This window comes from Mobula hypostoma, chromosome 2, assembly GCF_963921235.1.
Source record: "Mobula hypostoma chromosome 2, sMobHyp1.1, whole genome shotgun sequence".
Taxonomy (NCBI): Eukaryota; Metazoa; Chordata; class Chondrichthyes; order Myliobatiformes; family Myliobatidae; genus Mobula; species Mobula hypostoma.
The window spans coordinates 244,482,330-244,626,508 of record NC_086098.1 but is presented as its reverse complement, the minus strand read 5'-3'; the positions used below and the strand labels follow the sequence as shown (position 1 = coordinate 244,626,508).

Below are 144,179 nucleotides of genomic sequence, written 5' to 3'. Positions count from 1 at the left end.
AATTTTATATACCTCTATCAAATCTCCCCTCATTCTTCTACGCTCCAGGGAATAAAGTCCTGACCTATTCAACCTTTCTCTGTAACTCAGTTTCTCAAGCCCCGGCAACATCCTTGTAAACCTTCTCTGCACTCTTTCAACCTTATTAATATCCTTCCTGTAATTAGGTGACCAAAACTGCACACAATACTCCAAATCTGGCCTCACCAATGTCTTATACAACCTCACCATAACATTCCAACTCCTATACTCAATACTTTGATTTATAAAGGCCAATGTACCAAAAGCTCTCTTTATGACCTTATCTACCTCTGATACCACTTTTAGGGAATTTTGTATCTGTATTCCCGGATCCCTCTGTTCTACTGCACTCCTCAGTGCCTTACCATTTACCTTGTATGTTCTACCTTGGTTTGTCCTTCCAAAATGCAATACCTCACACTTGTCTGTATTAAACTCCATTTGGAAAGAGACACTAGCGGGAAGGACAGCAGAGCAGCAATGGTTGGAGTTTCTGCGAAAAATGAGGGAAGTGCAAGACAGATATATTCCAAATAAGAAGAAATTTTCGAATGGAGGAAGGACACTACCGTGACTGACAAGTGAAGTCAGAGCTAAAGTAAAAGCAAAAAAGAGGACATGCCAAAGCTAGTGGGGAAATAGAGGATTGGGAAGCTTTTAAATATTTGCAGAAGGAAACTAAGAAGGTCATTAGGAAGGAAAAGATGAATTATGAAAGGAAGCTGGCGACTAATATCAAAGGAGGTACTAAAGGGTTTTTTAAGTATATAAAGGGTAAAAGATTTGAGGGTAGATACAAGACTGAGGTGTATGGGGTGTCAGGGAGGGGTAGCACCTCTGGTGGGGGAACATGTCGCGTCCTTTTCAAGGCGGTTAGTCCACCTTTGGTCCCCACCTGGCACTCAGCTCTCACCTGTGGCTCCCCGTAGCTGTTTGCATGCGACAGCGGCCACACCCCGGGCAACGGCTTCAACAAGCCGGCTAAACCAGGTGAGGGTAGCCGACGGGTCTCAAACCCTCGGTGAGATAGAGAGTTGTCTATCCCAGCATGTGAAGACAGACTCCGGCGGATTGAGCGGACAAGACCAATGGAAGGTCCAACGGTCATGAAGTGGTCTCTGCAAGCGTCGTAGAACGTGTAGAGCAGGACAAGACACAGAAGACGTCCTGGTCATCCACTGCGCCTAGTCCCATCTCCAGCCGTCTAGACTCTGTCTTGCCACTGGATCCAGATGGGAATTGGGAAGAGAGAGTGAGGCTGACGCTGCGCAACTCTCCCTCACTTAAATCCAAATCACGCGCTAGTCTCAGCACCATCATATTGGTGTTGAGGTCCTCATCGATGTGGACACTGCATGAACACATAGATATAGGACTAATAGAAAATGATGCTGGAGATATCGTAATGAGAGATGCAGAGATGGCAGAGGAACTGAATGTATATTTTGCATCAGTCTTCACAGTGGAAGACATCTGCAGTGTACCGGACATCAAGAATGTCAGAACAGTGAAGTATGTACAGTGAAAATTATGACTGAGAAGGTGCTCAGGAAGCTTAATGGTCTGAGGGTGAATAAATCTGCTGGACCTGATGGAATGCATCAGGGTTCTGAAGGATGTAGCTGGAGAGATTGCAGAGGCATTAACTATGATCTTTCAAGAATTGATAGATTCTGGCATTGTACTGGATGACTGGAAAATTGCAAATGTTGCTCTGCTATTTAAGAAGGGTGGGAGGCAGCAGAAAGGAAACTATAGACCTGTTAGCCTGAAATCAGTGGTTGGGAAGTTGTTGGAATCGATTGTTAGGCGTGAGATGGAGGCACATGACAAGATAGGCCAAAGCCGACATGGTTTCCTGAAAAGAAAATCCTGCCTGACTAACCTACTGCAATTTTCTGAGGAAATTACAAGCAGGGTAGACAAAGGAGATGTAGTAGATGTGGTGTACTTGGATTTTCAGAAGGCCTTTGACAAAGTGCTACACATAAGAGCCCATGGAATTACAGGGGAGTTACTAGCATGGGTGGAGCATTGGCTGATCAGCAGGAAGTAGAGAGTGGGAATAAAGGGACCCTATTCTGGCTGGCTGTCAGTTACCAGTGGAGTTCCACAGGAGTCGGTGTTGGGACCGCTGCCTTTATGATTTGGACGATGGGATTAATGGATTTGTGGCTAAATTTGCCGATGATTCAAAGATAGGTGGAGGAGCGGGTAGTGTTGAGGAAACAGAGAGTTTAGGGGAATGGGCAGAGAAGTGGCAAATGAAATACAATGTTGGAAAGGGTATGGTCATGCACTTTGGTGGAAGAAATAAATGGGCAGACTATTATTTAGGTGGGGAGAGAATTCAAAATGCAGAGATGCAAAGAGACTTGGGAGTCCTTGTGCAGGATACCCTAAAGGTTAACCTCCAGGTTGTGTCATTGGTGAAGAAGGTGAATGCAATGTTGGCATTCATTTCTAGAGGTATAGAATATAAGAGCAGGGATGTGATGTTGAGACTCTATAAGGCACTCATGAGACCACACTTGGAATATTGCGCAAACACGAGGAATTCTGCAGATGCTGGAAATTCAAGCAACACACTTGAAGTATTGTAAGCTTGGAGTATTGTGTGCAGTTTTGGGCTTCTTATTTTAGAAAGGATATACTGACATTGGAGAGGGTTCAGAAAAGATTCACGAGAATGATTCTAGGAATGAAAGGGTTACTGTATGAGGAATGTCTGGCAGCTCTTGGGCTGTATTCCCTGGTGTTCAGGAGAATGAGGGGGGATCTCATAGAAGCATTCCAAACGTTAAAATGCCTGAACAGATTAGATATGGTGGTTATTTTCCAAGGTAGGGGATCTAGGCAAGAGGGCATGACTTCAGGATTGAAGGGCATCCTTTTAGAACTGAGATGCAGAGAAATGACTTTAGTCAGAGGGTGGTAAATCTGTGTAATTTGTTGCCATAAGCGGCTGTGCTGGCCAAGTCATTGGGTGCATTTAAGGCAGAGATAGATAGGTTCTTGATTAGCCCGGGCATCAAAGGGTATGGGGAGAAGGCAGGGGAGTGGGGATGACTGGAAGAATTGGATCAGTCCATGATTGAATGGCGGAGCAGACTCAATGGGCCGAATGGCCTACTTCTGCTCCTATATTTTATGGTCTTGTGGTCTTATAAAAATACACTTCACACTGATGTAATGTGTGGTTACCTGTGTTACTGTCAGCTTGAACCAGTCTGGCCATTCTCCTCTGACCTCTTTCCTTGACAAGGCATTTTCACCCATGGAACTGCCACTCACTGGGTGTTAGTCCTGACGAAGGGTCTCGGCCTGAAACGTCGACTGCACCTCTTCCTACAGATGCTGCCTGGCCTGCTGCGTTCACCAGCAACTTTGATGTGTGTTACTCACTGGGTGTTGTTTGTTTTTTTGCACATTCTCAGCAAATTCTAGAGACTGCTGTGCATGACAATACCAGTAGATCAGCAGTTTCAAACCATCCCACCTGTCATCAACAATCATTCCACAGTCCAAGTCACTTAGATCACATTTCTTCCCCATGCTGATGTTTGGTCTGAGCAACAACTGAACCTCTTGACCATGTCTGCATGCTTCACCGCAGAGAGTTGCCTCCACATGATTGGCTGATATGATATCTATATACTACTAAAACTCTCATGCTCTGTCTGTCTGTTTGTGACCTCCAGTTAGTGCAAACAGTGCATTACAGTGGCATTTTTTTGGCTCAATTGAATTAAAATGTGCTAATTTACAGAATACAGGCAAAGTTCAGGGTTATATATTCGTATAAAATTGCTCATTCCCCAAAAATCAACAGGCTGGCTTTCACCCGAGACCCGATTGGCCATCATGGAAATCGGGACGCGACAGCCCGATGCGTGCGCACGGCCAGCCTCAGCAGTGACACCTACTGGAGCAAAAGGGCAAGGCAGCTCTATTTTGAGGGGTCTCATTCTGCTAATCACCATCAGCATGTGCAGGATTAGGATAGATCTAACTGCCACCCATCAACAAGAGATAATTAAATCTTATTGTAATGATGTACTCCGAGACACCCATAAAACCCTTTGCTGCAGTCAAAGGACAGCGGTGACTATATCACATCCATTTAGGAGAACACCAACCACATCATCAAGAATAATCAGCATCCTTTGGTGTTAGTGCATCGTATCTTCTACCCAGCAGTAGGATAAAAAAAATGGTCAGCCTAATTATGCTGCTTGGAAAGGGACGGGGGACATTATGGTCAAGAGATGACACCAAACGTCATCGGGAAGTGGCAAGAAGAGGGAGAGAACAAGAATCGGATGAAGCCAGGGCTGCATGACTCCAGGATCAAAGAGTCAGGACAAAAAAGGATGAGAGAAGAAGAGACAGAGGAGGTGAGGCATGCACGTCTCCAGGATCAGAGACAAAGAATAAACAGCAGAAGAAATGAAGAGACGGGGGATGAAAGGGCTGCATGTCTCCAGAATGACAACGAGAGGCACGAGGGTAGCAGATAAACCCATGATGGACTGGGTTGTATCCACTACCTTTTGTTGGTTTTTCCATTCAAGGGCTTCGGTGATTCCATACCAGGAATGATGCCATCAAAAGTGTCCTACATTAAATGAAGAGCAGCTATATTTGCTTTGATACGCGTCATTCTTCTTTAATAAACTGAGGTTTTCTACTTCAGTTTCCAAAGCAAAGTGATACCAATAGCATTCAGGAAAAGTTAATGTTCATTCTGGCCACATCAGACTGCACTACTCTTCTCTCAAAGGGTGCCCCAACGGGACACCCCGTTGCTTAGTTTGCAATAATAAGTAAGTATGGTGCAACTGTAACGAAACCCAATTTCCCTCGGGATCAACAAAGTATGACTATGTATGCAGGTGTACCTAATACAGGGGTCACTGAGTATACATGCAGAAAGATGCAGGAAATAGGCCAGTAACATCATGAAGGATCCCACCCACCCTGCTCATGGACTGTCTGTCCCACTCCCATCGGGGACGAGGCTACGAAACATCCACACCGGGATCACTAGACTCAAGAACAATGACATCCCTCATGCTGATCAACAACTCCACCTCTTAGTCCACCCCACCACCACGACATCCACATCAGCCCCTCAGCACCCTTCACCCCGCCATGCACTGCCACTTTACACTTAAACCCCACACCTCTTACCTACACTGACACGCAGTCACTAAAACACTGTGCTTCCATTTGCCCTGCGGCTACCTAGAAGAGTTCGTCTTGACAAGAGTCACTTTGTCACTTTATCATTTTACTGTACGTTCAGATACTCCTGCACTCAGCAACACTTTATACTCACGACCGTGTGGCTAAGCACAGCCCCAGTGCCGTGTTTAAATTTGCTGAATCAGCAAATCTGATGATGAATCAGCATATCGGAGGGAGACTGAAAACCTGGCTGACTGGCGCCACAGCAACAACCTCTCACTCAACGTCAGCAAGGCCGAGGAGCTGATGATTAATTTCAGGAGGAGGAATCCGAATGTCCACGAGCCAGTCTTCATCGGAAGATCAGAGGCGGAGAGGAACAGCAACTTCAAATTCCTCAGTGTTGTCATTTAGGAGGACCTAGTAGATGCAATTACAAAGAAAGTGTGACAACGCTTCTACTTCCTTAGGAGTTTGCGAAGATTGGGCATGACATCTAAAACTTTGGCAAACTTCTATAGATGTGTGGTGGAGAGTATGTTGATTGCGTCACAGCCTGGTATGGAATCACCGAAGCCCTTGAATGGAAAAACCAACAAAAGGTAGTGGATACAACCCAGTCCATCATGGGCAAAGCCCTCTCACCACTGAGCACACCTACATGGAGCACTGTGACGAGAAAGCAGCATCCATCATCAGGAACCCCCCAACCCCCTGACCATGCAGGTGCCATCAGGAAGGCGGTACAGGAGCCTCAGGGCCCACACCACCAAGTTCAGGAACAGTTATTTATTAATATTATTAAAAACGTGGAACAGTACAGAAACAGGCCATTCAGGCCACAACGTTGTGCTGAACCAGCTAAAGAGTAAATCAAAAACATCCAAACACGAATCCCTCCTACCGACACAGTGTCCATATCCCTCCTCCTTCCTCACATCCACGTGCCTATCCAAACATCTCTTACAGGTTTTTAATGTATTTGCCTCTACCACCATACCAGGCAGTGCATTGCAGGCACCCACCACTCTGAGTAAAAGACTTACCCCTCACATCCCCTTTGAACCTACCCCTCCCACCTTCAATGCATGCCCTCTGGTATTAGACATTTCTACTCTGAGAAACAGATACTCTCTGTCCACTCTATCTGTGCCTCTCATAATCTTATAAACCTCTATCACATCTCTTCTCAGTCTCTGCCGCTCCAAAGAAAACAACCATGATAGCACATACCCTGTAAAACGGGCAGCATCCCAATAAACCTCTTCTGCACGCTCTCCAAAACTTCAGCATCCTTCCCATAGTCGGGTGACCAGAACTGCACTCCAGATGTGGCCTAAGCAGAGCTTTATAAAGTTGCAACATAACCTCTTGACCTTTGAGCTCAATCCCTTGACTAATGAAAGCAAGCATTCCATAAGCCTCCTTAAACACCCTATTGACCTGTGTATCCACTTTCAAGGAGTTATGAACTTGGATCGCAAGATCTCTCTGCTCAGCAACACTGTTCAGGACCTTGCCCTTAACTGCATGCTGTCTCCTTGTATTTGCCCTAATGAGGTGCAGCACCTCACATTTATCTGGGTTAAACTCTATCTGCCATTTCTCAGCCCATATCTGCAACTGATTGATATCATGCTGTATCCTTTGCCAATCTCCTACACTATCCACAACTCCACTAATCATGGAATCATCCATAAATTTACTAACCCACCCATCTACATTTTTATCCAGGTCGCTTACATACATCACAAACAGCAGAGGTCCCAGCACAGATCCCTGTGGAGCACCGCTAATTACAGACCTCCAGCTTCAATAAATCCCTTCAACTGCTGTCGTCTGTCGTCTAAGTGTAAGCCAGTTCTGAATCCAAACAGCCAATTTGCTGCAGATTCCTTGCATCTTAATCTTCAGGATTAACCTCCCATGAGGGACTTTGTCAAATGTTTTACTAAAAGCCATGTCGAAAACATTCACTGCTCTACTCTCATCCACGTCTCCGGTCACCTTGTCAAAAAAACTCAATAAAGTTGGTAAGGCACAACCTGCCATGCACAAAGCCATGGGTTTTCAAATGCTTGTGTATCACATCCCTAAGAATTTTCTCCAGCGATATCTCTACAACTTATGTGAGACTCACCAGTCTATAGTTCCCAGGATTTTCCCTTGTTCCCTTCTGAAACGGAGGTACAACATTAGCCGCTTGCCAGCCCTCCAGGATTTTGCCTGTGGTTACAGAGGACATGAAGATATTGGTGAAGGACCAAGCAATCTTGTCTCTTGCCTCCCTCAATAATCTGGGGTAAATCCCATCAGGCCCTGGGGACTTACCCACCTTAACACTCATTAGGAGGCCCAGCACTTCCTCCTCCTTGACTTCTAAACATCCTAATGTATTCATACACTCAGCATCTATCTCCTGGTCCTCCACATCCTTTTCCTTGGGAAATACTGAAGCAAAGTACTCATTAAGTACGTCACTCACTTTCTCCGCATCCAAGCATATGTTCCCCCCCTTTATTCTTGAGTGGTCCCGCCCTCTTACTCTTGATGTATGTATGGAATGCCTTGGGATTCACCTTAATCCTACCTGCCAAGAACTTTTCATGGCCCTTCCTGGCCTTCATAGTTCCCTTCTTTAGTTCTCTTCTGGCTTCTTTATAATCCTCATGTGCTTCATTTGATTTGAACTTCTGAAGCTTGACATACTTTTCTGTTTTCTTCTTGACTAAATTCATCACCTCTCTGGACATTCAATGTTCTCATATCTTTCCATCCTGTCCTTCATTCTAACAGGAACACACCTTTCCTGTACTCTGTGCAATTGATCTTCAAACACCCTCCACATGTCTGATGTGGACTTGCCATTTAAAAAGGTGTTCCCAATTAGCGCTTCTGAGGTCCTGCCTAATGACCTGATAATTTGCCCTACTCCAAGTTAAAACTCTCCCTTAAGGCCTTATCTATAGCTATTCTGAAAGTTAAAGAGCTGTGATCTCTGTTCCCTAACTGTTCACCCAGTTAAAGGTCAGTCACCTGGCCAAGCTCATTACCCAACACCAGGGCCAGTACAGCCCCTCCTCTCATTGAAAAGTCCACATTTTGATTTAAGAAATCTTCCTGGATGCATTTAACAAATTCTGCCCCATCTAAACCCCTTACACTAAGAAAGTCCCAAGTTGAAATTCCCCATGACATAAACTCTATTATTTTTTCATATTCCCGTAATCTGATTACATATCTGTTCCTCAATGTCCTGGTGGCTATTATTGGGTCTGCAGTCCAATCCCACCAGTGTGATTGCACTCTTCCTATTCCTGAGTTCCACCCAAATGGACTTGGTGTCTGACTCCCCCGAGTGTCGCTGTCATATTGTCCCTGATTAGCAGTGCGACTCCCTCCCCTCTTCTACCTTTTTCTCCATCTTTTCTAAATCTTCAAACACATGGTACATTAAACTCTCATTCTGGTCTCTCTCTCAACCAAGTTTCAATAATGGCCACAACATCATAGTTCCACATACTGATCCATGCTCTAAGTTCATCACCCTTACCCATAATACTCCCAGCATTAAAATGCACATTTCCAACCCATCATACCTGTTATTTCAATTTGGCCTTTCAATACTTTTTCTGTCATCAACCTTCTGCTCCAGTCCTTCCCTTACTCCAGTTCCCAACCCCTTGCAAAACTAGTTTAAACTCTCCAGAGTAGCATCAGCAAACTTCGCAGCCAGGGTATCGCGGGTATCGGTTCCCCTCCAGTTCAGGTGCAGCCTGCCCCTCTTGTACAGGTCACCCCTTCCCCAGAAAAAGTTCCAGTGATCCAGGAGCTTGAAACCCTGTCCCCTGCGCCCCCTCCTCAGCCACTCATTCATCTGCGTTATCACCCCCTTCCTACCCGCACTGGCCTGTGGCACAGGGGTAATCAGGAGATCTTTCTCTTCAGCCCCTTTTCTAACTCTATATACTCACTGTGTAGGACCTCTCCCCCTGTTCTGCCCATGGCATTGGTGTCAATATACACCACAACCTCTGGCTGTTCCCCCTCCCCTTCGAGAATATCCTGCAGCCACTCCGATACATCATGGACCCTGGCACCCGGGAGGCAACCCACCGGGGAGGGTTTTATTTAGCATTTCACAGGTTTCTGTATTTTGCACACCCTTTGTCTGTCCGTCCTGTTAGCTGCAGTCTTTCATTGATTCCATTGTGGTTCGTGGATTTACACAAGAAAACAAATCTCGGGGTTGTAGATGGTGACGTATACGTACTTTGTTAATAAATTTGCTTTATGTACATTCAGCCACTCCATGTAAGCTAATGTATATTTGGTCACACTCAACAGTTATAAAATTATATTTTATAGGATTGCTTTTATATTTATTTTGAATGTTTGTTTTTTTTATTGTGTTATTTATGCTTATTGTGCTTTGTTATGCTGCATCGGATCCAAAGTATCAATAATTACACTGGTGTATTGGAGAGTGACCGATTGACTGACTGGAAACACGCGGAAATCTGCAGATGCTGGAAATTCAAGCAACACACGCAAAATGCTGGTGAACACAGCAGGCCAGGCAGCATCTCTAGGAAGAGGTACAGTCGACCTTTCGGGCCGAGACCCTTCATCAGCACAACGATTCCTGCGTTCACCAGCATTTTTTGCGTGTGCTGCTTGAAATTCCGGCATCTGCCGATTTCCTCCTGTTTGCGTTTCCAGCCCCATTTGCCCGCTATCGGCCCACGTCCCTCTAAGCTCGCCTATCCATGTACGTACTTATTTAAAAACCTCTTTGCTGTTCTGACAGCTCATTCCACAAACCCACCACCCTTTCTGTGAAAATATTTCCCCTCTCCTGTGTAACTGTACAAAGTCGCTGTTTATTCAGGGTGACGGTCACTGCAGCTGTACAGAATCATTGTTTACTCAGGCTGAGAGTCATTGTGTAACTGTACAGAGTTACTGTTCAAGGTGTGACATTACCTGTTAATACAGGGGGTTTAGCTCCCTCTCGTGGCATCCCAAGTTACAGCTCACACTATCCGGACTATTCCTCTTCTCACCCTGTCTCTTGCAAAAATGCCACCTCCTTCTCGTCATTCCTCCGTCTCCGCCGCATCTGCTCTCAGGATGAGGCTTTTCATTCCAGGACGAGGGAAATTTCCTCCTTTTTTAAAGAAAGGGGCTTCCCTTCCTCCGCCATCAACTCTGCTCTCAAACGCATCTCTCCTATTCACGCACATCTGCTCTCACTCCATCCTCCCGCCACCCCACTAGGAATAGGGTTCCCCTTGTCCTCACCTACCACCCCACCAGCCTCCGGGTCCAACATATTATTCTCCGTAACTTCCGCCACCTCCAACGGGATCCCACCACTAAGCACATCTTTCCCTCCCCCCTCTCTCTGCTTTCCGCAGGGATCGCTCCCTACGCGACTCCCTTGTCCATTCGTCCCCCCCCCCCACCATCCCTCCCCACTGATCTCCCTCCTGGCACTTATCCTTGTAAGCAGAACAAGTGCTACACATGCCCTTACACTTCCTCCCTTACCACAATTCAGGGCCCCAGACAGTCCTTCCAGGTGAGGCGACACTTCACCTGTGAGTCGGCTGGTGTGATATACTGCGTCCGGTGCTCCCGATGTGGCCTTCTATATATTGGCGAGACCCGACCCAGGCTGGGAGATCGTTTTGCTGAACACCTACGCTCTGTCCGCCAGAGAAAGCAGGATCTCCCAGTGGCCACACATTTTAATTCCACATCACATTCCCATTCTGATATGTCTATCCACGGCCTCCTCTACTGTAAAGATGAAGCCACACTCAGGTTGGAGGAACAACACCTTATATTCCGTCTGGGTAGCCTCCAACCTGATGGCATGAACATTGACTTCTCTAACTTCCGCTAAGGTCCCACCTCCCCCTCGTACCCCATCCGTTATTTATTTATATACACACATTCTTTCTCTCTCTCTCCTTTTTCTCCCTCTGTCCCTCTGACTATATCCCTTGCCCATCCTCTGGGTTTCCCCCCCTCCCCCTTTTCCTTCTCCCTGAGCCTCCTGTCCCATGATCCTCTCATATCCCTTTTCCCAATCACCTGTCCAGCTCTTGGCTCCATCCCTCCCCCTCCTGTCTTCTCCTATCGTTTTGGATCTCCCCCTCCCCATCCCACTTTCAAATCTCTTACTAGCTCTTCCTTCAGTTAGTCCTGACGAAGGGTCTCAGCCTAAAACGTCGACTGTACCTCTTCCTAGAGATGCTGCCTGGCCTGCTGCGTTCACCAGCAACTTTGATGTGTGTTGCTTGAAATTCCAGCATCTGCAGAATTCCTCGTGTTTACGTCATTTGAACCCGAGTTTGATGAAGACGACTTGAGGACTTGGGGCGGCGGGGGGGGGGGGGGGAGGGGCGGTGGTGGTTAGTGTTAGAAGAATCTTGGACAGAGCATGATCAACAAAAATAGAATAACTATATTTCCTTGCACTGACTAATAATAGAGGAACCGATCATCAATGAGGAACCGATTGCACAGGCGCTAATCGTCCGAACGGGAACGTGATTAACGGATTGTTTGGTACTCCGAGCAACGAGGAACTGATTGTATGGGCGCTAATGCTGTGGAAATTGCGGAAGCAGCGTCTGGAGACCGGCTGACCTCGTGTGATTAGATTTAATTGCGTTGGAGGAGATAGGATGGAGTGGACGAGTGACCGAGCTCCTGCTCCCAATCCATCCTTTCATCTGCCGGTAGAGATCGATACGATGAGAGGCGACTGGGTTCTGTGTGCATGCGTCGGCACAGGAGGTTCCCAAACCGGCTCTTTCGTTGGATAAGATCCCAGCTGGTGTGCGATCTGATGCGGATCCCACACTGCAACATTCCCAGAAAATCTCAGGGTTCACGGAGAAAAGATACCGGGACACCCGCTCGATATTTTCATTATGGAAAGTGACTTTTGTTGGCATTGAAATTCAGGCTGAGGTTCAGCGCCGGATCGAACTCACACAGAGAGACGTGTAAAGCAGAATGCCAAGCAAAAGGATGCTGAAATTAGCTAATCTTTCCTGCCCCCGCTCCTCTTAAATCACACCCTTCCTACAGCGTGACGATGACAACCCAGACAGTTCTCCAAGTGTAGTCTGACCAACTGTAGTGTCCTGGTTCAGAACAGGCTTTATGATGTGACCGTTGGGTATTTTATTTTCTGCAGCTTCTGGGTAAAACCCAGTCTGTTCTGTTAAGCAGCACACATAAAAGTTGCTGGTGAACGAGGCAGGCCAGGCAGCATCTCTAGGAAGAGGTACAGTCGACGTTTCGGGCCGAGACCCTTCGTCAGGACTGTTCTGTTAATTAACTATAATTCACAATCCACTATAATGATTTCTGCCAAGATAAGGAGTCGTCTGCCCAGCCTAGGAATGTTGTGCCAGCCAAACACGAGGAAATCTGCAGATGCTGGAATTTCAAGCAACACACATAAACAAAAAATGCTGGTGAAGGCAGCAGGCCAGGCAGCATCTATAGGAAGAGGCGCAGTCGACGTTTCAGGCCGAGACCCTTCGTCAGGACTAACTGAAGGAAGTTAGTTAGTCCTTCAGTTAGTCCTGACGAAGGGTCTCGGCCTGAAACGTCGACTGCACCTCTTCCTATAGATGCTGCTTGGCCTGCTGCGTTCACCAGCAACTTTGATGTATGTTGCTTGAATTTCCAGCATCTGCAGAATTCCTGTTGTTTACTCTTCCTATAGATGCTGCCTGGCCTGCTGTGTCCACCAGCATTTTGCGTGTGTTGCTTGTGTCAGCCAACCGGGTTTGTCCTTGCGACATTTTGTCCAGTGGGGATGCCGTGGAACATTCCAGGGAGCTTGGCATCAGATTTCCCGGAGAGAGCGGGTTGGTTTGGGGGGTCTTTGTTGGCAGGGTTGCACGAAGACAGAAAGGAGGAGAAGAGAGCGTGGGAAGACGCTTGTGGAACCCCGCCCGAAGGAGAGACGCCTTCGAAAGGAGGGCTTTGTGCAGATGAATGGGTCCAGGGAGGAAGTGTCCATACTCCCGAGTTCGCCACTTCGTGACGGTCTTCGGGGTGAATCCGAACCGTGACTGGTATCTTTCAAGCAGAACGCTGGTTCAGCGCCGTGAGTATTTACAGCGAATCACCCGACTACCCAGAAATAAGCTCCAACGTTATGTGCACATTAGAATCGGGGTTAACCGTAATGGGCCCTCTTCTGTTAACTTTTTGTTAAAGTTGAAATATCTGTAAATAAACTTCCACTTTAAGCTTCTGCCTTGCGGTTCTGCTATTTCCGGGCGAACGATAACTTTTGGATGGGTCTGTTTTTAAACGGCGTTCCCTCGCCGGAACAGTCCGACTCTCTTGTTTGGTCCAACCCGAACCACACCGACCCTACCCGTTGCTTATTGAACGCGGCCGTCTCTCACCATCACCCAAGCAATGTCCAGCCACGTGGCTGCTAGCCAGCCTGGTTTGTGTCGAGCCACGGACCGTGAGAGGGTTACACAATGTTCTACCCAGTCCCGGGAGTAAAGGTCCCCGAAATAATCCGTCCTACGTCCCTACTCCTCTGAAACGACGTGTGAGTGCCTCGCACGGCCACAGTGGCGGGTTCGATGCTGATCTGGGGTGGTGTGTCTGAGTCTTCTTCCCGCCCTCTGCACAACCCGAAACTGTCCTCGCTTTCCCCGAGTTCACGGACCCTCCCTCATTCGCTCTCCACAGATGCTACCCGACATCCTCAGGTCTTTAGAAACATAGAAAATAGGTGCAGGAGTAGGCCATTCGGCCCTTCGAGCCTGCACCGCCATTCAGTATGATCATGGCTGATCATCCAACTCAGAACCCTGTACCTGCCTTCTCTCCATACCCCCTGATCCCTTTAGCCACAAGGGCCATATCTAACTCCCTCTTAAATATAGCTAATGAACCGGCCTCAACTGTTTCCTGTGGCAGAGAATTCCACAGATTCACCACTCTCTGTGTGAAGAAGTTTTTCCTAATCTCGGTCCTAAAAGGCTTCCCCTTTATCCTCAAACTGTGACCCCTCGTTATGGACTTCCCCAACATCGGGAACAATCTTCCTGCATCTAGCCTGTCCAATCACTTTAGAATTTTATATGATTCAATAAGATCCCCCCTCAATCTTCTAAATTCCAACGAGTATAAGCCTAGTCGATCCAGTCTTTCTTCATATGAAAGTCCTGCCATCCCAGGAATCAATCTGGTGAACCTTCTTTGTACCCCCTCTAACAGTAACCTAACAGCACCCCCAGTATTTTGGAGGTGGGAGGAAGTGATAGCAACTTGTAGAAAGCAATATGGTCACTTGGAGAACATGCTGATCCCCTTCCCCCCTCCCCACACACACATTGGGATGGATCACTCTCACACACGAAGATCTCTCTCTCTCTCTCTCTCTCTCTCTCACACACACACACACATACACACACACAAACACACACAGGGATAATTTTTTAAAGAGTTTTTTTTGTCAGTTATAATGTGGGTTGTATTTTCTCAGTGTCACCTCGTGGGTGTGCAGTGTTCATTGGATTGCTTACCTTTACGTCTGACTCTTTGTCTTTGGGCTACTTTTGTTTTTTTTTACTTTGCTTTAGACCATAAGATAAGACATAGGAGCAGAATTAGACCATTCAGCCCATCGAGTCTGCTCTGCCATATCATCATGGCTGATCTTGGATCCCACTCAACCCCAAACACCTTCCTTCTCACCATATCCTTTGATGCCCTGACCGATCAGGAAACTACCAACTTCCGCCTTAAATATTCACACAGACTTGCCTCCACTGCAATCTGTGGCAGAGCATTCCACAGATCCAATGTTCTCTGGCTAAAAAGTTCCTTCTTCCCTCTGTTCAGTTCTGGATACAACTGCTATGGGAAACATCCTCTCCACATCCACCCTATCTAGTCCTTTCAACATTTGGTAGGTTTCTATGAGATTCCCCAACATTCTCCTAAATGTCTGTGAGTATAGGCCCAAAGCTGGCAAAAGTCCTTCATATGTTAACCTATTAATTCCAGGAATCATTCTTGTGAACCTCCTCTGGATTCACCCCAATGACAACACATCCTTTCTGAGATATGGGGCCCAAAACTGTTGACAATACTCCAAGTGCGGCCTGTTCATGTCTTATAAAGGCTCAACATGATCTCCTTGCTTTTTTATGCGATTCCCCTCAAAATAAATGCCAAATTGCATATGCCTCCTTACCACAGACTCAACCTGTAAATTAACCTTCTGGGAGTCTTGCACGAGGATTCCTAAGTCCCTCTGCAACTCTGATGTTTGAACCTTCTCCCCATTTAAATAGTAGTCTGCAGTTTTTTGCCTTCTACCAAAATGCATTACCATAAATTTCCCAGCACTGTATTCCATCTGCCACCTTTTTTGCCCATTTTTCCAATTTGTCTAAGTCCTGCTGCTATCGCATTCTTTCCTCAGCACTACCTACCCTCCACCGATCTTCATATCATATGCAAACTTTGCAACAAAACCATCAATTCCATTATCCAAATCATTGACAAACAATGTGAAAAGTAACAGTCCCAATACTGATCCCTGAGGAACACCACTAGTCTCTGGCAGCAAGCAGAAGAGGCCCCTTCTATTCCCACTCACTGCCTCCTGCCTGTCAGCCAGTTCTCTACCCATGCCAGTATCTTTCCTGTAAAGGGGTAAAACTTCATCTCGTAGAGCAGCCTCATGTGTGCACCCTATCAAACGTCTTCTGAAAGTCCAGGTAAATGCCTTTGTCCACCCTGCTGGTTACTTTACAGAAGCCATGCTGACTTTGACGTATTTTATCATTAGTCTTCAAGTACCCCAAAGCCTCATCCTTAATAACAGACTCCAACATTTTCCCAAAACTGAGGTTAGGCCAACTGGCCTATAATCTCCTTTCTTTTGCCATCCTCACTTCTTAAAGAGTGGTGTGACATTTGCAATCTTGCAGCCTTCCGGGACCATGCCAGAGTCAAGAGATTCTTGAAAGATCATGACCAATGCATCCATTATCTCTCCAGCAACCTCTCTCAGGACTCTGGGATGTAGTCCACCTGGTCCAGGTGACTTATCCACCTTAAGACCTTTGAGTTTACTTTGCACTTTTCCACTGTAATAGCAATGGCACTCACTCCTGCTCCCTGACACCCCTGGACCTCTGGCACACTGCTAGTGTCTTCCACAGTGAAGACTGATGCAAAGTACCCATTAAGTTCATCTGCCATTTCTTTGTCCCCCATTACTACCTCACCAGCATCATTTTCCAGTGGTCCATTATCAACTCTCACCTCTCTTTTATTGTTTATATAACTGAAAAAAAAACTTCTGCTATCCTGCTTTATATTATTGGCTAGTTTGCCCTCATTTTTCATCTTTTCCCTTCTTATAGATTTTTTAGATGCTTTTTGTTGGATTTTAAAAGCTCCCCAATCATATAAATTCCCACTCACTTTTGCTACCTTATATGCTGTATCCTAGGCTTTTATGCAGGCTTCCATTGTCAGCCACAGTTGTCTACCCCTGCTACTTCAGCACTTATTCTACTGTGGGAAATATCTATTTGGTACCTTGTGAACTATTCCCAGAAACTGCAGTCATTGCTGCTCACCCATCATCCCCGCCAGAATCTTCCTCCAATCCACCTGGACAAGCTCCTCTCCCATGCTTCTGTAACTTCCTTTATTCCATTGTGATACAGAGACAAGTGAGTTATGTTTCTCCCTCTCAAACTGCAGTATGAATTCAATCATATCATGATCACTGCCTCCTATGGGGTTCCTTTACATTAAGCTCCCTGATAAACATAGAAACATAGAAAACCTACAGCACAATACAGGATCTTCTACCCACAAAGCTATGCCGAACATGTCCTTACCTTTGAAATTACCTAGTGTTACCCATAGCCTCTATTTTTCTGAGCTCCATGTATCCAGGAGTCTCTTAAAAGACCCTATCATATCCACCTCCACCACCACCGCCAGCAGCCCATTCCACACATTCACCACTCTCTGCATAAAAAAAACTTACCTAATTCCAAGCACCTTAAAGCTGTGCCCTCTTGTGCTAGCCATTTCAGCCCTGAGAAAAAGCCTCTGATTATCCACATGATCAATGCCTCTCATCATCTTATACACCTCTATCAGGTCACCTCTCATCTTCTGTCACTCCAAGGAAAAAAGGTCGAGTTCACTCAACCTATTCTCATGAGACATGCTCCCCAATCCCGGTAACATTCTTGTAAATCTCCTCTGCAGCCTTTCTATGGTTTCCACATCCTTCCTGTAGTGAAGCAACCAGAACTGAGCACAATACTCCAGGTGGGATCTGACTAGGGTTCTATATAGCTGCAACATTACCTCTCGGCTTTTAAACTCAATCCCATGATTGATTAAGGACAATGCACCGTATGCCTTCTTAACCACAGAGTCAACCTGCGCAGCTGCTTTGAGTGTCCTATGGACTAAGACCCCAAGATCCCTCTGATCCTCCACACTGCCAAGAGTCTTACCATTAATACTATATTCTGCCATCATATTTGACCTACCAAAATGAACCACCTCACACTTATCTGGGTTGAACTCCATCTGCCACTTCTCAGCCTAGTTTTGCATCCTATCAATGTCCCACTGTAACCTCTGACAGCCCTCCACACTATCCACAACACTCCCAGCCTTTATGTCATCAGCAAATTTACTAACCCATCCATCCACTTCCTCATCCAGGTCATTTATAAAAATCACGAAGAGTAGGGGTCCCAGAACAGATCCCTGAGGCACATCACTGGTGACTGAACTCCATGCAGAATATGACCCGTCTACAACCACTCTTTGCCTTCTGTGGGCAAGCCAGTTCTGGATCCACAAAGCAATGTCCCTTTGGATCCCATGCCACCTTACTTTCTCAATAAGCTTTGCATGGGGTACCTTATCAAATGCCTTGCTGAAATCCATATACACTACATCTACTGCTCTACCTTCATCAATGTGTTTAGTCACACCCTCAAAAAAATTCATTCAGTCTAGTAAGGCACAACCTGCCTTTGACAAAGCCATACTGACTATTCCTAATCATATTCTGCTTCTCCAAATGTTCATAAATCCTGCCTCTCAGGAACTTCTCCATCAGCTTACCAACCACTGAGGTAAGACTCACTGGTCTATAATTTCCTGGGCTATCTCTACTCCTTTCTTGAATAATGGAACAACATCCACAACCCTCTAATCCACCAGAGCTTCTCCCATCCCCATTGATGATGCAAAGATCATCGCCAGAGGCTCAGCAATCTCCTTCCTCACCTCCCACAGTAGCCTGAGGTACATCTCATCCGGTCCCGGTGACTTATCCAACTTGATGCTTTCCAAAAGCTCCAGCAGATCCTCTTTCTTAATATCTACATGCTCAAGCTTTTCAGTCTGCTGTAAGTCACCCCTACAATTGCCAAGATCCTTTTCCGTAGTGAATGCTGAAGCAAAGTACTCATTAAGTTCCTCCTGCAGTTCCATACACACTTTTCCACTGTCACACTTGATTGGTCCTATTCTCTCACGTCTTATCCTCTTGCTCCTCACATCCTTGTAGAATGCCTTGGGGTTTTCCTTAATCCTGTCTGCCAAGGCCTTCTCATGGCCCCTTCTGGCTCTCCTAATTTCACTCTTAACCTCCCTCCTGCTAGCCTTATAATCTTCTAGATCTCTATCATTACCTAGTTTTTTGAACCTTTTGTAAGCTCTTCCTTTCTTCTTCACTAGATTTACAACAGCCTTTGTTCACCACAGTTCATGTATCCTACCATCCTTTCACTGTCTCACTGGAACGTACCTGTGCAGAACTCCATGCAAATGTATCCTGAACATTTGCCACATTTCCTCCGTACATTTCCCTGAGAACACATTTTCCCAATGTATGCTTCCAAATTCCTCCCTGATAGCCTCATATTTCCCCTTACTCCAATTAAATGTTTTCCTAACTTGTCTGTTCCCATCCCGCTCCAATGCTACAGTAAAGGAGATAGAATTGTGATCCAAAAATCTGAATCCCTGCCAATCCCTCAGCCACGCGTTTATCCTCCACCTCACTATATTCCAAAACTCACTGTCGGGTGGCACAAGCAGTAATCCCAAGATTACTCCCTTTGAGGTCCTGCTTCTCAACTTCCTTCCGAACTCCCTGTAGTCTGTTTTCAGAACTCCCTCCCTTTTCCTGCCTATGTCGTTGGTACCAATTTGTACCACGATCTCTGGCTGTTCTCCTTCCCACTTCAGGATATCGTGGACGCGATCAGAAACGTCCCGGACCCTGGCGCCCGGGAAGCAAACTACCATCCGTGTTTCTTTTCTGCGTCCACAGAATCGCCTGTCTGACCCCCTAACTATAGAGTCCCCTATCACTGCTGCCGTCCTCTTCCGCAGGGGTGAGGCCAGGTCTCCTGGTGTGTGTCTGCGGCAGCCTTGAACCGACCGGGAGACCTGAGGCCGTACGTATCGGTGGCAGTTTACTGGGGCAAGGAAACCGTGCAGTGACGATTATCGCCAGTGGATACCGGTGCGATGCCACCATTATTCCGGGGGAGGCAGGGAACATCGAGGGCCAGCAAGTAATGGTAAAGGGCCTGGGTAGTGCGATCACTCCTGCTCGGGACACCACGGTTCAGCCTTCTATCGACAATGATCCCCGTTTTCAGTAACTGCTTTGGCGACCCCCTCTCCGGAGTGTATCCTGGGGATGAATGTGTTAACTGGGCGAGCGTTACGTACCAGCAGGGGTCACTTTACCTTTGGGGTTTGAAAAGCTGCAATTATTGTCGGCGAGGCCAGGTGCCTGTTACAACACCCCCCCTCCCCGTGAGAGTGAACGGTTGTCTGCACGGGCCTTCTCCAATGAGACCGGGAGAAGTGTAGCCGAGGCCTGTGCCCATCGCACTGACTGTGGGTGTGTCGGTGTTTTGACGGGTGGGGCCACCCATTGCCCCTGCACCCCAATGCCACGAGCGATTTCAGTAAAATTGCCTTGGCCGCACAAGGAGAGCAACCACCTGCGACCGTAATAATGAAGGGAAAGGGCCCTCCATCGGTAATAGCTCGTGTACTCGTTACGCCAGAGCAGGTCCCCCTGCTCCAGTCAATGGTACCCACTGAGTATGCGGAGGGAAAGCGTACCCCCTGGGTTTCTGGAATGCCCGGCGACCCGAGGGCCTCGCGGCCAGATCCCACACCCCGGAGAGGGTGCTGTTATCTGCCGTATGTAGTACCCCACTTGCGGCACCTGAAGGGCCGGAGGGAGCATCCCCACCTGACCCGAGCTGGAAGAGCCATCACCGAGACCGAAATGTTTTGGGTGATAGCCCTCCCCGCCTATGGAGTGGCGACACAGAGTTGATCAACATTGCCTCGGCCGCAGAACCTGTCGCCCTCGCTGAGATCTCGGCAGAATTAGTAGCAGTCCGGACAGTAGCCTTGCAGAGCCGGATGGCCTGACCGGGAAAGGGGGGACATGTGCATGAATTGGCCGGGAGTGTTGTTTCTAGATTCCCGACAGCTCGGATGATATCACGAACCTGGCTAGCCACATTCAAAGAGAGTGGAAACGATTCACAGGGTCGGGGAACAGCTTCATGATTATTGCCCCCTGGGGGGTGGTGGCCCTTTGTGGTTCCACTATGATGCATTGGAGTCTGACAATAGGGGTGATAAAGTGGCTTTCAAATTGCTTCGCTGTAAGCGTGTGCTGACAGTAAACTACGGGGTTCCCCTGATGTAATGTATAATATGGGAATGCGCGGGGACGTGCCCCTGGCCGAGGGGTGGAACGTAGTACGAATCCTAAAATGTCGGTCAGAGAGCGCAGGGAACAATTGCTGGGATCAGGTGTGCGGGGAAGGGTGACCTGGGTGCCCGGTGACCATGGATTGGACCCTGGGATTCCTACTGATGCCACACCCGCTACACCACACTCAGCTCCCGACAGACACAAGGCCCAGGACCCTGATGATCCGGATCCTGTGGCCCCTCAGGGACCCCTGATCCCACGCCAGTCCCCTCAGGCCTCAGAGAACGATGACATAGCACGGCGTCCGACGGGCGGAATGGCCTGATTAAGTGCGGCTGGTGCAGAGAGTCAACACAGGAAATGTCGGAAACGATCAGCGTCCGCCGGAAGGTCCGCCATAGCCTCGGGTCTAAAATACTTCCCGCCAAACGGTCTTTATGCTACGACACTGTCTCCACCGACGCTGCTCGACCTGCCGAGTTTTATGTCTAATTTCAGCATCCTTTTGCTTGGCATTCTGCTTTACACGTCTCTCTGTGTGAGTTCGATCCGGCGCTGAACCTCAGCCTGAATTTCAATGCCACCAAAAGTCACTTTCCGTAATGAAAATATCGAGCGGGTGTCCCGGTATCTTTTCTCCGTGAACCCTGAGATTTTCTGGGAATGTTGCAGTGTGGGATCCGCATCAGATCGCACACCAGCTGGGATCTTATCCAACGAAAGAGCCGGTTTGGGAACCTCCTGTGCCGACGCATGCACACAGAACCCAGTCGCCTCTCATCCTATCGATCTCTACCGGCAGATGAAAGGATGGATTGGGAGCAGGAGCTCGGCCACTCGTCCACTCCATCCTAACTCAGCACTGGGTCGAATAGTCAGCACTTTGCGAGCCTCAGTAACGTGAGAGACAGGGCCGCTGCTGCTAACAGGAAGGTGGTGCAGGAGCCTTGGCCCTCACACCTCCAGTTTCAGAAACAATTACTCTACAGCCGAAGTTCTCTGTAAGTGTGCGCGAAGGAATGTAAACTGCGCACAAAATGTTGTCTCCCTCTACCTCGTTGGTATGCGATGGGGGAGTTAGTACCGATCAAGCACGAAGTAAGGTGAAGACCTCGAAGCTAGTTACCGACTTTAGTTCGTGAATTCACGGGGATCCGTAACACTCACAACACACTGGAGGAACTCAGCAGGTCGGGCAGCATCCGTGGAAACGATCAGTCAACGTTTCGGGCCGGAACGCTTCGTCAGGACTGTAGAGGGAAGGGGCAGAGGCCCTATAAAGAAGGTGGGGGGAGGGTGGGAAGGAGAAGGCTGGTAGGTATCAGGTGAAAAACCAGTAAGAGGGAAGACAAAGGGGTGAGGGAGGGGAAGCGGGGAGGGGATAGGCAGGAAAGGTGAAGGAGGAATAGGGGAAAACACAATGGGTAGTAGAAGGAGGCGGAACCATGAGGGAGGTGGGTGGGAAAGGTCAAGGGCTGGAGAAGAATGAACATGATAGGAGGGGGGAGTGGACAATAGGAGAAAGGGAAGGGGAGGGGACATAGCTGCAAGCAACAGGCAGGTGAGAAGAAGTGAAAGGTCAGAGTGGGGAACGGAAGAGATGTGTGTGTGGGTGAGGGGGAATTTTGTTCACCGGTAGGAGAAATCGATATTCATACCACCAGGTTGGAGGGTACTCAGGCGGAATATAAGGTGTTGCTCCTACACCCTGAGGGTGGCCTCATCTTTACACAACAGGCCATGGATCGACATGTCGAAACGGGAATGGGAATTAAAATGTTTGGCCTCCGGAAAGTCCCACTTATGGAGGATGGTGCAAAAGTGCTCGACGAAGCCGTTACCCCATAATTCCCGTAATTCTGCTGTGACAGGCAGCCAGGATAAATTCCACTTAGAAACAATAGTCACTTCGGTCACCTCGCCAACTGTGATCGGCCGAGGCGATTGACGACCCTGACACACGCCACCAGGAGGCAGCACCGAGCCCCAGTTGGCTGCCGTCGCTCCGGCGCAAGGGAGCCCCAACCTGGCGATACAGCTCCACCTGGTGGAGGTGTCCGGGTTACACCCGCTGAGAAGTTCCCGTGTTGCGGGGAAGTCCGCGAACACGAGGGACAGAGAGTGCCGTGTAGCCAAGACATAACCTTCGTTCATGCAACCGCGGACTCCGGTGTCTGCAATTTGCAACATTCTTCCGCAGCTTCGGCACCCGGAGATTTTCGGGCCTGCGTGGAGTAAAGTGAGACTTTGGGTCAACTGTACATTAAAGAAGATCAGCATATTTATTAGATGCTTGAAACACAGTGAACTGTGCTGTTGAGACAAATCAAGTCAGCGAAGATTGTGCTGGTGTCTACATGCTTCTGGCGCCAACATAGTATGACCAAAACTTACTAATCCTAACCCATATATTTATGGAATGTGGGAGTAAACCGCAGCACCCGGAGGAAATCCAAGCGATCACGGGCCCTTCAAACTAATTACAGAGCGGGAATTGAGCCGCGATCTTACAGCTGCCGCCCTAGAAAGAGTTGCGTAAACAGCTACGCGACCGTGCCGCCCCGTCTCGTTCCAGTTACCTCCATCTCACCAAACCCCCACCCCGCATACCACCCCTCTCTGGTTTGTAATTATCTTCACACTAGCGGCACACGAGGGCGAGGGCAGACAGGATGGTGTGGGAATGAGGAGGGAAATTAAAATTAACCCCGGGAGTGTGTGATGGGACAGTGTAGAGGAAGCTTCACCCTGTGTTGACCCCGGGAGTGTGTGATGGGACAATGTAGAGGGAGCTTCACTCTGTGTCTGACCCCGGGAGTGTGTGATGGGACAGTGTAGAGGGAGCTTCACTCTGTGTCTGACCCCGGGAGTGTGTGATGGGACGGTGTAGAGGGAGCTTCACTCTGTGTCTGACCCCGGGAGTGTGTGATGGGACGGTGTGGAGGGAGCTTCACTCTGTGTCTGACCCCGGGAGTGTGTGATGGGACGGTGTGGAGGGAGCTTCACTCTGTGTCTGATCCCAGGAGTCTGTGATAGGTCAATGCAGACGAGGGAGCTCCACTTTCTGCTTGAATGTGCGATGGGACGGTAGAGAAAACTTCTGTGTCACGGGTAACTCCTGAACATGGGACAAAGATGGAAATGCACCAGGTTAACCTCGAAGAGCCCACTTCTGAAATCCGCCACTCACTCCCCCTTTCCCCACACACTCCGGGGGTCAGACACCCCGTATGTTTCGGCAGACTCCTGCTCTGCCCTGCTCCTAGCACCAACCAGACTGACGGTGTGAATGTCCTGTCGGGAGGCAGCCGCTTATCCGAGACAGGTATCAGCTCTCACTTCCAGGCGGCAGGAAACTCCACTGGCGGCTACCGGCGCCTCACTCGGGGAGGGGCAGCACCCGCGAACCCTGTAACAGGAGACAGCGCGTCGACAGGGGCGGAAAACGCAGGGACGGGGCGGTAGAGTCAGCGAGCCCCTCCCCGCTATCGAGGGCATCTGCACCCGGCGGCGCCTCAAGAAGGCGGCATCCATCCTAAGAACCCTCACCACCCAAGACGCTTCATTACTACCGGCAGCGAGAAGCCCGGAGACCCAAACTCAACGATTCAGGAACCGTTCATTCCCTCCGCCATCACGGTCTCTGAACCCGTGAACAGCGTGTCGTCCGTTTATCTTTGTAATTGATTGTAGCTTTAATCTCTTTGCACCGTACAGCCGCCGGAAAACAACATTTTTAGGTCAGAGAACTCAGCGTTAATAAACCTGATTCCGATCCCATTCAGGTGTCGCATCCCCGTTGCTTCTGTCCCGCCCTTCTCGAAGCCCCGGACCGCTCACTAAATTCAGCGAGACAGACAGAATCGGGGCACGGCGGCGTGAACACAGCGTGTACATCCGCACTGTGGGCTCTGAACCAGGGAACACCGGCGCCATGCGGGACGGATGCGTGGAAGAAACACGATTTCGCGCAGAGGGTGTGTGAATGCCGGCAATTCTCGTCACGGAGGACGCGCGGGACACCAAATGCTCCTTCTCTCAGGTTGTGAGTCCAACGAACACCCTGCCACCACCGGATCTCGTCACTGGCGCTGCCAGCTGCTTACCCGTGCTGTACAGTACAGTACATGCATTTCACAATTATATTTTATTAAGTTGCTTCTGGTCATATTTCGTTCCACGTGCTGTGTGTGATGCGTATATTGTGGGTGCGCACCGTGGTCGGGAGGAACGCTGTTGTTCGGTTGTGTAAATGTAGAGTCAGATGACAATAAACGTGAACTATGGGGAACATGCCTTCTTGTCAGTACCATCAGCAGCCGCGGACTCAACAATTCAGTCATCAGATTTTCTGATCGGTCCCTGAATACTGCCTTTGCTTTGGCACTATTTATTTCTTTTGTAGTTTAGAGCAATTGTATCTCCTTGCACGGAACTGCTCCTGCAAAACAACAAATTTCACGTTATCTAAGACAGCGGTAACACATCCGATTGCGAGCCGGCTGAGTAAACCAGTTCATCCCGGTAAATCAGTTCGGTATCCCATCTGGAATGCCACTGACACTGGCGTTCAGCAGACTCTGGCAACTGCACAATGTTGGATTGAGGTCCCGACTGTTGTTTTCATTGCGGGGTTTCCCCTCGTCGTTTTAGCTTCGCTTACACTCGCTTGTATGTTGGTTCAATCGTTTGTCTGTCTGTACACTTGATGCAGATGACGGCGGTACCCTGGGCGGCATAACCACCCTGCTCTTAAATTCAGTCCGTCTAGCAATAAAGGCCTTCTTGGTAACTTGTTGCGCCTGCAAACCACCTTTCAGCGATTCATGCACAAACACTCCCACACCATCTGCATAACGCAAGCTGAAATCTTTCACCATTTAAATAATAACCAAAGCTTTTATTTTTCCTTTCAGAATGCATGACCTCGCACATTGCAGTCAGTCTGCCAGATCCTTGCCCACTCACCTATATCTCTCCGCATCTCTTACACAATTTGCTTTTCCACTCTATTCAGTGTCATACAAGAGGTGGAAATGTAAGATGCAGCAACACAAAGTCGTGCTCTCAGCAAACGGGAAAAGGGCAGACAACAAGTCTAATTACAGGGGGAATTTTAACACCTAATTGTGCATTACCTGCCCTGTTCCAACCTCTGGTGCTCTTGTCCCAGGAGTGTGTGATGGGAGAGTGTATGACTCTCTGTGTCTATACCCTGGGGGTGTGTGATGGAAAGGGTATGAATCTGTGCGTCTATACCCTAGTGCCCCTACCCTGGGGGTGTGTGATGGGACAGTGTATGACTGTCTGTGTCTATACCCTGGGAGTGTGTGATGGGAGAGTGCAGGGGATTCTGTACAGTGGAATTAATTGGAAAGTCTCTATGTACAGACAGACACCAGATTCAGTGCTTTCAGGAGAGTACAGGTCTGACGTCCAGCATGTGGAGATCAAGGTGACTTGGGCAATACAACAAATACCAACATAATTTAAACAATTCTTGTGAAAGTTTTAATGCAAATTTGTTACATTCTCTTTCACCTTCAACACCAAAATCAAACAGTAGAAATCTTTTTATTCTCTGTGACTACAATCTCAATATATAAATAAATTCTAAATAAAAATTACAATTTATTTCTTTGCAAAGTGAGAAGGAAACTGCTCCTTTAAAGAATAGACCTCTGAAATCCAGAATCTCGACAGTGCTGTGGAAGGGGCTAGGCACGTGCGCTCCTCTACCCCTCATTTCACATAGAGGAGGGGGACACATTGATCGATTACGTACACTGACGGTAAATTTCGCTTGCTATCTCCTCGGGTGTATGAGATGCACCCCGCAGGGCGCGGTGGGTCTCTCCTATCCCAGTCCCTGCTTGCAGAATGCCACACCTATTCTCCCCCAGGGTTTTTAGAGGTGTGGGGGCCAGTGGTAACAGCCCCCACCTTAGACAGGACGGGAGACGAGCAGTCACGCAATGAAAGGGGGTGGGTGAGGGTGCCGATTGCCGGGAAATTCTTGGTCCTGGCCCCACGTCCCTGAAAAGCAAGCAGGTCACGAGTGGTACGCCCTCTGATTGTGGGGGGCGAGGGCATTGGTCCCGAGCAGCCATTCCAGTTGCCAGTGGTTGGGGCAGCAGTGGTTTGTGGGGGGGGGGGGTAGTGGGTTTAATGTTGAAAGAACAGTGCAGAAGAATGGCAGGCGGGGACACGTCCGGGGTCTACTTTCCAATGTCACCAGGAATCCACAGCTTCCCTGCAAACTGCCGGGTAGGATGTGGACCCCGCTGTCTCACAGAAATCAGAAACTCTACCCTCCCTCGCGCCCCTTTTAAAGTCTCAGGAGACTGTGTTTTGTGCAAATTTCAACTCTTCCATAAGTAACTGACACCCCCCCCGCCCCCCCCAAACAAGGCTCTCTTACCCTACCTCCTGGCCACACGGGCTCTGTCTACCCCCTGTACACCAGACTCTCTAATCACGGGAGGCATTGGGAGATCAGAGTGAGAGGGAATAGTGCAGATCCCAGTGACCCAGATCATCACCTCTGACCCCCCACCCCCCAACCTCCTCAGCCACTAGGCCTGGGAATTTCACATCCAGAAACCAGCCAGAATGCCCCTGAACAATTGGGGCTTTGCAAGTTCAAGATGATTCACAAAAATTTATAAAAAATAAAAGGTCCATTTCCGCCACCCTCCGCTCCCATCAGGGCCGACTGTGAGGCCCAGTAGCTGGTGTGTGCTGTCTAACCATGTGTTTTCGCCAAGGTCAGATCCAGCCCAACGCTGTGGGTAAGGATTCGGTTAACAGTGGTGTCCGGGGCCTGGGGGAGGAGGGGGGTGGGTATACAGGTGTTTCTTTGTAGGGAGGAGGACACAGAGCTCAGGAACTGCCCCCACATCGCAGCTTGGTGTCCCATCCCTCGGCCCCTGACTGAACGGATGCTGTGGGGTGCTGCAGGGCCACACGCTAGCGAACAAGCGATTTGCTGGAGGGACTCAGCAGGTCGAGCAGCATCCGCGGGGGAGGCAGGAGAACTGTCGGAAACTTCCTGCCTTAGAGAAATCAGCCTGAGTGACTCGAGTGTCTGGCCAATCACTGTTACCCCTCGTGCCTTCAGACTTGACTAGACGCACCAGGAGAGAGGGAGGGAGGAAAATGCTGTACCTTCAGCTCCTGGCCACTCTCCAAATCTATCTGCCTCACTCCCCGGAAAACCACACTCCTCAAGAGGCTGGAAACGCCCAAGCCCCCGAAACAGGGATTTGGGAAGGGACAGGAGTGGGGTCCTGGGGAAGACCCAACTTAAGGGGAAGGGACAGGGGGTGTGGGGAATATAAAGCAGGCCAGGGTAGTGCGAGCTGAGTGCCCTCACTGGGTATCTTTCCAAAAGCACCTCCCTCCGGGATGCAGTTGAAAAATGGGAATGATCTTCAAGTGTAAAAGTTGCCACATCTGTTCCCTTGAGGTGATCGTGGGTGAATGAGGGGAAGCTAACTCTGCCCTTGAAATAGGCAACATCGAAAAGCTGGTGGGTGCTCCCCCCACCCCACTTCTCCCTGCCAGCCTGGAGGGAAGATGGAACGGCCCGGTGCTCGAGGGAACCCACCCAGTGTTTTCGGGATCGGAGCGAGGAAGCAGATCAAAATTTGGGATGGTTTTGGGTTGCTCGTCTGTTAGAATATACCAAGGGTAAGCACCAGCCTGCCCTCCCCATCCTTCAGGGCCACGGCCGATTCAACCCGCTCACCCACCTCACCGTCCGCTCCATTACAATCTACGGACTTGGCTGGTTAGTTGGCTAGCCATGGGAAGAGATATCAACTCAAATGGATTTTTTAGGGGGATGGACGAGGGGAAATCTTGGTGGGTCAATCCCTAATTCCTCATGTTCCTTCACCCCAGGGCCTTCGCTCCAGTAACCCTGGGGAACAGGGGCCACAGCCCTCTGCCCCCTGAGATTATGTCACAGTCAATGGCATCACTCCTCAGCCCACAAACACCTCACTCCTGCCAGGTGCCCTCCCACCCACCCTCTTTCCGAGACCGGTCCAGTGGAACTCCCGTGAGAGCGTGGAGGGAGGTGGGTGGGGGAAGAGGAATGAAGGTGTTACTTATCCAGGCCGTTCTGCTTGGATTTGATGAAGGCCATCCCATGAGTCCGGAAGTGGGTCTTTAGCAGCGGCTCACTGTCGAACAGCTTTCCGCACACATCGCAGATGACCCTGCCCTCCAGGTGCAGGCTGTCGGACTCTCCCGCCTGCACACCACTCTTGGGCCCCTCGGACTCCTTTAGCCCGTGCACGATGAAGAGGTGGCGGGTGAGTGAAGGGTGGGCGGCAAAGCAAAGGCCGCACTGACGGCACTGGTGAGAGGAGGCAGCAGTCCGGTGCTGGGGGATGTGCTGGTGGAAGTCGGAGAAACTGCCGGTGGTGTAGCCACACTTCATGCAGCGGTACGGCGAGCTCCCATTCACCTTCCGGCTCTTGGCGCCCTCCGAGGCGCAGTGCTCCAGACCGTCCCGCGAGGCAGCTCGCTTCCGGATGGTGGTCTGTGGTGGGGCAAGACACACGGGCAGAGTCAGCTCGATGCACAGACATCCGTGTGCGTCTATACAGACAGAGCTACATAGAGACAGATACAGACAGTGGGCCAGGCAACACCCAGTGAGTGGGATCTCACACACACACACACACACGAGTGCGGCAAAGATAAAGACGCGCATGCATACGTCAAGTTGGAAAGACTCCCAAGCAGAGAGAGCCAGATGCAGACAGGCAGACACAGACACACCTCTGCCACACAGGCTCAAAGACAGCTTCCACTCTGCTGTTGTAAGACTACCGAATGGTCCTTTGTCCGATAACGTGAATTCTTGACCTCACCATCTACCTCGTTATGATCTTGCACCTTACTGTTTACTGCAATGCACTTTCTCTGTTGCTGTTGTAATTTATTCTGCAGCCTGTGAGTGTTATACTTTGCACTACCTCGATGGTGGAGTAGACTCAAATGTCCTAAAGCTGCTCCCATCCCTTAAGCGCTAAAGCACTTCAAAGGCATAGATAGAGTGGACATGGAGGAGATCTTTCCTGTGGTGGGGCAAGTCTAGGACCAGAGGGTCACTCTGCTGCTTTAGAACAGAGATGAGGAGGGATTTCTTTAGGCGAAGCATGGTGAATCTGCAGAATTCATTCCCACAGACAACTGTGGAGGCTAAGTTATTGGATATGTTTAAAACAGAGGATCACAGGTTCTCGATCAGTAAGGGTGTTAAAGGCTACAGGGGGAAGGCAGGAGAATGGGGTTGAGAGATGTAATAAATCAGTTATAATCTAATGATGTCGGCGCGTGGCCAAGTGGTTAAGGCATCGGGCTAGTGATCTGAAGGTCGCTAGTTTGAGCCTCAGCTGAGGCAGTGTGTTGTGTCCTTGAGCAAGGCACTTAATCACACATTGCTCTGTGACGACACCGGTGCCAAGTTGCATCTTCCCTAGTGCCCTTCCCTTGGACAACATCGGTGTCGTGGAGAGGGGAGACTTGCAGCATGGGCAACTGCTGGACTCCCATACAACCTTGCCCAGGTCTGCACCCTGGAAACCTTCCAAGGCGCAAATCCATGGTCTCATGAGACTAACGAAGGCCTATTTTCTATTTAAAAATCTAATGATGAAGCAAACTCGAAGGGCTGAATGGCCTATTGAGAGAGGTATTTAGGACTGTAACTGGGGTGTAGGTAGACGGCACTAGGCAGAAGACTAGATCAAGACAGACTAGATGGGCCAAAGGGCTTGCTTTCTGTGCGGTACAGTTCCTTAAGATTATCACAGTTAGGGGAGGTAGTGGGGATAAGCTCCCACTACTTATTAAAGGCTCCCAATGGCATGCATCTGAAATAGTCTCTGACCCTCATGTTCAGCCACTTAGCCCGGCAGAACCGTTTTCACTGACAGAAGGGGCAAAGGCAGGTTTCTGGTGCCTTAAAACCAATCACTTCGGACAGATGGGGCTCGTCAGCTGTGTTGGCAACTCATCTAGAAGGGAAATTTTGATCTCAAACCTACACTGCCTTGTGGCTATACCCACTCACGGGGAAAACTTTGGGGATAAACCCCAGGGAAATATCCAGAATTGGAGTCCCTCACGCTGACTGGGAACTCCTGCGACTCCATGTTGTGCATTCAGAGATGCTCTTCTGCACACCACTGTTGTAATGCATGGATATTTGAGTTACTGTTGCCTTCCTATCAGCTTGAATCTGTCTGGCCATTCTCCTCTGATATCTCTTAATAACAAGGCATCTTCACCCACAAAACTGATGCTCACTGTATGTTTTTTTTTGTTTCTCACACCATCCTCTGTAAACTCTAGAGACTGTTGTGAATGAAAATCCCATGAGTTCAGCAGTTTCAGAGATACTCAAACCACCCTGTCTGGCACCAACAATCATTTCCTGGTCAAAGTCACTTACACCACATTTCTTCCCCATTCTGATGTTTAGTCTGAACAATAACTGAACCTCTTAACCATGTCTGCATGCTTTTATGCATTGTGTTGCTGCCACATGATTGGCTGATTAGATATTTATATTAATGAGCAGGTGTACAGCTGTACCTAATAAAGTGACCACCATATGCATGTAACAGCATAGGGAGTTGAAAAACTTCTCACAAATGGGTGGTACAGTGGCTCAGCAGGGTAAACTGCAGCCTTGAGCCACCAGGAACCCAGGGTCAGAGCCCTAGTTTCTGGTACTATAGGTGGACATGCTCTCTGTTTCCCCCAAGTGCTTTGGTTTTCATAGAGCATGGGAGCAGGACGTTTGGGCCTTCTGGTCCATGTCAACCAAGGTGCTCCATCCAGGTTAGTCCCATTTGACCCCACACTCTCTGAACTCTAGGGCGTCTCAGTAAGCACGACGATATTACAGTTCAGGTGTCAGAGTTCAATCCCAGTGTCCTCTCCGTACATCCTCCCTGTGGAATGTGTGGGTTTTCTCCCGTCTCTCCCCACAGTCCAAAGACGTACCGGAGTACTGGGTAGGTTATCTGGCCATTGTAAATTGTCCCATCATTAGGTCAGGGTCAATTGGGTTGTCCAGGTTTGCTGGGTGGTGCCGGAAGGAACCCATTCTGCACTGTTTCCCTAAATAAATAAAACCTTTCCCATCTGCGTGGCTGTCCAAAGGGTGTTACTGTACCTGCCCTCAACCACTTCCTCTGCCAGCTGATTCCACACAGGCATTAGACTTTCCTCTTAAATCTTTACTCTCTTACCTGAAACCTAAGCCCTCCAGTTCTTGCTACGTCAACTGGGTGCATTCATAATCAAGTCATGATTATGCCCCTCGTTATTTTATACACCTCTACAAATTCACCTCTTAAGTCTTCTACACTTCAAGAAATAAAGTTCTATTCCGCCTATACACTCCTAATATCTCAGTCCCTCCAGACCCAAGACTTTGCATAAGACTATAAGACACAGTAGCAGAATTAGGCCATTCGGTCCATCGAGTCTTCTCTGCCATTCCATCCCCCTCAACCTGATTCTCCTGCCTTCTCCCTGTAACCCTTCACACCATTACCCATCAAAAACCCATCAACCTCCGCTTTAAATAAACCCAGTCTTGGCCTCCACACCCGCCTGTGGCAATGAAATCCACAGATTCACCATCCTATGGCTAAAGATACCCCTCTTCATCTCTGTTCTAAATAGACATCCCTCTATTCTGAGGCTGTGCCCTCTGGTCCCAGATTCGCCCACTATAGAAAGCACCCTCTCTACATCCAGTCTATCTAGGCCTTTCAATACAGTGGATTCCGGTTAATTGGGACACATCGGGACCAGTATGTTTTCTATTAAGCAGCAATTTATTGAAGTTTCATGGAAGTAGTTAAAAATATATAAAAAAAGACAAACTACCGTTTAACTAAGTAATAAATTATGTATTTAAATGAAGCAAGGAACAAATTAGAACACTATCAAAACTACAGTACTATAAAACTGTATTAGTTGGTAATGGTTATTGACGGAGGAATTCATTGAGTATGAGCTGCTGTGTTCTTTTGATTGACTATAAATGAACAAAATCAGCGCATACAGTACAGATAATGGACTGTCTACATTGCCTTTCTGCTTGAAGTGATGTAATCCAATAATAAATTGCCTAGCATTCTGTGTAGTCACTAGCTCAGGGTCTGTTCTGTCCTTATCACTTTCCTCGTCTTTGTATTCCCCGCCCTGGTGTTGCGATAAAATGTTTTCAGTGATTGCATCCTCCAAATCTTCATTTTCATTGTAACATTCAAGATGATTGTCAATATCTTCAAATTCTTTGTAGTTCCTAACTTGGCATCTCCAAGCCTGACTGTTTGAAACCTCAGTGAGGAAAACCATTCTGTATTGTCTTGCTGCTTGTTTCTTGCCAACCATCAGTGACAAACTCTACTGTCTGTGAAAGATTAACCCTTCCACTCACTTCCTTGGCTGTCGAAGATGCAAGTAGATTTTCTTCAATTGCTTGGAGAAGGTGGTTCACCAACTTTCTGCGATACAACTTTAATTTTTTTTTTATTATTCCCATTTCTATTGTACCAAGGATGTTGGACAGCACTGTCTGTCAAAAATCACAGCGGGATGCCTCTCAAACATTCTACATTCGGATGTGCTGCACAATTGTCAAGAATTTTGATTGATGTGGACACGTGGCCAAGTGGTTAAGGTGTTCATCTAGTGATCTGAAGGTCGCTAGTTCGAGCTTCAGCTGTGGCGGCGTGTTTGTGTCCTTGAGCAAGGCACTTAACCACACATTGCTCTAGTGTCTGTGCGACGAGTGACGTCCCACACGGACTTCCAATCTGCACCTCGTAAGGCATGAAAATGCCTGACGCAGGCCTCTCATGGTCTGAGTTGACGTTCCCTCCCTTGCTTGATTTCCACTGTAGCTCCATATCTCAACTCATCAGCCATTTCCTAAAAATTTCAGATGTCATCCATGCATTCTTACCAGCACAGCAAACTATCCAAACTCAGCCACTTAGAGCAGTGAGGTTTAACGCACTTCCCAGTAACAGTTGCTGACATATCTGCACAACACAGCACAGTTACATGATCCATTGTTTTCTTCGAACCTGAGAGTGTTGCGTGTTTGGAGCAAAGGGAGTGTTCCTTGCTGTCCCTCGCATAACGTTCATTTGTCTTGCTGTTTATCTTGCTGATGTATCAAGCGTGCAGTTGAGGATTTCACCGCTCCAGTTGTCACTGCCAGCGGACGATGAGTGGTGCTAGGTGGATGGCTTTCAATTTGGTCTAGTAGGATAATTTTTTTCAGCTAGTGTCAAATCTTCTCGTGGCATCTTGGCAAGGGTCTCAAAATTTTTTTAAAAGTCAAAATAAAAAAGCAAAATGATCACAAATCACTGCTTTTTGAGTCGGTGTTTGTCTGCATGCATGGATAACATACCACAAGCACATGTAACTGATGCAAATGTTTGCTCTAAGCACGGTGTAGTGTCCAACAGTCACACGAGTGCGTGCGACTGACCGTGTCCTGTTCCAATTAAGCAACATAGTGTCCCAAATAAACAAAAAGAATCCTGGCTATTTTCTCAATTTGTTTTTGTTCTTTAAGAGTTGTCCCAATTAACTGGTGGCCCAATTAACCAGAAACCACTGAATTCAAAGGTTTGAAATCCCTTCCTCATTCTTCTAAACTCTGGTGAGTACAGGCCTCCTCATACTTTAACACTTTCATTCCTGGAATCATTCTCGTGAACGTCCACTGGACCCTCTCCAATGCTAGTACATCTTTTCTTAACAAGGACCCAGAACTGGTCATAATACTCCGCGCAGTCTGACCAATGCTTTGTAAAGCCTCAGTATTACATCCTTGCTCTTTTATTTGAGTCCTCTTGAAATCAATGCTAACATTGTACTTGCCTACCTTACCATCAACTCAACCTGCATGTTAACCTTTAGGGAATCCTGCCTAAGGAATCTCAGGACCCTTTGTACCTCTGATTTAAAAAAAAATTTTCTCCCCCTGTAGAAAATAGTCTTCATCTTTATTCCTTCTACCAAAGTGGATGGCCATACAATTCCTTACACTATATTCCATCTGCCACTTCTTTGCCCATTCTCCCAATCTGTGCTTCTGCAGGTTCCCTGCTTCCTCAACGCTACCTGCCCTTCAACCTATATTCGCATTGCCTGCAAACCTGGCCACAAAGCCATCAAATCTGCCATCCAAATCACTGACATAACGTGAAAAGCAGTCCCAACACTGACCCCTGTGGAATACCACTAGTCACTGGCAGCCAACCAGAAAAAGTCTGATTTACTCCCACTCTTTGCCTCCTGTCAGTCAGCCAATCCAGCAAGTTTGATGTGTGTTGCTTGAATTTCCAGCATCTGCAGAATTCCTGTTGTTTGCGTTTTTAAATTCACTACTGTGAAGCCTCTTCCGGTGATGCCTACACCGAAGAAGTTTAGATCCTCTCTTCGACGGGAGTTCAGTGAAACCATCTCTCACAGCTCCCCATCTGTAATTTCTTTGGCTCTTCAACTTTTCGACCACACTTTGACTCAGACTCGCTATCACAGCCATATATCCTTTCTTGGAACGTGCCTCTGTCGCCAACTTACACCAGTTAGCTTTAGGATTCGTTTCCGAGCCAGCTCTTGGCTCCATCCCTCCCCCTCCTGTCTTCTCCTATCATTTTGGATCTCCCCCTCCAACTTTCAAATCTCTTACTCACTCTTCCTTCAGTTAGTCCTGACGAAGGGTCTCGGCCTGAAACGTCGACTGTACTTCTTCCTAGAGATGCTGCCTGGCCTGCTGTGTTCACCAGCAACTTTGATGTGTGTTGCCTCTATCCATACTAATATCTTTCCTGTAATACCATGGGCCTGCATGTTAAGCAGCCTCATTGCGGCACCTTATCAAAGGCCCTCTGCAAATACAAGTAAACAACATCTACTGACTCTCCTTTGTCTACCCTGTCTGTTCCAACCCTCAAAGTATTTCAAAAGATTTGTCAGGCAAGACTTCCCTTTAAGGAAACCATACTGAATTTGGCTTATTTTATCATGTGCTACCAAGAACCCCTGAACCACATCATTAACAATCAACTCCAGCATCTTTCCAACCACTGAGGCCAGGCTAACTGGCCTATAACTTCCTTTCTTCTGCCTCCTTCCCTTCTTAAAGAGTGGAGTGACATTTTCCAGTCCTCTGGAACCATTCCAGAAACTAGACATTTTAGAGAGATCATTACTAATGCCTCCACAATCTCTTCAGCAACCCTGGAATGTAGTTCATCTGGTCCAGGTGACTTAATTACCTTCAGACCTTTCAGCTTCCCAAGCACCTTCTTAGTACAAGACCATAAGATATATGAGCAGAGTTAGGCCATTTGGTCCATCTAGTCTGCTCCACCATTTCGTCATGGCTGATCCAATTTTCCTCTCAGCCCCATCCCCTGCCTTTTCCTTGTACCCTCTTCATGCCCTGACCAATCAAGAATCTATCAACCTCTGTCTTAAATATATATAAAGACTTGGGCTGCACAGCTGCCCGTGGCAAAGAATTCCAGACTCACCACTCCCTGGCTAATATCTACTACACTTACTTCTGGTTCCTCAAGGTTGTCATAGCCGGGGGGGGGGGGGCGGGTTTGGAAATGGGGACAAGCTTCCACTACCCTATTAAATGATCCAATGGCGTGGGCCTCTAATAGCCTCTGACGGTTAACCAAGTCCAGCTCCTGGCCTTCACATGTGGTTTAGCTACTAAGCCCAGCGGAAACTTTTCTACTGACAGGACAAGGGGCAAAGGTGGGCTACTGGTGCATTAAAACCAGTCGCTTTGGGCAGATGGGGCTCGTCAGCCACGGTTGACAGCTCATCTAGGAGAAGGAAAACTCCTCTTGAACCTCAACTGCCTTGCGGCTATACCCACTCATGGGGAAGGCTTTGGGAGTAAATCCAGAACTGGCAGTAAGACATCGAGCTTATTGCTGACTGGTAACTCCTGCAATGTTGCCGGTGCCAAACGGTACCTATCTTTGGTGCTCCTTCCAGTTCATCAGATGCATGGAGAAGGACAGCTCGCTACATGGGCAACAGCTTGTACTGCCCAGGGCTCCATATCTAGACAGCTAGGACACAACATCCATTGCTGACCCTGACCGACAGAGGCCTCAACGCTCACTTCTGCCCCATGATACTCTCGAATATCTGGCACGCTGTTAGTACCTTCCACAGTAAACGGATGCAAAACATTTATTAAGTTTGTCCACCATTTCTTAGTCCTCCATTACTACCTCTGCAGTGTCATTTTTCCAGCTGTCTAATGTCCACTCTCGCCTCTCTTTTACTCTTTCCATATCTGAAAAAATCTTTGGTATCCTTTTTTGATATTATTCACAAGCTTACCTCCATATTTCATTTTTTTATCTCCTTATGGCTTTTGTCTGTTATCTTCTCTTGGTTTTTATCCGAATCTTCTAATTCCCCACTAATTTTGCTATATTACATCTACTCTCTTTTATGCAATTTTTGACTTCCCTTGTCAGCTACGGTGGTGTCATCCCCCCTTTGGAATACTGCATCTTTGGTATGTATCTATCCTGTGCCTTGTCTTGCCCCCAGAAACTTCCGCCATCATCCCTTCCAATCAACTTCGACCAACTCCTCTCTCATGCCTCTGCCATTCCCTTTATTTGACCGGAATACATCTCACTTTTTCTTCTCTCTCTCAAACTGCAGGGTGAATTCTATCATATTATGATCACTGTCTACTAAGGGTTCCTTTACCTTAAGCTCCCTAATCAGATCTGGTTCATTACACAACACCCAATCTGGAACTGTGTTTTCCCTAGTGGGATTAACCATAAACTGCTCTAAAAAGCCATCTCATAGGCATTTTACAAATCCCCTCTTTTGGGATCCAGCATCAACCTGATTTTCCACAATCTACCTGTATGTTGAAACCTCCCACAACTATGGTAGCATTGACCTTTTTACAAGCCTTTTCTATCTCTTGTTATAATTTGTAGCCCACATCCTGGTTACTGTTCGAAGACCTATATATAACTCTCATCACAGTCTTTTTACCCTTGCAGTTTCTTAACTGCACCCACAAAGATTCTGTATCTTCCGATCCTATGTCAGCTCTTTCGAAGGATTTGATTTCATTTTTTACCAGTAGAGTCCCCTATTGCCTGTCCTTTCGATACGATGTGTATCCTTGGATGTTAAGGTCCAAACTATGACCTACTTCCAGCCACGACTCAGTGATGCCCACAACATCAATCTCTAGATGTGCTACTAGATTATCTACCTTATTTAATACACAGCATGCACTCAAATTTAACACTTTCAGTCCTGTATTCATCAGCCTTTTCGATCCCCTCCCCGTTACGCTTCAACTCATTCCACTGATTGCAATTTTGCCCTATCATCTGCCTGTCCTTCCACACAGTCTCACTACACACTGCATCTAGTTCTATATCAAATGCCCCATCTTCAGTCCTATCACTCCAGTTCCCATCCTCTGCCAAATTAGTTTAAACCCCCTCCCCCCAACAGTTTTGGCAAACCTGTCTGCAAGGATAATGGTCCTCCACAAGTTCAGGTGTAACCTGCCCCTTTTGTACAAGTCATACCTTCCCCAGAAGAGATCCCAATGATCCAGAAATCTGAACCCCTGGCCCCCGCACCAGCTCCTCAGCCACGCATTCATCTGCCAAATCATCCTATCCTTAGCCTCACTGGCGCATGGCACAGGCAGCAATCCAGAGATTATTACCCTGGGGGTCCTGCTTTTCAGTGTTACCCAAATCCCTATATGTTCTCTTCTGGACCTCCCCGTCTTTCCTACCCATGCTGTTGGTACCAATTGCACTAAGACTTCTGGCTGCTCACCTTCCCCCCTTTATCCCTGAACCTGGCACCTGGGAGGCAACATACCATCCAGGTATCTCCCTCACGAGCACAGAAATCTCCTGTCTGCTCCTCTGACCATGGAATCCCCATCACTACTGCATCCATCTCCCCCACTTCCCTTCTGAGCCACAGCACCACTGTGGCTCTGCATTCCAAAGACATGCAGGTTGTTGGGTTAACTGACCACAGTAAATTTTTCCTCTGGCTGCGTCCAACAGAGTCCAAACGAGCCCGACTAAGTGACTGAGAATTGAAATCTGGGAGGGGTTGCTGAGAACGTGCAAAGAACAAAATGGGAAGAGAGCAAGATTAGTTTTAATAGATAGCTGGTACAGATTGTGGGCCAAGTGACCTGTTTCTCTTCTGTATGACTCTAACCAAATACATCTTTCAATTAAACGGAGTTTTCTCTCATAACTCAAATACCTGAAATTACCCTGAAAGGTTAATAACTGAAGTAAGTTACCCCTATACTGTGGCAGTGTCTGAGTTCTACCTGTAATGCAAATTAAACAGGGCCATTACTTCATCTTCTAACATTGTAGTTCTGCTGTGTGCACTTGTCTCGGCTGATCTTACCTTAATGCTGACTCTCTCGAAGAGGTTCTCCTGGTCCTGGATGTGGTCGGCCAAGTTAATGCCATGGATGACTTGCAGGTGCTTCTCTAATGTCAGACGGCTGCTGAAAGTCCGCTTGCCCTTGATGCAGTGTCTGAAACGGGAGGCTGCACGTCACTACTGAGTCGTACCTGATCGCACGCTTCTAACAGGGTGTTTAAACTCGGGGTGTGATAGCAGCTCACGTGAGGTGACTGTGTGCACCACTTACGAGGTGGCACAGTAGTGTAACGCTATTGCAGCACCAGCAACGTGAGTTAAATTCCTATTGCGGTCTGTGAAGAATTTGTACGTTCTCCCCGTGACTTTCCTCCGGGTGTTCTGCTTTCCTCCCTCTCTCCAAAGACATACGGGGTAGCAGGTTAATTGCTCATAAGAACCTTCAAAGAGTGCAGACAGGCGATCTTAGAGGTATACAAGATTATGAGAGGTGTAGGTAGAGTGAAATGGTTCGTGCTGGCAGTGTAGTGGTTAACACAAAATAATCTGCAGATGCTGTGATCAAAGCAACACTTTCAGTACGCTGGATGAACTCAGCAGGTCAGGCAGCATCAGTTAGAAACGATGAGTCAATGTTTTGGGCCAGAACCCTTTGTTAGGACTGAAGAATGAAAGATAGGGAAGGATTTGAAGAATGCTTGTAGCTTCAGTTGAAAGACCAGTAATTTGAAAGACAAAGGGGTGGGGGAGAGGAAGCATTGAGGTCATAGCCCTGAAAACAATGGGTGGTAGAAGGAGGCGGAACCATGAGGGAGCTGGGGGAGGGGGTAAAGTGAAATAGGGATAGGGGAAGGGAGGGGGAGGGAATTACCGGAAGTTGGAGAATTCTATGTTCACACCAAGGGGCTGGAAACTACCTAGACGGTATATGAGGTGTTGCTCCTCCAACCTGAGTTTAGCCTCATCATGGCAGTAGAGGAGGCCATGTATGGACATATCTGAATGGGAATGGGAAGCAGAGTTGAAGTGGGTGGCTACCCGGAGATCTGGTTTCTACACTCAGACTTGGAACATGAGGTCCAGGGTACGTCACTGGCCGGCTCCTTGCGAGCTTTCCATCTGTGCTGGGTTGAACGTTGTGCTACCCTTGTAAAACAGACAAACGGTAAAGCAGCAGCCAGGTTGCACCCGTGCGCCAAACAACATGCAGGGAGGAACTAAGGGTGAATGCTTGCCCCTCAGGTTGGGTGAGACTAGAACCAGAGGTCATAGGCTTAGGGTGAAAGGTGAATATTTAAGGAGGAGCTGCTTCGCTTAGAGTGGTGCGAGTGTGGAACGAGCTGTCAGCAGAAGTGGTAGCAGCAGGTTCAATTGTAACATTTAAGAGAAGTTTGTAGGTACATGGATGAGAGAGGGATGGAGGGCCATGGTCTAGGTGCAAGAAGGTGGGACTAGGCAGAAGATGAGGTAATTTGGCGACGTGGGCTTGTTTGGCCAGAAGGGCCTGTTACACTGTTGTATCGCTAAATAAATAAACAGAGGGAATTCTTTGTAAACATTTAAAGAGTCTTCAAAACACAAGGTATTTTAGGAGCAAAGGAGAGTGCTGAGGAAGGAGTTGCTGCTGATATGGAGGAGGAAGTGACCGTGGTATTTGGAAATGGTTAAAATAGACAGGCAGGAGGTCACAACTGTGTACAGGAATAGGCCCTTTGGCCCACAATGGCTAAACATAAGGTTAAATTAAAATAAATGTCTTTGTCTGCACATGATCTATATTCCTCCATATTCATTTCATGTGTCTATCTAAAGAGCTTCTAAACTGCTGTATTGTATCTGCTTCCACCTGCATCCCTGGCAGCCCATTTCACGCACCCACCATTCTGTGTAAGAAAACATTTACCCCCAGATCTCTCTCACACTTTCCCCTTTTCACCCTGAAGGCATGAACTGCAGAATTTGACATTTTTACAGGCAGGAAAGAGACTTTCTGTGCCCTGCATACTTTTATATTCCTCAGGGCTCCTCTCAGCCTCTCCCGAGGAAACAACCCAAGTCAAAACTACCCAAACTGTCAAACCAAACAGAAATTGGGTGAGAAGTTTGTGGAAATCTGTGCTTAATTCTGGCCTTACTGTCATTTGCCGCTCCAGCTCTCCATTCTACTGGTCTGCCTGTAGCCTCCTCCACAGCCACCGAGAGGCTCCCCTGGCAGCTCACTTGCTCATTCCACATGTCCACAACATTAAAAAGTTGACCCTCAGGTCCCTTTTAAATCTTTCCCCACCTACCTTAAACCTGGTCCACTAGCTTTTGATTCCCTTTCCCTGGCATACATTCACGCAAATTTGGAAGGAGAGGCTTCATAATGGAAAGACTGCAACCTCTCCATTATGAAGCTTCTCCTTCCAAATTTGCGAGAATGCTAGTTGTAGGCTAATGGTGTGTCCCTTTCCGTCCCTCTCCCCACCCCTCCCTTCCATCTTCACCCCACCCCTCCTGCCGCCATTCCGACTCTCCCCCAGTCTCTCTTCCCCCTACTCCGTCTCTCCCCGCCACTTTCCCCTCTCCCTCGTCTCTCTCACCTTCCCAATTCATTCACTCCACGCCTCCCTCTCATCCTCCTGCCCTTTCATCTCACTCCCCACCCCTGCCTACCCTCCCACCTCCCTCTCCCGCTCTCTACCCCACCCCACCTGCCCTTCCGTCTCTCTCCCCTAGCCCTCCTTTCAGTCCCTCAAACTCCGCCTTTCCATCTCTCCCCCACCCCTTCCTCCCCTCTCGCTCATCTTTCCCGCTTCTCTCCCTCACCCCTCCTGCCATTCCAACTCTCCCCTCAAGTCTCTCTTCCCCACTTTCCATCTCTCTCTCTCCCCTCCCTTCTGTCTTTCTCTCTCCTCCCTTCCATCTCTATCTCTCTCTCCACCCCACCCTTCCATCTCTCTCCCCTCTATATTGTCCAGTGGACAATGGCTGCGTTTCCCTGGTAAGCTGTCACCAGTCCCGCCTCGAGTCTCTGGGGGAAGAGGTTTTCTGGCCGGTAGTAGGCTCAGTTACCTGCAGTTGTAAACACGTTTGATCCCCTCGTGGTTCACTCGGACGTGCCTTCGCAAACTGGGCGCCGAACAGAATGACCGTTCGCAGAGACGGCATGGGAACTTCTTCATCGCCTGTTGACGACATCCAGCATGAGACGTGGCGGAGGAAAAGAAATTCGCCACTGATTCACAAAGCTCCATTTATACTGCACCCCCTTCCATTTTGGCATCTGAAACCTCCTTTTTACAAAGCATCACCGAATACTTTTGGCAGGGGAATATCTCACTGCATTTCATTTCATGCGCCCTTACATGGAACAGCTCACCCTGAACACATCATATTGATCAATCCCAAAGGCCAGTGGCTATCGTTCATTAGGAGTTTGAGGAGATTTGGTATGTCACCAAAGGCTCCGGCAAATTTCAACAGATTTACGCAGAGAGCATGCTCAGATTGCATTATCGCCTGGTATGGAGGCTCCAATTTACAGGACTGAGCAAAGTTGCTGAGCGTTGTAGACTCATCATTGGGCACTCGTCTCCCCACCACTAACGACAGAAAGGCAGCCTTCTCATTACTGCTGTCTGACAGCAGGTACAGCAGCCTGAAGATGCACAGCGTCTGAAGAACAGCTTCTTTCCTCCCATCCCTGTTATCAGATTTCTGAATGGTTCACGACCCTGTGAATACTATCTCACCATTTTGCAGTACTCATTATATTTCTTAAAGAGTTGCTATTTTTCTCGTAGTTTAACTTTTTCTATGCTGCTCATATTTTTATATGATCACCTCCGTGTGTACTTGTTCAGTAATTGGAGTGTTGCTGATTCTGTATTTTTCTAGAAGCTTCCAAGATTTTCTACATCAGGTGTCACACCTCTCGAATCTGACTATTCCATAGGCCGCATGTTATCACTGGAATGTGCCTCATCTTTCTGCTGAGCTAGTTTTTTTTAGGACCACAATTTCTTTGTCTTTTCTTTGTTCTCCTCCTTTGCTTTTTCTCCCTCTTTACAGTGACAGTGAGTTGGTTACTGCTAAAAATACCAAGACTTCTGGCTCCCCTCCCCCTTGAGAATGCTGTTGACCTGATCTGAGACGTCCCTAAACCAGGCACCATACCATCCAGGTGTCTCTTTAACGCCCACAGAAACTTGTGTCTGCTCCTCTAACAATGGAACTCCCCATCACTACTGCAGTTCTCTTCTCCCCTCTTCCCTTCTGGGCCACCGCACCAGATTCAATGCCAGAGATCCAGTCGCTGTGGCTCTCCCCTGGTAGGTGACCCCCTCAACAGTATCCAAAGAGGTATACTTATCACGGAGCGGAACGGCCACAGAGGTACTCTGCACTGGCTGTCCACTTCCTTTCCCTCTCCTGACAGTCACCCAAGTACTTGTTTCCTGCAACTCCTATCTATCACCTTCTCATTTTCCTGTATGAGCCGAAGGTCACCGGGACAGCGCTCCAGTTCCTTAACGTGTTCCCTGAAGAGCTGCAGCTCAGTGCACCTGGTTATCTGGGAGACTGGCAATCTTCTGGAATTTCCACATTTCAAACAAAGATCACAACACAGCCCCTGGAGCCAATCTCACTGCACTAACTATGAACTAACAGACAAAGAACGAAGAAGAAACTAACCAGAAATGTACCTCATTTGAGTTTGTTGAGCCCAAGCCCCTACTGTAACACTGGTTCATTCACACAATGGCCTCTCCTCATTTTTAATCGCCCTTGCTAATGAATTGTGATTCGATTAGGCTGCTAGAAAAAGCTGAAAGACCACAAATAAGGAGGGAGGAGAAGATGGCGGCGCGATACAGCTCGCAGCAGCCACTCTGGTGATGATGTCTGTCATTTGTCAAGTAGGATGCCGTGCACAATCTTGATTTGATGGAGATGGACGTGACAGCACGCAGGAACATCTGGTGAAACTTCTGAAATGCCTGCTTCGCTGCTGCTGTTACTGTGTGGTCCAGAATCTCTGGGGAAGGCCCCAAGTCCTCAGCTTTGCTTGTTGCTCGGCGGCCGGGGCGGGGTCGAAGAGCTCGGCAGAGGATGGTGCTCGGAGAGGCTGCGTCGGAGGGGCTGGTCGGAGGCTCGAAGTTTTCGGACAGACTCAGAGTCTGCTGCGGTCGGGTGCTTCCAATGGTGCTACATTGGCAAGTTGGCGGCGCTTGGAGGTTCATGGTGGGGAGAGTTCCTCCTTCTGCCGCCTGCGTGAGATGATGGGGCTACCGGGACTTTGAGACTTTTTTTTAAACCGTGCCCTGCTCTTTATCAAATTATGGTATTGCTTTGCACTATTGTAACTATATGTTATAATTATGTGGTTTTGTCAGTTTTAGTCTTGGTTTGTCCTGTGTTTTCTTGTGATATCATTCTGGAGGAACGCCGTATCATTTTTAAATGCATGCATTTCTAAATGACAATAAACGAGGACTGAATGTCCCCATAATCTAATCTAATATTCCTTTTTAAGTCTCTTGGCGCAACCTGTGTGTCCCAATTGACCAGAATCCACAGTGCTGGGAACAAGAGCTGTAAGGAAGCCTTGAAAGTGAGTCTGCAGGTCGTAGAATCAGTTCGGAGTTGTGGTGATTGAAGTTATCCACCGCTGGCTCAGGACCCTGATGGTTGTAGGGTAATAACTGTTCCCAAACCTGGTGGACCTAAGGCTTTTGCAACTATGCTGTCTTTGCCCTGGGAGTAGATGATAGGATAATGTAGAGGGAGGCTTACTCTGTACTTTCTCTGACCTGGGACAGTGCAGAGGGAGCTACAGCACAGTACAGGCACTTTGGCTTACAATGTTGTGCTGATCTTTGTATCTACTCCAAGGTCATTCCAACCTTTCCCTCCCACAGAGCCCTCTATTTTCTTTTCATCCCTTTTCTCCTCAACTAATCGGTGCTGTGCCTGCCCTGGGAGGGCTTGGTGAGAGCTCAAAGCACGCGGGTCGCTTGTCAGCCCAGGTCCGCGGATGCTCCTGCCCTCGGTCACTCACTTTACCATGATCCTTCTTCATGTGGGTCACGTACTCCTCGCGCTCTGGGAACCACATCTGGCACTGGCTGCACGTCCAGCCGGCGTTCTTCAGCTTCAGCCTCATCTCCTTCCGCCGCTGTAAGCTCAGCACGTCCTTGGGGCTGGAGGACGACTCGTCGGTTAACGAGTCCACCGAGTCTGGGCTTGACTTTGGCGCTGGTTTGACGGGCGTGGCCGGCTGGCTCTGCACGGGCTCCTCGCTCTTCAGGCTGGAGTGGGTGCTCTGGAGGGGAAGAAAGCCACATTCACAGGTTGCACTAGACAAACAGAGCTACCGCCTGGCCACCCCCCTACCTCCACCACCCACCCCGGCTCACCTTAACGTGCTCCATCATTGTCCGTTTCTGGGCATAAAGCACCGGGCACTGCGGGCATTTAAAGACAGCGACGCGCTGCTTCGTCAGATGCTGGTCAAAATGGGCGCTCAACAACGGCTGGTGGGTGAAGACGGTGTCACACATGGCACACTTGTGAATCACCCTGTGGGGGGGGGGAAAGAGGGTGGGAGAAGAGAGGGAGAAGACTTACTTGAGTCATAGAGCACAGAAACAGACTCTTCAGCCCATCTAGTGTATGCTGAACTGTTATTCTGCTTCCCCCCCCGCCCCATACACCTGCACCCAGACCACAGCCCTCTGTACACCTCCCATCCATGTACTTATCCAAAGTTTTCCTAAATGTTGCAATCAAATCTAATCTACATCCACCACATCTGCTGGCAGCTTGTTCCACTCTCACCATCCTCTGAGTGACCTTTGCTTTCGTTCCTTTCCACGCCTTGTGGAGCACTGGGCGGCAACCTTTGCCGTTTCTTTGTCTGTTTTTTTTTTATGAAGCCGAGTTGCCAACTTGACACTCAACCCAGCACAGATGGAAAACGTGCAAGAAGCTGGCCAGATCCGACCCCGGGGCTGCTCACCTCAAAGTCTAGTGTGGATGTCTCTACACCACCAGCTGGCTATGACCCTATCTATACCCCTCATTTTTGTATACTCCCATAAGATCTCCCACACACCAGGGAGTAAAGTCCTAACCGATTCAACCTTTCCCTATAACCCAGATCTTTGTTCCGGCAACATCCTTGCAAGTTTTCTCTGAACTCTTTCAAACAGCTACCCTGTAGGTATGTGATGAGAACTGCACACAGTTACTTCAGAGCAACTCTAAGGCAACCCGCATGTAACATGGCACGGGATGGCCCACATCTTGTTGCCTGAACAAATGCCACTCCCTTTGCTTCTGAATGAGATAAAATCAAAATACAGAACAGTGCAGCCCAATGGTGAAGACAGATGAAACTGATCCCTTCGGTCTGCACGTGATCCACATCTCTCCATATTCATGCATCTGTCCAACAGCTTCCTAAACACCACTTTTATATCTGTTCCCACCACTACCTTGGACTTGGACAATGTCTCCCATCCACTACATAATGTACTGGGTGGGCACAGGAGTACATTCGGCCAGAGACTCATTCCACTGAGATGCAACACAGAGCGTCATAGGAAGTCATTCCTGCCTGTGGCCATCAAACTTTACAACTCCTCCCTTGGAGGGTCAGACACCCTGAGGCAATAGGCTGGTCCTGGACTTATTTCCTGGCACAATTTACATATTACTATTTAACTATTTATGGTTTTATTACTATTTAATTATTTATGGTGCAACTGTAACGAAAACCAATTTCCCCCGGGATCAATAAAGTATGACTACGACTATGACTATGACCACCTCTGGCAGCCCGCTCCAAGCACCCACCATCCTTGTAAAAAAAAAATCTTCAGCCCTCCACTCACACCCCACATCTTCCACTCCCACAGCGTTAGGATGGTTATTTGAGGCTTCAGCGAGGAGAGGCTTGTGTGAGAGAAGGTGGAAAAAGTTGTAGGTAGATTCCCTCCCACCCCCAAGTTTATTCGTTGTTTCCCTTCTTTATATTTGCACAGTTAGAACAGCAGAGATGACAGGCAGGATAGTTGAATGCTCCTCTTGAGGGATGTGGGAAGGCAGGGAGACATCCAGTGTCCTTGATGACCACAGTTGCAAAAAGTGCATCCAGCTGCAGCTTCTAACACTCTGTTGTAAGGAGTTGGAGTTGGAGCTGGAACTGGAAGGATGCTTGATCATTCAGGATGCTGAGGGAGTGATAACTAGGACGTATAGAGAGGCAGTTACACCCAAGGTGCAGGACACAAGAAACTGGATGACAGTCAGGAAGGGGAAGGGGTTAACCACCCGTGGCCATCCCCCTCAACACCAGGTATACACTTTGGATACATTGGAGGCTTTTACAAGAAGTCTGGATAAGGACATAGACGTAAGGAAGATGGAGGGATATGGACATGGTGTAGGTAGGAGAGATTAGTGTTTGGGTGGCTTTGATTTGTTTTTTAGTTGGTTCTGCACAGCACTGTGGGCCGAATGTCCTGTTCCTGTGCTGTCCTCTTCTGGGTCCCATGTTCTGGGGTGACCTAGCAGAGGAAAGAGTCACAGCGGTCAAGTCTCAGCCACTGAGTCTGACTCTGAAGGGAAGGGGAGACAAGAAGTGACCTGTGGTGATAGGGTATTCGCTAGTTAGGGGAACAGAAAGGAGGGTGTGTGGATGGGAATGAGATTCCCGGATGCTATGTTGCCTCCCAGGTGCCAGGGTCTAGGACATCTTGGATCGAGTCCCCGGCATTCTTAAGTGAAAGGGTGAGCAGCCAGAGTTCATGATCCAATGACATAGGTAGGAAGAGTGATGAGGTTCTGTGAAGTGAGTTTAGGGAGTTAGTGCTAAGCTAAAGGTCAGAACCTCCAGGGTTGCGATCTCAGAATTGCTATCCGTGCCACGTACTAGTGAGGCCAGAAATAGGAAGATCATACAGTTTTACACGTGGCTAAGGAGTTGGTGTAGGAGGAGGGAGGTGTCAGATTTTTGGATCAATGGACTCTCTTCCGGGGAAGGCGAGACCTGTACAGAACAGACAGTTTGTATCTTAACTGGAGGGACACTAATATCCTAGCAGGAAGGTTTGCTGGTGCTGCACGGGGGGTTTAAACCAGAATTGCAGGGGGATGGGAACAAGAGTGCCAGAACAGATAGTGGAGAAAGATATTAAGATCTCAGACAAGGTCAGGAATTAAAACATTGAGCAGGGTGTGACTAATGCTCTGAGTTATTGGATGCAATAAGTATTGTATGAAAGGCAGGTGAGCTCAGGGCATGGATCAACACATGGAATTATGATATTGTAGCCATTAGTGAGACTTGGTTACAGGATGAACAAGACTGGGAGCTCAATATTCCGGGGTTCTGTTGTTTTACATGTGACAAGAGCGGCAGGGATTAAAGGGGGAAGGGTGGCATTACTAGTCAGTGAAAATGTCATGGCAGTGCTCAGTCAGGACAGACGGGAGAGCTCACCTAGTGAGGCTTTATGGTGGATTTGAGGAATAAAAAAAAAGGTATGACCACATTAAAGGGGCTATACCGTGACAAAATTGGCAAACTGTTGGCTAATCAACTGAAGTCTAATTATGTTAAATCTCAAATTAATCAGATTTATAACCAAAATGACCGACTGATACTTGATCATGCGGGGATTAATCAAACCTTCTGTGATTTTTATTCTTCCTTATATCAATCAGAGTCTCCTCGAGATTCTAAAGATATGAATGATTTTTTAGATAACCTAGACTCCCCTGAGATTTCATAGGATATGTCTTCTATGTTAGATACTCCCATTACCACGGATGAGATTAAGAATGTTATTTTCTCTATGAATTTGGGGAAAGCTCCTGGCCCTGATGGGTTTACCGTACAATTTTATAAATGTTTCGCACCTTCATTAATCCCTTGGTTCTGTAGGGCTTTTGCGGCTTCATTAAAACTTGGTAAACTTCCCGAATCTTTCAATAGAGCGTCAATCTCTCTAATATTAAAGAAGGATAAAGATCCTGCTCAATGTGCATCTTATAGACCAATATCTTTATTGAATGTTGATTCTAAAATTTTTTCTAAGTTATTAACAAATAGATTAGAAAAAGTACTTCCTTTTATTATTTCGGAAGACCAAACGGGTTTTATTAAAGGTCGTTACTCTTTTTATAATATTCACACACTGTTAAATATTGTTTATACTCCCTCACAAAATGTTCCTGAGTGTGTTATCTCTTTAGATGCTGAGAAAGCTTTTGATAGAGTAGAATGGCCTTATTTATTTAAGGTGTTTGAAATGTTTAATTTTAGCTCGAAATTTATATCCTGGATTAAACTGTTATATCATTCTCCTGTGGCCTCGGTCCGTACTAACTCTCTAAACTCACCTTTTTCCCCTCTTTTTCGAGGTACTCGACAAGGTTGTCCTCTTAGTCCTTTATTATTTGATATTGCATTAGAACCTCTTGCAATTGCCATTCGAGAATCTCCAAATATTACTGGGATAACTCGGGGCTTAAAGTCCCATAAAATATCACTCTATGCTGATGACTTACTTTTATATATTTCTAATCCCCAAAAATCCATCCCTGCTGTTTTAGAGTTATTAGCACAATTTCGTCTTTTTTCAGGTTATAAATTAAATCTTAGTAAGAGTGAACTTTTCCCGATTAATAAACAACTTCCCTTATATCATAACTTTCCATTTAAATTGATTAATAATTATTTTTCATATCTTGGGATTAAAATTACTTGTAAATACAAAGATTTATTTAAGATTAACTTTTTACCCTTAATTGACCATATTATTCAACTTTCATCTAAATGGTTTCCTTTATATTTAACTTTGATTGGTCGTATTAATGCAGTTAAGATTTTTTTTTGCCAAAATTTTTATATATATTTCAGGCATTACCAATTTTTGTTCCAAAATCTTTTTTTGATAAAGTTGACTCCAAAATTTCTTCATTTATTTGGCAAAATAAAAACCCGAGACTGGGTAAAATACATTTACAGAAAGCTAAGAGAGATGGAGGTTTAGCATTACCTAACTTTAGATTTTATTATTGGGCAATTAATACTCGACATATGAAATTTTGGTTACTTGACCAGGATATACTATCCATTCCTAAATGGGTAGCATTGGAATTACAATCTGTTCAGGGTTATACACTTGGCTCTATTTTTGGTTCCTCTCTTCCTTTTGATTTGAAACGCCTTAAACAGGTATCTAACCCGATAGTTAAATATACCTTACGTATTCGGTTTCAATTCAGAAAATTTTTTGATCTTAACCAATTTGGGCTAGCGATTCCTATTTTAGGTAACATTTTTTCCTCCCTCTTTTACGGATCGTGCTTTTCAAATTTGGAAGACTAAGGGTATTTCACGGTTTTTGGATTTATTTTTAGATGGTTCCCTTATGTCTTTTGAACAATTATCTAATAAATATAATTTATCAAGAATACATTTTTTTAGATATCTACAAGTTAGAAATTTCCTAAGTACTATACTTTCTTCCTTTCCAATGCTTCCTCCTACATATATTTTAGATACTATAATTAACCTTAATCCATGTCAGAAAGGTGCATCGGCTATGATTTATAATATTATTATGAAACTTAGGAAAGCTCCATTTGATAAGATTAGGGTAGATTGGGAACAGGAATTGGGGTTTATCATTTCCGTGGATGACTGGGGGCAGATTTTACAATTAGTCAATACTTCCTCTATCTGTGCTAAACATTCCCTAATTCAATTTAAAGTTGTTCATAGAGCACATATGTCCAAAGATAAATTAGCTCGCTTTTATTCTCACATTAATCCTTTTTGTGATAGATGTCCGGGGCAGATAGCCTCTTTAACTCATATGTTTTGGTCTTGTCCTACTCTGGAAACTTTTTGGAGAGACATTTTTAATATTATCTCCAAGGTATTGAATATAGATATCTCTCCTCACCCTATTACTGTTATCTTTGGACTACCTAAAACTTCCAGTAATCTTTCTCCTTCAGCCCGTAGAATGATTGAATTTCTTACTTTAATGGCGAAAAGATGTATCTTACAACATTGGAAAGAGCTTAATGCTCCAACTACCTTTTTTTGGTTTTCTCAGATGATATTATGCTTGAATTTGGAGAAAATTAGAAGCAATCTTTAGGATTCCTCATTTAAATTTGAACAGACCTGGAGATCTTTTATTCAATATTTTCATTTAATGTAATATATACCCTTCTTGTTTTTTTACTGTTTTTAATGGAGGTCGGGATTGAGGACGTGATTTTAAGTTTTTTAACTCTGTTTGGTTTCAAGTTAGCCCATTGCTTTGCTTTGCTTTTAGTTAGTTGCACGGTGGGTTTTTTTTTGGGTTTTTTTTTCCTTTTCTCTATTGATATATATATAAAAATTAGTATACTATTATGTTACCTTGGTACGTTATGTTTAAATTACATTGTTTGTATCATTTTTTTTGTATTAATATCTCCTGTAATTTTATTATATTCTAACAGTGTATTAGCGCCTATATGGCTTACCTTTTTGTATACTTATTTAATAAAAAGATTTAAAAAGAAAAAGAAAGGGGCTATACCTCGGACCACCTAACAGTCTGCAGGGTTTGGAGAAGCACATTTGTAGAGACTGCAGACTGTTGGAAGAAACACAAGTTTGTATAGTAGGCGATTTTAACTTTCCACATACTAAATGGGACTCCCATACTGTAAAAGGACTACATGGGATAGTTTATCAAATGTACTCATGAAAGTTTCCTTAATCAGTGCAAACAAGTCCCAACTAGACAGAGTGATTTGCTATTGGGGAATGAGTCTGGGCAGGTGACAAAAGTTTGTGCAGGGGAACACTTTGCACCCAGTGACTGCAATGCCATTAGTTTCAAAGTAAGTATGGAAATGGATAGGTCTGGTTCACGGGTGAGATTTTAAATCGGAGACAGGCCAATGTTGATGGTATCAGAAAAGATCTGGTAAGTGTGGAATAGAACAGGCTATTTTCTGGCAAAGGTGTTCTTGGTAAGTTGGGGGGGCGGCTTCAAAAATGAAATTTTGATAATGCAGAGTTTGTATGTGCCCATCAGAATAAAAGGTAGAGATAACAGGGTTAGGAAATCTTGGATTTCAAGATATCGAGGCCCTGGTAAAGAACTAAAAAGGTGCATATCAGGTATAGGCAGGTAGGAACAAATAAGATACTTGAGTAGTATAAGAAATGCAAGAGAACACTTAAGAAAGAAATCAGCAAGGCTAAAAGCAAGCATGATGTTGCCCTCACAGACAATGTGAAGGAGAATCCTATGGGCTTCTACAGCTATGTTAAAAGCAAAAGGATAGCAAGGGACAAAACTGGTCCTCTGGAAGTTCAGAGTGGTAATCCATGTGTGGAGCCAAAAAGAGATGGGGAGATTTTAAATGGATTTTTTGCAGCTGGATTTACTCATGTGACAGACAGAGTCAATAGATGTGGGGCGAAGCAGCAGCAAGATTATGAACCCTGTACAGATGATAGAGGAGGACGTGTTTGCAGTCTCGAGGCACATTAGGGTGGATACATCCTCACGGCCTGATAAGGTATTCCCTCGGACTCCGTGAGAAGTGTGCAGAAATTGCCAGGGCCCTAGCAGAGATACTTAAATCATCCTTAGCGACAGGTGAGGTACCGGATGACTGGAGGATAGCTAATGTTGTTCCACTGTTTAAGAAAGGCTAATAAAAATAAACCAGGAAATTATAGGCCGGCGAGCCTGACATCAGTAGTGGTAAAGTTGAAATGTACTCTAAAGGACTGATATACAAGTATTGTACCGTGAAACAACATTACAACAAGAGACATCTTGGGCATCAAAGTATGCAGTGAAAACATCAATAATTTCAAATATGCAGATGACACTGTGTTAATTGCAAGTACGGAGGAAGAACTACAAAACTTAATTGATATAATTGTTGAAGAAAGTGCAAAAATGGGTCTATCTATCAATTGCAAAAAGACAGAATGTATGGTGATATCCAAAAAGAAGAATCCTATCTGCAGGCTGAGAATAAATGGGGAAGACATAAAACAAGTACAGAACTTTTGCTACTTAGGAAGCTGGGTGACATCAGACGGCAGGTGCGACTTGGACATCAAAAGAAGAATAGGGATGGCAAAGGACACCTTTACGAGAATGAAGAGTATACTGACCAGTACTAAACTAGGCACGACAACCCGCCTCAGAGTACTGAAATGTTACATTTATCCAGTTATGTTATATGGCTCAGAATGTCGGACAATATCTCGTAACATGAGGAAACGAATTGTAGCAGCAGAGATGTGGTTTTTGAGGAGGATACAAAGAATATCATGGACGAAATCAATATCTAATGAGGATGTCATGAATAGAGCAAACACAAAATGAGAAATAATGTATGAGATCATGAAAATGCAACGTAACTTCATTGGACATGTGATTAGGAACCATGAGTTAGAATGCACAGTAATTATGGGAAAGATTGAAGGGAAGAAAGCAAGAGGAAGACAAAAACAAATGATGATGGGGACAGCAGCCAGAGAACTGGAACTGAATACCAATGAATTGATCCACTTGATCCGAAACAGGAGTGTGTGGGCCATGGCAGTCGAAGCTCAAACTGGGCACGGCACCTGATGATGATGATGATGACAATGATATAAGTATTTGGATACACAGGGAACACAAAATGCAGGGGGAACTCAGCAGGCCAGGCAGCATCCACAGAAAAGAGTGTAGCTAATGTTTCAGGCCGAGACCTTTCATCACAAAGAAGCACGCTGGCCTTCATAAATCAAATTATTGAGTTCAGGAGATGAGGTGTTGTGTTGAAATTGTATAAGATGTTGGTGAGGCCTAACTCAGGGTATTGTGTGCAGTTTTGGCCACCTATGTACAGGAAAGATGTAAATAAGACTGAAAGGGTACAAAGAAAATTTATAAAGATGTTGCCAGGACCGGAGGACCTGAATTATATGGAAAGATTAAATAGGTTAGGACTTTATCCCTTGGAATGTAGACGATTGAGAGGAGATTTGATAGAGATATACAAAATATGAAGGGTATAGATGGGGCAAATGCAAGCAGGCCTTTTCAACTGAGGTTGGGTGGGACTACAACTAGAGGTCATGGGTTAAGAGTGAAAGGTTAAAAATTTAAAGAGAACATGCAAGGACACTTCTTCACTCAGAGGGTCGTGAGAGTGTGGAACGAGCTGCCGCCAGAGCAAGTAGTGCATGTGAACTTAATTTCAACATTTAAGATAAGTTTGGATTAGAGAAGAGTTACAGGAGACGGAAGACACACACAACACACACACACACACACACACACACACACACACACACACAATGCTTTAGGAAAAGCTTCTTCCCCTCTGCCATCAGATGGGGTACCACAGTAGTGTAGCAGTTAATGCAACACTACCACAGCTTAGGGCATCAGAGATCAATTCCTCTGTATGGAGTCTCTTGTGAAATGTGTGGGGTTTCCCCAGGTGCTCCAATTTCCTCCCGCAGACCAAAGATGTACTGGGTAGGGTTGGCCATTGTAAATTGTCCTGTGATTAGGTTAGGGTTAAATTAAGTTCTTAGGGTTTCTGGGGCTGCTCAGCTTGAAGGGCAGGAAGGGCCAACTCCATGCTGTATCTCCAAATTAAATTGTAAAATAAATTTGAATATACTATTAACTCAAACACTACCTTTTACAGTATTTTGCATGATTTATGTTCTACGCCTTGTACTGCACTGCTGCAACAAAATAAATTTCATGTCGGATAGGACAGTGATAATAAACCCAATTCTGGTCAGTCACAGCCTTTACCCTGGTGTAGGGTGGTCAAAAACCAGAGGGCATAAAGTGAAGGCTTGAAAGGATCTCATGGGGCAACGTTTTCAACACAGAGGCACTGCATTTTAAGGAATCAGCTGCCAGAGGAAGCGGTAGAAACTGATGCAATTTGCGACATTTATAAATACATTTGAACAAAGACTTGAGGATCTACTTCAACTCAAAAGGAGTGAGAACTCTCACATGGAGTGAGCAAGATGAATAGCAGAGCTACATTTCAAAGGAGCCTGGATTATGAAAGAGGTAGATGGATAAGGTAATGAGGTGAGACGATGGAAACGATTCTCGCTGCGCAGATAGCCTATTTCTGTCCTCATGCTCCCATATCTCTCCCCTCTCCTCCTCGTAGGAAGGAGGTAGAGAGCTTAAGAACACGGTGTAACGATTACAAACTTGCCTTCAGTGTCAAATCAAAAGAATTGATTATTGACTTCAGGAAGAGGGCATGGTGTACATGCTTCTGTCTACATCAAGGGCATTGAGAGCTTCAAGTTCCTAGGTGTGAACATCACCAATAGCCCTTTTCTGGTCCAGCCATGGAGACAGTAAGACGAGCAAACTTGCCAACACCTTTTTGTCAGAAGGCTAAAGAAATTCGGCATGTCCCTGTCCACCCTTACCAACTTTTATTGAGGCATCATAGAAAGTATGGATGAATTACTGCCTGGTACGGCAACTGCTCTATACGTGACCGAAAGAAACTGCAGAGTTGTGTACACACCTCAGCTCATCATGGAAACCAGACCCCCCTCCATGGACTCTATCTACCTTCTCACTGCCGCAGATATTCTCTCCTCTCCCAACGGACAGAAGGTACAAAAGCCTAAAGACACATACTACCAAGCTCAAGGACAACTTCCTCGTTGTTATGAGACTATTAAGCCGATTCCTTGCATGATAAGACCTCACAATCTGCCTTGTGCTGCCCTTGCACCTCATTTTCTGCCTGCACTGCATGTGTTCCGTAACACTTCATTCTGCATTGTTACTGCTTTTCCCCTTCTTGTTACCTTAATGTATTAATGTGATGGGGTGTATGGGATGTCCAGGGAGAGGTAGCACCTCTGACAAAGGGGTTTGTCGTGTCCAATGTGGGGCAGCGCACACACCTCTGGTCCCCACCGGACACTCAGCTCTCACCTGTGGCTCCAAGTAACTGTTTGCATGTGACAGCAGTCACACCCCAGTATACCTCTTTGACAGGTGCGTTAAACCAGGTGAGGGTAGCTGCCGGGCCTTATACCCCAGTGTTAAAGTTAAAGTCTCTCCCGAGCCTTTGTGGCCCATCAGGCCGGAGCTTACGCCAGTTTCTGTGGCGTGAAGCGACTGAGAGTACGAGACTCCACCCCCCCCCCGGATAGGACGCCAGTCTATTGCGAGGTTAACCCCCAGCATTTGCCGGTACCCATTTTCATCTGGGTGGACTGGAGCAGTGTGTGGTTAAGTGCCTTGCTCAAAGACACAACACGCTGCCTTGGCCGAGACTCGAACCCACGACCTTCATATCGTGAGCCCAACGCCCTAACCAGTTGGCCACGTGTCACACTATACCCCAGTGAGATAGAGTCATTTTGCCCTAGCCTGCAAAGTTAGCTCCAGCGGACAGGGCAGAGGAGATCCAGTGGTCAGGAAGGTGGCTGTGCAATGCTCCGTGGAGAGCGAAGGGCATGACATCAGGTCATCCACTGCAACCAAGGAAGACCTCAGTTGTGACATCCACTTGTAGCACCGGAAACGGACTTTCAAGGTCAAGCGAGCAGAACTGCTCCACTGCGACGGCTTTTCCACTTTAAAAACTATAGATGAAAGTCCTTCACTTGCCTAAAAACATGCATCACCAGGCTGCAGGACAGCTTCTATATTATAACAGTATTAAAAGGACTTGATCTCACAATCTAACCTTTTTATGACCTTGCACCTTTTTGTCTACCTGAACTGCATTCTCTGTAGCTGTTGGAAATTATTCTGCACTGTTATTGTTTCACCTTGTACTACCTCAATGCACTATGTAATGATTTGATCTGTATGAACAGAAAGAGCATTAGATCATGAGCTTCTCTTGCATTAAACCATGAACGTTAGATAATGCTGTACCAATATTAGATTATTGAGTTTAGAAGAATGAGGGGAGACCTCATAGAAACATTATGAATGTTAAAAGGCATGGACAGAGTGGATGTGGCAAAGTTGTTTCCCGTGATGGGGGAGTCTAGTACGAGAGGGCATGACTTCAGGATTGAAGGGCGCCCATTCAGAACAGAAATGCGAAGAAATTTTTTTAGTCAGAGGGTGGTGAATCTATGGAATTTGTTGCCACGAGCAGCAGTGGAGGCCAAGTCATTGGGTGTATTTAAGGCAGAGATTGATAGGTATCTGAGTAGCCAGGGCATCAAAGGTTATGGTGAGAAGGCGGGGCAGTGGGACTAAATGGGAGAATGGATCGGCTCATGATAAAATGGCAAAGCAGACTCGATGGGCTGAATGGCCGACTTCTGCTCCTTTGTCTTGTCTTGTGGATGGCCTGGATAATACAAATACCTAAAATACCTATATCAGCACAAGACAAGCTTTTCACTGTAGCGCACGATACATGGCCATAATGAACCAATTGCAATACCTGAGGCGTACCACAACCTGAGCTGTGTGCTCCCATCCAGTGTGAGAGTGTATGTGCCCCCCTCACTGACTTGGGCAGTGGTCATACACGTCACCCTCCATAACCAGGCATGGAATCAAATTTATAATCAAGGTACGTACTGTATACATCACTATTACTACTCCGAGATTCATTTTCTTGTGGGCATTCACAGTAGGACAAAGAAATACAACAGTCAATGAGAAACTACACACAAAGACTGACAAGCAACAAGTGAGCAAAAGACGAACTGCAAATACAATAATAATAAATAAATAAGCTCATAAATAATACTGAGAACATGAGCTGTAGAGTCCTTGAGCCTGTAGTTTGTGGAATCGGTTCAGTGTTGGGGTGAGTGAAGTTATCCACACCGGTTCAGGAGCCTGATGGTTGAAGGGTAGTAACTGTTGCTGAACCTGGTGGTGTGGGACCCATGGCTCTCGTACGTTCTTCTCAATGGCAATAGTGAGGAACAGAGCATAGCTGGATGGTGGGGGTTGTCGATGGTGGATGCTGCTTTCTTGTAGATGAGCTCAGTGATGGGGAGGGCTTTTCCTGTGATGGATTCAGGGATGAGGAAGGGGACACGTGGGGTGCACAGCTAAACAAGCTGGAAGGGACAATGGGAGTTTGGCCCTTGAGTCACAATGACACTGGCTGCTGGTGCCGAGTTGCCACCCTAAGCCCAGGCATTCGCACAGAACCCCCGCCCCTGTTATTACTTACTTGGCCTGCTGACTGACGACACCCGGGTGCTGGGTGTAGATGTGCGAGTGGGCACTCGGCGCAGATTTGAAAGCCATCGGGCATATCGGGCACTTGTGGAAAGCCTCGCAATGCACGTCTTGGATGTGGGACTTGATCGTGTTGATTCCTCCGTACACCACTCCACACTGGGGGCACCTTTATGGGGGGGGGGAGAATAAAAGGGGGAGAAAAAACGACTGTATTTTAACTCACTTCAGGCTGTTACTGAACACACAGCAGTACAGGACAGTACGCTCCCTTGGCCCACGATGTTGTGCCAATCCATACAAGTCTACTCCACATCAATCTAACCCTTCCCTCCTACACAGCCCATAACCCTCCTGTTCTCTTTCATCCACGTGCCTATCTACGAGTCTCTCCGATGTCCCTAATGTACAGTAATTTTCTCTACCACCACCCTGGGCAGAGTGTTCTATGCACTTACCACTCTCCACGCTGCTTCAGGCACCTGATAATTGAAGGGTAATAACTATTGCTCAAGCGGGTGGTGTGGGACCAAAGGCTTCGGTACCTCCTGCCCAACGGCAGCGCTGAGAAGTGAGCATGGCCTGGATGGTGGGGGTGATAAAACAGGGCTCCAAACATACGGCTCAGCCTCTGGGTGTGATATCACCACAGGAATGCTAGCACTACCGGTGCTGTAACACATGACGCAGGGCAGATTTTCCTTGAAGTGCACGGCAAGCTCCCACAATGAGGGATGAAATAACCTTCTGGTGAATTTAGTTGCAGACAGGACACCCCAGTCCGAAACCAGAACAGTGTACACGCTAGAATTGCAAGATAAATGTGAAAATAAAAGTGGGGGGATACTGCATTGTAACGGGTTAAACTCTGTGCTTGTCAAGTGTCTTCACCACTGTGGCCCTGGGTGTACATGAACTAGCTGAAGCAGCTTTGATTATGGGGAAAATATTACGGCAACCTTGGCATACCGAGAACGTGTAAGTCACTTGAAAACTGGCGGGACTCTTGAAGTGCAGTAACACACGACGATTGGTTCAGTGGTTTGAGCTGATACTAGTGTATTGGTGCCACGGATCGAGTGGGAGGTGTGATGTAGTGACAGGGGCCCATACACACCTAGATATGTGTTTTCATGCTTGCTATTCTGTCTTAATAAGAAAGTTTTGTAACCTTTGGGTATAACCTAACGGAGATGAGGAACGAGACCCTGGGAAGGACGCAGGCACCTACTTGTATCCGACCTTGCGGGTGAAATGGAAGCAGACTTCCTTCACGTGAGCTTGAATGTGCGCTGGCCGGCAGACCCCGCCACACTCCGGGCAGATGTACGGTGACTTGTTCTTGTGGAGCCGGTAATGAGCTAAGTAGCTGCACTTGCTGGGGAGTAACATCTGGCAGAGCTGACACACCTGGACAGGGAAGGAAGGGAATGTGGTATTAACTGTCACACTGTGCAGACCAATCACCACCCCACCAGAGGGCAAAACCTCTCTGCAGGCACCAGATAGGATGCAGCACCTTGACATGTTACAGGTGAACCGAATGCGAAGCTGAATTATTGTGGGGGATACAATGCCTTCTGCGGACAGGGGTATCATAGATCATTACAGCACATAAATAGGTCTTTCGGCTCATTTAGTCTGTGCTGATCTGTTGTTCTGCCTAGTCCCATTGACCTGCACATAACTGTGAGGAGACGGAGCAAATGCAGAGATATATCTGTAACCCTGAAGTCTTTATGAATTTATAATTTATTCTAAAATGTAATGTGAGATCCCAGAGTGCTTCACTGGTTTGGATGGAGGATTTACATGAAGTCTTTCTGTGTTTTATGGCAGGGAGTGTACTTATGACAAGGACTATTTTCACAACAGAGAAAACCAGGACACAGCTGTCATGGGGGAAGAAGCCGCAAAAGATAAGTGGACTGATTAAAGAAACCGACGCTACATGCAGATGAAAGAGGAATGTCATTAAGTTGATGAAGTACTCAACTTTGTAAATATAATAAAATGGTCTGTTTTGAGATGTAAGATTGGAGCTATTTTTCCTTGCAAGTAATAAATGCACTAATCTGATCCACTCTAAATTTATTGTAGTTTGTTACTGTATATTAGAAGACCCAGCCGAATGGTAGACGATAGAGGAGGCATCGCGTCGCCGAACGACATCACGAAAGGCACCACGGTCTGCGCCAAGACAGCAGGTGCGGGCAACACCGGAAGAGCATGGAAACAGGTCCTTCGGCCTGAATGGCCTCTGCCAACCGCGTGGTCCACCGAACTAGCCCCATTAGCCCACACTTGGTCCGCAGCACCCTCGATCTCTTCTATCCTCGCACTAATCCAGATGGTGTTTAAATGTTGCTAATGTGGCCACCTCAACTATTATTTCTGGCAGCTCATTCCAAATATGCACCACTCCTCACGTGAAGAATCTGCTCTTGATATCCATTTTAAATCTTTCACCTCTGAACTTAAACCAATGCCTTCTTATTTTAAAACAGTCCCGCTCTGAGAAAAAGACTATTTCCACCCTGTCTGAGCCCCTCACGTTCTTACAGACCTCCATCTGGTTACCCCTCAATCTCCTAGATTCTAGAGAATAACGCCCGAGTCTAAGCAACCTCTCTCTCTGTAACTTGATGACTGTGGCTCCACACCACAGGTCCAGGCAACACCCTGGAAAATCTTTCCAGCACTTGGATGACCAAGGCATTGGAAGCCTAGGGGCCAGAGCTGAGAGAAGAAGAGATTAGGGTAGATAGGTCCTTGGTGATTAACAGAGACATGGTGAGCCAAGGGGATTTTTTCCGTGCTTTATTGTCTCTACACATGGGCATGGAGGAGAGGAGGGGGAGTGTTGCAGTTAGGGAAGGAAGAGGATAAAGAGGGTGGGGCGGCACTGTAGCGTAACGGTTGGTGTAATGCCATTCCAGCGCCAGCTACTTATGTTCAATTCTCGCTGCTGCCCGTGAGGCGTTTGTATGCTCGCCCCGCGGCCGCGTGGGTTTCCTTGCACATCTCAAAGGCATACGGGTTAGTAGGTCAATTGATCACATGGGTATAATTGGGTGGCACGGGCTTAGAGGGACAGAAGGTCCTGCTACCATTTTGTGTCTCTAAATAAAAATACAATAAATAAATATAAGCCAGTGCAACATACATCTGCTGGAGGAACTCAGTGGGTCGAGTAGCATCTATAACGGGTACAACACGTCTCGACAAAATGTTGCATCAGGGCGATATCCCCCACCCGCCCCAGAAATAATGCTCGACCTGCAGAGATCTTCCAGAGGCCAACTGTGGTTGTCTTTTGTGCCCCCAACCACCCACACCCACCCTCATCCGCACCCCCCCCACCAAACGCCCACCACCACTTCTGAGTTACCTGCGCAGCCGAACTGGGGGTCTCCAGCTGGAAGTGGGCAGCCAGACCCACCCGGTCGGGGAAAAGCTGGCCGCACTCGCTGCAGGAGGAGGTGTCACAGTCCACGAGGGCCGGGTCAGGGATGGGGGGCACCACTGGCAAGGCTTGCTCGGCCCCGGCGCCCCTGCTGCCGGCACCGGTGGCCGGTTGGGAGGAGATGGCTGCCGCGTGGGTGGGGGAGGTCGGGTCAGGCTGCCCCACCAACTGGTCCAGGGCGATGGGTTTCATCACCAGATTGGAGCACTGCATGACCAGCCCCCGGTCCTTGTGCTCGCGGGCATGCAGCAGTAAGCTGCAACGGTTGTAGAAGACAATGCGGCGGGCGCAGTGATTGCAGGTGACATCGATGCGCAGGCTGCGGCGCCCGTAGTGCCGGGCCAGGCTCTTCTCCAGGGCAAAGGCATCGCCGCACTCCAGGCACCGGTAGCCACTTGGCGGCAGGGCCAGGCAGCTGTCGGCCGGCGGGCTCAGGTCAGGCTTGTAAGTGGGCAGTGGGTTCTTCCCGTTGAGGAGACGGTGGAAAGCCTCTACTAGAGGGGTCTGGCTGCGGACGGCCGAGCCATTAGCGCCTGGCCCTGCTTTGCACAGTTGGGGAGTGGTGCTGGTGAGGTAGCTAGATCCCAGGGCCAGGGGTTTGGAGGGTGTCCCAGCGGCCACCACTGGCGCCGGGAGGGACTGGGGCACCAGGTTGAGGCTGGCTAGGTGGACGCTCTTGGAGACGGCCTTGGCCGCCCCCTTAGATGGGAGCTGGGTGGCCCTCTGGGCAATGCTGGCTGCCATCAGCATGGCAGAGCTGGCGTCCTGGAAGGTGGAAGTGGGCAGGACGGGACCTTCTGCCAGGGCAGCTCTGCTGAGGGCCTCTGTCCCTTCATGTTGGGAGGGAAGGGGGGTTTCCTCCTCCTCGACTGGGGGCCGTCTAACCTGGCCCCCCTCCTCCTCCTCCTCATCTGCCTCCTCCTCCTCCGCTTCCTCATCTCCGCACTCCCCGCTGGAGCGCAGCTCACCGTCGGACGAGACCCTGGTCACCGTCCGGGTGATCCCCCCTGTGGAAGTCTTGATGGTCTTGATCCGCACCTTCAGTGGGCGGGACGTCCCGGTGGAAGGTGACCCTTCGCTTAAGCCACTGTGTGGGCTCTCGGGCTCCTCCTTGATGGGCCGGCATGGGATGGGAGGTGAAGGGGACTTGGGATCTCCCAGATCCATAGCTGTCTCCTCTGGGGATCTAGGGGAGGTACCCCCCATGGTGGCCGGCCACGGCAGCTCAGGGGAGACAGGGGCAGGAGGGGAGGGAGGGTCATTTCTCGCCTCCCTGGGATCTTCTGATGGGCTGCCTTCCGGCTCACTGCCGACCTCTGACTCCATGTCCGACGGCTTCTCCTCCTCCTCTTCCTCCGATGATCCTTCCTGCCTCTGTTTCTTGACACCTGCTCCAAACTCCCGGGGGTATCCCGGAGCCAGGTCCTTAGCCACCTCCTCGTCGGGATTTGCGGTCTCGGGGTCCGGAGCTACAGGGAAGAGGGTTGAGCACGGAGAGAAGCGCAGGTCCCTCTCTTCGTCTGAATGTTCCTCGGTCTTCACGGCAGCCGGACTCAGTACGGGAGGTCCTTCGGCTTCCTCCTCCCTGTGGGCTACCCCAACTCGCCCTGGCCTGCCTACCCAGCTGTCACAGTCAGAGGCTGGTGACGGCAGCTTTGGCGAGCTGGGAACCGAGGCCAACTCAAAGCCATTGTGCATGGGAGCGGCATCAAAGTGGCAGGCGGCTTCGCTGCCGGTGGGAACGGGAAGGGGAACAGCGTCGCACGGCTTCGGGCTGAGGCTATTCTTGACAATCACGCTGACTGCTGGCTCCTCCGGTGGGGCTGCTGTGGGTTCAATGGGTGGAGCCTTACCGGCAGCCACCGGTGCCTGCTTCACTGGGACATCCTCCTGGCCCGAATCCATGGTGTCCTTTGGATCCAGGTCAGGGATGTCAAAGGCTGCCAACAGGTCATCAAAGTCAGGCGTTGTCATGTCGCCCATCGTAGGAAGTCTAGTTAAACCTGGGAGAGAAGGAGAGAAGGAAGATTAAAAGAGGAAGAGGTCGAAGCATACACTCAGGTACTTCCTGTGTCTAAAAAATGTCTGTTCTCCTCTGATTTTTCTCATTAACAAGACATTTTTACCTACAGAACTGCGGCTCAGTGGATGATTCTTGTTTCTCATATCATTCTCTGAAAATTCTAGAGACTACCGTGCATGATAATCTCAGGAGATCAGCAGTTTGTGAGATACGCAAAGCACCCCATCTGGCACCAACAATCATTTCATGGTCAATATCACTTAGATCACATTTCTTCCCCATTCTGATGTTTGGTCTGAACAAAAACTGAACCTCTTGACCATGTCTGCATGCTTTTATGCATTGAGTTGTTGCCACATGATTGGGTAATTAGATATTTGTATTAATGAGGTGTACCTAATAAAGTGGTCACTGAGTATACAGTGAGGTACATTGTTTGCACCAATGACCAGCACAGTGCAAGAATGTGTTGGGGGCAGACCACAAATGTTGCCACGCTTCCAGTAACATAACACGCCCACAACTTATCCCTAACCCCCACACCTTTGGGATGTGGGAGGAAACTGGAGCACCCTGGAGGAGGTCACAGGGAAAATGTACAAACTCCTTACAGACAGTGGTGGGAATTGAACCCAGGAAACTGGTCCTGCAACAGTGCTACGCTATGGAACGAATTAACCTGCCCACCTTGGATCCAACATGCCTTAACCTTCCAGACTGTGCCAACTACAGAAGTTACAGAGCTGGGAAGGGTTTGAATGAAAAATACCTCAGTCATTCCAATTTTAGCCAATTGTTTGTGTTTGCTAACACAGCAAGATCCAACAACTAGTTAACATCCAGAACACTGGCTTTGTGACAAAGATTGAGAGGCAAGTCTTAATCCAGGATGGCAGGGGGAGTGGGGAGTCTGCAAAACAGTTCTGAGGAGATAGTTACCTCACCCTGAAGCAGCCGGCCTTCACTCAGAAGGTGGTGCTTCTGACACTCCATTCAGCAGTCAAGTGGAAATTCAACCTAGGGTTTTGTGCCTAAACCTCTGGATTAGGAGATGAAGCCCAAGTGTTTGTTGAAACATTGATGGCAGGATGTGACAATGTCCCAGTCCTTTCAGTATGTTCATACAAGTCTAGTTAAATTATTACTGTGTGTTGCTCTGCATTTCTAGCATCTGCAGAATCTCTTGTATCTCTCATATTACTGTTATATGAACACCAAATGAATATCGTTTTCTCAAACTTCCAGTAATTTCTTCCACACTCCCCTTCTGGTTCCCCTCTCATCTCTTCTCTTCTCATCTGCCTATCATTTCCCCCTGGTGCCCCTCCTCCTTTCCTTTCTTCCATGGTCTACTCTCCTCACCTATCAGATTTCTCCTCCTTTCGCTAATTACCTCTTCCACCTATCGCTTCCCAGCTATTCACTTTACCCCAACTCCCCACCCAACCTCCTGGTCTCACCCATCACCTTCCAGCTTGTACTCCTCTTCCTCAGCCACCTTCTTATTCTGGCTTCTGCCCCCTTCCTTTCTAGTCCTGATGAAGGATCTTGGCCTGAAACATTAACTGTTTATTCTGCTCCATAGATACTGTCTGACCTTCTGAGTTTGTCCAATATTTTGTAGTTATCTTACATGCCTAATAACAGCGATGACCAAACGTATTGATCAGTTTCCATCCCACATCACTGCCTTCCCGTTGGCAGAGACAAATTTATTCCAATCTTCTCTGCTTGGCCATGACAGGTTCATAATACGAAACCAATGTGGTCCAAGTTACTGCTGTTTGTTTTTCTACGGAGGAGGGGGTCGGGGATTGTTTTTGCTCTCTTTCTGATGGGAGGGAATGGGGGATTCTGGGGTCTTCTTTTATTTCTTTTACTTTTTCATGTGTATTTCATAGCTACTTGGAGAAGACAAATATCAGAGTTGCAATGTACGTGCATATTTTAACAATAAAATTAACCTTGAAGTTATGCAGATCTAAATGACAGACTGCATCAGCAGGCAGGTTAAACACAGTGATGTTAAGTTTTCACACCATCTATGTCTTAATTTAAAAACACACTTACTAAGGAACCAGCTGTTTGTCTGTTCTCCCCAGCTTTTAGGTTTAGTCAACTGACAATCAAACGCAAGCCAGGAGTTTGGCTTATGTCCAATAAATCAAAAATTCCCCTATTAATTAATGTGGCTCAGAACACTTCTAACTCCCAACTCTGTTCTGTATCTTCAAGGAGCAAGATCACCCATTTTACCTTCTAGCCACCCAGAGTGTACCATAGATTTCATATAGACGTATAGGCATACCTGCTTCTCTATCATAAACACTCCTCGAGCAAGCACATAACACCTTGAGCACTGGAATAGGCCTTTTATTCACATTGTCTGTGCTAAGCTGTATTAACATATAGTTTTAAAAAAATTCTATTGCATTCCCTCTCTCCTGCAAATCCCTGTAAGAAAGTGAATCTCAAGGTCGTAATCTATGTTTGTCATAGTAAACTGCCCTGTGAATAGGCAACGGTGAAATAGGTGGGTTGCTGCATAGTGCGGCTTGCTGGGCAGGAAAGGCTTGTTTCGTGCTGTATATCTAAACAAATAATAAATTTGAACCACAATACCAAGTTAAATTAATCCCACCTGCCTGCTTGTGATCCACATCCCTTCATTCCCCATGTATTTGCTAAGTGCCTGTTAAATATCACTATTCCATCTGCTTCCACCACCCTCCCTGGTAGTGCACCCACTATTCTATGTTTCAAAAAAATGCCCTGTACTTACATCTCCTGTAAACTTACCCCCTTTCATCTTAAAGCCACACCATCCCATATTAGGCATTCCTGCTCTGGGCCACAGACTGATTAATGCTGCACCCTCTCCAAAGCTTCATATCTATACAAATTGTGTTTGCAACCACTTGGCTTGTAGCCTACCACGCCTTGACAAATCAAATGCTCATAAGGAAATTGTCACAAAAAACTGTGGGTCAATTGTTTAAGAAAAATAACAAGATGGCTTGAGTCGCAGAAATAGATTGAGGTGCTTTTATTTACCTCAAAACAAGAAAAACACTGGGGAAAAAATACAGTAATTATATAACCACCCTCAGACTAAACACAAAGGAAAAAAAAACCCAAAGCCTTGGTAACCTGAGGCTTATAACTGCTAAGCCCCTTCCCCTAGACCAACCAAAAGGTAATGAACTCAATTATCCAATTAATGATGGTATCCTCCACCATCAGCACCCCTGTGCAGGCTGCTGCTGCCTCTACATGAGACAGCTCCATGCAGCAGCTCTGGTTCAGACCCGGTCACTATTAGTGCTGGGGATGAGCATTTTACCGAGTGTGCCATGTGCCGTCCGTAATCAGTGACAGGGCTTTGTCACATTAATACAGAGCATTAAATATTTATTTTTATTTAGTGATACTGTACAGATGGAACAGGCCCTTCCGGACCAACAACCAAACAACCCAACTACTTTAACCCTACCCTAATCATAGGACAATTTACAATGACCAATTAACCCACTAACCACATGCACATGGGGAGAATGTGAAACTTTCGTACAAAGGATGCCGGAAAGAAACTCCAACACCTTGAGTTGTATTAACGCCGTGTTGACTCCCAGTTTTTTTTTGTAAGAACCTGCTCTGCATAGATTGGGAGTTGTAATTCTCGTTATTAGCAGTGACCACTCAGAATTATTATTTTTTTTAAAAACTGCAGGTGCTTCAAAATAACTCCAGAAAAACTCAGGTGGTCAGGCAGCATCTATTGGAAGAGGCACACAGATAATGTTTTAGGACCAGGGGCCTTTGCTAAAACTGGAAAAACATTTCATTGGGGTTTGGGTTGTTGAAGGGTGCTAGGTAAATTAAAGAAAACTATCTTAGAATAACTTTTAAAAGCTGTGGAAACATACCCTCTCACTCCTTCAGGGTAACCAGAGAGAAACAAGTTTAATAAATGGAATCTATTTTTTTTATTTCACTTGGAGCCCTTCCAGCTCAATGCGCCCATGCTGCCAACTTACACCTGTGTGACTGGCTACCCTGCATGTCTTTGGGATGTGGGAGGAACCAGTGCACGCAGAGGAAAACCAAGCGGTCACAAGGAGAATGTATGTATTCACAGCAGCTGAATGGAAACCGGGTTGCGGTACTGTAAAAACCATACATTGTGCTGCCCCCTAATGGTTGGATTTATATTATATTTAGCTAGCCCAAGTCCATTGGATCCCCTGCCAAGAAGAATTCCTAAAAATATCACAAGTTAGGACTGATTAGTAGCTCCTACTGACAATTGCCATGAACCAGCCAATCTTAATAGAATAGAATTGAAATATAAAACTATCAGAAATGCCAGAATTGGCCACAGCGACAATCCAAGCCAGTGGGGGCAGGGGAGAGATCAGAATTTGGAGACTGTTGAGAGAAAAATGTAGGAGCCACATGGTATCAGTGGGAAGGCCAGTACTGAATACTCACCATCTGGAATGCCACCCTACTGAACCACTCCAGCTTTTAAAGTGAAAGTACTCCACTAAGGCTCCTTAAGGTTGCCACACCTGGGTGAGGGCAGGGAAGGGGTAGAGGAAGGTGATAGTGGGGATAAGCTCCCACTACCTATTAAATGTTCCCAATTTCATGCATCTCAAATTGCCTCTGACAACCAAGTCCAGCTCCGGCCTTCATGTTGTGACCCAGTTACTAAGCCTGGCAGAACCATTTCTATTGACAGGAGACGGGGTAAAACCAGTGGTACTGGTGTCTTAAAATCAGTCAATCTGAGCAGAAGGGCTCGTCAGCCGTGGTTGGCAGCTCACCTAGAAGGAAATCTCTGATCTCAAACCGCACTGCCTTGCACCTACACCCACTCATGGGGAGGCTTTGGGAGTAAATCTTGAGCCAGCGTCCTTTAGGCAGTCCTACATTGAGGTCAATGATGACTGGCACTCCTGTAACACCAAACTGTATCAGTCACTGCTGTTCCTTAGGATTCATCAGCTGCATCGAGCATGGGAAACAGCTTGCTCTCCCTATCATACTGCCTTGCATACAGAGCTAGGATGCAACATCTATGGTCAACTCCAACCAATGGAGGGCCTCCCCAAGTGTGCACAATGAGGTACAGGATTTAGACACAGGCATAAAGGAAATAAAGGGAAGCTGTCAATTTAACACTTCACCATGGCGAGTCCCAAGCCCAGATCCAAAAGGAGGAGATCTGGGCATGGGCTAGTAGCCTCATCCTATAAAAACCTAGAGCTACAGAAATGCCAAAAGACCTCATCCCTGGAAGAAGAAGGATCTTCACCTAGATGGAAACAACAGGAATTCTGCAGATGCTGGAAATTCAAGCAACACACATAAAAGTTGCTGGTGAACGCAGCAGGCCAGGCAGCATCTCTAGGAAGAGGTGCAGTCGACGTTTCAGGCCGAGACCCTTCGTCAGGACTAACTGAAGGAAGAGTGAGTAAGGGATTTGAAAGTTGGAGGGGGAGGGGGAGATCCAAAATGATAGGAGAAGACAGGAGGGGGAGGGATGGAGCCAAGAGCTGGACAGGTGATAGGCAAAAGGGATACGAGAGGATCATGGGACAGGAAGTCTGGGAAGAAAGACAAGGGGGGCGGGGGACCCAGAGGATGGGCAAGGGGTATATTCGGAGGGACAGAGGGAGAAAAAGGAGAGTGAGAGAAAGAATGTGTGTATAAAAATAAGTAACAGATGGAGTACGAGGGGGAGGTGGGGCATTAGCGGAAGTTAGAAAAGTCGATGTTCATGCCATCAGGTTGGAGGCTACCCAGGCAGAATACAAGGTGTTGTTCCTCCAACCTGAGTGTGGCTTCATCTTTACAGTAGAGGAGGCCGTGGATAGACATGTCAGAATGGGAATGGGATGTGGAATTAAAATGTGTGGCCACTGGGAGATCCTGCTTTCTCTGGCGGACAGAGCGTAGATGTTCAGCAAAGCAGTCTCCCAGTCTGCGTCGGGTCTCGCCAATATATAAAAGGCCACATCGGGAGCACCGGACGCAGTAAATCACCCCAGCCCAGTCCCCCATTTCACGTACATCTGCTCTCACTCCATCCTCCCGCCACCCCACTAGGAATAGGGTTCCCCTGGTCCTCACCTACCACCCCACCAGCCTCCGGGTCCAACATATTATTCTCCGTAACTTCCGCCACCTCCAACGGGATCCCACCACTAAGCACATCTTTCCCTCCCCCCCTCTCTCTGCATTCCGCAGGGATCGCTCCTTACGCAACTCCCTTGTCCATTCGTTCCCCCCCCATCCCTCCCCACCGATCTCCCTCCTGGCACTTATCCGTGTAAGCGGAACAAGTGCTACACATGCCCTTACACTTCCTCCCTTACCACCATTCAGGGCCCCAGACAATCCTTCCAGGTGAGGCAACACTTCACCTGTGAGTCAGCTGGGGTGATATACTGCGTCCGGTGCTCCCGATGTGGCCTTTTATATATTGGCGAGACCCGACGCAGACTGGGAGACCACTTTGCTGAACATCTACGCTCTGTCCGCCAGAGAAAGCAGGGTCTCCCAGTGGCCACACATTTTAATTCCACATCCCATTCCCAATCTGACATGCCTATCCACGGCCTCCTCTACTGTAAAGATGAAGCCACACTCAGGTTGGAGGAACAACACCTTATATTCCATCTGGGTAGCCTTCAACCTGATGGCATGAACATCGACTTCTCTAACTTCCGCTAATGCCCCACCTCCCCCTCGTACCCCATCTGTTACTTATTTTTATACACACATTCTTTCTCTCACTCTTTTTCTCCCTCTGTCCCTCTGAATATACCCCTTGCCCATCCTCTGGGTCACCCCCCCCCGTCTTTCTTCCCGGACCTCCTGTCCCATGATCCTCTCGTATCCCTTTTGCCTATCACCTGTCCAGCTCTTGGCTCCATCCCTCCCCCTCCTGTCTTCTCCTATCATTTTGGATCTCCCCCTCCCCCTCCAACTTTCAAATCCCTTACTCACTCTTCCTTCAGTTAGTCCTGACGAAGGGTCTCGGCCTGAAACGTCGACTGTACCTCTTCCTAGAGATGCTGCCTGGCCTGCTGCGTTCACCAGCAACTTTTATGTGTGTTGCTTCACCTAGATGGGCTACACCTGGGAACAACTTGAAAGACTGGTGCAGGACAGAGGACTCTGGTGAGCTGCTGTCTGTGGTCTAAGCCGCAGTAGGGGCGATGGGCTTAATTAACTAACAATTTAAAGTGAGGCATTTAGTCTTTCAAGCCATGCTTGTTCTTTCCTGATTCTGGATACCCTAGAATATCTTACATTCTGCAGCCAACGTCACTTAAAGAGATACAGCCCAGTAAGAGGCCCTTCTGGCCCAAACAGCCTGGACCATACAATTACATCCATGTAACTAATTAACCTACCAACCTGTACACCTTTGTAATGTGGGAGGAAACCCACACGGTCACAGAGAGAACGTACAAACTCCTTACTGACAACTGCGGAACTGAAACCAGAACCCTGCACTGTAATGGCGTTACGCTAGCCACTATGCTACCATCACCTGGACAGATATTCAGGCTGAGGAGAACTAGGAAGCGCTATTGGATAGAATACCACACATTGGATATTTCTACACTGGGTACCTACGACAGGATGTTCTCAAGGATTCTCAGCGATAATGACTGGCTCCCAGTAAAGCATAATTTCGCCTCCACTGAGGTAACGACAAGTCAGATTGAATTCTAGGGTCACTGTTGAAACACCCAAGTCTTGAAAGTGATTTGCTTGAATGATAAGTGTGAGAGAGAAATGGAGAATCTTTGCTTAAAGATTTCCACTATCCTGAGTAAAAATTCTCATCAAACAAGCAACCACATCAATGAAAAGGGGGAATGGAAAATCAAAGGTCCAGAGGAGATTGGTTTCTTGAAAATACTGTTAAACTGACAAATTCCCTGAGGGTCAAGCACCCAGTGGTTCAGTAGTAGTAGTCATTGTGCAATCACTCGAGTCGAGCATGATATTCTCCTGAGGGATTGTCTATTGGTGGGTCTTCAGGTGACTGTAGAGACTGACCAGGGATCCACATATCATGGTGCAGTGTGGACACGAGTAAGCAGTGGATGTGGTTAGTGGTTGGGACCTTTGCTTGTTTAGTCTCTCCTTTCAGAGCTGCTCCACACAGCACTGAAAGGCCCTTCAGCCCAAGTACTCCTGACTATCAAAAACACTAATCTCAAAGAACACAAATTAGTTAAACATTACTCTTCTGATGTCGTGAGCTGGATGCAGCTTTGCAGCAATCCAATAACTGCTCAGTCTTACACCAGGCGTGATTGACATGACAGAAAAGCCAAAGACCTGCTGTCTGCGAAACAGAGTCCACTGGCAGGTGGAGGCCGACGATGGCCTATCCTGGCATTAGAGAACTGTGTAGACGGGTGAGTGGGTGGGAGGAAGGAATAGCTGCTGCTGCCTTTGCTCTGCCAAGCACGATGGGTACGTTACGTTGGTGTTGGAATGTGTGGCCACACTTGCAGACTGCCCCCAGCACAACCTCGAGCAAGTGGTTGTAAATTTCACTTTCTATTATGCTATACACTTGATAAAAATAAAACTGAATCCAAATCTGAAATCTATTATGGAAGAACTTTTGGAATTTCCCCCCCCCCCCCAAGTTCCCGATGGAGGACTCACGTCACACCTCGAGTGTGTGGGGCTTCCTGCTCCTGACAGCTTTAGAAAGGGAGCATTGCAAAGAGCAGGGAGCAGAATGCATTTAGTCAAGCAATATTAAAAAAAATACAGGCCTACTCCCACAGACTGTACTCTTTATTATCTCCATCTTTAAGCTTTGTCGGAGGGGATACCTTCACATGCCAATGTCACACACTTCACACCAAACTTGTATACAGCTATGTGGGAATTTTCACTCCCCACGCTCCCAGGTTTTATTGTGAATACATGAGCTGTGACATCATTTGTTCCTAGGAGCCTCGAGGCTCTCTCTGTTTCACACACACACATTCTCCCTCTCTGACCCTCACTGGGAGATGGATCTCTCCCTCCCCCATACACACACACAGTGACCCTCTGACACATACACCACCCCTCCCACTTTCTCAGAATCACAGGCACAAAATTTAATACAGCAGGAACAGGACTGACAGCAGACGGAAGGCGAGGCAACTCTAATCTGAGGGAACTGACTGTAGCTATTAAAAGTACATACACAAAAGGAATAATAAAAAAGGCAGGATATGAAGGGCCCCTTTGACCTTTCAATTACGTCTCGTCAGAGTCTACATTTATCACATCTACATTGAAACATACAGTGAGATGCATCATTTTCATTAACAACCAAAAGAATGACCACCTCTGACCCGAGGAGTGGGTTCCTCCACACACCACCAATCCCAGCCTCCAGGAGCCTGCCTCTTCCCACCTTGGACTTGACACCGACAATCACAGCGTATAGAACAGGAGCAGAATTAGCCATTCGCCCTACTGGGTGCGCTATGATCGTGGTTGATTCATTTTTCCCTAACCCTAAACCTAACCCCCTCTTTAGCAATCAAGAACCGACCAATCTCTGCCCTAAGTACTCTATTCCCCAGACTGCAGAAGAATAAGGGGGGATTTGATTGAGGTATACTAAATTATGAGGGGGATAGAGGCGAATGTATACATACTTCTTTTAATCCAGGTTGGGAAAGACTAGAACTAGAGGTCATTGGTTAGGGGTGAAAGGTGAAACATTTACCAGGAACCTGAGGGAGAAATTTCTTCACTCAGAGGGTGGTGAGAGTGTGGAATGAGCTGCCAGTGGAGGTGGTGGATGTAGGTTCAGTTGTAACATTTAAGGTAAGTTTAAATAGGTACATGAATGAGAGATATGGAGAGCTATGGTCAGGATGTAGGTAGATGGGCCCAGACTGGCACAGATTAGATGGGCCAAAAGGCCTGCTTCTGCATTGTAGTACTCTATGACAACACATTCTAGAATCAACATAGCATGCCTACCATATTCAGCAGAACAAGCAACAAGAACAGGCCATAGTAGTTTCCTTTGAAAACACAGAATAAAGGTGTCTCTGGGTTATGCACACCTGCTTATAAATCAGCCTTAGTTGCATCACTGGTACGAAGGGGCTACTGCACAGGATCAGAAATAGCTGCTAAAAGTTGCAAACTCAGCCGCCCCATCATGGGCACCAGCCTCCCCAGCATCCAATACACCTTCAAAAGGCAACAGCCATCACTAAAGAGCCTTGTCACCCAGGACATGCTCTCTTCTCATTGCTGCTATCAAGAAGGTGGTACAAGAGCCTGAAGACACACTCTCAATGTCAACTTTTCCTTCCATGTTAATGTTTCCATCCAGGGGGTCAGTGTGGACATGGTGGAGGATTACAAATACCTAAGGATACGAATTGACAATAAACTGGACTGATCAAAGAACACTGAGGCTGTCTACAAGAAGGGTCAGAGCCATCTCTATTTCCTGAGGAGACTGAGATACTTTGACATCTGCCGGACGATGCTGAGGATGTTCTACGAGTCTGTGGTAGCCAGTGCCATCATGTTTGCTGTTGTGTGCTGGGGCAGCAGGCTGAGGGTAGCAGACACCAACAGAATCAACAAACTCATTCGTAAGGCCAGTGATGTTGTGGGGATGGAATTGAACTCTCTGACGGTGGTGTCTGAAAAGAGGATGCTGTCCAAGTTGCATGCCATCTTGGACAATGTCTCCCATCCACTACATAATGTACTGGGTGGGCACAGGAGTACATTCAGCCGGAGACTCATTCCACCGAGATGCAGCACTGAGCGTCATAGGAAGTCATTCCTGCCTGTGGCCATCAAACTTTACAACTCCTCCCTTGGACGGTCAGACACCCTGAGCCAATAGGCTGGTCCTGGACTTATTTCCTGGCATAATTTACATACTACTATTTAACTATTTATGGTTTTATTACTATTTAATTATTTATGGTGCAACTGTAACGAAAACCAATTTCCCCCGGGATCAATAAAGTATGACTATGACTATAACTTCATCCCCTCTGCCATCAGATTTCCAAATGGACAATGAATCCATGTACACTACCTCATTTGTTTTTTTGCACTACTTATCTAATTTAAAATTTTATATATATTTACTTCTTGTAATTTGTTTTGTTTATTATGTATTGTAATGTACTGCTGCAGCAAAACAACAAGTTTCACGACATACCTTAGTGATATTAAACCTGGTTCTGATACAAAAGAGCTTCCATAACATTATTAAATTCAGAAGTCCAATACACACACTCATGTTCATAGCTACGAATGGTCCAACTAGCTTCCTCTTCATCTCCACCATTAGTAATTGTCCTTACCAATACAATGTACTTTAAATGCCATTTAATGTATTACAACACTATGGAGTGAGGCCAGCAAATCAAGTGATTTTCATTACATTGCTGACTTCAGGACAAGATTGACAAGGACATCTGTACAAATGGTGCCAGTTTGTTATCCAGGGACAGCCTGTGGTCAGGACCAAGACTGTTGGCATTAATACTGGCATCCATGCAGGCGTAAGGATCAGAATTCTGAGCAACACACACAAAATGCTGGGGGAATTCAGCAGGTCAGGCAGCATCTACGGAAAAGAGTACAGTCGACGTTTCAGGTCGAGACCCTTCATCAGGACCAGAGTCAAAAAAGATGAGCAGTCAGAGCCTGGAGGTGGGAGGAGGGGAGGGTGAAACACAAGGTGATAGGTGAGACCAGAATGAAGGAAAGAGCTGGGAAGCTGATTGGTGAAAGGGATATGGGGCTGGAGAAGGGGAAAATCAAATAGGAGTGGACAGAAGGCCATGAAAGGAAGAAAAAGGGTGAGGAGCACTGGAGGGAGGCGATGGGCAGGCAAGGAGATAAGGTGAGAAGGGGAAAAAGGGGATGGGGAATAACTCCTCTTTTTTCTTCAATCCATGGCCTTTTGTCTTCTCCTGATTCCCCCTTCTCTAGCCCTGTGTCTCTTTCACCAATCAACTTCCAACTTCCCAGCTCTTTATTTCACCCCCCCCAGTTTCACTTTATCACCTTACGTTTCTTCTTCCCCTCCCCCCACCTTCTACTCTGACTCGTCATCTTTTTTCCCTCCTGTCCTGCTAGATGCTGCCTGGCCTGCTGAGTTCCTTCAGCATTTTGTGTGTGTTGCTCGGATTTCCAGCTTCTGCAGATTTTCTCTTGTTTGCGATAGGATCACAATTCTGATCACTTTTTAATTACTTAAAGAAGTGGTCACATGTGGATGTAAACAGGGACCCCAGAACTGAACCCGCCAGTTGAAGAGAGGACAACAGCCCAGGACAAAATCATCTTAGCGAGAATATTTGAAGAAGCAGGTCGGCTGGGAAAGGAGATGATTATATATGCACATACTCAAACTCCTTTACGAGCCATCTAAAAACACTCAAAGCAATTTAGCTACTGCCAGAATGCTGTCAAAATTATGTGTTGTACAACTTGTGCCAGACAACAGCTGGGTGATTTTTACTGCAACACATTGCACGTGATCACCAAGTCCTGTTTACATTTGACCAGTACTATTCCTTGATGTGCCCCCAATTGCAGGAAGAGTACTGCCTAGACTTGAGAAACATTAATGCAGGTTGGCCTTAGTTTAAGCTGTGCTCTATGAACTTTACGGGTGTCGCACACCAGGTAATATCAGACCCAAACCAGAGACCGATTATCATCTTTATTTGTCACATGTACATTGCAACATCATGAAATGTGTTGTTTGTGTCAATGACCACAGTCTGAAGATGTGCTGAGGGCAACCTGCAAGATAATTTATTTGGTGAGACCACACCTAGAGTATTGTGTGCAGTTTTGATCCCCTAATCTGAGGAAAGACATTCTTGCCATAGAGAAGGTTCACCAGATTGATTCCTGGGATGGCAAGGCTTTCATATGATGAAAGACTGGATCGACTAGGCTTATACTCTCTGGAATTTAGAAGATTGAGGGGGGATCTGATTGAAACGTATAAAATTCTAAAGGGATTGGACAGGCTAGGTGAAGGAAGATTGTTCCCAGTGTTGGGGAAGTCCAGAACGAGGGGTCACAGTTTGAGGATAAAGGGGAAGCCTTTTAGGACTGAGATGAGGAAAAACTTCTTCACACAGAGAGTGGTGAATCTGTGGAATTCTCTGCCACAGGAAACAGTTGAGGCCAGTTCATTGGCTATATTTAAGAGGGAGTTAGATATGGCCCTTGTGGCTAAAGGGATCAGGGGGTATGGAGAGAAGGCAGGTACAGGGTTCTGAGTTGGATGATCAGCCATGATCGTACTGAATGGCGGTGCAGGCTCGAAGGGCCGAATGGCCTACTCCTGCACCTATTTTCTATGTTTTAACCAATTTCCCCCGGGATCAATAAAGTATGACTATGTTTTCTATGTTTCTATGTCCAGATGTCTTAGTTTCTCTCACTCTCAGCCGGTTTCCTTGCATTACCCTTCACAGCCATAGATCAGAAGACTAGCTTTATTTGTCACATGTACATTGAAACATATGTGAAATGCGTCAAAGACCTACATACCGAGGATGTGCTGAGAGCAGCCCACAGGCATCACTGTCATGTCTTTGGAGTGTGGAAGGAAACTGGAGCACCCAGAGGAAACCCACGGTCATGGGAAGAACATACAAACTTTACAGACAGCTTTGGGAACTGAACGCTGATTTTGCAACTGTAAATCGCTATGCTAACCGCTACGCTACTGTGCGGCCACAACATGCCAGCATTTTAACATGACAGAAGGAGAAGTGACTTGTTCTCTCCTATCAGTCACATTCACTTCACCCTGCACCCTTACCCATCCATCCATGTCTCTAACCATCCATCCAATGTGCAGGGCCATTGTACGAAGGAATAACAGGAGATGAGATTGTTTTGCATCTTTGTACCTAGCTCTGGCCCTTAACCCTTGAACCTAGGGGGTAGCTGATGGGAAGGTGGGGGGGGGTGGAGAATAAATCAGTTTGGATAGGATTAGTGTGAATATGGCTGTTGGATGATTGTGGCAGGCTTTGGGCTAAAAGGTCTGTTAATATGTTGTAACTCACTCAATTTACAGGACAAAACAAGATCTACGTTAGCAATTATGCTCCTTGCAAGATATGCCTAAATCTAAAGGCCTATACTCTCGACCAGTTACTCAGCAACATGGCATGACTCGTATTGCATCAGAGCTCAATATATCTGTGGCTACCTCGACACTGAAAACACAGCTGCTTCTGCCATTGTATAAAACAACTGTGATGTTTATTTCCACGAGCTCCTTCGACAACTAACTAGCACACACATTGTACAAAGCAGCAATGGGAAAGCGTTTGAAGAAATAAGAGGGCCGGTGGTTGAGAGTTACATTTCCACGCCCCCTGCCTTCTGAAGCAGTTCACAAGCCCTGAAATAAGTACAAATTTCAAAATAAATTTATTATCAAAGAACACAAAGGTCAGAAGGCTTTTACTTTTGTATTTACATTTGATTTGCACAGTTTGTCATCTTGCACATTGGTTGTTTGCCCACCTGAGTGCAGGTTTTCACTGATTCTATTGCATTTCTTTGCATCTACTGTGAATGTCCACAAGAAAGTGAATCCCAGGGTAGTATACGGTGGCATGCATGTCCTTCAATAATAAATTTATTTTGAACATGTATGTTAGCATTTACTACCTTGTCCTGCACATTTACTGGGGGGGGGGGGGGGGGAGAGAGAGGAAATACAATAGAATTTACAAAAAAAGTACTGACTAACAATGTGCAAAAGAAGACGAACTGCAAATAAAAAAGTACTGAAACACTAGTTGTAAGGAACCCTTGAAAGTGAGCCTGCAGGTTGTGGAATCAGTTCAGAGTTGTGGTGAGAGAAGTCATCCTCACTGGTTCAGGATAATAACTGTTCCTGAACTTGGTGGCGTGGGACCCAAGGCTTTTGAACCTCCTGCCTGATGGTAGCAATGAGAAGACAGCATGGCCTGGATGGGGGGTGGGGGGGGGGGTGATTATGCTGCTTTCTTGTGGCAGCATTCCATGTAAATATAGCCAGTGGTGGGACGGGTTTTGCCTATGATGGACTGAATTGTATCCACCACTTTCTAAAGCTTTTCTGTTACATAGAACATAGAATAGTACAGCACAGTACAGGCCCTTCGGCCCACAATGTTGTGCCAACCCTCAAACCCTGCCTCCCATATAAGCCCCCACCTTAAATTCCTCCATATACCTGTCTAATAGTCTTTTAAACTTCACTAGTGTATCTGCCTCCACCACTGACTCAGGCAGTGCATTCCATGCACCAACCACTCTGAGTAAAAAACCTTCCTCTAATATCCCCCTTGAACTTCCCACCCCTTACCTTAAAGCCATGTCCTCTTGTATTGAGCAGTGGTGCACTGGGGAAGAGGTGCTGGCTATCCACTCTATCTATTCCTCTTATTATCTTGTACACCTCTATCATGTCTCCTCCCATCCTCCTTCTCTCCAAAGAGTAAAGCCCTAGCTCCCTTAATCTCTGATCATAATGCATACTTTCTAAACCAGGCAGCATCCTGGTAAATCTCCTCTGTACCCTTTCCAATGCTTCCACATCCTTCCTATAGTGAGGTGACCAGAACTGGACACAGTACTCCAAGTGTGGCCTAACCAGAGTTTTATAGAGCTGCATCATTACATCGCGACTCTTAAACTCTTAACCCTAGACTTATGAAAGCTAACACCCCATAAGCTTTCTTAACTACCCTATCCACCTGTGAGGCAACTTTCAGGGATCTGTGGACATGTACCCCGAGATCCCTCTGCTCCTCCACACTACCAAGTATCCTGCCATTTACTTTGTACTCTGCCTTGGAGTTCTCGCGCAGTGGTGTTTCCACAGCAGGCCATGAGGCAACCAGTTAGGATATTCTCCCATGTGCACTTATAGAACTCGGTCGAAGCTTTTGGTGACACATCGAATCTACGCAGCTTGCTGTGAGTATGTTACTTCTTTCTGCTTGGAGATTAAAAGGCAGCATGGTTACATCTAATAGCCAGTGGACCAGAAACAGTCACCAGCACCTAAGTGTCATCACAAAAAAGGCACGACAACTCCTCTACTTTCTTACACGTTTGCAGAGATTCAGCATGTCACCAAAGTTACTGACAAGCTTCTATAGATGCACGGCGGAGTGTCCTGACTGACTACATCACAGCCTGGTATAGAAAAACCAATGGGAAACACTACAGAGTGGGGGATACAGGCCAGTCCATCACAGTTAAAGCCTTCCCAGCTTTGAGTTTATTATGTGGAGCGCTGCACAAGAAAGCAACGTACATCAAGGACCCCCACCATCCAGGCTATGTACTCTTCTCGTTGCTACCATCAGTAGGAGGTACAAGAGCCTTAGACCCCACACCACCAAGTTCAGGAACAGTTATTACCCTACAAACATCAGGCTCTTCAACTGGCATGGATAACTTCACTCACTACTACTCTGAAATGATTTTTACAACCTATAGATTCACTTTCAAGGACTCCTTATAATTCATATGCTCATTATTATGTTTTGTACAATTTGTCTTCTTTTGCACATTGGTTGCTTATCAATCCTTGTTTTTTTTCCTAGATTATATTGTATACTGTATTATACAATTATACTGTAAATGCCTGTAAGAGAATAAATCTCAGGGTAGTATGTGGTATCATATACATACTTTGAGAATAAATTTACTTTGAACTTTAAAACAGGGTGCACACTTCCACAGCTCAGTCAATACACAGGATCCCCCTCCAAACTATCCCTGCATTAATGCTGCCCACTTTATCTGGGCTGCGACCAGATGATAGCTTCCCCAGCAAGTACTTGGATCTGCCCGGAACAGCAGATGCTCATGGAAGCCGGGAAAGAAATGACCTCTGCATTTCTCAGCTTCATGCAGCTTCAAGCTTGGTTGATGCTGGTTGGAGGTCAAGTCAAGAGTGAACATGGATAATGGAACACAAGATACTAGCATCAGATCCTCCCTCTCCCCACCCAACCAACTCCTCCCTATCTGTAGCTCCCATTGTACCTTCTGCTGTATCAGAAGGTCCCAAAGGATTCACAGTCAATAAGTAGCTCCAAAAGGAGGTTGCCATTGCCACTTTCTAAACGCAGCAGGCATACTGGACACAGCCAATTCTCATGGACAACATGGCAATGATTCACAGATTGTTTTGTTCGTTGCAATGCAAACATTGGCCCGAACAGCGGAGTCAAATGCCCCACCTCTCATCAATATTATACCCTTTGCAGAGTGTCACAAAAAGCAGACAGACTAGTTTATTATCTCGTCACAGGAGAGACAGCTTAGATTTGTGTGCTCGTTTCTGAAGTGCCCCACTGAGCTGTGGTGGACACTGCACATGGTCACTGACGTGTTTGAACCCCGCTGCTCTGGATTTCCCTTGAGAACTGTACACAGAGCTGACAAGTTAATGGGTCTGGAGCCCTGAATTGTTGGAGCTGCCTTTGCACAAGGCATTAAACCAACCTCTGCCTGTCCCCTCGGGTGCTGCAAGGGATGCTACAGCAAAATTACAAAAGGGCGGCAAAATGCAGCCCTACAGTTCACTTTCAGGCGCTTCCAGTGTATAAACCTGGCCTGCATTTAGTCTGAATATTACAGCACAAAAACAGGGTCTTTGGCCCACTGAGATCATGCCACCTGGTCTTCTGCCTAGTTCCATCTGCTCTTGGAGCATATGTTGAAATGCTCCTGGAGCATATCCTGGACTGTCATATGTTGAAAGATTGGAGCGACTGGGCTTGTATACACTGGAATTTAGAAGGATGAGAGGGGATCTGATTGAAACATATAAGATTATTAAGGGATTGGACACTTTGGAGGCAGGAACCATGTTCCCGCTGATGGATGAGTCCAGAACCAAAGGCCACAATTTAAGAATAAGGGGTAGGCCATTTAGAACGGAGTTGAGGAAAATCTTTTTCACCCAGAGAGTGGTGGATGTATGGAATGCTCTGCCCCAGAAGGCAGTGGAGGCCAAGCCTCTGGATGTTTTGAGAAAGAGATGGATAGAGCTCTTAAAGATAGCGGAATCAAAGGTTGTGGGGATAAGGCAGGAACGGGGTACTGATTGTGGATGATCAGCCATGATCACAGTGAATAGCGATGTGGGTTTGAGGGGCCGAATGGCCAACTCCTGCACCTATTGTCAAATCTCTACTTACCTCTCATTTATACACAATTTAAACTTCTCCTAACTATTAATGTAGCGGTGAGCATAAAACTTTAAACTTCACATCACCTACAATCGTGATTCAATTCCCACCGCCATCTCTATGAAGTTTGCACGTTCTCCCTGATTTCCTCCCATATTCCAAAGACATTCAGTTAGGGTTAGAGAGTTGTCGGCCTTCTATATTGACACCAGGAGTGTGGGCACAATTGCAGGCTGCCCAGCACAGTCCTTGCTGATTTAATTTGACACAAATGATGCATTGCACTGTATGTTTCAACGTACATGTGACAAATAAAGGTAGTATTCATCTTTACTTGAACTCGCATTTACCACTTCCACAAGCAGCTTGCCCCACACTCTGAGTGAAAGTAGTTCTCCCTCAGGTTCCTCTTAAATTCAGGTTTGAATTCAAGTTTAATTGTCATTCAACCACACATGGAATAGTAAAGGCATCTGTTAGTCTTGCGAGACCATGGATCTGCGCCTGGAAAGTCTTCACTCTCCTGGGCAAGGTTGTATGGAAGACCAGCAGTTGCCCATGCTGCAAGTCTCCCCTCTCCATGACACCGATGTTATCCAAGGGAAGGGCATTAGGACCCATACAGCTTGGCACCAGTGTCGTCGCAGAGCAATGTGTGATTCTCAAGGACACAACACGTTCCCTCGGCTGGGACTCGAACTCACGACCTTCAGGTCGCTAGTCCAATGCCTTAACCACTTGGCCACGTGCCCACACAACACATGAATACAGGTCAACAAAACAGCGTTACTCCAGGGCCAAGTGCAAAACACAGTACAGTGACACACAGCACAAGGCACATGAAGCACATGCAAGATATCAGTAAAATACAGTCACACAAAAAAAATAGTCCAAGTCCCCAGGTGCATGAATGTTGCAACAGTCTGCAATCGACCATAATACAGCTGGGCTTCTGCTGAGGATACACTGGGGGACGGGGGCAGCACCTACTCTAGCTTGGATGCCATGCCACTCCACCCCTAGTGGAGGTGCACTGACTCTGATACCTCACTCCTGAGCGGCTGTAAAACAAGGGACACCGCAGCTAGAGGTGTACTCCTTGCTATGACCCAGGCCACACAGCTTCCCCGCCGTCCACCAAAAAGTCAGTGAATTGGACTCGCAGCATTCCACATTATCAATGTCCAACAGAGTCCTGCGATCACAAGAAAGGTGACCGAGACAGTGAATTACTGTTAGACTGCTCACCTCCCCGGTGCAGCAGCACGATCCACACCAAATCCAGCTCCTGCATTTACTCTGCCAATAAGCAACTCGCTGATGGGGTAGACATGCAGTAATTTAAGTTCTTAAAGCCCAGTAGGGTCTTGTGATTGTAAAGAATGCTCTTAAAAAGGACAATATCACCTTTGGTTGACACTGCCGAAACAGCTGCATCACCATCATCTTACCAAAAGTCTATATTTCACCTTTCACCCTAAACCTACAACTTCCAGTTCCAGTCTCACCAAACTTGAGGGGAAAACGCCTTTAAGTATTCACCTCTCTCTACCCCTCATAATTTTGTATACCTCTACAGGGTCTCCCCTCATTCTGCCGTGCACCAGGGAATAAACAGCTAAACTCTTCAACCTTTTCCTATAACTCAGGTCCTCAAGTACTGGCAAAATCCCTGTAAGTGTTCTCTGTACTCTTTCAACCCGATTGATAGCTTTCCTGTAGTAACACAACCAGAAAAGCACACAATACTCCAAATCAATAAAAATGGATGCGAGTGTGAACTTCTTCACTCAGAGAGTGGTGAGAGTGTAGAACAAGTTGCCAGTGGAAGTGGTGGATTGCAACATTTAAGAGAAATTTGGATAGGTAAATGGATGGGAGGGGTGTGCAGGGCTACGGTCCAGGTTGTAGGTCGATGGGTCTAGGCAGAATATTAGTTTGGCACTGACTACATAGGTCAAAGGGCCCATTTCTGTGCAGTAGTACTCTATGACTCTCCAGAGGAGCTGAAAATTTAGGTTTTTAGGACTGGTAATACACAGTCCTATACACAACACACTGAAGTAAAATACACAAAACTCAATACGATACACCTCTTTCACAGTTCACAATGAATGTACTGGGTTTAGCACTGAAAAACACAATTAGTTTTTGACACATAGTTAGCGGCCAGCATCTTAGACATTAATATTCAAATTCTGGCATCCAGTGTAGCTAATGAAACATTTAAACAGATAGACGTGTAACCTGGGAACGCTGCATTAAGCAGGGTCTTGGCAGGATTACAGAAGTTTACAGATAAGGGGGGAAAGAGTTACATTTCTCACATGTTTATCACCAGCTTCTCAAGGTCCAATTAATGCTGGCCTTCTCACTGATTTTAAACATGTGGGAAGACAGCATATGCCTTGTACATACACCGAACGACTCTGCAGTGAGTCAGACCCGAATCTGCCAGGGAGCACAGATACAAGGGAAATATTAGCACAAGAGATTCTGTGGATGCTACAAATCTTGAGCAACACACAGACAAAATGCTGGAGGAACTCAGCAGGTTAGGCAGCAAATATGGAAAGGAATGAACAGCCGGCATTTTGGGCCAGACTCTTCAACGGGATTAGAAAAGAAGGGGACAGAAGCCATAATAATGTGGTGTGGGGGTGAAATGGAGTACAAGCTGGCAGGTGATAGGCGAGACTAGGTGAGGGGGAAAGGTCCCTTTTTCCATTCCCCATTCTGGTTACCCTTTCACTCCTTCTCTTCTCCTCACCGTCACCTCCCTCCTTTGCTTTTTTTTAAAAAACAAGGTCCACTGTGCTCTCCTATCAGATTCCTCCTTCCTCAGCCCTTCACCACATCCACCTATCACCTCTCAGCTTCTGGCTTCATTCCCCTCCCACACCCACCTACCTTCCTCCTCACCTCTCACCTGCCAGCTTGAACTCCTCTCCCCTCCCTCACCCTCTTACTGTGGCTCCTGCCCTCTTCCTTTCTAGTCCCGACGAAGGGTCTCAGCCCAAAACGTTGACTGTTTATTCCCCTCCAGCAAAACATGAGGTTTTTGGGGCAGCCAGAAGAGCAGACACCGAACAAGCAGCACTTTCCCTACTATACCCAAGCTTCCTCTTTCAGGATTAAATGGCTGCTATAGTGTCTGTGTCAGACTAGGAATTTAGACCACAAGACATAGGCGCAGTATTAGGCCATCTGGCCCATCAAAGCTGCTCCACCATTCAATCATGGCTGATCCTTTTTTTCTCTCTCCTCCTCAACCCCAGTTCCCGGCCTTCTCCCTGTAACCTTTGATGCCATGTCCAATCAAGAACCTATCAATCTCTGCCTTAAACACACCCAACAACCTGGCCTCCACAGCTGCCTGTGGCAACAAATTCCACAAATTCACCACCCTTTGGCTAGAGAAATTTCTCCGCATCTCTGTTTTGAAAGGGTGCCCCTCTATCCTGAGGCTGTGCCCTCTTGTCCTAGACTCTTCCACCATGGGAAACATCCTTTCCACATCTACTGTCCAGGCCTTTCAACATTCGAAAGGTTTCAATGAGATCCCCCCTCATCCTTCCGAATTCCAGCGAGTACAGACCCAGAGCCATCAAATGTTCCTCATATGATAACACTTTGATTCCTGGAATTATCCTTGTGAACCTCCTCTGGGCCCTCTCCAATGCTAGCAGATCTTTTCTAAGATGAGGGGCCCAAAACTGTTCACAAACCTCAAGGTGAGGCCTCACCAATGCATTATAAAGCCTCAGCATCACATCTTTGCTCTTGTAATCTAGACCTCTTGAAATGAATGCCAACATGGCATTTGCCTTCGTCACCACCAACTCCACCTGCAAGTTAACCTTTAGTGTGTTCTGCACAAGGACTCCCAAGTACCTTTGCATCTCAGATTTTTGGATTTTCTCCCCATTTAGGAAATAGTCCTCACATTTACTTCTACCACCAAAGTGCATGACCATGCATTTTTCAACATTATATTTCATTTGCCACTTTTCTGCCCATTTTCCTAATCTGTCTAAGTCCTTCCATTTCCTCAACACTACCTGACCCTCCACCAGTCTGCAAACTTGGCAACAAAGTCGTCTATTCTATCACCCAAATCATTTATATACAGCATAAAAAGAACTGATCACAACACTAACCCCTGCGGAACACCATCAGTAACTGGCAGCCAACCAGAATAGGATCCGTTTATTCCCACTTGCTGCCTCCTACCAAACAACCAATGCTCTAACTTTCTTATCAGTAAGCAGCCTCATGCACGGCACCTTATCAAAGGCCTTCTGAAATTCCAAATATACAACATCCACTGCATCCCCTTTATCTATCCTACTTGTAATCTCCTCAAAGAATTCCAATAGGTTCGTCAGGCAGGAGTTTCCCTGATGGAAACCATGCTGACTTTATTCTATCTTGTTGTATGTCACCAAGTACTCCATCACCTCATCCTTAACAGTTGACTCTAACATTTTCCTGCCCACTGAGGTCAGGCTAACTGGTTTATAAGTTTCTTTGCTGCCTCCCTCCTTTCTTAAAGAGTGGAGTGACATTTGCAACTTTCCACTCCTCTGGTACCATGCCAGAGTCCAATGATTTTTGAAAGATCATTTCTAATGCCACCACCATCTCTACCACTACCTCTTTCAGAACCCTACGGTGCACTTCATCTGGTCCAGGTGACTTGTGTACCTTTAGGTCTTTCAGCTTTTTGAGCACCTTCTCTCTTGTAACAGTAACTGCACCCACTTCTCTTCCTTCACACACTACAACATCAGGCACACTGCTAGTGTCTTCCAGTGAAGACTGATGCAAAATACTCATGTAGTTCATTAGCCATCTCCTTGTCCCCCATCATTATTTTTCCTGCCTCATTTTCTAGTGGTCCTACCTCCATCTCACTTCTCTTTTACCTTTAACATACTTGCAAAAACTTTTACTATCCACTTTGATACTATTTGCTAGCTTACTTTCATATTTAATCTTTTCCCTTCTGATTTTTTTCCGTTGGTCTCTGTAGGTTTTTAAAAATTTCCCAATCCTCTATCTTTCCACTAATTTTTACTTTGTTGTATGCCTTTTCTTTTGCTTTTACAATAGCTTTGACTTCCCTTGTCAGCCATGGTTGTACTATTTCACCATTTGAATATTTCTTCATTTTTGGAGTACACATGCCCTGCACCTTCCTCATTTTTCCCAGAAACACACGCCATTGCTGCTCTGCTGACATCCCTGCCAGCAGCTCCTTCCAATTTACTTTGGTCAACTCATCTTTTATACCACTGTAATTTCCCTTACTCCACTGAAATACTGCTACATCAGACTTAAATTTCTCCCTATAAAATTTCAAGTTGAACTTAACTTAACATGGCTCTCTAACCATACCACATGTCAGATTAAACCAAGGTAACAGGAATCATAGAACATGTGCCTCTTTCCATCCTGCCTTTGGATTATTCAACTAGCAACTTCTCATAAACATATCAGTACTGACCTCAAGTTCTCCCTGTGACCGTGCGGGTTTCCTCCAGGCACTCCAGTTTCCTCCCACATTCCAAAGATGTATGGGCTAGGGCTGGTGAGTTGTGGGTGAGCACGCTAGGTCGACGCCGGAAGCTTGGCAACACTTGCAGGCTGCCCTCAGCACATCATTGACAGTGTTGGGTATTGATGCAAAATGATGCATTTTACTGTATGTTTCGATGTATGTGTTGACAGATAAAGCTAATCTTTAAATCTAATCTTCTCCCTCAGTCAACATCACAAATAGGACAAAGAGCAGGTCATTAGGCACACTCAAGCCTCCTCTGCCAATTAGAATGACCATGACTGATTAATGCTGGCCTCAACTTCACCTTTATGCCATTTCTCCATTTCCCTCCAAACCACAATCCATCAAATATTCATCCACCACTTTAAATGCTTCTAATGCAGCTTCCACCAACCCCCAGGGTAAGAATTCCAGAGATTCATCACCCTATATAATCTGCTGCTTGTTGCTATCTGCAATATGAACATCTTGTTAAATGCATTATAAACATAACTATACTCACGGCTCATTCATCCCAACTTTCACTGGGTCCCAATCAACATTTCTTTGTGAAATCTTCAAAATTGTTTTTTCTTTAGAAAAAGAACTTTCATACACTCCTAGCTCAGACATGCACAAAATACAGTGAGCACTTATTATAGAATTTAAAAACAGACAGCATGTTGCCTCAGCCATGGTCTTAATAGCACCTGTGAGCTTCAGGGATAAAGATTAACTTCACTTATCAGGACATTTGTGTCAACAACCAACCATCTGAAGATGTACTGAGTTACATTCTTACATTCTTCCAAGGCCAACAAAACATACTCACAACTCACTAACCCAAATGTCTTTACTTGTCACATGTACATTGAAACATACAGTGAAATGTATTTCTTGCGTTAATGACCAACACGGCTATGTTCATGCCCGGGTGTCCTTTGAGAGGGAGCATGCAATTGCTATGGGTACAGTGGGGGATTTTGGGAACAGTAGACCCCCCCCCCCCGGGAATTGAGTATTTTATAAATGATAGTAACCATATTTTAATTTGCAATCATTAACAGATTTGTACACCTAACCTTTGTACGTATTTTATACTTGAATGAAGTTTTTGTATATTTGTAAAAATAGTGGCCACTGTCAAAGGAAGTGGTGGGGCAGTGTGCACGCTTTAGCACGCTTTCGGCACCAACACAACTTACTAACTCTAACCAGCACACCTTTGGAATATGGTGGGAAACCAGAAAACCCAGAGGAAGCCCACATGGTCAGAGAGAACGTACAAACTCCTTACAGACAGTGGCAGAATTTGAACCTCGATCACTAATCGCTGGCACTGTAAAGTGTTCCGCTAACCGTGCCGCCCTGGGTAAAGCAAGACATGCCGTACACAATCGGATCAAAGGTACCTGAAGAAAAACTGCAGGCGCAGGATGGTGCAGGAAACAGGGGACGAGCAAGGCGACTTCAGGTCCATAGGTGACACATCTCCCAATTCTGTTACGGCCGCACCTGGAACGCAATGGGGAATCGTCAGTGAAATTAAACCGAAATGCAAGCTACCTGTCACCATTGTCTGGCCACCAGTCTCCTCCCTGATGAGCACAAACCATTCTGTGTCAACTGTGCAATTCTATAGTGATCTGCAAACCCCAGGGTGCTTCACACCCAGTGAGCCACTTCTGGGAGTGTCATCACCACGAACAAGGGGACAACTTTAGTAAGCAGTAACAAGATGGTTCAGAAAGATACCATCTTTATTTTTAGGGACACAGCATGGTAACAGGCCCTTGTGGACCAATGAGCACATTGGTGCCCAATGTGACCAATTAACCAACTAACCTGTACAACTTCGCAATGTGATTGGAAACCAGAGCATTTGGAGGAAACCCACACGGTCATAGAGAGAACATACAAACTCCTTACAGACAGAGGCAGTAACTAAACCCAATTTGCTATGCTGTAAGAGCGCGACATGATCTTATCCATATGAACAGTATGCAAGACAATCTTTCCACTATACCTCAGTACATCTGACAATAATAAACCGATACCAAAAGAATAGCTTTGTCACAGGCACATAAACACAGGCGCTATGCGTGACCAACAGTCCAGGGTTTTGCTGGGGGCAGCCTGCAAGTGTTGCCACACTTCCGGCACCAACATAGCAACTTCTAACTCTACTCCGTATGTCTTTGGAACGTGGGAGGAAACTGGAGCATCTGCAGGAAACACGTGCAGTCTTGGGAAGAAGGTACAAAGTTACAGACAGCAGCAACCCAGGTCGCTGGCACTGTGACAGCATAATATTAACTGCAATGCTACACAGCCGCCCCACTCAACAGCAGCCACATTTTCCTATGATGAGGCCATTCAGCCCATCATGTCAATCCCAGTTCTCAGAAGCTCCCCCCCACTCAACATTCCCTGTAACCTGCTGTGTAAATTATCTCCAGTGTAGACAAGTGGCCCATGAGCAGTCCCTTCATTTGCTACTCATCTACACTGGAGGTAATTTACAGCAGTCAATCAGCCCACCAGCTGGTTATTCTTTAGGATGCGGGGGCGGGGGGGACTCACGCAGTCATGGTGAGAGCTTGCACACTCCACACAGGAAGCACCCGAGATCACAGATGGAAGTGGGGGTACAGTTGCTACACTCTACCTGCAGTGCCGGTGGCACCAACGTAATTCTGAACTGAGGGCAAACACAGAGAGGGCACTCCGTGACTTTGTACAGAGGCAACACGCGTGAACTCCACTCCCACAACTTGCCCTGCAGCTTGGGGGGAAAGAAAGTGCCCTCAAGACGCCAAGACTCTGTTCTAAGTTCAAGTGATCGCATGATACAACTTCACACTCAAACAGGAGCAGTGCAATGATAGCAGTTCCCCGGTTCTATTGCACCTCTCCTGCGTCTTACTTCATCAACAGATCTTCCTGTGGGCAACTGACATCTACATATCTCTGTCACAACACTTTAAGGCACATCTGAAGGAGGGTCTTCTTATCAGTCACTCCCCACACAGACGAGCTACTCAGTATCTCACAGACACAAGAGATTCTGCAGACGCTTGGGATCTTGAACACCACACACAAAGTGCTGGAGGAACCCAGCAGGCCAGGCAGTTTCTACTGAGGGGAAGAAACCGCAACACGAACACGTAGCAGTGCCAGCAATCAGAGTTTAACTCCTGCCGCTGCCTGTACAGAGATTGTATGTTCTCCCCATAACTACATGGGTTTTAATGTCATTTCCAGTGCTCAAGGGTAAAGGAGAACAAAATAATTGTTATTCCAGACCCGATGCAGCAAACAAAAAGAAAAATCACAAGATAATTAACACAATAGTAATAAAAAAATAATAAATATAACTACTTAAGATAACATATATATACACTGATTGTTATGTCCATTCTATTCTCTGCTTTCCTTCCACATTCCAAAGACGTACGTGTCAGGGTTAGTAAGTTGCGGGCTGCTCCCCCCCAACACATATTTGGAGCGTGCTGGTTATTGGCACAAACAATGCAGTTCACTGTATTTTTTGATGTATATATTACAGTCTAATCTCACTTTATCAGTAGATGTTACGGGCCGAGACCCTGATGAAGGCTGATGTAGAGTCGCAGCCTGAAACAACTGGTTATTCCCCTCCATAGATGCTGTCTGACCTGCTGAGTTTCTCCAGCATTTTGTGTGTGTTGGTCGGTATCTCACCATTCGGCACAGTGTGAAATGAAGTGAGTCACACTAGCACTTCAGGTAGGAATATGGTTTACAGATCACCCTGTGGCTCATAGATGGGATTGTTGTATCAAAAGAGGAATAAAATTTGCAAAAAGATAACAGGATATTTTGTCAGCACTCATGTTCAAAATGGCCTCCCTCCCAAAAGCACTCCTTTATTTTTCCCCTTCACTGAGTTTCTGTTTATTCACTTTAAACTTTAAACTCCTCAGTGTTTTCAGAGCACCTGTCTTGGGCCCAGCACACAAATGCAATTACGAAGAAAGCATGGCAGTGTCTCTACTTCCTTAGGAGTCTGCAAAGATTTAGCAAGATATCTATAACTTTGACAAACTTCTTTAGATATGCGGTGGAGATTATACTGACTGGCTGCATTACGGCCTGGTACAGAAACACCACAGCCCTTGGACTGAAAACCCTACAAAAAGTACTGGATATCGTCCAGTTCATCACAGGTAAAACTCTCCCCACCATTAAACGCATCTACAAGAAGCATTGTTGCAGGAGGCATGCATCACCAAGGACCCCCACCACCCAAGTCATACTCTCTTCTTGCTGCCGCCATCAGGAAGGAGGTACAGGAGCCTTAGGACCCACACCACCAGGTTCAGGAACATTTATTACCCCTCAATCATCAAGTTCTTGAACCAAAGGGGATAACTTCACAACTTCACTTGTCCCATCACCGAAATGTTCCCACAATCTACAAGCTCATTTTCAAGGACTCTTCATCTCATGTTCTTGATATTTATTGCTCATTTATTGTTTTTTTTTGTTTCTTTCTTTTTACATTTGCAAAGTGGCTGTCCACCCCGTTGGGAGTAGTCTTTCATTCACTGATTGTTGGATTTACCATGTATGCCACAAGAAAGTGAATCTCTCGAGGTTGTAAATGGTGATTATACATGTACTTTGAACTTCTCCCTCAGCTCCCTATCTAAGAACACAGAATAGTACAGCACAGAAACAAGTTCTTGTAATATGATGCTGTGCCAAACTAATTAAACAAACCCCTTCTACTGACACAATTCTCCTGTTCCACCATTCTCCACACATTCCCATGTCTATACAAGAAGCTCCTGAGCAGTTCTATCAGAATCGGAAGTGACACACACAGTGAAATTTGGTGTTTTGTAGCAGCAACTCGGTGTATATCTATCTCACTCCCATGTGTCTCCTTGTCACCATCTGAGAATCTGCCAACAACAGGGGTGTCAACTGCGAATTTATAGATAGTGTTTGGGCTGTGCTCATCCACACAGCCCTGAATGTTCAGAAGAGGGGAGCAGTGGGCTAAGCACGCATCCTTGAGGTGCACCAGTATTGATTGTTAGTGAGGAGGAGAAGAAGACGAGGATCCCATTGTAGAGGAAGGTACAGTGGTGCTGGTTTAGTTGAGTAATACTGAGAGGATTACAACATTGAATAATCCATTAACAGCAGCCTGATGCGTGCTTTGCTCTTGTCCGGGGGCTACAAAGCAGAGAACCAGTAAGATTGCATCTGCTGCAGACCTGTTGTGGCAGAAGGCAAACTGCAATGGGCTCCAGTCCTTGCTCAGGCAGGGGTTAACGCTAGCCGTGATCAAACTCTCAAAGCGCTTCATCACAGTAAATGTGAGTGCTACCAGTCGAGAGTCATTTAGGCAGCTCAGCTCACCCTGGGCATCTCGGGCACCGGTACGATTGCTGCCCTTTTGAAGCAGGTGGGAACCTCAAACTGCAGCAAGGAGAGATTGAAGATGTCCTTGAATAATTCAGCCAGGTATTTGGCACAGGTTTTCAGCGGCCTGCTGGGTACCATCGTGGTCTGATGCCCTGCAAGCATTCACCTTCATGAAGGGCGTTCTTACGTCGGCCTCTGTGACCGAGATCACAGGATGCTGTGAGGATCTGCACAGCTGTAGTGTTATTCTGCTTTTCAAAGCATCGAGTCATTGGGGAGTGGAGCATCACTGTCATTTATGCTGTTCAGTTTCGCCTTACAGGAAGTAACAGAATGCAAACCCTGCCACAGCTGTTGTGTCACATGGAATTGCCTTTCTACTCTCACGATGGACTTCCGTAGTTAGTACCTGGACTTCTCAAAGAATTCTGAATGCAATAATCCAGATGCAGCCAAACCAGACTTTTATAATGCCAAAACTTAACTTCACAACTCTTAAATTCAGTTTCTCGACTAATAAAGACAAGCATGCCAAATGCCTTCTGTACCAGCCTACCAACACGTGTAGCCACTTTCAGAAAGCTTTGCACTCAGACCCCAAGATCTCTCAACACTTACGTACATCACGCTCTGGATAAAGCAGCCTCTTCTGAATTTGCAAATGAGTTATCACTTGTAGAAGGAGGTAGTGTAACGCTATTAGTGTAGCGTTAGGTGTAGGATCGGGGTTCAATTCCCACCATTGACTGTAAAGCGCTTGTACATTTTCCTCGGGCTTCCTTCACGTACTCCAGTTTTCCTACGTCCCAAAGACGCAGGGGTTTGGGTTGGTGGGTTGTGGCATGCTACGCAGGCGCTGGAAGTTCAGTGGCACTCGAGGGGTGCTCAGCACAATCTTTGCCGATTTGAAGCAAAATGACACATTGCACTGTATGTTTCAACGTACGCGTGACAAATAAAGCCAATCTTAATCCTGCATTTACAGCCCTGAGATTTGACCACCACAGAACATTAACTTTTATTCTGCCACCTCACATTCTGAAAATCCATTCAGCATTTTCAGAGAGGAGTTTGCATTGTTAGTTCAGGTAACATCCCCAAGTGAGATTCGGAAACGATGCTTTCTAGAAGGTTCTGTGCAAGTCAAGAATGAGGTGAAAATAAGAGATAGGAGCAGAATTAGGCCAATCCACCATCTCATCATGGCTGATTTATTATCTCTCTCAACCTCATTTCTTTTGATGCCCTTCCTAGCTAAGAACCTATTAACCTCAACTTTAAATATACCCAAACAACAGGAATTCTGCAGATGCTGGAAATTCAAGCAACACACTTCAAAGTTGCTGGTGAACGCAGCAGGCCAGGCAGCATCTCTAGGAAGAGGTACAGTCGACGTTTCAGGCTGAGACCCTTCGTTCATACCTCTTCCTTTAAATATACCCAATGACTTGGCCTCCACATCTGTCTGTAATAATTAATTCCACAAATTCACCACCACAGACTCCTCTGGCTAAAAAAAAATTCCTCCTTATCTCTGTTCTAAAGGGACATTCTTTATTCTGAGGCTCTGTCCTCTGGATCTAGACTCCCCCACTATAGGAAACATCCTCTAATGAGGCAAGCTTAGGGAATGGTAAACACATAAGGAAAACTCAGTTTAAAAAAAAAACAAGCTTGGATCCAAATCCAACACCTGCAAAGAAATTTCTTGATACTAGCTGAACACAAATTGCACTCTACTTGTCTAAACTTCTCAAATCATTTAACCCAGCTGTTTCTGACACACACAAAACACCTGAGAAACTCAGCAGGTCAGTCCTGATGAAGGATCTCAGCCCAAAATATTGACTGTTTATTCCCCTCCATAGAAGCTGCCTGACCTGCTAAGTTCCTGCAGCATTTTGTGTGTGTTGCTCAGGATTTCCAGCATCTGCAGAATCTCCTGTATTTACGTTTCTGCCTGTGTTCTGTGGAACAATCACTCTGCTCCTTGTGGTGAGACTGGATATATAGCTAAGCTTGACTGCTCTCTCTGGTCCTCACTGCCTTTATAAGTGAAAAATGTTACTCCCTGCACTAAAGGCCACTTTACTGAGACGACGGTCCTCATGCAATTCACTCATCTAATAGGCTTCCCAGTCAGTCACCGAGATCCCTTGGCCCACACCGTGTCCAGACAAACCACCAATTATTCATCTAGAATAAACCAGTTTCCAGTGCTCAGCCTACAGTCATCTATACCTTGGCATCTCCAGTACATAGCCAAATTTTCCCAAGAATATCTGCCTCCACCAGATCCTCAGGCTGCAACATTCACATTTCAATCATCCACTGGGTGAAAATAAATCTTCAAATCCCCTCCGAGTTTACAATTTCTGTGCTCTCACCATAAACACAAGAGGTTATGCAGATGCTGAAAATCTTGAGCAACACAGAAAATGCTTACCAGGTCAGGTAGCATCTGTGGAGGGAAATAAACAGACGATGTTTCTGGCCGAGACCCTTAGAATTATACGTGTTAAGAGTCAAAGCAATGTGAAAGGGATACAGGGACTTCGACCCAACCAGACCATGCTGAGCCCAGGTTCCTGCATTTGCCCCGTATCCCTCCTCAGCCTGCCCCTCTAATTACCTATCCAAGTGCTTCGGAAACAATACTATTGTATCTGTCTCAATCACTTCCTCTGGCAGCTCGTTCCATACACTCATCACCCTCTGCACGAAAAATAAATTGCCCCTCAGGTCCCCTTTGAATCTTTCTCCCCACACACCCTGTACCTATGCTTCCTAATTTTCATCTCCTTTACCCTGGGGTAATTTTCATCTCCCTTACTCTATTGTCAAAATACTAAACCTTTCGAGAAGACTGCCCTTCATTCTGCTACATTCCAAGGAATAAAGACCTTCCCTGGCCAAGCCCTCCCTATGACTCTGGTTCTCCAGCCCTGGCAACATCCTCGTAAATCTTTGCTGCACTCTTTCCAGTTTGATCACATCGTTCTTATGACAGTGGGACAAAAACTGTACACAGTACTCGAAGCACAGCCTTACCAACAACTTGTACAATGAGAATATAATGTTTTAACTCCTATACTCAATTGTCCGGACTGGCGAAGGCCAGTATGCTGAATAGCCTTCTCACTAATCTATCTATGCTGCTGCTTCCAATAAACTATGCAGATACACTCCTCAGTCCCTCTGTTCCAGTATGCTCCCTAGTGCCCTGCCATTCACAGGGCATGTCCTTCACTGATGTGGCTTTCCATAACGCACACCTGTATTGAAAGCCATGTGCCACTCATCAGGACCTGTCCTAGTGACGGATCTTAGCCCATAAGATCAATGGTCTATTCCCCTCCATGGGTGCTGCCTGACCTGCTGAGTTCCTCCAACATTTTGTGTGTTGTTCATGATTTCCAGCAAAACACGGGATCCCTTGTGATTATGATGGTGGGTGGCCCTCTTGCTCTAAGAGGACCACAACCTTGTCATAGGGTTTGGAGGATTGCGTGCCTCAACGTTTTGGAGAGCTATGTTGGCTGGAGTCAGGGTCTTGGTAGGGTCACCCATGCCAAACAGGAATAAAAGGTACAGGCTAAACTAAGAGTTGCCCACCAGTCCTCTAGGTTATGGGTTCAGCCCAGGTCTAGCAACCATGACTGGTCAAAAAGCAATTGTTACGGAAAAGCAATGAAAAGTCCTTCTACACAGACAGAGATGGAGGACCTTCATTGCTGTCCTAAGGGCCAGCGGCCTAATAGGCAGTAAGTGGTGCTCTTATCATAGCCTCTAACTCTCTACCCTATCCATCCCCTCAATAGAGATGTACCTCAAATTCCTCTGTTCCGGGAGAACAGCCACAGCCCATCCAGTCTGCCCTCACAGACGAGATGTTCCATCCCGAGCAACATCCTGGAGAAGCACCCCGCACCTTCTCCAGTCAGTTAGACTCATAGTCAACCCCAAGTCAAATGTCCCTCTGTCAACATTTGGGACATTACTGGGATGGAGACAATAGACATATGCAAGGGGAGAGGGAGCTGAACCGTTCTATCCCAAGTGAATTCCAGGTGAATCTCCACCGCACCTTCTCCAGACAGACACGTACTCAGCCCTCAATCCCAACTGAGACAGGAGAGTGGAAGATTACAGATCTCCCACATAAAATGTAAAATTCCATTGCCAACAGACAAAAGCTTACCAAACCTCAGTGGAGTTTACAGGGGGATCTCACTGAAACCTTTCAGATATCGAAAGGCTTAGATGGGAGTAGAGATGGAGACGATGTTCCCGATAGCGGGAGAGTCGAGGGCCAGAGGGCACAGCCTCATTGTACCAGGATATCCCTTTAAAACAGAGAGGAGGAAGAATTTCTTTAGCCAGAGGGTGTTGAATCTGTGGAATTCATTGCCACAAACAGTTATGGAGGCCAGGCTACTGTGTATATTAAAGCAGGGGTTGACAGGTTATAGGGAGAACAAAGGAGAATGGCATAAGAGGGATAATAAATCAGCCACTATTACATGGTGGCACAGACTCAACAAGACCAAAAATAAGCCATTCAGCCCATGTCTTGCTTCTTAATCTTGTTGCATTACAATATGAAAACCCTTTCAATGAATCTACAGAGCTCTACATCCCCAGTTCTTGTACAATACTTGCTTTTTAAAAAAAGAAAACTTCCTTTTTCCCTTTACAGCCTGCAAACTCAAAAAACCCACACCACCAAGTAAAGCTCCCAACACCCAATCCTTGCCTGCCAGAACCACCAACATCACATCACCTTGAGTCGTGCCCACATCGCTCCATCTCTTCCGGTGGGACCACCAAACCATTTGGCACAAGGCGCCCAAGAGGAGTGGGATTTTATGGGGAACCCCCCCCCCCCGCAGAGGAAGAGGATGGCAGCCATCGACAAGTCAACCAGCAGGAAGGTAGAGGGCCAGCTGCGTACCACCACAAACTCCTGAAACGTGGTCACTTCAACCAGGTGACTGTGATCCATCATCACCAACTCACAGACGGGAGCCAAGACCATACGATACAGGAGAAGAATTATGTCAATCAGCCCATCGAGTCCACTCCACCATTCAATTACAGCTGATTTTTGTAACCCCAATGACCTGCCTTCTCTCCATAACTCTTAAAAACCATTATCAATCAAGAGCCTATTAACCTCTACTTTCAACACACCCAATGACTCAGTTTTCAGAGCCCTCCAGCTGAAGAACCTGTTCCTCAGTTTTGAATGGTGCACTCCTTTATTCTGAGGCCATGCCTTCCACTGCTAGAGTTTCCTATTATCAGAGACATCCTCTCCATGAGGAGACTAGGCATGTCACCAAAGACTTGCAAATTTCTACAGATGTACCATGCAGAACATTCTGACAGGTTGCATGCAGGATTGCAAGAGCGTCGTGGACTCAGCCAGCTCTATCACAGGCACAACCCTGCCCACCATCGAGGACATCTTCGAGAGGCAGTACCTCAAGACAACATCCATCAGTAAAGACCCTCACCATCCAGGGCATACCACCTTCTCATTCCTACCATCAGGAAGAAGAAACAGGCATTTGAAGACTCACACTCAATGATTCAAGAACAGCTCCTTCCCCTCTGCCATCAGATTGCTGAATGGTCCATGAACACTCACTCCTCGTTCATAATTGGCACTATTTATTCTGTAAATAATGTATGAGATCATGAAAAGGCAACTTGACTTCATTGGACATGTGATTAGGAAAGTGGAGTTAGAATGCACAGTAATTATGGGAAAGATCGAAAGGAAGAAAGCAAGAGGAAGACAAAGACAAATGATGATGGGGACAGCAGCCAGAGAACTGGAAGTGAATACCAATGAATTGATTCACTCAACCCGAAACAGGAGTGTGTGGGCCATGGCAGTCAAAACTCAAACTGGGCACGGCACCTGATGATGATGATGATTCTGTAAATGATTATTTTACATATTTTCACTGTACTCCTATCATAAACCAGCAAATTTCACAATATATCTATCTCCCGAGATACTGGCGTTCCACACTGCATGTTGCCCATGAAACGCATGGCCACACATCTCCCTCCCCTTTGATATTGGGGACCCCCCACTGGATGTGGCCCACAGGTGTTCCACATACAACAAAAACCCTTGGCAGCTGCAAATCAGATTAAACAGTTGGTCACATACACCTTGCCTTAGATACTGGGGACTCCCACTGGATGTGGCCCACAAGGAACCAAAACCCCGTGGGAGCTGCAGGCAGGTGAAACACTTGTCCACATCCACATCCAGATCCAGATCCAGCACCACATTCCCATTCCCACTCCCACCCCCGTATTTTACTCAGGCTGCTGCTGCTGCTCCTCCTGCCTAGATCCCGGTGATATCCAGACCAACGAACATCACTAACCTCAACCCACCCCCAGGCCTGAGGCTGGCAGTCAGGTGACTCCCTGGCCCCGAGGCCTGCTCAGAAGCGAGGCAAAGCAACACCATTAATATCAGCAGCCTGCCTCCCCAGCCCATCCACATTCCCGTAGACAGGGGTAAATAGATTAAACTTTAACCTGTGATTATTTATCTTCAATCACTTTTCTCCATCTCTTTCCTCCCAGGCGCTTCCTGTTTATTTAAAAATATAAATCTTCACCCCCCCCAACCATACACGGCACCCAAGCTCAGAGGGACAAGCCGGCTGTTCATTGGTCCCGCCGCCAGTCCATCATGCAAATCACCCGCTCTGTTGGCCAAACCGTCCGTCCGTCAACTGACACTGTCCGTCATCTCCTGCACCACTGGCCGTCCGCCACGTGATCGGGACTGGCGGTTCCTCCCACCTGCCGTCGTCAAGGAAGTTTTTGGCTTTGGCTCTGACTTTTTCCTATCCAGGGTGGCCGATACGTTGCCTGTCTTGACTAGAGATGGTTAAATCCGCCTTTCACGAAGAAAATTAGTCGATGGTTCTCCTTCTTCTCTTCCCACCCTGTATTAAATTCCAGTCAAAATTACTACATTTATTTTCCAGCCCTGACTATCTGCAAAAACGCAGTCAAAGCCTGATACCCAATGGCGCCAATTGATTGGCTGCTCCAGACGGCCTTTTTCCAACTCGGTCTCTCTGATTGGGTTATCCCTCGCGTCCATCACTTACCTAACAACCCGCTATCTCCGAAATCCCGGCCATCAGCATCTCCTTTAATTCAATCTATATGCATCGTAGTTGCGTTCAATCTCTCATCGTTAGTCCCAAGAAAAAATGATGCCTGGAGTTGCTCATCCCGCCCACAGATGGGCGATATTCCACTCCGATTGGGCCACCGCTGGGTCCGAACTGTCAATCATTTTGCGCAGGGCACCCCGGAAGTGGTGGAAGACCAGCTGAACGTGTTGGGCAGAGGGTTGGGGGCAAATCCTGTTCGAGTTGGGAATGGAAATTTGTTTGTTTCTTCAGCAGCAATACAGTGCAAATACATAAAAATACTTGCAACCTAAATAAATAGAGCAAAGAATAACGAGGTAGCGTTCATGGACCGTTCAGAAATCTGACGGTAGAGGGAAAGAAGCTGTTCTTATAGCGTTGGATGTGAGTTTTCAGGCTCCCGGCCCTCCGCCTCAAAAGGGTAGTAAGAGGAAGAATCGGAATTAGGTTTATTATCACTGGTTTGTTCGTTATGTGTCGTGTCGTATGACGTGGCCAACCATGATGTGATTGCGCTTTTTTCTCTATAGAAGTGGTTTGCCAATGCCTTCATCCGGGCAGTGTCTTTATAATACAATTCGGAGATCGTCTGTCTGGCGTTAGGGGTCGCATAACCAGGACGTGGTGATAAGCACCAGCTACTCATAGGACCATCCACCGCCTGCCCCTGTGGCTTCGTGCGACCCTGATCGGGCGTGGGGTGGGGCTAAACACGAACTACATCTTGCAGGGTGACCTGCAGGCTAGTGGAGGGAAGGCGTGCCTTACACCTCCTTCGGTAGAGACGTATCACCCCCTCGTCACCCAAAGCACCACTGGTGCAGATCGTGAAATTTGTTGATTTGCGGAAGCAAAACATAAACCGTTACTATAAGTTACAAAAAAAAAATGTAGTGCGAAAGAGGGGTAAGAGTTTTCATGGACACTCAGTGGGCCACACAATTGAAATGTTTGGAAGCCGTTTGCTGAAGAGGCCGTCAGTTCCAAGGTCTGTAACTCTTAGGAGATCAGCAGACAGAGACAGGAAACTTCAGGCTTAGAAACATAGAAAACCTACAGCACATTACAGGCCCTTCGGCCCACAAAACTGTGCTGAACATGTCCCTACCTTAGAACTTTCGAAGGGCCGAATGGCCTATTCCTGCATCTATTGTCTATTGTCTACCTAGACTTACCCATAGCGCTCTATTTTTCTAAGCTCCACGTATCCATCCAGGAGTCTCTTAGAAGACCCTATTGTTTCCACCTCCACCACTGCTGCCGGCAGCCATATCCACACACTCACCACTCTCTGCGTAAAAAAACTTATCCCTGACATCTCTGTTCTCTGACAAAATGTTTTATTCCAACTGACTGCTTGGAATCCCTGGTACATCGTGGAGAGGCAGCATTCTAGTTGGGATTGAGAACCTTGGGTTGATGTCTCTGAATAACTCTCCACCCTGTGGATAATGCAGGATGAATGGTCCACCTCCCAAACCCCACCAGACGTCACCTATAAGGCAACAATCTGGAGCGGAAGCCAGTCGTCCTCAAACCCGAGGGACTGCTTAAGTTCTCAACCCAGATGTTGTAATGAATCTGATTCAAGTTTATTAAAGTTCAAATTGAATTTATCATCGAAGTACATATAAGTCACCTTTTACAACCCTGAGGTTCGTTTTCTTGAGGGCATTCACAGTAAATACCAGAAGCAGAATAGAACCAGTGAAAGGCCACACCCAATGGTCAATATATGCAAAAGACAACAAACTGTGCCAATTCAAAAATACCAGGTGGTTAACACAAAACATTATCAAGAATACATAATAAAAGACCAACAAATTCAAGATGATAAATGTAGAAAATGCCAGGTGAAACCAGAAACAATCCAACACATTACAGGATCCTGTCGCGGTTTAACTCAATCTGATTACTTACACGGGCACAATCAAGTGGCAAACATCATTCACCAAAATCTTGCTTTAAAATACAAACTGATAAAAGACTTTACTATAAATACAAGCCTGATCCAGTTTTTGCGTCAGAGACCTACAAACTATATGACGACTGATCTATTATCACAGATAGGACAATCCATAGTAACAGCCTGGATATAATAATACAGGAAAGACAAACAAAAACTTATTATTTAAAAGATATAGCCATTCCAAACACACATAACTTACAGAAATCAATAAGTGAAAAACACCAGAAATATGCTAAATTAAAAGAGGAAACAAAAACTACGGATCATGACCAGGGTATTCATTGTCCCAATAGTAATATCTGCAACTTTTTCTTTTCAAATCTTTTTATTATTATTATCCAAAATTAACAAGAGTACATCGAAGTAGGCAACACTTACAATGTCTCAAGAGAGAGAAAAAAACATTGTTTTAAAGATTGAAAAAATTTTGGTGACCAAAAAAGAAAGAAAAAATAACTCTATTAAAGCAAAGAAAAGTCAGGAAAAAAAACCCATTAGGTGTTCAACCCTGGAGCCATGCGTCATACAAAAAGTTTCTAAAGATAAATATCAAACTGGGCTGACCAGAAGTGCACTGAGAGCGGTAAGCATAAAGGAGTTGGGGGCTTACTGTTCTGGTTAACAACGGATGATGCAATCCTGGTCATATTACGATTGAGGAGCGTGTTTGTAGCCCGGATATTGAACTTTTTGCTGTAGGACTCCGGCCATATTCCACCGAGATACAACACTGGGCATCATGGGAGGTTGTTACTGCCTGTGGCCATCGAACTTTGCAGCTCCTCCCTTGGAGGGTCAGACACCCTGAGCCAATAGGCTGGTCCTGGACTTATTTCCTTCTGGACTTATTTCCATCTGGCATAGTTTGCATTTTGTTGTTTGGTTGTTTGTGGTTTTTGTATTGCTATATTTATGCTCTATTCTTGGTTGGTGCAGCTGTAATGAAACTCAGTTTCCCTCGGGATCAATAAAGTTTGTCTATGTCTTATGACTATGTCAAACCGCCAGCAAGAAAAAAAAGTACCAAAAATTTACAATTAGATCGTGGAGGAAATCTATCAATTAACTTAAATGATAGTAATGAGCAAATGAACCCCATCTTTTATCAAAATCAAACATTCAGTAATATCTACAACTGGTATCATCCCAAAGTCACTACACGACAGCATTAAACAACACAGCGATATTATGTAAACCTCCAGAAAGCCACAGTACTAAACATCACTAGAATAGTCCGAAAGTTCCTAGCAATTGAGAAATGAGTGTGCTTGGCTCTGCCCGTACCTCTGGTTTTACCAGCCTGAACTGAGAAAAAATAAATATAATAATAATAATTAAGCATTAACTATCGGGAACATGAGATAAGGGGCCTTGAAGGTGAGTCCGGAGGTTGTGGGAACAATTCTGCGATGGAGTGAGTGAAGGGGTAATAATTGTTCCTGATGCTGGGTGTGGGACCTAAGGCTCCTTCCCAGCGGCAGCACCCAGAAGAGAACGGGGCCTGGATGGTGGGGGTCCCTGATGAGGGAGGCTGCTTTCCTTGACAGTGTTTCACGTAGATGTGCTCAGTGGTGCTGAGTGCTTTACCTGTGATGGACTGGGCCAAATCCACTACTCTTGTAGGGTCTTCTGTTCAATGGCCTTTGCGTTTCCAAACACCGTATCACTGACATTTGCTGCAAAATTTATTGTTCTACTGCAGCACTGTGCAGGACATTAAAAAAATAACAATGCCTGACTAAACACTGTAGATAACTAGTGCGAAAGAGGTAGTGTTCATGGCTTCATGGACCGTTCAGAAATCTGATGGCAGAGGGGAAAAATGTTTGTTAAATGTTGAGTCTGGGTCTTCAGGCTCCTGGACCTCTTTCCTGGTGGTTAAAATAAGAAGAGAGAATGTCCCAGATGGGGAGGGTCTTTAATGATGGACGCAGTCTTTTTGATTTTCAAACGAGGAGAGGGCGTTAAATAATCAGAATCAGAATTGGAATCAGTTTAATATCACTGGCATATGTCATGAAATTTGTTGTTTTGCAATATATAATAATTAAAAATATAGTTTACAATGAAAATATATTAAATATGTAACGCAAAAAGAGAGCAAAAAATTAGCGAGGAAGTATACATGGGTTCATTGTCTATTCAGAAATCTGATGGCAGAGGGGAGGAAGCTATTCTTAACAAAATGAGTACATGTCACGAGGCTCCTGTACTTCCTGCTTGATGGTAGCAGTGGGAAGAGGGCTATAAAGAAGGCAAAGGAGCAGCTATGTTTCATGAGGAGTTTGAGGAGATTTGGTTTGTTAACTAAAACACTTGAAAACTTCTGCAAATGTACCATGGAGAGTATTCTGACTGTCTGTATCATCATCTGGTACGGAGTATGTGTGTCTGGGGGGGGGGGCGGGGTGCTACCTCACAAGATCAAAGTAAAGCCTGATTTACACTTGTGCGTCAACTCAACGCCGTAACCTACGCAAGTGGCTGACGCGTGTTGTGAGCATTTATATTTGTGCGTTGCTGTGTCTGCATCGCTCTGCAATTCGTGCACGTTACACATGCGCACACACCTGCCCGTGCAAGGCTTCATGGTCATGGTAGTCTTTCTAGGGGTAAAGTTTAAAGCGAGCGTCTTTTTTCGTAAAAGCGAAACGTGTCCTCCATAATTTCGGAGGTCTGTAAAGCTTTATGGAAAGCATTGCAGCCAGAGTTCCTTCCCTGCCCTTCAGTCGCCCGATGGGACTATTGCGGCGTAGGATGAAATGCGATGCTACCAAGCGGACCAATCACAGTTGTTTGGTCTGCGTTGCTGCGACGTGTAGTTACATTTTGGGAGAGGTGTGCGTCAGGCTACGGCGTAGGGATCCGCGTAGGCACTGCGTAGGGTTCGCGGCGACGCCGCAGTTAACATAGAAGTATAAATCAGCCTTCAAGTTCCAGAAACTTATAAAGCTAGTCAGCTCCATCGTGGGCACCAGCCTCCGTAGTATCCAAGACATTTTCAAGGAGCGATGCCTCAGAAAGGCGGCGTCCATCATTAAGAATCCCCCACCACCCAGGACAAGCCCTCTTCTCATTGCTACCTCAGGAAGGAGGTACAGAAGCCTGAAGGCACACACTCAGCGATTCAGGAACAGTTTCTTCCCCTCTGCCATCCAATTCCTAAATGTTCCTAAATGGACATTGAACCCATGAAGGCTACCCCAACACTTATTTTTATTTCTGTTTTTTGCACTGCTTGTTTTAACTTAATAGAGCTTTACATACTTGATGTAACTCAGTTTTTTTCTCTTTATTTATTTATCCTGTATCTCACTGTACTGCTGCTGCAAAATGTTAACAAGTTTCATGACATTTGCCGTTGATGCTAAACCTGATTCGGATTCGGATCCCTGGCATCACATTGCAAATTATGGCAACGTAACACCTAGTCACAATGTGTTCAGGCCTTCAGTTGGTGCTGCTCCCTTTTTCTAAGTAGGTTTGTAAGACACGCAGTACGATGCAAATGTCTTAGCCACAGATACTTATATAGTTAGGGTGCCTAAGACTTTTGCACAGTACAATATTTGTCAAAGTGTAGCAGAGAGTGAGTTTGTAAATCTGGCAGGAGCAAAGGATGTCGGGAATGGTGAGGCTGGAGCGCCATGGGAGGGGTGTGGGTCAGGCGGCAGAGAAGGAGTGCCAGTAACAGGGGTTGGCGCAGACACACCCAGCCCTAAGACGTCAGGCAAGGTCATTTGATTCCAAACAATTGCTTTATTGATCATTACAGAATGTCCCTCTGGTACTTCCCGATCCCTCCTGCTTTTCCCAACTATGATTCTCCTCTCCCTGCCCCTTCCCACTCTCAGTCCACAATAGAGTCCCATATCAGAATCAGGTTTATAGTCATAGTCATACTTTATTGATCCCGGGGGAAATTGGTTTTTGTTACAGTTGCACCATAAATAATTAAATAGTAATAAAACCATAAATAATTAAATAGTAATATGTAAATTATGCCAGGAAATAAGTCCAGGACCAGCCTATTGGCTCAGGGTGTCTGACCCTCCAAGGGAGGAGTTGTAAAGTTTGATGGCCACAGGCAGGAATGACTTCCTATGACGCTCTGTGCTGCATCTCGGTGGAATGAGTCTCTGGCTGAATGTACTCCTGTGCCCACCCAGTACATTATGTAGTGGATGGGAGACATTGTCCAAGATGGCATGCAACTTGGACAGCATCCTCTTTTCAGACACCACCGTCAGAGAGTCCAGTTCCATCCCCACAACACCACTGGCCTGACAGATGAGTTTGTTGATTCTGTTGGTGTCTGCTACCCTCAGCCTGCTGCCCCAGCACACAACAGCAAACATGATCGCACTGGCCACCACAGACTCGTAGAACATCCTCAGCATCGTCCGGCAGATGTTAAAGGACCTCAGTCTCCTCAGGAAATAGAGACGGCTCTGACCCTTCTTGTAGACAGCCTCAGTGTTCTTTGACCAGTCCAGTTTATTGTCAATTTGTATTCCCAGGTATTTGTAATCCTCCCCCATGTCCACACTGACCCCCTGGATGGAAACAGCTAATATAATCGCTCGCAGCTGTCGTGAATTGTTTTTTATGGCGGCAGCAGTTCTGTGCAATGCATAAAATTACTACAGTACTGTGCAAATAAGTATAAATATATTACTATAAATAAATACTATATATATGTATTTATATATACATACACACACACGTACACCTTCCCTGGTGGCATATGCAAATGTATGCCTGAGCCAGTATACAGCACAGCACTGTATATTGACAAAACTTTGGGGAGTTCCTGCACGGTGGTGGCAATTGTGTACAGTGAAGATTGGGATGTCTGGCAGGGGGCTGCTTTCCTTTAAAAACTGTTGCAAATAAGGCCATGGGAACAGAATTAGGCCATTTGGCCCATCGAGTCTGCTCTGTCATTCGTTCATGGCTGATTTATTATCCCTCTCAGCCCCATTCTCCTGCCCTGCCTTCTCCCTGTAACCTTTGACACCTTGACTAATCAAAAACCTATCAACCTCTGTTTTAAATATACTGTACCCAATGACTTGTCTCAATGAATTCCACAGATTCACTGTCCTCTAGCTAGAAAAAAAAACTCATCTCTGTTCTAAAGGAGGGCTGTGCCCTCTGGTCCTAAATGTTCTGACTATTGGAACCATCCGCTGCACCGCCATTCTCTCTGGGCCTTTGAGTGAGATCCGCCCTCATTCTTCTAAACGCCAGCAAGTACAAGCCCAGAGCGATCGAATGCTCCTCATATGTTATAAACACGAGAAAGTCTGCAGATGCTGGAAATCCAAAGGAACACGCACAAAATGCTGGAGGAACTCAGCAGGTCAGACAGCATCTATGGAAGTGAACAAACAGTCGTGATTTCAGGCCGAGACCCTTCATCGGATCTGGAAAGGAAGGGGGAAGATGCCGGAATAAAAATGTGGGGGGGTGAGGAAGGGAAGGAGGATAGTGAGAAGGTGATGGGTGAAGCCAGGTGAGTGGGAAAGGTAAAGGGCTGGAGAAGAAGGCATCTGATAGAGAGAAGAGTGGACCATAGGAGAAAGGGAAGGAGGAGGGGATCCAGGGGGAGGTGAGAAGAGGTAAGAGGTCAGAGTAGGGAATAGAAACAGGAAAAAAATACATAAGAAATTAATAATAGAGCCAAGTCCCTAAGTGTCATTGTCTGTAGGTTGAAAGTGCTTGGATGTGGCCCTGGAGCTATGTTTCTGCAAGGACAATCCCACAGCAGTACCTCATCCCACACATGTGTAGCCACAGATGAACACAATCCAACTTGTCTTCCACCGAGCGAGCACTGGAGGGCAGCTCCGAGGGGAGGGGGCCGGCTCCCAGCTGAGCGCGGAATCTAGCGGCACACAGCCAGCTCCGGAGTCTCCTTCCCTGGTGACACGCCGAGGAACGAGGGTCCGGTCCACACAACAACCAAGGCCATACAGCTGCCCCGCTGTCAGCCTCACCACTGAATCAGACTCGCAGTATTCTTCACTACCAGTGTCCAACAGGGTCTTGCGCTCACTATAAAAACAGCCAAGCCAATCGTTTCCTCCGTTTGTTCCACCACGCACACCTTCTGACGCATTCTTCCCTGGGTGGCTGAAGTGGGATGCTGCACAGTGTCCAACAAGTCCACTATCCATTTCCCTCTGAACCCATTCTCCTGTCTTCTCCCAGTAGCCTTTCATGCTCTGATTTATCAAAAATCTAAGTTTGTTAAAGAATTAACATATTAAGTAAAAGATCACTTTTCAAATAAAAACTTGATTACTTTGTAGGCATACCGCTCAGTGCACAATTAAATAAAGGTAACAAACAGGTGCTAATGATCAATGATGTAATGAGTTGAATGAACTAAACTGGTTAACTGAAACAGAAATGGGTGTAGAAGGAATCAAACTGGGTGAAGGACAACCAGACTAACAGGTGAGGGTTTACTGAATTGTATTGACTTTATTTCTTACATCCTTCAGATACATGAGGAGTAAAAATCCTCACATTACATTTCCATCTGAATGTGTGTTGGCGCATGGCCAAGTGGTTAAGGCATTCGTCTAGTGATCTGAAGGTCGCTAATTCGAGCCTTGGCTGAGGCAACGTGTTGTGTCCTTGAGCAAGGCAATTAACCACACGTTGCTCTGCGACGACGCCGGTGCCAAGCTGTATGGGTCCTATTACCCTTCCCTTGGACAACATCGGTGGCGTGGAGAGGGGAGACTTGCAGCATGGGCAACTGCTGGTCTTCCATACAACCTTGCCCAGGCCTTCCAAGGTGCAAATCCATGGTCTCGCGAGACTAACAGATGCCTATGCTATCCCATCTGAATGTGCACTGTGCAATGTATAGTAATTTATAATAAATAGTATGTACAACAGGGCAGTCAATATAGGTTAGAAATACAATTGTATCAGCATGAACTAATCAGTCTGATGGCCTGGTGGAAGAAGCTGTCCCAGAGCCTGTTGGTCCTGGCTTTTATGCTGCGGTACCGTTTCTCGGATGGTAGCAGCTGGAACAGTTTGTGGTTGGGGTGAATCGGGTCCCCAATGATCTTTCCGGCACTTTTTACACACCTGTCTTTGTAAATGTCCTGAATCGTGGGTGTGGCAGGTGTGGCAGGTGTGGCAGATGTAACAGCTGAACCTTCAAATCATTAATTCTTACACCCCGGCAAAAGCAAGCATAGCAACAAGACACAAGATGGTCATCCTGCATCAGGAAAGTTTCCCCAAGCAAAAATTTTGCAGCAGACAGGTGTTTCAAGATGTGCTGTCCAAGCTCTTCTGAAGAAACACAAAGAAACAGGCAAGTCTGAAGACCGGAAACACAGTGGTTGGTCACAGAAACAGAGTGCAGCAGATGAGAAATACATCAAACTGACATCCCTTCTAAATTGGAAGATAAGCTCTGAACTCACAGAAACCACTGGAACTCAAGTATACCCCTCTACAGTCCAGAGAAGTCTTGCCAGAAGTGGTCTTCATGGAGGAGTTGCCGCCAAAAAGCCATTCCTCTGGTGGAAACGAAGCTAATGGACTCATCTATACACAAAAACACATAGACTGGGTTGCTGAACAATGACCGCAAGTACTCTAGACTGACCAGTCAAAATTTGAAATTTTGGGCTTAAACGGGAGGCAGTTTGTTAATAGCAGAATTGGAGATTGCAACATGGATGAGTATCTGCAGCCAACGGTGAAGCATGGCAGAGGTTCCCTGCAGGTTTGGGGTTGTATTTCTGCAAACAGTTGGTAATCTGGTCAGAATTAAAGGAATTCTCAATGTTGAGAAGTAAACATCAGGTGGGAGGAGAGAGAGCAGCGCACTGCGCGTGCGCAGCCCTCCGGTGAATATGATATCATATCTGTTAAATAGGAGCCGTGGACAATTCCAATTTGATGGAGAATGAACGTGAAAGCACAGAGGAACATCTGGAGAAATTTCTGAAATGCTCGTTCGCTGCTGTCGTTACTGCGTGGTTGGGAATCTTTCGGAGGGTAGGCCTCAAAATCCCCGGCTTTGCCTGCTGTTGGCAACCGAGGTTGAGGTCGAATCGTTCGGACAGAGATGGTGCTCAGTACTCTGTGTCGGAGAGCTGATTCGGAGGCTCGAAGTTTTCGGACGACTCAGAGTCGGACTGTGGTCAGCATGGCAGGGAGAGTTCTTCCTTCTCCCGTCTGCGTGAGATGTGGGACATTTGAGAGACTTTGAACTTTACTGTGCTGATGGACTTCTTCATCAAGTTATGGTATTGTTGCATTGTTGTAACTATATGTTATAATTATGTCAGTTTTTTCAGTCTTGGTCTGTCCTGTGTTTTGTGATATCACACCGGAGGAAATATTGTATCATTTCTTAATGCATGCATTACTAAATGACGATAAAAGAGGACTACGTGTCTTCATAATCTAAAAGCAGATTCTTACCACCAGGGAAGTGTGATTGGTCCCAACTTCATTCTGCAGCAGGACAATGACCCTAAATACATGGCCAAGGTTATAAAGAACTTGAAGTGAAGAGAAGAACAAGAAGTTCTACAACAGACGATATGACCTCCACAAAGCCCTGATCTCAACATCACTGAGGCTATCTGGGATTAGCTGGAGAGACAGAGGCAAGCAAGACAACCAAAGTCTGCAGAATAACTGTGGCAAGTTCTCCAATATGCCTGGAAAAATCTATCAGCCGACTTTCTTGTAAATCTGCACGGCAGTGTAGCTAAGAAAATTTATGCAGTTTTAAAGGCAAATGGTGTCACACCAAATATTGATTTGATTTAGTTTTTTATTGTTTATTGCTCTTTATAGTTTTTTTGATATTTAAAAACTTTTAATTTCATTATTTTTGGAAGTATCTTCGCTTTACTGAAATATTTTACACGTGCCTAACACGTTTGCACAGTACTGGTATATGCAACCAAACAAAACACCATTCCCTTGCACCACGGTGCTCACACAATACGTATCTCACACACAGTACATAAAAATAAAATATTACCAGAAATAAGTTAATAAAATATAACTGGAAGTGCATGCAGTGGGTGGCACAAGTAAAGAGCAAACAGCAACAGCTCGCTGTCCTAGTGACGAGACCTCCGTGGTGGCGGGGGCGGGGGGAAGGAGTCTGCGGAGATCCTCTTGGTAGCCTTTACTATCCTCTGTAGGGACTTGTGATCGGATGCCTTGCAGCGTCCGTACCCCACAAAGATGCCGCCGGACAGGACAGTATCGATGGCGCTCCTGTAGAAAGTTGTTAGATCGGAAGCATGGCTACACTCGCGGGCGCGTGCTCGGACTGTGTTGGCCGTCGCCGCGAATGACGCCTGTCACTGTACGTCTCTGTGCGTGTGAGAAATGAAGCCAACTTTTGGAAAAACAAAATATCGCTCTCTTTGGAAAAGGTGAGATGTTACTGTTCCGGAGAACGCTCACAATTAAGAGGTGGGCCCTGGGGAGTGGTGTTGCCAATCAGCTGGGCCTGACCACTTCCACTCGATTCCCAAGCTCATCGGATTTAGTCATACTTTATTGATCCTGGAGGAAATTGGTTTTTGTTACAGTTGCACCATAAATAATAAATAGTAATAGAACCATAAATAGTTAAATAGTAATATGTAAATTATGAAATAAGTCCAGGACCAGCCTATTGGCTCAGGGTGTCTGACCCTCCAAGGGAGGAGTTGTAAAGTTTGATGGCCACAGGCAGGAATGACTTCCTATGACGCTCTGTGCTGCATCTCGGTGGAATGAGTCTCTGGCTGAATGTACTCCTGTGCCCAACCAGTCCATTATGTAGTGGATGGGAGACATTGTCCAAGATGGCATGCAACTTGGACAGCATCCTCTTTTCAGACACCACCATCAGAGAGTCCAGTTCCATCCCCACAACATCACTGGCCTTTCGAATAAGTTTGTTGATTCTGTTGGTGTCTGCTACCCTCAGCCTGCTGCCCCAGCACACAACAGCAAACATGATAGCACTGGCCACCACAGACTCGTAGAACATCCTCAGCATCGTCCGGCAGATGTTAAAGGACCTCAGTCTCCTCAGGAAATAGAGACGGCTCTGACCCTTCTTGTAGACAGCCTCAGTGTTCTTTGACCAGTCCAGTTTATTGTCAATTCGTATCCCCAGGTATTTGTAATCCTCCACCATGTCAACAGTGACCCCCTGGATGAAAACAGGGGTCACCAGTACCTTAGCTCTCCTCAGGTCTTGTGGATAAGGAGAACACTTTAGGGTCCAGCTGCAAAACCCTCGCTCAGATTTGTAAATTTTATACAAATGCTACTAACAAATCATGTGCCCCTTCCTAATCTCTAGTTAGCATACACCAAATGCCAATCACGTTGTGTTCCTCATACATTCAGAGGGGTGTGAACTCAGCCAGTTCCATCATGGGCACTAGTTCTCCCCCCCACCCACCACTGAGGACATCTTCAAAAGGCGATGTCTCATGAAGGTAACGTCCGTCCTGAATGACCCTCACCATCCAGGTCATGCCCTCTTCTCCTTGCTACCATCAGGGAGAAGATACAGGGGCCTGAGGACTCACACTCAATGTTTTAGAAATAACTTCTTTCCCTCTGATTTCTGAACGGGACGTGAAGGCGTCTTTATATTTTTAGTCTGTTTAGTCTTTATATTTTCTTATTGTAATTTATGGTTGTTTTAATGTATTTCACTGTGTGTACCTGCTACTGCAAAAAAACAAACTTCAAGGCAAGTTGAATGGTGGAGCAGACTTGATGGTCTCAATGGCCTAATTCTGCTCCTGTCTCAGAATGTCTTATGACAATAAACTGATTCTGATTGCAATGAAACTACGCATTACATCATCCTTTATTTGCATAAGGAAAGTGACCAGGGCAGCAACTCTACACCAGAAATATTGCAAATGTACATCTGTTTCTGTCACATAATGACGCTGATGAACTAATTCACAGCTTTATGTTGAATAAACTAGATTACTGCAATGCACTTCTTGCTGGACTTTCAAAGCAATCTACTGACAAGCTTCAACTCATTCCGAAAGCCACTATTAGATTTTTAACCCGAACGAGGACGAGGAAGCATACCACTCCCATCCTAACTGTGTTGGCTTCCTGTATCTTTTAGAATTGATTATAAAGTTCTCTTACTTGTTTTTAAAGCTCTCGATGGTCTGGGTCCGGAGTACATCGCAGAATCGTTTTCGTTTTATAATCCAGCTCGAGCTCCCAGGTCTTCCTCCGCCAGTCTCTTAAATTTAAACAATCTCCCTCAAAAGAAAATCGGCAAGTCTGCTTTTTTGAACCAGGCTCTTACACCGTGGAACTCAATACCTAAAGCCTATAAGGGATGCAGACTTAGCTGACACTTTTAAACACCAGCTCAAAGCCCATTTATTCAACCTTGTTTTTGAACTAATATCTTCCTGTCTTTTATTTTCATGTTTGTACTTTATCCCACTATAAAGCACTATGGTCTACATTGTCTGTATGAAAAAGGGTCTGTAAGTAAGTTATTATTACTATTGGTAATCTGACCAATTGTACCTTAGTTTCAGTCAGGGTTATTGTCCTGTAGATTGTATGTACTTTCCAAGTCGATATTAGCATCTTTATCTTGCCTTGGTCTGCTTGTGTCCTTGAGGATCCTTGCTGTACAAAGACAAGCTGTTCTATCAAGGTCCCTGCTCCATACAGCTGCACGCTACTTTAACCCTCGCCATGCCGCCGTTTCCTTAGAGGAACAGAGAAGAGTGGGTGTTCCATTGGATCCTGGTGTCATTGCGATCTGGAGGTTCTTCAGAAAACGAGGAAGAGGTGTGAAACCCGATGCTTTCGGTTGCTTTATTAAGTGTTGTAAGAACGAGAAACATACTTAGAAAGAAGTGCTGGACAAGAACAGAAAAGCCAAAGATTGAGCAGGGAGGTCATGATCATCTCATCTCCAGTCTGGAGATAAACAGCATTCCAGTGATAACAATTAACCTATGGAATTGCCAGATTCAAGTGCTGTGACACCTGCTTCCGAAGAGTCTGGAAAAATACAGGATCAACTGTACCATAGTTACTGGAAAATTCACTGAAGAATTTCAGCACATACAGAAAAATCTTAGGTGCATATATAGGGTGGCTGAGACTTTTGCATAGTACGTAGTAATTTTGTGTATTGCACTATACTGCTGCCTTAAGGTTGATGTAGTCGGGTGTGGTGAGATCCCACTACCTACTAAATGCTGCCAATGACAGGAAAACTCCCTCCTACAACCAAGTCCAACTCCCGGCCTTCGTGTGTGGCTCGGCTACCGAGCCTGACTGACCTAGTTCTACTGACAGGAGAAGGGGCAAAGGTGGGTTAGTGGCACCTTAAGACCAGTCGCTTCGGACAGATGGGGCTCATCAGCTGTGGTTGGCAGCTCATCTAGGAGAAGGAAGACTCTGATCTCAAACCTCCGCTGCCTTGCGGCTGTACCCACTCATGGGGAAGGTTTCGGGAGTAAACCCTGAGGGAAAAATCCAGAGCTGGAGTCCCTAAGGCAGTCCGACATTGAGTTCAACGCTGACTGGTGATAGCTGCGATGCTGCGGTGCCAAACTGCTTTGGTTTCTGCCGTTTCTTTGAGCCCATCAGTTGCGTGGAGAGGGGGAGCCTGCTACACCATATTATAGTGGCCTGGCTTGCATACGTAGACAGCTAAGACATAACATCCACGGGCGATCCTGACCTATGGATTCCTCCATACTGCTGCTGCCAAAAAAAAATTAATTTCAAGACATATGAGTGATGATAAAACTGATTCTGATATGGGTCTCTACTGTGGACTGAGAGTGGGAAGTTGGGCAGGGAGAGGGGAATCACAGTTGGGAGAGGGAAGCACCAGAGAGACATTCTGTAATGGTCAATAAACCAATTGCTTGGAATCAAATGACCCTGTCTGGTGTCTCAGGGCAGGGCACAAGTGCCAACCCCCCTCCCCTGGCACTCTCTGCCACCTGTCCCACACCTCTCCCGCGGTGCTCTACCCTCGCCATTCCCAACGTCCTTTGCTCTCCATTCCACATTGACAAATACGTGCAAAGCTCTTCGGCACCCTAATCCAACGAGGTCTAATGATTATACATCTGACGGATAGAATTTAATGGAGTCAAGTGCGAGGTGTTGCACTTTAGGGGGACAAACCAGGGTAGGACTTACACCGTGAACAGTAGGACACTGAGGAGACAGATCCAAGATTCCTTGAAAGTGGCAGCATAGTGAGATAGGGTTATGAAAAGAGCTTTTGCCTCATTGGCCTTCATACATCCAGATATCAGGTACAGGAGGTGGGATGTTATGTCGAAGTTGCATAAGACATCGGTGAGCCCACATTTAGAGTATCGTGTGCAGTTCTGGTCACCTAGCTACATGAAATTTTATCAATAAGCCAGAAAGCGTGCAGAGAAAATTTTACACAAATGTTGCCAAGACTTGAGTTACAGGAGTAGGTTGAATAAGTCAGGGAATACTTTATTCCCTGGAACATAGGAGAATGATGGGAGATTTGACAGAAGTATACAAAATTATGAGGAGTATTCATTCATTCAGTCATCATCATTACGTGCTGTGTGGTATGACATCATCATTACGCGCTGTGTGGTATGACATCATCATTATGTGCTGTGTGGTATGATATCATCATTATGTGCGCTGTCGTATGACGCGGGTGATCATGGTCCCAGGACCATGATTGTTTCAGCAAATTTTTCTACAGAGGTGGTTTGCCATTGCTGCCTTCTGGGCAGTGTCTTTACAAGATGGGTGACCCCAGCCATTATCAGTACCCTTCAAAGATTGTCTGCCTGGCGTCAGTGGTTGCATAACCAGGACTTGTGTTCGGCACCAGTTGCTCCTGCTCCCATGGCTTCACATGACCCTTATCCGGGGTCTAAGCAGGTGCTACACCTTGCCCAAGGGTGACCTGCAGGCTAGTGGAGGGAGGGAGTGCCTTACACCTCCTTTGGTAGAGATGTATCTCCACCCCACCACCCACATGAAGGGTATAGATAGGGAAAGTGCTTGCAGACTTTCTTCCCTCAGGTTGGGTGAAACTAGCACTAGAAGGTATAAGTTAAGAGTGAAAGGTGAAATATTGAAAGGGAATCTGGAGGGGAGCTGCTTCACTCAGAGAGTGGTATGAGTGTGGGATGAGCTGCAGAATAAGTTGTGGATGTGGGTTCTAGTTCAACTTTTAAGACAAGTTTGGATAAGTACACAGTACATTTTATCTGTGGCCACATTGAATCAGGAGCAAGAGAAGAGGCCACTCACAGGTCCGTGAGTGAGACTTGGAAAAAGGAGAGTTCGTGGGCTTTCAGTGGCCCAATAGAATCGGGAACAATAGAAGAAGCAACTCACAGGTCCATGAATGGGATCTTAAAAAGGAGCATTTGTGGGTTTTTGCTGTTTTTCCCTTGGTCCAATCAAATTGCGATTCATTAGCAATTATTAGGGACAAGTGGAGCAGCCATTGTTGGAGTGGACAACTGTTAGACTGGGGAGGTTTTGGTTCATCAGGCTTCAGCAAGAACAGGCTTGGGCGAGGTACATATCTGGTAAGATTCTTCTTCATTCTTCATTTGTTAGTAGGTAGTTAGAACAGTGAGGATGGCTCCTGGGGCTGTTATGCTCTTTGAGTGAGATGTGAGAATTCTGGGAGACCTCCAGCCTGCCAGATAATCACATCTGCACCAGGTCCTCAAAGAACACATTAAGGAACTGGATTTTCAGCTCGATGACCTTCAGCTCATATGGGAAACTGAGAAGGTGATAGACAGGAACTACAGGGAGGTAGTTACCCTTAGGTAGGTACCTGGATGACTATCAGGAGAGAGAAAAGAAATGGGCAGCCAGAGCAGAGTACCCCTGTGGCCATTCTCCTCAATAATATTGATCTGTTTTGGATACTGCCGTGGGAGGGGGGTGGTAGAGGGAAACCAGCTACCAGAGGGAAGCTGCAGTGACCAGGTCTCTGGCACTGTGGCTCAGCAGGGAAGTGGGGGGTGGGAGGGGGAAGAGGGCGGCAGTAGTGATAGGGGATTCCATAGTTAGAGGAGTAGACATGAGATTCTGTGGACGCAATAGAGACATCTGGATAGCATATTGCCTCCCAGGTGGCAGGGTCAGAGTCATCATGGCTCGGATCCATGGCATTCTAAAGGAGGAAGATGAATAGCCAGAAGTCTTGTATATATTGGCACTATTAGCCAGAATGAACTGCAGTCTACAAATCAGTAAATTCAAATGAACCAAGGACATTGGAAGTAGACAAACCAATGGTCTTTGGTTTTGCCACATGACTGAAGGCGATGGAGGCTGCCATTTTGTGAAGCTGCTGTGCATCCTCCATTTTGTGAACTAGAGTTGCTTGGCTCGATTAGTCTTTTAAAGTAGATGCTTCAGGTAATCTGCAGGACTAGAGATCTTTTCTGAGTAAGAAGTTATTTGTGAGGTGTTCTTTGGTTAGATATAGCGTGCAGGTTTGTGAATGGATGGGGTGAGTGTCTGTCCTGAGTGATTCAAGCTAGTTACTGGTTTGGTAACTGATTTAGAACAAAGAAGCAGCTGTCACTTGCGGGAGAAGGACAATAAATGGATGCTGGCCTGGACTAGAGCCAATGAGAAGCTGTTAAAGGTCAGTCAGATGATCGATAGCCAATAACACTGAAGTGCAACATTTGAACTGGTAAGGAATGAATATAAAAGCAGATGCCCCAGAGACCCCCAGCGCGGATGTGGAGGACCCCACGAACATGTGGAGATCAGAGCGGGACCATGAGGAACACAATGGCCAGTATAGGCTCCTTTAAATGGTCTTACATTTTCTATTCTCTGACTGTTCATGGAGGTTCGGGAAAACTTAGTAGGTGTACACACAGGCATTTGGTTGTGAAAGTTCACATGCTCTTCTATTGAGACAATAAAGGTGCTTGTTGGTAATCACAGATTCTCTCTGTGCCTCTCTGATCATTATTACTAAGGCGTATATCCTTGTAACAGCACCAATGACATAGTTAGGAAAAGGGAGGAGGTCCTAAAGAGAGAATTTCGGGAGCTAGATAGAAAGCAGAAAAGCAGAATCTCCAGGTCGGTAATCTCTGGATTGCTCCCAGTCAGGGTAAGAATAGAATGATTTGGCTGATGATGAAGGCTCTATAAGGCGCTGGTGAGACCTCACTTGGAGTACTGTGGGCAGTTTTGGTCTCCTTATTTAAGAAAGGATGTGCTGACATTGGAGAGGGTACAGAGAAGATTCACTAGAATGATTCCGGGAATGAGAGGGTTAACACATGAGGAACGTTTGTCCGCTCTTGGACTGTATTCCTTGGAGTTTAGAAGAATGAGGGGAGACCTCATAGAAACATTTCGAATGTTAAAAGGCATGGACAGAGTGGATGTGGCAAAGTTGTTTCTCATGATGGGGGAGTCTAGTACGAGAGGGCATGACTTAAGGATCGAAGGGCGCCCATTCAGAACAGAAATGTGAAGACATTTTTTTAGTCAGAGGGTGGTGAATCTATGGAATTTGTTGCCATGGGCAGCAGTGGAGACCAAGTCATTGGGTGTATTTAAGGCAGAGATTGATAGGTATCTGAGTAGCCAGGGCATCAAGGGTTATGGTGAGAAGGCGGGGGAGTGGGACTAAATGGGAGAAAGGATCAGCTCATGATAAAATGGCGGAGCAGACTCGATGGGCCGAATGGCCGACTTCTGCTCCTTTGTCATGGTCTTATGTGTAGCTGAAGAATTGGTGCAGTGGGTAGGGTTTCAGATTTCTAGATCGTAGGGGTCTCTTCTGGGGAAGCTATGACCTATACAAAAAAGGACTGGTTACAGGTAAACCTGAGGGGGACCAGTACCTTGTGGGCAGGTCAGCTAGAGTTGTTGGGGAGGGTTTAGACTAATTTGGCAAGGGGACGGGAAGCTGTGATGGGGCAGTTGGTATACAAGCAGAGGCCGTGTATAGTGAGACTGTCAGGAAGGACAGGCAGACGATAGGGAAACTTTGCAGTCAGTGGGATGATCGAAAGTATAACGGGACAAAAATCAAAAAGGGTGGTGGATATAAGACTGAAGGTGTTATGTTTAAATGCACGCAGCACACGGAATGAGGTAGATGGTCTTGTAGTGCATTTAGAAATTGGCAGGTATGATGTTGTGGGCGTCCTGGGTTGTGGCTGAAAGAAGATTGTCATTGGTAAGTTTAATATCCAAGGACACACATTGTATCGAAAAGACAGGCAGGTAGGCAGAAGGGATGGTGTGGCTTTGTTGGAGCAAATTAAATTAAATCCTTAGAAAGAGGTGACATAGGATTGGAAACTTTAGAAACCTTGTGGGAAGAGTTAAGGATCTTCAAGGGTAAAAGCAGAATCGGGTTTAATATTACCAGGATATGTCAGGAAATTTGTTAAATTTGTGGCAGCAGTACTATGCAATACATGATAATAGAGATGAAGGAAAACTGTGAATTACAGTAAGTACGTATATATGTTATAAAATAGTTAAATTAAACAAGTAGAGCAAAAAATAAGAAATAAAAAAAAATAGTGAGGTAGTGTTCATGGGTTCAATGTCCATTCAGGAATCGGATGGCAGAGGGGAAGAAGCTGTTCCTGAATCACTGTGTGTGTGGCTTCAGGCTTCTGTACCTCCTTCCTGATGGTAACAATGAGAAGAGGGCAGGTCTTGGATGGTGGGCATCCTTAATGATAGATGCCAACTTTTTGAGGCATTGCTCCTTGAAGATGACCTGGGTACAACGGAGGCTAGTGCCCATGATGGAGCTGACTAATTTTACAACTCTCTGCAGCTTACTTTGAGCTTACTTTGATCCTGTGTAGTAGTCTCCCCCTCCCCCCATACCAGATGGTAATGCGGTCAGATAGAATGCTGTAGATTTCTGCGGGTATTTTTGGTTACATACCAAATTTCCTCAAACCCCTAATGAAATATAGCCACTGTCTTGCCTTCTTCACAGCTGCATTGATATGTTGGGTCCAGGTTAGGTCCTCACAGATATTTAGATTTAGATTAGATTATGAGGACATGCAGTCCTCTTTTATTGTCATTTAATAATGCATGCATTAAGAAGTGTTAAAATATTCCTCTGGTGTGATATCACAGAAACACAGGACAGACCAAGACTGAAAAACTAACAAAAACCACATAATTATAACATATAGTTACAACAGTGCAACAATACCATAACTTGATGAAGAACAGGCCATGGGCACAGTAAAAAAGTTCAAAGTCTCTCGAAAGTCCCACATCTCACGCAGACGGGAGAAGGAAGAAAAACTCTCCCTGCCATGCCCGACCACAGTCCGACTCTGAGTCGCCCGAAAACTTCGAGCTCCGATCAGCCCTCTGACACCGAGTACCGAGCACCATCTCTATCCGAACGCTTCGACCCCAGCCTCGGTCGCCAGCAGCAGGCAAAGCCGGGGATTTTGGGGCCTTCCCTCGGAAGATTCTCGATCGCACAGTAGCAGCGGCTGCTAACTGGCATTTCAGATATTTCTCCAGATGTTCCTCTGTGCTTTCACGTCTGTCTCCATCAAATCAGAATTGTCCACAGCCCCTATTTAACAAATACGATTTCACTGGAGAGCATATTGACACCTAGGAACTTGAAACTGCTCACTCTCTCCACTTCTGAACCCTCTATGACGACTGGTGTGTTTTCCTTCGCTTTACCCTTCCTGAAGTCCACAATCAGTTCTTTGTTCTTACTGGAGCTGAGTGCAAGGCTGGTGCTGCCAAGTGAGAGTTATATACACTCAACTAGCTGGTATATCTTGCTCCTGTATGCCCACCCATCACCATCTGAGATTCTGCCACAATGGTAGTATCATCAGCACATTTATAGATTGTCTTTGAGCTTGCCTTGCAATATAGTCATGAGTGTAGAGAGAGTTGAGCACACGTCCTTGAGGTGTGTCATTGTCACTGGTCACTGAGGTGATGTTATTTCCAATCTGCACTGATTGTTGTCTTCGGGTTAGGAAATTGAGGGTCCAGTTGTAGAATGAGGTACAGAGGTCCAGGTTCTGAAGCTTTTCGTTCAGAATTGTAGGAATGATGGTGTTAGATAACGAGCTATAGTCAATAAAGAACATCCTGACTTAGGTATTTGTGTTGTCCAGATGATCCAAGGCAGCGTGGAGAGACAGTGAGATTGCTTCTGCCATAGACCTATTGTGGGGATAGGCAAACTGCAGTGGGTCCAGGTCCTTGCCGAGGCAGGACTTCATTCTAGCCATTAATGAGACTCTGATGGGAGTTATATACAGGCTGAACAGTAACCAGGACGTGGGTTACAAATCACAATGGGAGATAAAAATTGCATGTCGAAAGGGCAACTTTATGATAGTCATGAGGGATTTCAATATGCAGGTAGATTTGGAAAATCAGAGTGTTGATTTTGAATCCTAAGAGAGAGAACTTGTAGAATGCCTATAAGGTGGCTTTATAGGGCAGCTTGAGGTCGAGCCCACTAGGGAATCAGCAATTCTGGATTGGGTTGTGTAATGAACCAGATTTGATTAGGGAGCTTAAGGTAAAGAAGCCCTTAGGAAGCAATAATCATTGTGATAGATTTCATTCTGCAACTTGAGTGGGAGAAGTTAAAGGCAGACGTATCAGTGTTACAGTGGAGGAAAGGGAATTACAGAGGCATCAGAGAATAGCTGACTGGAAGGGGACACCAGCAGACCTGACAGCATCAATGGCTGTAATTTCTGGGGGCAGGATATATACATCCCAAAGAGGTAGTACTCTACAGGCAGGATGTCACAACTGAGGCTGAGAAGAGAAGTCAAAGCCAACATCAAAGCAAAAGGAAAAATGGCCTATAATAGAGCAGAAATTAGTGGGAAGTTTGAGGATTGGGAATCTTTTAAAAAAAAACCCACAGAAGACAACTAAAAAATCCAGAAGGAGGGAAAAGATGAAATATCAAGGTAAGCTAGCCAATAGTATTAAGGAAGATACCAAAAGTTTCTTCAGATGTATCAAGTGTAAAAGAGAGGTGAGCGTAGATATTGGACCGCTGGAAAACAAGGCTGGAGAGGTAGTAATGGGGAACAAGAATAAATATTTTGCATCAGTCTTCACTGTGGAAGACACCAGCCAGAAATTCGGGAGTGCCAGGGGGCAGAAGTGAATACTAGGGAGAAGGTGTTTATGAAGCTGAAAGGTGTAAAGGTAGATAAGTCACCCGGACCAGCTATTCTGAAAGAGGTAGCTGAAGAGAATGTGGAGGCATTAGTAAAGCTGTGTCAAGATTCTGGCATGGTTCTGGAGGAATGGAAAATTGAGAATGCTACTTCACTCTTCAAGAAGTGAGGGAGGCAGAAGAAAAGAAATTGTAGGCCAGTTAGCCTGGCCTTAATGGTTGGGAAGATGTTGGAGTTGAGTGTTAAGGATGAGGTTTCGGGGAACTTGGAGGCACACAATAAAATAGGCCAAAGTCAGCATGTTTTCCTTATGAGAAAACCTTGCCTCCCAAATCCATTGGAATTCTTTGAAGAAATAACAAGCAGGATAGACAAAGGAGAATTGGTGATGTTGTGTACTTTGATTTTCAGAAGGCCTATGACAAGCTGCCACACATGAGGCTGCGTAGCAAGATAAGAGCCCATGGTATTACAGGAAAGATTCGAGCATGGATAGAGCATGGCTGATTGGCAGGAGGCAAAGAATGGGAATAAAGGGAGCCTTTTCTGACTGGCTGCCAGTGACTAGCAGTGTTCGACTCGGTTTGGTGCTGGATCTCTTTCTTTTTACATTGTATATCAATGATTTGGATGACAGAGTTGAAGGCTTTGTGGCCAAGATTGTGGATGATACGAAGATAGGTGGAGGGGCAGGTAGTGTTGAGGAAGCAGGGAGTCTGCCAGAGGAGTTAGACAGATGAGGAGAATGGGCAAAGAAGTGGCAGATGGAATACAGTGTCAGGAAGTGTATGATCATGCACTTTGCTAGAAGGAATAAAAGTGTAGACTATTTTCTCAATGGGGTGAGAATTTAAAAATCTGACTTGGGAGTCCTTGCAAAGGATTCCCTAAAGGTTGATTTGCAGGTTGAGTGTGTGGTGAGGAAAGAAGATGCAATGTTAGCATTCATTTCAAGAGGCCTAGAATATAAAAGCAAGAATGTAATGCTTAATAAGGCCCTGGTGAGGCCTCACAAGTCAAGTTTATTGTCATTTCGACCATAAGCTGCTGGTACAGTACACAGTAAAAACGAAACAACGTTCCTCCAGGACCATGGTGCTACATGAAACCACACTAGACTATGTGAGACAGCACAAGGCTACACTAGACTACGTAAAACAACATAAAAACTACACTACACTACAGACCTGCACAGGACTAGATAAAGTGCACAAAACAGTGCAGGGCAGTACAATAATTAATAAACAAGACAATAGGCACAGTAGAGGATAAATTACAATATAATAATAAATGAGGTAGATGTCAGTCTAGACTCTGGGTATTGAGGAGTCTGATGGCTTGGGGGAAGAAACTGTTACATAGTCTGGTCATGAGAGCCCGAATACTTCGGTGCCTTTTGCCAGATGGCAGGAGAGAGAAGAGTTTGTATGAGGGGTGCGTGGGGTCCTTCATAATGCTGTTTGCTTTGCGGATGCAGCGTGTGGTGTAAATGTCTCCAATGGCGGGAAGAGAGACCCCGATGATCTTCTCAGCTGACCTCACTATCCACTGCAGGGTCTTGCGATCCGATACGGTGCAATTCCCGAACCAGGCAGTGATGTAGCTGCTCAGGATGCTCTCGATACATCCTCTGTAGAACGTGGTGAGGATGGGAGATGGACTTTTCTCAGCCTTCGCAGAAAGTAGAGACATGGAGTATTATGAGCAGTTTTGGGCCCCTTATCTAAGAATGGATTTGCTGACATTGGAAAGAGTTCAAACGAGGTTCACAAAAATGATTCTGAGAGTGAACGGCTCATCTGTAAGGAATGTTTGGTGGCTCTGGGCCTGTACTCACTGGAATTTAGAAGAGTGAGGGGGAATCTTTGAAACCTATCGAATGTTGAAAGGCCTAGATAGAGTGGATGTGGATATGGTGGATGAGGCTAGGAGAGGGCACAGCCTTAGAATAGAGGGACACTCATTTAGAAAGGAGATGATTGAGGAACTCCTTTAGCCTGGAGATGGTGAATCTGTGAAATTCATTGTCACAGGTCGGTATGGAGGCCAGGTTATTGGGTATATTTAAGGCCGGGGTTGATAGATTATTGATAAGTCAGGGCATGAAAGGTTCCAGGGAGAAGGCGGGAGGACGGGGTTGAGAGGGAAATGAATCAGCTATGGTCAAATGTCAGAGTAGACTCGATGGGCTGAATGGCCTAATTCTGATCCTGTCCTATGACCTTGTGGTTTTATGGCTGAGAGAGGTATGGAGGGCTATGGTGCAGGTGCAGGTAGATGGGGCTAGGCAGAAGACCGGGCTAGCAGAGGCTGATGGGCTGAAGAGTCTGTTTCTGTGCTGTGGTGCTCTATGACTATGAGTTCTGAAGGGAAGAGTAGAGGTAGTTAATAAGGTAGTTAATAAGGCATACGGGATACATGGTTTCATCAGTCATGGCGAAGAGCAGAGGGGGAATAGGTATCCTGGTGAGGAGCGGAGGAGGGATAGTTATCCTGGCGAAGAACGGAGGAGGGATAGGTATCCTAGCGAAGGGCGGAGGAGGGATAGGTATCCTGGCGAAGAGCAGAGGAGGGATAGGTATCCTGGCGAAGAGCGGAGGAGGGATAGTTATCCTGGTGAGGAGCGGAGGAGGGATAGGTATCCTGGCGAAGAGCGGAGGAAGGATAGGTATCCTGGTGAAGGGCGGAGGAGGGATAGGTATCCTGGCGAAGGGAGGAGGAGGGATAGGTATCCTGGCGAAGAGCGGAGGAAGGATAGGTATCCTGGCGAAGGGAGGAGGAGGGATAGGTATCCTGGCGAAGAGCGGAGGAAGGATAGGTATCCTGGCGAAGAGCGGAGGAAGGATAGGTATCCTGGCGAAGAGCGGAGGAAGGATAGGTATCCTGGTGAAGGGCAGAGGAGTGACCCTGCAGTAGTATTAGCCGGGCCACAGCTGGAGTCCATGTGCAGTCTGGTCACAGGGCAGCATTACCTTGGAGACGGTTCACCATGAAACTTGCTCTCTGCCTGCAATCCTTCAATTCCAGTGAAGTGAGAACCAGCGCTGGAGTGAAGACAGGGTGAACACTTTAAAACAGGTGTTGCTTAACAGGGTAGAGTGTAGGTGAGAATGCCTACAGGCTGAGGGTGAGAAGCAAGTCAAAAAGAGCAGACCCTTAACCCTCTGACTTTTCCCCAAACTAACCCTCTCACCTGCCTATCACCTCCCCCTGGGTCCCCTCCTCCTTGCCTTTCTCTTATTGCCCACTCTCCTCTCCTATTAGATTTTTTCTTCTCCAGACCTTGACCTTTCCCACCCACCTGGCTTCGCCTATCACCTTCCATCCAGCCTCTTTCCCCTCCTCCCCCCTTTTTATTCTGGCATCTTTCCCCTTTCTTTCTCAGTCCTGAAGAAGGGTCTCAGCCCAAAACGTCAACGGTTTACTCTTTTCCATAGGTGCTACCTGGCCTGCTGAGTTCCTCCAGCATTCTGTGTGGGTTGCTTTGGATTTCCAGCATCTGATGATTCTGTCTTGTTAGAGCTTTACCTGGCCAATCTTACAGAATGGAGAAAGCAAAGGTACTGTTGGAGTGATCAAGTCCAAAGATTTAACTTGTCATAAGTTCATCAACACATGTCATAAGGTAATAGAGACTCGGGCAGTTAAAAGCTGGATACACCAGAATGAGAGCAGAGTGGATCTAATTAGATAGATAGGTAGATATACTTTATTAATCCTGAGGGAAATTAGGTTTCGTTATAGCTGCACCAACCAAGAATAGAGCATAAATATAGCAATACAAAAACCACAAACAATCAAGCAACATAATGCAAACTATGCCAGATGGAAAATAAGTCCAGGACCAGCCTATTGGCTCAGGGTGTCTGACCCTCCACGGGAGGAGCTGCAAAGTTCGATGGCCACAGGCAGGAACGACCTCCCGTGCCGCCCAGTGTTGTATCTCGGTGGAATATGGCCGGAGTCCAACAGCAAAAAGTTCAATATCCAGTCAACAAACACGTTCCTCGATCGTAATAGGACCCGGACTGCACCATCCGTTGTTAACCAGAACAGCAAGCCCCCAACTCCTTTACGCTTACCGCTCTCAGTGCACTTCCGGTCAGCTCGAACGGTCTGGAAGCCGTCCATGGAAAAGATTTGATCAGGTATGTCCTTGTGCATCCCCGTTCCAGTGAAACACATAACACTGCACTCCCGAAATGTTCTCCAACCCCTGGCTAGCGCCGTGAACTCGACTGTTTTATTACCCAGCGAACTCTTCTCTGTTGTCTCGACCCGGTCCTCTTTCCTCGCCTTTGTGATCCCCCTCTGCATTCTCTGTGCGTTTTCCTCCAGATTTCAGCAGGGGTGTCCGCCGCTCTGCTCGCTAAACCTGCCGGCATAAGCGCAATCAGCTGGTCCCTGGAATAAACAATGCTACAGTGCTTCTGTCCCGCGAATGAGACGTGTCGGAATGTAACTATTTCCAGCGCTAAAAACCCAAATAAAACTCTCTCTACCAGCATGTTAGAGAGGGTGCAGCTTCGACGTCTTACCGTGAAAAAAAAATACAAAAAATAATGTAAGTTAAAAAGTAAGAAGAAAAAAGTAGGAATACTGGTCGGAACGGCTGTAACAGGCTGCATGCACGACCAGCGCATGCGCACTGTAGAGCAGCAGTTACCTTAATTATAAATAGTCTGGTTAGCCACAGGCGGGTATTGGGGTGGGGGTGAATGAACTGGCTTGCAAACTTGTTTGTGGGTTTGGACAGCCTTTATTTAACTGATGTTCTGTCCCCGCCAGTATGTAATATCAGACAAACACAGAAGCGGGAGTTGGCCTCCTGGCTCAGTGCGCCTGCTCTGCCATTCAGTAAGGTTGCGGCCGAGGAGTCAGGATGGTAGCAGGGCTTCAGTGACGGAGGCTCGGAAGCATAGAAGGATTGCCTGAAGTCGCTGGAGGAACCTGCAGTGTTCGTTGGAAATCTGACCGGAAGATGCATGTGGTGTGAAATTTCCGAACTCGAGAACTGACATTGACTATAAGAAATAGGAGCAGGAGTCGGCCCTGTGGCCCATCAAACCTGCTTCGCCATTCAGTAAGTTCATGGCTGATGTGACCACAGACTTAGCTGCACCTTTTCTCCATTACCCTTAACTCCCCGCTACGCAACAATCGATCTAACTGTGTCTTAACTACGTGTAACGAGGCAGTCTCTATTGCTTCTCTGGGCAGAGAATTATTAATAGTTCACCAGGAGTGGGAAGGTGATATTGAGGTGACTGAATGTTGTTTGTGTCCACAGAAACATTAAGAGAGCGGAGAAGTGAAGAGCTGAAGAACAGATAACTCATGGAGAAAAATACTCGTGTGAGCTTGTTCTGATGTTGCAATATTTGCAGTTGTGCCTTCTGTCCATACTGGCCTCCAATCCCGGGACCCAGCAGGGTAGGGGAGGGACTCGTCAGTCAGGAGGGTCAGTAACCCTCGCCCTTGCTGGTCTTCGTCCACAGGAGCAGAGGCCTAGACTCCAGCCTGATTATTAACTCCCCCCGCTCCCCACCATCACCATCCCTGTGGCCAACCCCCTAACCCCCCCACCCCCAGCCATACCCCTAAGCCTAACACCTCCAACCCTCCTACACTCCCCCGTAAACCTGAACCCTCTCCCCACTGGGAAGCCAAATTCTCCACCGCAAGGTCCCGCAGCCTCACCTCCCAGCCATACCCCAAAACCTAACACCTCCAGCCTTCCAACACTCCCCCATAAAACCGAGCCCTCTCCCCACAAGGGAGCCAAGTTCACCCCCACATCACCAGTTTAAAACTACCGTGCCACCCCACAAACATCCCTATCCCTAACCCTACCCTTCACCCTAATCCTAAATTCCAATGGACCGTGCACCCCAACTAAACCGGACAGCACCCCAAATAACCGCACCCCACAAAGGGGCTTAAGTAACACCAGCCCTCACCATCCCCTATCGCATCCCCAGTCCTCGGCCCTACCCCTAAACCTAACGTCTCCGACCCTCCTACACACCCCCATAAACCCAAGCCCTCACCCCACGAAGGGGCCAAATTCACCCAACATCACCAGCAATTCGTTTCCCCCTTCAGCCATCCCCCCTGCTGCAAGGTCCTGCAAACCACCCCCACCCGCAATGCCAGTTCCCACCCCACCTCCTATCGCCGTGAAACCTCCACCCTCATTACCTAACTCTACCCCGGGTCCTGTCCCACCCACAACAGCCCTCAAGCAGTTACTGCACAACCCCCAGGTCACAGCAGCCATTCCCTATAATTCCCCCCCCCCCGCAATGCTATCCACAGGCAATAACTCCACCACTGTAACTTAAACTCTAGAACGGAGGTTAACCAGGAGGAAGATCCCAATAAAGGCAAGTCGGGGACCGAGATGATGACAAAGTGGGCCAAAAACAAAATGGCAGGGTGAAGTGATACTGCATCTCCAGTACGAGATCTACAAACGCTAGACTAGAGGGATATTTTGACCGCTACCCGCGTACTCGCATCCTGAGTCTATCCCCAAAACCATGGTTAAAAACCTACAAAAAAAACTAAATCTGAGACATGACCTCAGTATTGTGCCATATTCAAATTGATCTTAGTTAAGAAGCTAAAGGAGAGGAGAAGATGGAGACACGACGCAGCTCGCAGCGGCCACTCCGGTGGTGATGTCTGTTATTTGTCAAGTAGGGTGCCGTGCACGATCCTGATTTGATGGAGATGGATGTCAGAGCACGGAGGAACATCAGGTGAAACTTCTGAAATGCCTGCTTTGCTGCTGCTGCTTCTGTGTGGTCCGAAATCTCCGGAGGGGAAGGCCCCGAGTCCTCGGCTTTGCTTGTTGCCTGGTGGCCGGGGCGGGGTCGAAACGCTCGGCAGAGGATGGTGCTCTGTGTCGAAGGGCTGGTCAGAGGCTCAAAGTTTTCGGACGGACTCAGAGTCCGCTGCGGTCTGGGGCTTCCAATTGTGCAACATCGGCAAGTTTTTGGCGCTTGGAGGTTCATGGCAGGGAGAGTTTCTCCCTTCTGCCGCCTGCGTGAGATAATGGGGCTATCGGGACTTTGAGACTTTATTTTACCATGCCCATGGTCTGCTCTTCATCAAATTATGGTTTTTGCTTTGCACTGTTGTAACTATATGTTATAATTATGTGGTTTTGCCAGTTTTAGACTTGGTTTGTCCTGTGTTTCTTGTGATATTCTGGAAGAACATTGTATCATTTTTTAATGCATGCATTTCTAAATGACAATAAACAAGGACTGAGTGTCCTCATGATCCAAATCTAAAAGAGCAACACCAAATTATAAATATTGATGAAGGAACAGTTGAAATGATTAAAAGATTAAACTGAAGGTCTTTATTTTGGTTATAAGCTGAGTAAAGATTTGGTTTCATTGGAATAGGCACAGTGAGCTTTGCAGCGATTTGCCCCGCTATATGATAAACTGAGACTGAGGCTTTGGGCCTACTCTGACTGCTCCAGGCATTCAGATCCATGGGCTCAATTTGGTTTGGAATTCTGATGCCTGCTTCTATTGTTTGCATGATTTGTATTTTTTTTCTCTTTCTCTGTGTATTGGGGGTCAGTCTTTTTCTTTTAAATTGGGTTCTTTCAGGGTTTCTTGCTTTGTGGCTGCCTGTGAGCAGACAAATCTCTAGGTTGCATAATTTATACATTCTTTGATAATAAATGTACTTCAAATCCTTTGAGTTCAGACAGCAAGAGGTTTAAATATTGTAAAGGTGAATTTCAAATATAAGTGAATATGATGGTGAGGAAAAACAACAGCAATTCTGCAGATGCTGGAAATTCAAGCAACACACATCAAAGTTGCTGGTGAACGCAGCAGGCCAAGCAGCATCTATAGGAAGAGGTACAGTCGACGGTTCAGGCTGAGACCCTTCGTCAGGACTAACTGAAGGAAGAGTGAGTAAGAGATTTGAAAGTGGGAGGGAGAAGGGGAGATCCAAAATGATAGGAGAAGACAGGAGGGGGAGGGATGGAGCCAAGAGCTGGACAGGTGATAGGCAAAAGGGATATGAGAGGATCATGGGACAGGAGGTCCGGGGAGAAAGACAAGGGGAGGGGGGACCCAGAGGATGGGCAAGGGGTATAGTCAGAGGGACAGAGGGAGAAAAAAGAGAGTGAGAGAAAGAATGTGTGTATAAAAATAAGTAACAGATGGGGTAGGAGGGGGAGGTGGGGCATTAGTGGAAGTTAGAGAAGTCGATGTTCATGCCATCAGGTTGGAGGCTACCCAGACGGAATATAAGGTGTTGTTCCTCCAACCTGAGTGTGGCTTCATCTTTACAGTAGAGGAGGCCATGGATAGATATATCAGAATGGGAATGGGATGTGGAATTAAAATGTGTGGCCACTGGGAGATCCTGCTTTCTCTGGCGGACAGAGCGTAGATGTTCAGCAAAGCGGTCTCCCAGTCTGCGTCGGGTCTCGCCAATATATAAAAGGCCACATCGGGAGCACCGGATGCAGTATATCACCCCAGCCGACTCACAGGTGAAGTGTTGCCTCACCTGGAAGGACTGTTTGGGGCCCTGAATGGTGGTAAGGGAGGAAGTGTAAGGGCATGTGTAGCACTTGTTCCGCTTACACGGATAAGTGCCAGGAGGGAGATCAGTGGGGAGGGATGGGGGGGACGAATGGACAAGGGAGTCGCCTAGGGAGCGATCCCCGTGGAAGGCAGGGGGGGGAGGGAAAGATGTGCTTTGTGGTGGGATCCCGTTGGAGGTGGTGGAAATTACGGAGAATAATATGTTGGCCCGGAGGCTGGTGGAGCGGTAGGTGAGGACCAGGGGAACCCTATTCCTAGTGGGGTTGCGGGAGGATGGAGTGAGAGCAGATGTACGTGAAATGGGGGAGATGCGTTTAAGAGCAGAGTTGATAGTGGAGGAAGGGAAGCCCCTTTCTTTAAAAAAGGAAGACATCTCCCTCGTCCTAGAATGAAAAGCCTCATCCTGAGAGCAGATGCGGCGGAGACGGAGGAATTGTGAGAAGGGGATGGCGTTTTTGCAAGAGACAGGGTGAGAAGAGGAATAGTCCAGATAGCTGTGAGAGTCAGTAGGCTTATAGTATACATCAGTGGATAAGCTGTCTCCAGAGACAGAGACAGAAAGATCTAGAAAGGGGAGGGAGGTGTCAGAAATGGACCAGGTAAACTTGAGGGCAGGGAAAATGGACGATGATGGTGAGGGTTGAGTTCACATCCATCGATGTTTCCTTATGCCTTGGTATTCGGAATGCCACCAATTGAACGGGCATAAGAACATAGAGCATAGAATAGTACAGCACAGTACAGGCCCTTCGGCCACAATGTTGTGCTGACCCTTAAACCCTACCTCCCATACAACCCCTCCACCTTAAATTCCTCCATATACCTGTCTGCAGGCTCACTTAATAAAGCTCCTGTTCCTAATATACTGTATATACCTACTGAGTATATGTTCACGGTCATCTGCTACTGTAGCCCATCCACTTTAAAGTTGTGTGTTCACAGAAGCTCTTCTGCACACCACCTACAACACGTGGTTATCTGAGTTACTGTCACCTTCCTGTCAGCTTGAACCAGCTCGCCCGTTCTCCTCTGACCTCTCCCATTAATGAGATGTGTTTGCCCACAGAACTGCTGCTCACTGGATGTTTCTCACAGCATTCTCTGTAAATTCTGGAGACTATAGTGCATGAAAATCCCCAGATTATCAACAGTTTCTGCGATACTCAAACCACCCCGTCTGGCACCAAAGATTCCTAGTACATTTATTATCAAAGTATGTATACAGAATGCAACTCTGAGATTCGTCTTACCACAGACAGCCACGAAACAAAGAAACGCCACGGAACCCGTTCAAGAAAACATCAGCCGTCCAACATGCAAAAAAAAGAACAAATTGCGCAAACGGCAAAAAGTGAGCAAACAACACAGAGAACAGCAAACGTCGAACCAGGAGCCCAGGAGTATTTGCCTTAGTTCAGTTTGGTGCCACTAGCCGACTGCAGTCGGCAGAACCAGTCCTTGCCAAAGAGCCCCAGGCCTTAATGGATCCCGGCCACAATCAAACTGCTCAAAAGCAGCTAAACAGGAGCAAACAGAATCCAAAGACACATGCAACGTGAACCTCAAAGTCCCCCAGAATGTGTTAACGGTCTCCAGCCTTGCCGATCAAACCTTGTACATGGGTTCCAAGATTCCTTCACTCTCCTCCAACAACGGTCAAACGCAGGCAGATGACGCCAAACGTCCGCCCGTCCTCCACTCTCGTCTTGGCCGACTTCAACCTTGCTCGACCAACAGTCACTCCACGGTCAAAGTCACTGCGATCACATTTCTTCCCCATTCTGATGTTTGGTCTGAAAAACAACTGAACCTCTTGACCACGTCTGCGTGCTTTTATGTATTTGATAGCTGCCACACGACTGGCTGCTTAAACACTGGCATTAATGAGCAGGTGAACAGGTGTGCCTAATAAAATAGCCACTATGTATTCCCAATAGAATGCTATTTGGAATGCCATCTATTAACTGTAGAATAGATCCTAATAATTTGGATGTGAATCACAATTAATCAGTAAGTTTGTAGGAGACACAAAATTAGCAAGTGGTGGTGATGGTGAAGAAGATTATTATAGATTACAGACGGATCTTGGCCAGTTCAGGAAGTGGGCAGAGGAGTGGGGAATGGATTTCCATCCAGATAAATATGAGCTGATGCATTTTACAAAGTCTAACCAGTATAGGGATTAAACTTATGTATGGCAGGGCACTTTGGAGCGTAATACAACAGGGATACTTAGGAGTACAAGCGCACAGTTTGTTGAAGATGGTTTCTTATGTAGAAAGTGTAGTGCTTGTGGCCTTCACCAGTTAAGGCACTGGTTATATTTGGGACATTATGCTGCAGTTGAATAAGCTATTGATATACCTGAACTGGGAGTACTGTGTAATGATAGATAGATAGATAGATATACTTTATTAATCCTGAGGGAAATTTAGTTTTGTTACAGCTGCACCAGCTAAGAATAGAGCGTAATATAGCAATACAAAAAACCCCAACAATCAAACAACAAAATGCAAACTATGCCAGATGGAAAATAAGTCCAGGACCAGTCTATTGGCTCAGGGTGTCTGACCCTCCACGGGAGGAGCTGCACGTTCGATGGCCACAGGCAGGAACGACCTCCCGTGCCGCCAAGTGTTGTATCTCAGTGGAATGTGGCCGAAGTCCAACAGTAAAAAGTTCAATATCCAGTCTGCAAACACGTCCCTCGATCGTAATATGCCCCAGATTGCACTATCCATTGTTAACCAGATCAGTAAGCACCCAACTCCTTTACGCTTACTGCTCTTGATGCACTTCCGGTCAGCCGGAACGGTATTACCCACCGAACTCCTCTTCTCCAAAAGTCTCTGTTGTCTCGACCCGGTCCTCTTTTCTCGGCTTTGTGATCCTCCTCTGCATCCTCTGTGTGTTTTCCTCCAGATTTCAGCAGGGGTGTCCGCTACTCTGCTCGCTAACCCGGCTGGGATTTGCTGGTCCGTGGAATACATGTTGTTGTTGTTGAATGCCATTCAGTCCATCAACGCATGGTGACCCTATGGAAAGTGTAGGTGTCTACAGGGTATTCATGGCAAGATACAAAGTAGATAGCCAGGCCTTTCTTCCGCAGGACGGGACCCGGCCAGATTCAAACTCAGGACCATCTGCTTTAAGGTCCGGTGCTGACGCCACTTCACCACCAGCCATTCCACGTGTGGTGTAGGTCGTCCTTCTATGGGAAAGATGTCATTAGTCTGGAAAGAATGCGGGAAGGATTTACAAGGAAGTTGCCAGAAGGCCTGAATTATTGGGGGAGATTGACATAGCTTGTCGAAAGTGGCATCACAGGTTGACAGGTGGTGAAAAAGGCATTTGGGCACACTGACCTTCATCAGTCAAGGTATTGAGTATTGAAGCCACGCACACACGAAATGCTGGGGGAGCTCAGCAGGTCAGGCAGCGTCTATGGAAACGAATCAACAGATGCCGCCTCAGGCTGAGACCCCCCCTTCAGGTCCTAAAGAAGGGTCTCGGCCCAAAACGTTGACTATTTGTTCATCTCCATAGGTGCTGCCTGACCTGCTGAGTTCCTCCAGCATTTTGTACCTGTTACTTTTGATTTCCAGCATCTGCAGAATTTCTATGTTTATCGAGTAGAAAAATTGGTTGTATAATATTGGTGAGGCTACACCTTGGAGTCTTGGTCTCCCAGTTATAGGAAAATGTAGTTAAACTAATACTCCGCCCAACCAGTCAATGCCAAACTTGGCACCCGACCAGTTAGTCCCAATTGCCTGGATTTGGCCCATATCCCCCTGTCCCACCTCTCCAAGTGCCTTTCCAAATGCTTATTAAACAACACACTATACCTGCTTCAATCACTTCCTCTGGCAGCTCGTTCCATACGCTCACCACCCTCTTTGTGAAGAAGTTGCCCCATTTTAAATCTTACCCTTCTCACCCTAAACCGATATCCCATAGTCCTAGGCTCCCGTAAACTGGGAGTCTGGTGGCGGGGTGGAGATATGCCCGTAAGGTGCTCCTTCCCTCCGCTAGTCTGCAGGTCACCCTTGGGCACCTGCTTATGAACCCCCCGTTCCCCCCGGATCAGGGTCATGTGAAGCCATGGGAGCAGCTGGTGTATATCACAAGTCCTGGTTACACAATCTCTGAAGAGTATTGATAATGGCTGGAGCCACCCACCTTGTAAAGACACTGCCCAGAAGAAGGAAATGGCAAACCACTTTCGGTAGAAAAATTTCCCAAGAACTATCATGGTCAAAAGACCATAATCGTCTGTCATAATGATGAACCTATGAAAAAGACTGTTACCACCTACCTTATCTTTGCCTCTCATGATTGTAAACACTTCCATAAACACCTCTCATTCCCTTACATTCCAAGGAACTTCTAAATTTACCCTCCTCTCATCTTACACTGATGTCCTTTAGTATTTAACATTCCTACCCTGGGGGAAGAAGGACTCAAACTCTCTACTCTCATTGTGCCCCTCATAAACTCCTGTCAGGTCTTTCCCCAGCCTCCACCACACCAGAGAAAATAACCCGTTCAGCCCTCCTCTTCTTATAACCCGTTCTCCAATCCAGACAGCATCCTGGTGATCCTTTTCTGCCCCCTCTCCGAGGCCTCTGCATCCCAAATCATTCTCAGATATGGAACTAGTTGACTCAGAAGATCAAAGTTGCTGGTGAACGCAGCAGGCCAGGCAGCATCTCTAGGAAGAGGTACAGTCGACGTTTCAGGCCCAGACCCTTCGTCAGGACTAACTGAAGGAAGAGCTAGTAAGAGATTTGAAAGTGGGAGGGGGAGGGGGAGTTCCAAAATGATAGGAGAAGACAGGAGGGGGAGGGATGGAGCCAAGACCTGGACAGGTGATTGGCAAAAGGGATACGAGGCTGGAGAAGGGAGAGGATCATGGGACGGGAGGCCCAGGGAGAAGGAAGGGGGGGGGGACCCAGAGGATGGGCAAGGGGTATGGTCAGAGGGACAGAGGGAGAAAAAGGAGAGTGAGAGAAAGAATGTGTGTATAAAAATAAATAACGGATGGGGTACGAGGGGGAGGTGGGGCGTTAGCGGAAGTTAGAGAAGTCGATGTTCATGCCATCAGGTTGGAGGCTACCCAGACGGAATATAAGGTGTTGTTCCTCCAACCTGAGTGTGGCTTCATCTTTACAGTAGAGGAGGCCGTGGATAGACATGTCAGAATGGGAATGGGATGTGGAATTAAAATGTGTGGCCACTGGGAGATCCTGCTTTCTCTGGCAGACAGAGCGTAGGTGTTCAGCAAAGCGGTCTCCCAGTCTGCGTCGGGTCTCGCCAATATATAGAAGGCCACATCGGGAGCACCGGACGCAGTATATCACCCCAGCCGACTCACAGGTGAAGTGTCGCCTCACCTGGAAGGACTGTCTGGGGCCCTGAATGGTGCTAAGGGAGGAAGTGTAAGGGCATGTGTAGCACTTGTTCCGCTTACAAGCATAAGTGCCAGGAGGGAGATCAGTGGGGAGGGATGGGGGGGAACGAATGGACAAGGGAGTCGCATAGGGAGGGATTGTTGCTTGAATTTCCAGCATCTGCCCAATTCCTCGTGACTCAGAAGATACTCAGTTTTGTGGAGAAGAGGATGACAAAATCAAACGACAGCCCCTATCTCCTGAGTACAACCTTACAGAGAGCGAACAACAGGATTACACGTTTCTCATTTTACCAAGTGTTTTTAATTAAGGCATATTGCAGGAACAGGATATAACAGTTTCTTCAAGCAGTGAAACAAATCCCATTATCACTGCTTGTCATGGAATACAATTCAATAAAGACACCTCACCATCTGTTACCGCCCGCCGTCATGTTCCACCAGCAAAAGGAGTGAACCGTAAACTCAGCCAGCTCCATCACGGGCACCAGCCTCCCAGCGTCCAGGACATCTTCAAGGAGTGACGCCTCAGGAAGGTAGCATCCATCACTCAGGACCCCCGCCCCCCAGGACAGGCCCTCATCTCATTGCTACCATCAGGGAGGGGGTACAGAAGCCTGAAGGTACACATTCAGCGATTCAGGAACAGCTTCTTCCCCTCTGCCATCCGATTTCTGAATGGACATTGAATCCAGGAACGTTACCTCTCTACCTTTTTTATATCTCTTTTTGCTCTAGTTTTAATTTAACTTTTTATATATAGACTTCTTACTGTAATTTACAGTTTTTATTGTGTATTGCAATGTACTGCTACCGCGAAACTATAAATTTCACGACGTATTAAACCTGATTCTGATTCTGCACACAGATCAGATAAGTGTCGTTACCAACAAAAACGCAAGGACTGTTTCACAAGTGAGACCAAAACAAATCAGGAACAAGACAGCGCACGTGTTAATCAAACCTCTTGCAATGTTAAATTCTTCCGGATGGAAGTTCTCAGCCTGAAACGTTGACTGTTTATTCATTTCCATAGACGCTGCCTGACCTGCTGCGTTCCTCCAGCATTTTGTGTGTGTTGATTTAAATTCTTCAAAACAATTTGTACAGTGAAATGAAGCAACCACTGTGAAAAGTAATTTACTTTGCTATATAACCTGAGGGCTATTTTTCTGGGGATTGAGAATGTTAGAGCATTCCCAGCGCTAATTAGTATGTGATGTGTATGTAAAGGAAGCTTTACATTATTCTAATTAGAATACTCCCATGTCCTGATGAAAGGTTTCAGTCCAAAACATCGACTGTTTATTCATTTCCATAGATGCTGCCTGACCTGCTGAGTTCCTCCAGCATTTTGTGTGTATTACTCTGGGTTTCCAGCATCTGCAGAATCTCTTGTTTTTAAAACGTAGGTTAGAGATGGTATAAAATTCCATTTATACTGTCCCATCTCACATTCCCAGGGTTCGTGACAGAGTAAAGTTCACTCTTTACTGTCCTATCACACACCCCCAGGGTTCAGCACAGCATAAAGCTGGCTCTCTGCTGTCCCATCTCACACTCATAGGTCAGTGACAACACAGGTCAGACATAATAAGATTCCCTCTATGCTGTTCCGTCCCATATTACCAGGAGAGGGGGTGGCGTGAACAGGGCCTCCTCCTTATGCCGGAGGAACTCAGCAGGTCAGGCAGCGTTAATGAAGAGGAATAAAGAGTTGACAGTTTGGGCTGAGACGAAGGGCCCTTCATCAGCACCATTTTGCAGTTGATACAAAAATGCAGCCGTGTAGGGCGGTGGCTGTAACTCAGTCAGGGCTGGTGGGACAGGCAGATACATCAGGGGCATTTAAGATAGGCACGTGGGTGAAAGAAAAATGGAGGGTGGGGTAGAAGGGAGGGGTTAGATTGATCTTGGAGCAGGTTAAAGGGTTGGCAAAACATCCTGATGAGGGATGTTGGCCTGAAACATCGTCTCTTTATTCCTCTCCATAGATGCTGCCTGACCTGCTGAGTTCCTCCAGCAGTTTGTGTCTGTTGCTCAGGATTTCCAGCGTCTGCAGCATCACGTGGTGTTTGCAAAGCTCCCTTCACACAGTCCCGTCACTAACTCCCAGGGCAGGGGCAGCACACGTTGGACACAGATTGTAGATACAAGAGGTTAGGTACTGCACAGGGGGAAGGATGCTCTATGCTGTCACATCAAATATTCTGAAGGCCCCTGCACAAGGGCTTCCTCTGCGCCCAGTAAAGATTTCACAGGTTGGGTAAAATGCCTTTTATAGTGTTTCGAGAGCCTGTATCCAGTTGCCGTTTTGTATTTGTGCGACAGGATTGTAGCCCTCGATGCAGCCGCCAAACGGGTTTGCTGTCCCGCAGACCGAAGTGATGTATTTGAGGACACCGTAGGTCCATTTCACATCCAGATAACCAAACGTGGCAGATCGTCAACCCATCCTTTTGGGCTCGGTATAAAGGCAGGGCCCGGAGTGAAACAGGCTGGACCCCACTTTTTCCCTTTCTCTTTTCGGGTTCACCCATCTCTGCTTAACCGATACTCGCTGGGCTTGCAATCAATTTCCACATCACTCCGTTCGAAGATTAGTTCTACTGGTATCCTTTGAGCCACGTGCCTCCACTGCATGTAATTGATATTTTTCAGCCGGTACCTGTTCTTGATATTGGAAGCTCTCTGTCATACATATTAACTGTGTTGTGCAGTATTTTACTTCTCCCCCTTTGTCTCTCCCCCTCCCTCTCTCTCCCTCTCTCTCTCTGCCAGTTGGAGATGGTTGGGAGGCCGCTGATAGTCTTACAGATGGAGTGTTCCCTTATCGCCAGCCTGCCTTCACAAGTTACTGCTGCTTGTTTTGCACAGGGTAAAGGAGAGTCATGTGCTCCGCGTCCTTGAACGGAAGCTTCTCCGTGCCGTAGTACAGGACTACCTCTGGGATACTGTCGAAGAGGGCGCTGTTCTGATTCAGCGTGTATTTATTGTCTTTGGTCTGGGCCAAGATGATGTGGACACATCCCTGGCTAGTCCTGCGAAGAGATGAAAATAACGGAGAGCGTGTTAGCAGCGTCCGGAGATCATTCAGGAGTCGATACAAAAACACCAAGAGGACCATTGTGGTTTGGGGGCTTGCACGCCTCAGGGCTTGCTTTGGCTCTTGGTAGGGTCATCCACGCCAAACAGGTCGAAGGGTAGAGACCAAATTAAGAGTGGCCCACCGATTCTCCAGGGCTAACAACCCTGACTGGTCAAACAAAACCGAAGCAGCAATGAACAATCCTTCTACATCTGTGTGTGTTAGTATTCCCGCGTCTCCACCCAGGACTTGCATGGCTGATGGTAGTGAAAACCGAGAGGAAGCTAATAGTACGATGAAGGAAGGCCTGAACACTGCCAAGACCAAGACCAAACTAGGTTTCTGGAATGTACGCCCTCAAGGGTGGGGAAATGCAGGAGACCGAAGACAACATGGCGTCATACAGTAGAGGCAGAAATGAGGACCCTGAACACCTGGGGCACATTAGAGAAAATGGGCAAGGACAGACACAGATGGAAGACCTTCATTGCTGCCCTAAATGGCAACAGCATAACGAGCAGCAAGTTATGGGTGGCGTGGACCCATCCAGCTACATTAGAGACACTTAAGAGACTCTCGTGGATGATAGAAAAAGAACATAGAGCACAGCCCTTTGGCCCATGATGTTGGACCAACCTAGTACGGATGATATGGGCCCGTGTTTGAGCGGGAGGCTTTGGCTCAACTCTTTGGTGATTACAGGCGTGGGCAAGCACGGGCAGAGATCCCAAGTATGTGTCTAGTAACACACATCAAAGTTGCTGGTGAACGCAGCACGCCAGGCAGCATCTCTAGGAAGTGGTACAGTCGATGTTTCAGGCCGAGACCCTTCGTCAGGACTAACTGAAGGAAGAGCTAGTAAGAGATTTCAAAGCGGGAGGGGGAGGGGGAGATCCAAAATGATAGGAGAAGACAAGAGGGGGAGGGATGGAGCCAGAAAGCAAGATCCCCCAGTGGCCACACATTTTAATTCCACGTCCCATTCCCATTCTGATATGTCTATCCACGGCCTCCTCTACTGTAAAGATGAAGCCACACTCAGGTTGGAGGAACAACACCTTATATTCCGTCTGGGTAGCCTCCAACCTGATGGCATGAACATTCACTTCTCTAACTTCCACTAATGCTCCACCTCCCCCTCGTACCCCATCCGTTATTTATTTATATACACACATTCTTTCTCTCTCTCTCCTTTTTCTCCCTCTGTCCCTCTCAATATACCCCTTGCCCATCCTCTGGGCTTTTTCCCCCACTCCCCTTTTTCCTTCTCCCTGGGCCTCCTGTCCCATGATCCTCTCGTATCCCTTTTGCCAATCACCTGTCCAGCTCTCGGCTCCATCCCTCCCCCTCCTGTCTTCTCCTATCATTTTGGATCTCCCCCTCCCCCTCCCCCTTTCAAATCCCTTACTCACTCTTCCTTCAGTTAGTCCTGACGAAGGGTCTCGGCCTGAAACGTCGACTGTACCTCTTCCTAGAGATGCTGCCTGGCCTGCTGCGTTCACCAGCAACCTTGATGTGTGTTGCTTGAAATTCCAGCATCTGCAGATTTCCTCGTGTTTGCGTCTAGTAAGTCTGTTTTCTCTCTTTCTTTGTTAGTACGTAGCTAGTGCACCAAGAGTGGATCCGGAGGCAGTGGCACGTTGCTTGTGTGAGATGTGGAAACTTTGGGAGACCTCCAGTCTCCCCGATTACTACATCTGCACAAAGTGCACTCAGAGACCATGCTGAGGATCTGGAGCTGCAGCCTGATGACCTTCAGCTCATACGGGAGACGGAGGAGGTGACAGACAGGAGCTACAGGGAGGTAGTCACCCCTAAGCTGCAGGAGACAGGCACCTGCTTGACTGTCAGGAGAGGGAAAGGGAATAGGCAGCCACGGTCTGTGCAGAATACCCCTGTAGCCATTCCCCTTACTGCTTTGGATCCTTCTGGGGGCGAAAGTGCCCTACTAGGGAGAAGCCACAGTGACCAGGAGTCTGGCATTGGGGCTGGCTCTGAGGCTCAGAAGGGAAGTGGGGAGAAGAGGACTGCAGTGGTGATAGGATTCCATAGTTGAGGAATAGACACGAGATTCTGTGGGAAATGCAGAAGGTATTTTGCCTCCCCAATGGCAGGATCAGGGATGTTTTGGATCGGATCCACTGCATTCTAAAGGGGGAGGGTGAGCAGTTGGGAGTCGTCATACTTATGATATCAACGACATAGATAGGGAAAGGGAGGAGGTACGGAGAAGAGAATATAGGGAGTTAGGTGAAGCAGGACTTCCAGGGCAGTGTTCTCTGGATTGCTGCCAGTGCCATGTGCCAATGAGGGTAAGAATAGGATCATTTGGCAGGGGCTAGGTTTTCAGATTTCTGGATCATTGGGATCTCTTCCGGGGAAGGTATGACCTGTACAAAAAGGACAGGTTACACCTGAACCTGAGGGGGACCAATACATTGTGGGCTGCTCAGCTACAGTTGTCGGGGAGGGTTTAAACTAATTTGGCAAGGGGATGGGAAGCTGAGTGATAGGGCTGAGGACGGGGCAGTTGGTACACAGTAGGTGCAGTGTGTAGTGAGACTGTGAGAAAGGACAGGAAGATGATAGGGCAAATTTGCAGTCAGCAGAATGAATTACAGTGTAACTTGGGGACAACATCGAAAAGGGTGACACTTTCACATTTTAGCCAGGATATGAGATACATATACAATGGGAGATAGAAAATGCATCTCAAAAAGGCAATGTTACAGTAGTCATGGGAGATTTCTATAGGTAGATAAATTGGGAGAATTAGGTGGTGCTGGATCCAAAGAGAAAGAATTTCTAGAATGCCTACAATGTTTTTTTTTAGAACAGTTTGTGGTTGAGCCCACTAGGGGAAAAACAGTTCTGGATTGGGTGATGTGTAATGAACTAGATTTGATTAGGGAGCTGAAGGTAAAGGAACCCTTAGGAGAGAGTGATCATAATATGATAGAATTCATCCTGCAGTTTAATAGGGAAAAGATGAATCAGTATTACAGTGGAATAAAGGGAATTACAGAGGCATGAGAGATAATCTGGCCAAAGTTGATTGGAAGGTGAACATTAGCAGGGATGATGGTAGAACAGCCATAGCTGGAGTTCCTGGGAGACAACTGGAAGGTGCAAGACAGATACAACCCAAAGATGAAGAAGTATTCTAAAAGGAGGATTGCGAACATGAGAAATCAAAGCCAACATAAAAGCAAAAGAAAGGGCATATAATAGGTTAATTCTGATTGGCTGCCAGTGACTAATGGTGTTCTGCAGAGGCTGGTATTGAGACCACTATTTTTTACATTGTATGTCAACAGTTTGCACAATGGAATTGGTGGCTTTGTGGCCAATTTTGCAGATGATACAAAGAAAGGTAGAACTGCAGGTGGTGTTGAGGAAGCAGGGAGACTGCAGAAGGGCTTAGATAGATTTAGAGAATGGGAAAAGAAGTGGCAGATGGAGTACCGTGAGCAGTTTAGGGTCACTTATCTGAGAAAAGATGTGGTGGAATTGGAGAGAGTCCAGAGGAGGTTCACAAGAATGATTCCAGGAATGAAATGGTTAACATATGAGGAGCATTTAATGGCTGTGGGCCTGTACTTACTGGAATTTAGAAGAATGTAGAGAAATTCTCATGTTTAAAGGACTTAGGGACCTTTAAGCCTACTCTAAAATCATTCTAACCCTTTCCTGCTCCATAGCGTTCCATTTTTCCAACGTCCATGTACCTGTCTAAGAGTTATGAGAAAAATAGACAGCTATGTGGGAAAGAAAGGTTAGGTTGATCTTGGAGCACACTAAACAGTTGACATACCGTTGTGGGCCGAAGAGCCTGTATTGTGCTGTACTGTTCTACGTTCTATGTTCTGATCAACAGTGTGAAAGAAAGCTCTGGGCCACACCAGGGTGCAAGTGAAATTTGACTGAAGAGGGGTGAGGTATTGCACTGGGGGAGGGCTCAAAGCACGCCAGCACAAAAGAGTGGAGAAGTCACAAAGACCAAAGGTCCATAGGTCAATTGGCTCTTGGTGTGCGGATGACCAGACGAACTGGGTGAGGTGAAGGTGAGAGGAATGAAATGAGATTTGTACAAGGTTGGTGTAGATGAGTATTTGGTGGTTAGTATAGAGCTGGTGAGATGCTATCAATCTCCCAGTTCACGGACTGGTGAAGTAGATACTCTCC

The 144,179-nt window shown here is 46.7% G+C and overlaps 2 protein-coding genes across 5 annotated transcripts in view; both read right to left on the bottom strand.

Annotated features, from left to right (window-relative positions):
• Positions 1-25,927: 25,927 nt before the first annotated feature.
• Positions 25,928-114,168, bottom strand: LOC134343043 (zinc finger protein 687-like). 4 transcript variants are annotated; one of them, XM_063041876.1, is made up of 10 exons: positions 113,844-114,168; positions 89,489-89,591; positions 62,168-64,245; positions 60,008-60,186; positions 58,769-58,945; positions 45,934-46,096; positions 45,576-45,839; positions 42,587-42,699; positions 39,551-39,683; positions 25,928-29,576 (listed from the first exon to the last, which is right to left on the bottom strand). In XM_063041876.1, the coding sequence occupies exons 3-10, from the start codon at positions 64,223-64,225 to the stop codon at positions 29,136-29,138; spliced, it is 3,528 nt and encodes a 1,175-aa protein (XP_062897946.1). In that variant the 5' UTR covers positions 64,226-64,245; positions 89,489-89,591; positions 113,844-114,168; the 3' UTR covers positions 25,928-29,135. The 4 variants fall into 4 exon arrangements, with proteins under 4 accessions (XP_062897946.1, XP_062897947.1, XP_062897945.1 ...); XM_063041877.1 differs by lacking the exon at positions 113,844-114,168 and adding an exon at positions 100,646-100,769; XM_063041875.1 differs by lacking the exon at positions 113,844-114,168 and adding an exon at positions 100,062-100,298.
• A 23,036-nt stretch (positions 114,169-137,204) lies between these two features.
• The window catches only part of LOC134343042 (SH2 domain-containing adapter protein E-like), an 80,746-nt gene continuing 73,771 nt past the window's right edge, over positions 137,205-144,179 (bottom strand). Inside the window, exon 6 of the mRNA XM_063041873.1 lies at positions 137,205-139,947. Within this exon, the coding sequence (XP_062897943.1) occupies positions 139,761-139,947 (187 nt within the window). The 3' untranslated portion in view covers positions 137,205-139,760. The remainder of the gene's footprint in view (positions 139,948-144,179) is intronic.

What these genes read in the sequence shown, in the direction of transcription:
- LOC134343043 (XM_063041876.1), bottom strand. Translation starts at nt 64,225, where the DNA reads ATGGGCGACATGACAACGCCTGACTTTGATGACCTGTTGGCAGCCTTT. An exon ending in ACCCGCAAGGTCGGATACAA is followed by an intron (nt 58,946 to 60,007) that starts GTAGGTGCCTGC and finishes CCCCCCATAAAG; the next exon opens with GTGCCCCCAGTGTGGAGTGG. An exon ending in TGAAGAAGGATCATGGTAAA is followed by an intron (nt 42,700 to 45,575) that starts GTGAGTGACCGA and finishes TGTCGTCAACAG; the next exon opens with GCGATGAAGAAGTTCCCATG.